Genomic DNA, 144,179 nt, shown 5'->3' with positions numbered 1-144,179 from the left:
TCATTTTTCACTCAAGAATTCAGGTTTCAGGAGGGGAATCAATGCACGTCCCTTGGATACCCACCAACGGATGAGCGTGTTGTGGTGTTACTCTGTACTCGTAGGCGGGTAAGGTTCCTGCGCATGAAGGTCCCCCTCCTTCCCTCCATCTTCCTTCATTCCTCGTCCCCTGCCCTCCGTCATCTGTGGTCATGTGTTGGCTTGAGTTCAGAGAGAGAAGGCAGCACCTAGTCTTTCTTGGGGGACTTCTTGTTTTCGTCTTGGTGGTACTCCAGGAAGAAGTCGTTGCAGGCCACGGTGAGCGCCCCCACCAGGATGATGAACTCCGTGAAGTCCACCTCACCGTCGTTGTTGGAATCCAGGTCGCCCATGACCTTATCCACGGCGTCCTTGTCCTGGGCGTTCTGTTGGGGCGAGAGGACGTGAGTACATTTTGACCCTCAGGGTTTTTCGGCCCTTGGTCCAACACTAAATTGGCCCATGACATTGGACTGAAGACTGAGGGCTAGTACATGCCTCCTCCTTCTGCATTTTTTTAACAGCTTCCACACGCTTGGAGGAGAACATTAACTGCCATGCTTTCATGGCGGCTACCGGACAAGAGCTGCATTGGGTAGCACTGTGCTGAGGGATGGGGGAGAGGGAGGGCCGTCATACCATCTAACACCATTTATAGTGTCCAAATGTTTGTGGACACCCCTTCTATTGAATGCATTCAGCTGCTTAAGGCTGCACCCATGACTCACAGGCTGAATACACATATGTGCAAATGCACACACACAGCTTGTTTAGTCCCTGTAGAAAAGAAAGAAGTATTGCCAATAGAATAGGACCCCTATATAGGTCTATAAGAGGTCTAAAGTCCCCTAGCACTAAGCAGTGAAACTGTTTTCTCTGGAATGATGGTGCTCCATCCAATAATTTGGGAATCAGTTGAGGAAGTTGGTGATCATCACTAACGCTCTTGATGCTGAATGCAATCACATCCTCACAGCAATGCTTCTTAGAAATCTAGCAGAAAGCCTTCTTCCCTAGACAGTAGAGACAGTTACTCCAACTTTTTTAATACTCCTGATTTCTGAAGAAACAATAAATGAGCAGGTGTCCCAATACTTTTGTCCCTACCGTGTAAACATATGAGTGGGCTTGTTAATTATTAATAATTAAGAAAACCTGGAGGCATAGGGGTGCTTAATGTTCTTGGTGGGCCGAGGGCCAAAAAAACAGAACAGTGCAGTAGAGATGCAGGACGTTCACATGGTCTTACCCCCAAGTAGTTCCCCAGCTCCTGTGTCAGCATCTCTTTGAGTTCGGCCCTGCTGAGCGTGTACTTGTCCCCTTCATTGCCGGAATATTTGTGGAAGGTCTGGATCATCAGCTGCATGGCGTTCTCCAGGGTGGAGGCGTTCTCGGAGTTAAAGGCGGACATTCTGCAGGGGAGGATAGGATGGAGACGGTGGGGTTGGTTTGCATGCCACAAAGCTGGGTCTTGCTGGGGGTTGTATTTATGGGACCTATTAAATATTGCAAAAGGCCTGAAAGAGGCTTATTTCGGTCCAACCTAAAAACAGTCGCAGAATAATAAAAAGAAAGAAAGAAAAAGGAAGGGAGAGGGCACAATACAGACACATACTCACATGCCCTGTTGGGGGTGGGGGTAGCGGTGTGGCTAGGGGGGACATTTAAACTAGAGAATGGAAATGTGAGCCTCCTGATAAGAGTGAAATCCGAAACCGAGAAAAACACACTGCGATACTGGAGAGTCGGAAATGAAGCTCAGCTTAACCCTCGCTGCATCAGAGTCAGATAAGAGCCTATACACACTCACACACACACACACACACACACACACACATACACTTGCACAGCCAGGAACTGAGTTGTGATCCCAGTCTTTGAGCTGTTAAGAAGATTGGATTCTGGCAGACATTCATGGAAGGACACACATACATACACTGGATAGTGCTGTCACAGCAGAGAGGCAACATCGTCAGAGCTGCAGGACACATCCAGGCCAGGTATATGGAAGCCAGATTAACTGCAGTTATGTAACTCTCGAAAGTCGGCTTCTTCAAGGGTTCTCCAAGGTTCTTTAGTAAAGGCACTGGTTCTATATACAACCAGGACCATTAAAAGAACCATTCGGATGCTTTAATGGTGTCTAGCTTCATGGTTAAATAGCCTAAAGCCTTCTGTAGAAGGTTCTAGATGGCACCAAAAGGGGTCAACAACTTTAGTACTGTATAGAACCCTTTATGCTTAGAGCAGGGGTGGGCAATTCCGGTCTTGGAGGGTCGGATTCCTGCATAGGCTTTGCTTTGCCTGCTCAGCAATACCATACCTGGAGACTGGGGCCTCCATGGTTAACCCTTGGCTTCATGAAAGCATCCTTATTAAGCGCTACACGCTAATCTGAAGGGTTCTATGAGCTTTTTGGTGCCGTACAGAACCATATTTGAAGATTTTCCATTGTAGAGAAAAAACATTTAACCAATGTCAAGCTGTCATCGTTCAAAATAGCCGCAGAACATCTAGTAGCATTGCCTTCACTTGAGAAGAACCCTTAAGAACCACCCTTTCTTAAAGCCTATGGTCTAGGGGCGTTTCTAGCCTGCCAAGTTGTTGTATTGGGGCACACAGAGAAGGTAGAGGTGCACAGCTGTACCCCTCTGCTTGCCTAATGAGATTACTAGTTATATTATGGTTAATAAGATGTTAATAATAATGTTAGTAATGATATAACCAGTTATTATTATTATATTAGTAAAATTATTGTCACTCTCAAGCAGCACAATGCCTTAGCTTTTACCAGCTAAGATAAATACAGCCCATGCTAACGTAGCTAGCTAACTGATGGCTTAGCTAGTTGAATTAGCTAATGGCGTTGCTCCAGTGGTCTAATATATATGTTTGGGAGGTTATAGGGTTCTAAGTGACCTTAACCGAAACATGCAGCTATGAGCTAGCATTAGCATGTGTGTTGCGTGGTGGTCTTTCTTTTAAATATGGACGAATATCCATTAATCCACTAAAACAACCTGAAGTAAATGTTAGCTGCTCAGGCGTTTGGAAAGACGCTGAGGCATAATGGGACATGTAGTACCTGGGAATTTGCAGCAATCCAGGATAAATGTGACTTTTCACCAATATAATTTTACTGGGGTCTAATGAGGGCCCTGATATCACTTTCAGAAATAGCCATAAAAGCTGTGGTACTACAAAATAGGCCTCATTATTATCACCAGTCATATTCTAACATCGCTCTAACAATCTCCAGCTTTGCAGATGTTCTTGACATCATTTGCAAACGCCCGCTGACCCTTTTTACATAGGGTGAATATTTCCCAATGAAGACTCCAGTAGAAATAGACAGGGGTGACCTGGAAGGACATCTTTTTACATTGATTTCTAATGAATGTAAATAAGGTTCCTTCCTTGTCTTGTAAAGCTATCAACCGTTCTGAACTATTTTGGTAGCCAAAACCAGACCAGACCAAAGCCTGGTGAACTCGCAGGACCTGTCGGTGGGTCCAGACTGCCATTCCTGACTTCCTATGCTCCTGATACCCCTGGAGCATACATGTAGTTTCATAATAGTTACAGATGAAAACTTCAAAACGAAGGTTCCTAAATGGTCCTTGACTCAGAGGTATGAAAACTTTACTTGCTATAGAACGCTGAGGTCCTTGCAGGTCCTCCCAAGGTTTCTAGGGACGGTTCTTCAGGGATCCAAAGGTGATCTTTGGAGCAAACTACTCTGGATATGCGAAGAACCATGCATCCAAGTCATGGACCCCGTTTGTTTGTGAGTCAGTACCACATGGACCATCCCTCTATCCTCCCATCCCTCCCTCCGTACCTCCTTCCATCCATCCATCCATCCATCCATCACCTAGTGCCCTGCTTACCTGAGAGTCGGAGGAGCGCTGGCTTCACTTTCTTCAGAGAACGAGAGCGAGGAACACAGGCTGCTTTGGAGAAGTCGAGATGGACGGCGTGTTTTATACTGCTCTTTTCTCCTCCCCTTCCTCTCCTCCTCCTCCTTTCCCTCATCTCCCCGTCCTTCCATTACCTCTGCCCACCTGTCGCGGTCCTCCCCTCCTTCCCTCCCTCCCTCCCTGCTTGCTTGCACGCCTTCTTCCTATGTTCTACTTCTCCAAGGGCCCAAAACCACATTACTAAATCATTACTTGGCCACATGGTTGTTGTGCATTTCATACGAGTTTATACAGGCCTTGTTTTTCCACCACTTTGGTGGAGTTTGCTGCTAAAGAGCTAAACTGATGCTTCTGAATCCAGAGCCAAACCTAACGTCCCTGCCACTAAGGTCAACAGATGTCACTAAGGTGTAGTTATATGTTCCTGTGCTTGTCACATTAAAGTTTTAGGGCGTTGGTAGTTCAGCACCCTGAGCTAAATGATTAATCCGCTGTAATCGATGTCTTAGTCACAGACAACACTGTAGTCCACCAAGGGCACAAACTAGGCCAACATAGTGGCTAATTAGCCCAGACAACATTCTCATGTGGACTAGAGGGGTTCCAAGTGGGCATGGGCTTTGAGTGGGTTTGTACATGCATACTTTGTTAGGCTTCGCCAAATGGACCCGGATGAAGCCCAAGCCTAACCCCTCCTGGTCCCATCTCTTATTCTGGTGGGCGTTCATACGTAGGGCCAACATGGAGACAAAAAGTTCTGGTGCCCAGTTGGTCTACCCAAACGGGCCCCACATGGACTTATACTGGCATATACTGTATGTACAACCACTGGTAAATTAATAAACAAATAAAATGTTCTCTAAAGTCTGGTTTCGCCACTTTTGGTCTTTATGAAAGTGCGCCAGGCCTTAAACAAAGACCTCAGAGAACGTTTTTTGAAGCTAACCAGGCTTGAAAAGATTCTACAGAGGTTGGCCGATCCACAGACCAATCCACAGATGACCACTGCTGCACTCCAAAGGAGCGGTCGTCCAGTAAAAATAATGAGAAGTTACAAAGAATCCCAAGGTAACATCTAAAAAACTTCCAGGCCTTGCATTCATTAAGGATTGTTAGTTGAGCCCACCATCCGACATACAATGGGTCCACCATCCGGCAAACGTGTCATTTTTTGAGTTTATGCCGAATAGGGCTCAAATTCGACGCTGTCCTAAGCCGATACTGTTACAAACCAAACAAAGCCATATGGCACAAACATTGCCGTTGCTAACACCTGAACTGATGTTGCCTGGGCTGTGTGGGTGGGTTGGCGTTGACCCCAGGTTGGAAAGAAATGCTCATGTCACACCCATCTCGTTGCACAGGTGACAAGCCATCATTTATTGAATGGCGTCCAAACGCACCTGCTGGCCAAGTTTTTGGGATGGTCCCTGCTGAATTACACACACCCACCCACACACACCCACACACATAGACTCACACAGGTGCACAAAGGGTGGACAATATTGGTGGACGGCTGTATTTGTGCACACGGGAAGCAACAGTAGATTTATGGCTTAGTTAAGTCCAGGTAGAGTTTAGTTAAAGTGTAGCTTTAACCCCATGTAGCTGCTCATGTTCTGTATGTCTAATGGTATTGGGTTGCACTGAGAGACGCTTTGGATGGATGGCCTAATGGAACACAATAGCACCGTCCTTGTAGAGTTTCCTTATGCTAATGTACAAAAGACACGCTGGTGCTATTTTTACCCAGGTAACATGACTATTTCATGACCACTCACTTATAAACAGTCATAGACTCCTATGGAATACAACACACTATGTCAGACCTCATCGCGGGTTCATAAGACGCCGCCTGTTTGACGCTGCAATACTCTAGCCGTCTTGCCCATTGACAGGGTTAGAGTTTCAAAAGGGTCATTGTGTCAGTGCATTTTAGCCTAAGGTCATACGTGTATGAGTGTGGGCCGCACCACCTGACCTCCTTATCTGACAACGTACGCTGATCATGTCTACACTGAACACCTGGTTAGCAATTTCCATTTGCGCTCGTGGCATTTAGCGGACGCTGTTATCTAGAGCAACTTACAGGTTAGCAGGTCTTGCTCAAGGACTTCTCTGGTCAGGGACTCGAACCCTAGTTTGCTACAGGGAAGGAAGTATTGTCACCCACTACGCTACATGATGCTATATCCATGCTACAAGCTATAACCATCCTAAAAAACAAGGACACGCAGTGTTACTGCTGTGAAGCACCAAGAGCTAGTCGAAAATTCTGGAGAACCTTCAACCTGCTTAACGTGAGCGAGTACGCATGACTAACTATGCTTCAAGCCAGGTCCACAAAGTCATTAAGAGAAAAGAAATCATTAAAAAAAAAGCCTATGTTTTAAACGCTAGCTACAAGCAGTGCTGTCCTGCTAAAAACAACAAGGACACACGGTACTGGTACTGATGCATGGCTCCAGAGCTACTCGAGTACTAATGGCACACCTATGTGGAAATCTTCGGCCTGCTAAACACGGGTAGTCAGGTGGTACCTCTCATCAAAATGGCTTTGACATGAAAGTAAGTAGAATCATAGACCATCACCAGCTTCAGACGTTGTCAACCGGTCAACTGCCAAAGCCTCTTAACCTACCTCGCTGAACCAACCTGGCTGGGTTGGATATTTTAATGAGGTTGCTACTTTTATGATGTCATAGCCTGTACAGGAAACGCTAATAATAAAACCCTATGACCTTTTACTGCCACAAAATCCAGTTAATCCAGTGAATTATCGGGTTCCTTCTTAGCTAACAATGTTCGTTTTCTCCTCAGCTAACAATGTACGTCGATCATGTCTACATTAAACACCCGGTTAGCCGTTTCCATTTGCATTTGTGGCTTTTGCCCGACGCTCATTACATTATCATACTTTAAATCATGTCACACAGGTAGAATATCGTAGAGTTAGGAGTCTTGCTCAAGGACTATTTTTAGTGTAGTTCGGTTGTACAGGCTAAGTGCTAATTTGACATTAAGTCCTTAATGACCTCATATTTCCAAAAATTGTCGTTGGTATTTGCGATTGCCGCAGATCGTGCCAATATAATGGCTCAGATCTGGATTTTTTTTACATTAAACTGACTAGAAATGGCGGCCGTTTCAAAAGGGCTACATGTAAGCACATTGTGTACGTACATTACAGCATTTAGCGGGTAGCTGAATAGCCTAGCATTAGCATTACCACACTAAAGCATCCAGTTCCCTCAATATTTTCACTGTTTTTACTTCAAACTACCCAAGAAAAGAAATCTGAATGAACAAAGACTAAAACGTAAAGGAATATAGCTCATAGGTTGGCTAAAGAACGCTACGTGGGTTTGGTGTGACTTAGCTGATTTAGCTTCAAATACCTTGCTAACTGACCCAAGTTAACTTATTTACAAATGATACTGTTTAACGTAGCTAGCTTAAAATGTAGAACCTTTAGCTAGAATTATCTGAAGCTAACATAATAGGCCCAAGACCAGGCTCCAGGGTGGGCAAGGCCTCAGCTTGGGTGGAGGTTAACGGACTAGCTAACAACAAGCTAACCTAAGCAAGTACAGAAGTGGGCAGCTGAGGTGTTGGTGTTTTTAATTAATCTTGTTTGTTAGCGAACACAAATAAATTGCTTCAGAAAAGTCGTTCTTGCTTGTTACGTAATTACTGTACAATTTATGTTATTATGTGGTTGAGGAACTTAACACAACCCGACCTTAACTGCTTTATTTTTCCATGTTAGCATAAGCTATTTCGTCAACACTTCAGCTAGCTAGCTAGCTAAGACAGATAGCTCACCATCTTGGGGCTTCACCCGAAGGAACAAGGGTTACTGCTAGTGGTGGAGTTTAGCTTGAAGCTAGCTTGTAATTTCCACCAAATTTAATTAGTACAATTATTAATTTCATTTCCATGTACTTACAATGTGCATACCTTCTAAAAAATCAAGCTCAAGATTAGCTTTTGCTGGTTTCGGATGGTCTAAGCTGGTCTTTGATGGTCAAGGTGGTTGAAAAGCTGGTCTTCTGAGTGACCACATCCAATATACTGGTAAGCTAGCAGGTTAACCAGCTCTTGACCAGCATAATGTATGTTGCATTTGATTTTGGCCTTGCTTGGTCATGCTGGTCAACCTGCTTCACCGCTGAAAAATCCAGCTCAAGACCAGCTTTTGCTGGCAGCAGGTCTAAGCTGGTCTTTGATGGTCAAGGTGGTTGACAAGCTGGTCATCCAGATGAAAACATACCATGTGCTGGTAACCAAGCTGATTGAACAGCTTTTGACCAGCATAGTGTATGTTTCGTTTGAATTTGGTCATGCTGGTCAACCAGCTCGGTGATGCTGGACATGCTGATCCGCCAGTTTGGTCTTGCAGGTCATGCTGGTCCTGGTTATCATCCAGCTTGGTCTTGCAGGTCATACTGGTTGAACAGTTTTGATCTTTCTGGTCATGCTGGTCATCTAGCATGGTCGAGCTTGGTCATACTGATGGTCTAGCTTGCTTAGGTTGAACATGCTTGTAGACTGGCTAAACCATCAAACTCAAACAAAATCATACCCTATGCTGGTCAAGTGTTCAGTTGGTCAACCAGCTTAACCAGCTTGAGCAAGATATGGTCTTGCTGGTCATGCTGGTTGACCAGCTTGGTCTAATTGGTCATGCTGGTCATGGTGGCCGATCGTGCTTGTGGACCAGCTAAACCATCAAAATCCAAAAATAAATAAATCAATCATTACCTGTGCTGGTCAAGCTGGTCAAGCCCCTCAATTCTGCTTAACAGCTCATACTATGCATCTGTGGCAAGCGGAATGACTGAGCGCACCAACATGAGTCATTATAAATTTTATTGCCGTGTAAAATAAGGTACAAAAAGACACTTGGAGACAAAAGATTTAACATCAGAGCTGCAATTTATACAGGAGATGACTATTGTATGTCATATTGGCATGGGCTATACTCAAATTCGACTGGCAAAATTTGCTCTATAGCACATACACTGACATTTAATGACATTTAGTGTCCACAGCACATTGTGTTTTCATCTAGTTTAGCCAGTATTAGGGTTTCCCAATCCCGGCCCTGGAGGACTGGACATTTTAGTGCTTTCGGTGCTCCTAAAACATGACTGAGCCAGGCTCAAGCTACTGAAGAAGCTTCCAAGAAGACATTTGGGTGGAATGTAGTTGAGAAAACAATAAAATATGCAGTGAGGAGAAACTACAGGACCAGGGTTGGGTACCACTGGGCTAACACAGCTGTGTAAAGGATTTTGGCATAAGCACCATTTGTTCCAGGCAAATAGGAAGTTTGCATTAGGGGTGGGCGATATGGACAAATTGTAATATTGAGATACATATAGACATCATGATGCACTACAGGATGTTTGTTAAATTGGAACGATCAGCAGCGAGCCCAAAGCGCTAAAAGTCTAAATGAATAATGCTCATTTTTGGTTTTTAAAATACACAGAAAGCTTTCGGTAAGTAATAAATGAGATACTACGATAATGGCCAGTTGTGCAGTTATTGTCCAGTTTAAAAAAAATACTACTGACTACGAGCTTCCATTCAATATTAGCAACATTAGCATGTACGCTCCAACTACTCCTTGAAGATTGCAGATACCTGCGATATACTCAGATAAGCATGTTGCGATGTGAATTAGTGCAATAATGATAAGACAAATCACCCACCCCTAGTTTGCATTGCCAGTTTTCGTGGAATACTGGAGTACACAAGGGTTTAACTGGCTGAGTTTTGCGTGTCTCAGTTGGCCGCGCTGTTCTGGGTCCCGGTTTTCCTCTCGCTCCAGGCGTTCGCGACGTAACCCACCAGGTTCAAGTATTCTTGGAAGCTGACCTTCCCATCCTGATTGTCGTCCAGGCCATGCATCATGTTCTTCACTGCTGATGAGCTTTCTGTGTCCTACGATGATGAGATGAAGAGAAATGACCAGCCTTACTTTTACTCGTTTTTTGGTTAAGGTTTGTAAAACAATCAAGTAAATATATTTTGGTAACACATTCTGGTACAAATATTGCACGTTTTGTAGATTTCATGAAACATTTGCATATATTTACATATTTATATGTATATGCACATAGTTTGGATGTGAATAAATATACTGGTGCACATTATGTATATTTTACATATGTTGCAAATGTGAAGATATGTATATATACATATACATATTTTCACATTTTGTAAATATAAAATGTATATGTTTAAGTCACAATTTGTATGTATATTTAATTTGTTTCAAATGTGAATATATATGTATATATATTATAGTTATGTTTCAAAAGTCAAAAGTACTTTATATGTTCATATATATTTTGACATACATTTTGGTATGTGTATTTGTATGGTATGTGTTTTGAATGTGACAAAGTACATGTACATATATTCTGCTATACATTTTGGTATATCATTTTTTTTTTTATGTTTCAAAAGTGAAGAAGTATTGTATATGTTTATACTTATGTTGATAAGTACGAATGCTACAAATGTGAATAAATATATTAATAAATATTGGGAAATACATTTGATATATAGAATTCACGTTTTGTACATGTGCAGAAATATGTACATATGTTTTGATATACATTTTAGTGTGTATAATTCATGTTTCAAATGTGAAGAAATATGTATACACATATTCTGGTATACATATATCAGTTAAGTACTGTACATGTTCATATATATTGCGATATACATTTTAGTATACATATTTTACATGTGTTTATAAAGTGAAGAAATATATGTTTTTATAGTTTTGTATAGTTCAGTATTGCGCAAAAATAATATAGTACAGTGTGTTTGGTAGCATTGGTGTGGACCAGGCCTGGAGGAGTCTCAGCACTGCACGATTTAGGAGATTTTGATTAAACATATCATATAAATACTCAGCAAACTATTAAGGCGTTTATGAAATGAAGTTCTGTAAACCCTGAGCTTTCTACTGCAGTGCCTCTCCAAGGGCTGACTCTGACTCCTGTGGTGAGTGTCATCCTTACAGCCATGATGTTCCCCAGCTGACTCTGGACCAGTTTTTGGAAATTCTTAGCTCCAAGGTTCTCCTTCCCACGTGACGAGGTCACGAACTGCTCAATCACTGTCTTAATAGCCGACTCCATCTCTGGACCTACACAGAGAAAACAAGAGGGTTGAGGAGATGGATGTTGGAAGGAAAATTGGGGAAACGTTGTAGGTGTTGAAGATACCATATATACACCGTACCAAAACGACCTTGCGACTCATGTACTCTGCAACTCTGTTTGCGTAACACTTTCAGGATAATAATATATTATATATATTATTATATAATATAATACCATAATGTTAATGTAGATGCACTGTGATTGCTTTCATTTTTAATGCTTAGTCTGTGATGACTACACATTTGCTGTTAAATGGGATAAACCAACATGAAGACCAGAGAGTTGTCTATGGGAGGGGGGGGGGGAACTAGACAGTTTGACACTATAAAAAAAAGAAATACACCATTTAAAGAAAGTTTTATAACAAGAAATATAGAGATATATACAAATATCATACCACAAAGCAGGCAAGCCTAGCTTTGCCAGACAGTCATTGGCTGCTTAGACTCGTCAAAGTCACTTCAACAAAAATATCCGCTCTTTATTGTGAAAAAGGTTCTGTGGCATAAAAAAAACCTTGATTATGATTCCTGTAGCATTTCATGTGACCCTGCATGGTAAAGGCCTCAAGCCTTGCTCTCAGAGCCTTTAGGCTTCTGATTAACGCAGCAGTAGTGATGCTGGGCAAGGCTGCCAGTCGGTGTGCTAGCAATGCTAAAGCTGTGTTAGCTGTGAAGATCCTGCGGCACCGTTGCTGGGTCAGGTTGGCAGCTAATGCTACGGTAGCGATGTTGAGTCGACGTGCCATCGCTACGAACTTTGACACACAATAATGCCACAGTATGTCTTTGCACCACCTCCCTTTACACTAGTTTTTTAAGCAAGGAGACCCAATCTCAGCTGACGATCTCCTCTCAGCAGCACAGATACTTAGCCTAGTGGCTAAATGCAGTCCTCAGTCCATCAGAACCAGAAAATGTCTCATCTGAGCAAACAAAAGGTAGTCCATGTACATGTGCGTTTCAACAAGGTCCGTCAGTCAGTCGGTAGGTCAATCACTCAGCCAGTCAATCAGTAAGTGAAGGTTCGTCCTCTAGGCCGGCCTGCCTGGGGGTATGAATCTGAAGGCCAAAACAAGCTTTGTAAAGAAATACAGAGATGAGAAGATTAACCTCAACCACATGTTCCATTATGGAAAAGCCAAAGTGTGGAGAAAAGGATCTGCTCATGATCCAAAACATACAAGCTCGTCTGTCAAGCATGGTGGAGGTACTGTCATGGCTTAAGCTTGCATGGCTGCTTCAGGAATAGGCTCACTACTCTTTATTGATGATGTGACTCACAATAGTAAAAATAAAATGCATCCAATCAGGAACTTTAACAGTAATTTGTACTAATACTTTTGCTCACATACAAATTGAGTGTTCTCCAATCAAAGGTCCCTGAGAAAGCTTTACGCAAATTAAGCAAATCTGAGATGGTCGGTCAGATGCCTGTGATCTATGCAATGGAAAACCGAGGCTGGTGAAACAGGTCAGCAGAGGCCTGATGAGACCGAATAACAGTTCAGAACTGGGGCAGCCACAGGAAGGGTTAGACTCTGGAAAACGGGTGACCGGAAGAGCGCGGTGATGTTAGAATAGCTAAGAGGAATGAAGGAGGGCGGAGGGGAGAAACGCACAGAGCCGGAGAGTCTACGCTGAAAGACAATGGAACTTGTGATCTCTGACGGACACTCGATCCGTTCAGGCTACCAGCAGGCTGTGAGCTCACGTTACCTAAGGGATTGCCTGCTGCCTGTCTGTTGCTCTGTCCATCTTCCGACAACACACACACACACACAGGGTTGTTTTTACACATCAGGGCAAAAAGTATGTTCCTTATGTATTGTATACATGTAAGTACCTACATGGAATATACATGTACAACAGCCATTTTATTCCAGGCATTTCATCAAACAAAGTTGAGTTAGCTGAATTTGCAGACTATGAATGGCATAAAGTCCCAACAGCAATGTGAAAGGTTATTTCACTATAGTGATTTCTGAATGCTCTCAAAGTTCAGATATTAGTCCTGTGTTTACATTTCAATAATAACTTCTTTACATTATCATTATTATAATCAATTCTTTGCATTATGTGAGCAATTATTATAGTTGTCATTTCTGCAAATAAATAAATGCTCTAAATAGTCTTTTTGGGGGGGAAATTTCAGGGAAATGTTGTCCATGGTTTATGAAATACAACACAAACGTTAATTTCCCTTAAACACACTGCCTAGAAATAGTAAAACCTGAGAAACTGATCATGTAGGGTGGTCTTTTCATTTTTTCCCAGAGCTGTGTATATACACACAAACAATATTGCTCTGCATATGTATTGTATAAATGTGTACATACATAATGTATAAAAGTACATATACATATAAGGTAAAGGTAGTGTACACTGTACAGCGAAATGTGTCCTCCGCATTTAACCCATCTGTGGTAGTGAACACATACTCGCACACACACATGTGTTAGGTGCAGTGAGTACACACACACACCCAGAGCGGTAGGCAGCCAACTCCAATGCCCGGGGAGCAGAGAGGGTAAAGGGCCTTGCTCAAGGGCCCAACAGTGGCAGCTTGCCAAGCCCGGGAATCAAACCCACAACCCTGTTATCAATGGATCGACGCTCTAACCACTGAGCCACCACTGTCCCCATATTTATATATATACACATATACACACACACATACATAAATATACACATATACACACACACACATATACACACATTATATATATATATATATATATATATATATATATATATATATATGATGTGTTATTGAGTGTGTACACATATATATGTAGACACATACTGCCAAAAGGATAGCACTCTCTGGAGTAGATAACTAACATGATCCGATTGGCACTAATTGGCCTAATTCCTAATAATAGAGAGGATAAAAAGCCCCCCAGAATTGAGCTGTGGAGCAGTAGAAGAACTGTGTTCCCTGAAATGATGATAGTGCTCCATCCAGTACTTCTTTGTGATGAGTTGGGGATTATGAGGTGGGGTGGTGGTCATTTAACATTATGAGCTCAATAGCACACCTTGCTTGTCGCTGAATGCAATCAAATCTTCACAGCAGTGCTCCTCCAAAATCTAGCAGAAAGCCTTCTTCCCTGGACAGAGGCAGTTACTTCAACTAAAGCAGGGTCAGCTGTTTTTAATACCCTTGATTTCAGAAGAAGCACTGAATGAGCGGGGGTCACTTATTTTCTGAATGTAACATATAAAAAATAATAAACAAACACCAGCATCCGCGAAGAACTCTCAACTCACACCCATCCCCCTAATCAATACATTCCTACTGAAGCAGTGAGGGGTACTGAATTTCATATTCTTGTATAGCAGCCATCAAATATTTGAGACTACCAAATAATTCATGATCTAATTTGGATTTCCTCCCACTGACATTTAACTGGCTAATCCGTGGGGAGTGTGAGATTAGCAGACGGCATTACAGGACACACAGCACAACTGACTGGAATATGGTCAGAACAACACAGGCGTGCATAATGCATTGGGTTCAACTTTAGGATACAGTTCCTCAGCCCAGTAAAATAACACTCTAATAAGCATGGGTCCCTAAGTAAGCAAGCACCCCAAGTCAGCAGTGTTAAATATACTGAAAGAAGTATTACAAAAAAAAAAAAACATATAACATATATATATATATATATATATATATATATATATATATATATATATATATATATAAAATAAACAATGAAAAGACCACCTTACATTAGTTTTTCTCGTTTAACTATTTATAGGCAGTGTGTTTAAGGGAAATTAACATTTGCGTTGAATTTCATGAATCATGAACATTTCCCCTAAATTCCAAATAAGCATTGATGTGATGCCACAAAATATTTGGGAATGCAGCAAATATTCGGAAACCAAATTTATTCAAAATTAAAAAAACAAACTTTTCGACGTTTTCGATGACGTGATCAAATAGCAACCAGCATGGAGAGACACGATCTTTGTAAATGCAAACATGTCGGCTGTGTGTCAGAGAATATATGTGTAATAAATGTGTGTGTGTGGGGAGGGGGGGGGAGTGTTACATTTTTTATTGATTATGTTTAATAAATGATGTTTAAATGAGTTTAGTTATATTACCTTCATCTCACAGTATAGATCATGTGTGTGTATATATATATATATATATATACATACACACACACACACACACACACACACACACACATATATATTTAAAAACACACATATAGACACACATCTATACACATCATTAAAACAGGAACCCACCACACCCCCAGTGTCATTTCCTATGCATATGAACATGGCACGTGTGCAGCGAGGCCTGGCGGGATGGCACGCGAGTGTGACGCAGGTCGGGGAGTAATATTATCGGCAAACGTGTTTGAGGTAAATATCCCATCTGACAGACGTCACACTTGAATACACACACTGCGCAGTTAACATTAGCACACTACACCACTGGCTACGCACCTGCCAATTACGGCAGCACCCGTCTTTTAACCTAATTACAGAGAGAGAGAGAGAGAGAGAGAGAGAGAGAGGTAAAAAAAGAAACAGGAAAGCAATAAGAGAGACTGGACCGGTCTCATGCACTGATGACCAACCTAATCACCAACCCTGACAACACACTGGAACAGGACATAGAAAAGACTAGGTTCTAACGTGCAGCTGAGACGTCATATTTCTGCATATACACTTATATAAATATACAGGTCAGTTTTTATTTGGGAAATTTAGCCATGCTTTTACGGTCATTTTATTTCATGGTGCTCGGTGTCGGCCACAAATGAGATGCAGGTGATTAGTTACAATATAAAGGAAAGAGACGGAGGCAGACAATAATGGTGATTGATTATTGTCATTGGTGATTAGCAGCACAGTACTGGGGACTCAAACAAACCATCATGTAATGAGGCGCTCTGAAACCCAGCCTCCATCCGGAATCCTGATCCTCATCTCTTATTGGTGGCCAGTTCATACAGGTCTGCAAACAATTTGGCTGGAAGACGACGGAATGGCATATTTTTTTTTAAGCTGAAAAAGTCCTGACTTGCAAAGGAGTGAAGGGGGGGGGGGATTCTACAGATTTTCCAATACAATATTGAAATTGTGAGTATCAGCTAAATCAACTTTAAAGAGTATCGGCGGATACAAGTTTTTTGGAATCTTAAGTCTAGGCTCATACAGACATTACAATTTTAGAGTATCGGCCAAATCAGATATTGAAATCATACTGAATATCAGCAAATATTGATACTGAAGTACTGACACATACTGAAAGTGTAAATCTTGAGTATTGGCCAAACCGCCATTAAAATCTTGAGAATCGGCCAATACAGATATTGAAATCATATAGAATATTTATGAATATCAATAATAATAAAATCTTTGCATATTGGCCAAATCAGATATACATATACATATACATAAGTCATATAAAGCATCAGCCAATAACAAAATTTTAATATTTGAACATTGGCCCATATAGATACTAAAATCTTGACTCTTAGCCAAACAGACATTGAAATCATGAGCACTGGCTGATTTTAATCAGCCAACATTTTTAACAATATCTAGAGAATCAGCAGATATAGATCTTCAGTATTTGTCAATACTAACATTAAAATCTTGAATTTCAGCGGATACCAATATCCAAATCTCAAATATTGGCCCATACAAATATTGAAATTGTGACTACTGATTGATGCTACTATTGAAATATTTAAGTGTTGGCCAATACAGATTCCAATAAAATATTTCTTTTCTTTAAAAACTATTGAGCATTAAAAATGAGTTATTTTTAATGTGTTTCTACCTACTCCTCTGATATCCCGCCCAGCATTTTCTGCTGATCTCAACCGCATACCTTATCAATGTGTAATCACTAGTTTCTGGAAATAATTTACTAAGAATAACGGTGGTGATTCTTCTGATTATAAAACATATTCAATAAAGTATGTCATCTTAAAAAAATATTTCAGCCCAAAAAGGAGATTTTTTAACATTAAATTACAAAAAAACAACAAACAAACATAAATAAATAAATGTTTTATTCTCTTCAGTCGAGTACTTTGTAATCATTTGCATATTTAGTGTATTTTTAAAATAATAACCCAACTGAATCATTGTGAAATTGACCTGAAGTGAAGCCACAGACTTGCAGCTTTACCGACTAGACCCAAAACTCTGAATAATGTTTTGGATTGGGCAACGTAAGGTACGGGTGACGCTGACAGGGAAAAATCTCAAACATGTGATTGGTAATTTACCCCAGATGTATTCACAGGCCATCTAGTGGTCCACTCTATTTCCTCCATCTGACTGCATTCCATGTAGGGGCCCCGTCCTAACCTGCATTACAGTTACTTTCCTCTAGATGTCCCAACTTGCACCGAATGGGGCCTGTGTTTCCCCACCACACCCTCAGGAATTCCTCTTTAGCTCTGACTTTTGTGCAAGCCTGGACATTTGCTTGATTAAGACGCTTTCGGGTCAATAAATGAAATGAACTAAGCGATGGGTCAGTGGTCTGGCCTTAAAGACTGTAACAGTGGATGAACACCTGAATGACTGGCAGCTACTGAGGTCTTTTTATTGAGCGTCTGTCAGCATCCTATTTCCAGATTAGAGAAGGCTGCTTAAGTTACAACCCAAGCAACATAGGACTATTACTTTCTTACTGGTCACATATTACTTTTTAAACCCCTTACTGCGTTACATTTGACCTTGCTTTCCTTATTTAGTGGCTGACTGACAATGCCGTTATTGATATGGTGATTATTCACACATTACTTTTAGCTGCAATGCATTTCCTTTCACTCAAGTATTTTTAACAAACCTATCTTGGTCAAAGTAATTTGTCAAATTCGTTTTTTCAATTGTTCCATTGTGCACGAATAAAGGAGTGAATTGCGCAACATCTAAATGAGCACCACCGCTGAGGAGTTGGCAGTTCTACCTGTTCTCCCAGGTTATTCTCTCAGGGACTTAATAAAGCCCTGCAGGCCTTAACATGTGCTACAACAGTGTTAGTTTCTCTCAGGAAACTCTCAGTGGTACGCAGAATGGTTTCTGAGGGTGAGACAAAGTGACTCACGTATATATACATGGAAAAAAAATGTTTCCGAATTCTTCGGAAAGTTAAAGTCAACGTCAATTAAGGCCCATCCGAAGATTACATCTAGTGAAAAGGAACTGCTAAAAGACTAATGCAACTAATTCATTCTTGGTTTCAGATCATTTCAGGTTATGCTTTGGAATCAGATGACACCTTTATTGAAAATCTATACAGTAAACATTGTAAGTTGAGGTCACTTCAAAAAGAAGAAGAAAAGAGACAGATTACAAAATAAATTAATAAAAATGACGTAAAATGAAGTAAATTCACTAATCAATGTCAAGTTAAATCTGCAACAAGGATTTTAGGTAAACATTTCTAAGTGAAGTTGTATGTAAATTCTACAGTTACAATATTTTTAAATAGTGTTTGCAAAAAAATTGCTATTTAGTTGCTATTTAAACTAATTAAACTAAACTGACTAATGTATGTCATAACATACATTATTATCATTTATTACCACAGGGAACATGCTGGGTTTTCTCCCTTTTTACTAAATAAGGTAACTCTCCAACTGTACTTTTTTCATTCTGAAACTTCAATTCTTTACATTCTTGCATAAAACCAAGAAACAAATTACAACAGAAACAGAAAAAAAGAATTATAAGTGTAAATGTATTATTATAATTTTGAAACTTCAAAGAATCTTCTAAAATAAACTAGCTTAAAAACAATATTTATGGTTTTCTGTTGGTTATTTTAAATGTTTTGTTTCACAACTTTTGATATATTAGAAAATATTTTCTTTATTATTTAAGAATTAAAAGTTTACTTAAGTTAAAATATCAATGGTTACAGTTGCAGTGTTCGGCAGTAGCTTAATATAAACTATTCAGGTTATGAACAGAAGGTGACTAGCAGCGTTTAACGGTGTAGGAAAGAACTCTACTTTTTACTCTATAATTCACACCGACTTACTAATACTAATTATCATTATCATTATCATCACTATCATTATCAGGTATTTCATGCTGTTGTGTTGGCTCAGCTCCTGGACCACTGTGCTGTATCTCACATCTCTCGAGCATTTTACATAGAAAGAAACCTAAAGAGCAGTGTAACAAACTTCTACTATTATTTAATTGAAATAAGCTATATATATTTATTTTACTTGTAGACGGTTTAGGACACTCTTCTCAGCTCTGCGATCTTCCTTACTTGCTTCTCTCTAATCAGTTGGACTTGTCTTGGTTGCTTCACATGAAGGCCCCACTCCACAGCCCACACATGCATTCCTAACCCTTTGCGTGTGTCTCAGCTGTCATGGCTTCAACACACTTGCGCTACATCTCTCCGTTCCCCAGGCCTGGGCGGATCAAGCCTAAAACAGCGATCAGTCGATGCTCCTGTTACTCCTTGAGAATTGATGCTTTAATATGTGTTTTATATTTAATGTGTGAGGTTACTTTTACATAGGGTCACTATACTAACTATACTACATACTTAGTGAGCTTCTCAGTGATTTTACTGCAAAATGGACCTTCTAACTGGTTTAACACCATGCCACTGGTTTTACAGATACAGCGTACAACACCAGACACTCCTTCAGCTGACCTTCTGACCTCCAAAAAATTCACTGAAAGCTTCAAAACCATATTAAAGTGTTCTGGTAACATCAGTTAAATAAAAGTACAAAACAAATGTAGACATTTCTTAAGATGTACTGTGGTAAAAATACATTAACTTACCTCAACTATACCACAAAAAAAAAAACGCCCAAATTGCCATGACCACTCAAAAAATAACCCCGCCCAAATTTTTTCAAAATCTTTAAAAACTTGTATTTTATAAAAATGGCAACCAAAAAGAAAAACATCCTAACTTTCAAAGGAAGTCAATGGACAAATATTTGATAACAAGCAATTTTGGACCATTTCTATTGGTCCAATCATTGTGAATTTTGGATATAAGGAAGGTCTGCCAAATTTATAATCTGAAAAACAGCCAAAAAGCTTTTCAGTTTTTCTTAAGATGTACTGTGGTAAAAACACATTAACTTACCTCAACTATACCACAAAAAAAATAACCCCGCCCAATTTTTAAAAATCTTTAAAAAATTGTATTTCATAAAAATGGCAACTAAAAAGAAAAAACATCCTAACTTTCAAAGGATGTCAATGCACAAATATTTGATAACAAGTCATTTTGGACCATTTCTATTGGTCCATTCATCATAAATTTTGGACGTAAGCAAAAAACATCTGAAATCTGAAAAACGTCCAAAAAGTGAAAAAACGCAAAAACTGAGACACGAGATTTTAACGTAACAGCGATAAACTAAAGAGCCTTACTCAAATGTTTGACCACCCCACAGACTGTTGATTAAGCCAACAACTTAAGCCAAAGTAAGCGCAATTGCTACTTATTTTATGAACGTAGCACATTAAAAATAAAGTACACATAACATATTTACCATGCCCTTACTTCTACACGCCTGTATTGATCATTTTAATGTTAAAATAAGCAAAAAAGCTGCCATTATACTCCAGAGTGAGGAGAACTACAGAGGACATCTGTAGAAAATCAAAAACACATGTAGGCCTACTTTGAGAGGGAGTGCCAAAACTTTTGCTAATGCTTTCTTTAAGACGCCAAATCCATCAAATATAGATTTAAATATATATATATAATTTTTATTCTGGTTCAAATATTGATTATGAATGTAAATATGTGAAAAAATGTCACAGCATACCAGGGAACTAGCTAGAATCCTACTCGGCGTAGGGAACTACTTTTCCCTCCGCGCTTTGTCTCCATCCGCCCTTCCAACATGGAGCTAGGGAGATAGGCTTACTAAAGATAGCGGAATTTAGAGGAAATCAGTGGTATCTCCCCTGTTATCGACACAGCATGTCAGCAGGGGACCGTGAAGGGGACAGCAAAGCCCCCTGAGAAGCAGAAGAGCGAAAAATAAAGCCACTGAATTAGTAAACAGCTGGTTTCTGGTGTCGCCTTCAAGTGTGAGGGGGACGACGGCTTGGGTTAGGTTACTGGCATGGAGAAACATGATAAGCGAGGGCTAATAACATTACAGCCTCTCGTAAAGGGATTAAAAATTGACGAAGATGGGGTTGGAGGGTTAAAGGTTAAGTTAAAAACTCGTTTTTGCCATAAGGTGGCTTTTTAAAGTTGTGACGTTGGAATTTTCCGTTCCACCTTAAATGCTGCAGCAGTATCATTATGGCGCCTGCGGCGCCATAATGATACTGCTGCAGCATTTAAGGTGGAACGGAAAATTCCCAACACAACCTGGCAAACCTGCAAAATGACCAACCAGAGAAGCTAGAAAACAACTTAAATGGTCACTTACTGTCAAGTTTGTAAGAAAAGGACACTTCAGCCGATCTTCCCTGCTGCTTTCTGACTTTCTGCCCCTGCCTGCAAGTCTACACAACGCCCATCCACGTCTTCCCCAAACTTTTTCTATTAAATCACTGGGCGTGTGCAGGATGGTGAGCAGGGGTGGAGGAACAGAACAGGGCAAGTTCAGAGCAAAGGGTGGGCACACCAGCATCTGTGGACATGCTGTGTGGTGTCGGGTTGCATATGACTGATGAAAAAGTCAGAAGAAGTGACTTTTTAATGAGTGCACTCCTTGCTGCACTCTTTGGAGCTAAGCTGGAGGCCTAAATTCCAGGCCTGAGTCCTCTCTCCCCCCCTCTGCCTCTCTCTTGGTGTTTGTATGGGGCAAGTGGGAACACGTAGGCTGAGTGCAGGTAACACAAAAGGCCCTCATTCACAGCCGTGAAATCATCAGCTTGGAACCACACCTTGTGTTTTATCAAGCGGTTTCTCAATTGGGGAGCTTACGCCCAGAGCATGACACAGTCATTTTTTAGGAGGATCATGAGATACTTACGGTCATGTTTTGGCGAGGTTTTGTGCGATGTCCTCGAGGCTTGTACACAGCTTTTCTTCGGTCACGATGATATAAAGGCGCTAGGAAAACCCAACCCACCATGGTTGGGGTACCACAGCAACCACTTGGGATACCTGGGGTATCATAACACCTGTAATGTAAAAAACATAGAGACCTAAAACTAAAGCACCCATCTGGCAACCACAGACACCATACCAGCCATTTATCAACACCAAAGCAACCACCTGCGTTACCACAGCGTCCACTTACCATACCCTTTACCTGGAGTACTATAGCAAACACTGAGCAAAACCTTATCAACTACTTGGGGTACCACAAACACCTGCCTAACAAATATCTAATACTAAAGCATCTATCTGGCAACCACATACACCATACTAGCCATTTATCAACATCATAGCAACCACCTGGGATACCACAGCACTCACAAAGCAACCACCTATCAACACTATAGCACCCACCTGGGACACCATAGCACCCACTAAGCATCCATATAGTAACCACTTACCATACCCTTTACCTGGAGTACTATGGCAAACACTGAGCAAAACCATATCAACTACTTGGGGTACCACAGCAACCACTGGGATATCTGGGATATTATAATACCTGCCTAACAAATGTGAAAAAAAACATAGATTCGTAAAACTAAAGCATCCATCTGGCAATCACAGACACCATACTAGCCATTTATCAACACCATAGCAACCACCTGGGATACCACAGCACTCACAGAGCTACCACCTATCAACACTATAGCACCCACTAAGCATCCATCCAGTAACCACTTAACAATACTATACCATTCAGCTGGAGTACTATAGCAAACACTGAACAGAACCATATCAACTACTTGGGATGCCACAGCAACCCCCTAGCAACACCATAGCAACCTCCTAACAAAGCCATATCAGCCATTTGGGATGCCATAGCAACCTCCTAGCAACACCAAAGCAACCTCCTAACAAACCATATCAACCACTTGGGATGCCATAGAAACCTCCTAGTAAAACCATATCAGCCACTTGTGATGTAATAGCAACACCAAAGCAACCTCTTAACAAAACCATATTAGCCACTTGGGATGCCATAGCAACCCCCTGGCAACACCATAGCAAAACCAAGGAGGACCAGCAAAAACTCAGCAACACCATATTAACCACATAGAATAGTCACCATAGCAGCCCATTAGCAATACATTTGCAGCCACCTAGCAAACACAGTTTCATCCTTGTGACCACATAGCAACAGCCTAGCAACTGCCTGGTGAGGAAGTGGGAACTAACCTGGGTTTTCTTCAGGAAATGTTACTTTAGAATTTTTGTATGTTATGCAATATTCTGTACTTCTGTAGTGGAGGACTTTTCAGTCTGACGAAAAACTACTGCTGCTTTCAAGTTCATTACATCGTCCTCTTTGACGGTTGGGAACCTGAATGTAACACTAGTATTTTAGAATTTAGTAAATTAGCATGACTTTTGTGTCTCCAAACCCTTTTAATGATACCCAGATGATTCGCAATGAACGACATTTGATCTGATGAGATAGCAGAGTAAAATGACTCATCATATTGATCTATTTTACACTGTAAACATTTACTTTAATTCTGGAATATGAACGTATTCAATTTCAACACAAAACAATAATACATCACTGTCATCATGCAAAAACCTTGTTTCATTTTAGAGCATTTCCATTGGTATATTCATCGCAACATTGTAACACAATGTAAAGAACAATGCGTACCAATTTATGTTCATTTTCATTTGCAATAAATACAATACTAATGTGTAGAAATCATATTTGCCTTACTTAAATAGTGCCTTATGTAGGAAGTAGGGGCTGAATCCAAACAGATACAGCTAGCTAGACACAACGGCTGTTGAATGGTTTACAAAGTCAGAAGCTGTAAAGCCAAAACCATTCAAACCATCATAAGCAGTGGAGTCTTTTTTTGTCATTCATCCTTACGAAGACTGGAAAAATATATTAAATAATAATTAAAAATGATCTGCAGAAACCACCCAAGGCAGTTGTTGTCTTCAAATGACCCTCCCACCTACAAGAAACGTCATCAGAAGGTGGTCTTTCTAGTCTTAAAACCAGATCATCTCGCTCCAGAGGCGACCACGGCAATGCTGTAGAATGCGGGCAGGTGTGTTTACTTGGCTGTAGGGATGAGCAGATTTTTCATTCTGGCCGGACTGTCCCTTTAACTTTCAGCCCTGTGTCCGTTTGTACTGACTTCCCTTTTCTCGGTTGTTTCTTTAAAGTCGAAAGAGCCAAAAAGGAAATCTAGTTAGGATTTAGCCCACTACCCCCTAAAGATTCATGCTTCTATTTTTCACACTCCTAAATACATTATTCATAGAGTACTTTAGCAGCTACAGAATATTTTATAGTAGTTCTGAACAACACATGGTGGATACTCAATAATTCAAAGTAGATACTGAATAACTATATTTATTAATAAATATTTGGGTACTGAATAATTCATAGCAGATACTAAATATTAATTGTGGCTACTGAATAACTCTATGTAGATACTAAATACCTTAATGTAGATACTGAATAATTCATAGTAGAAAACCTGTTAGTTATTGAACAATTTATAGTGGATACTAAATATTAATTGTGCCAAGTGCCTTACCCCTAGTACTGAATCTCAATATAGTGGACTGAATAACTCATAGTAGATACTGAATAACCCAGTTACTAAATGTCTTTATAATTAGTTATTGAATAATTTATATTGTCTACTAAATTTTAATTGTGGCTACTGCATAAACCCTAGTAGAAACTGAAAAATTATAGTATATACTGAATTACTCATTAGTCATTGAATAACTCACAGTAGATACTGAATAACACATTAGTTACTGAATGACTCATTAGTTAATGAACAATTCAATGTAGATACTAAATAACTGAATAATTAATTTTAGTTACTGTGTAAATCATAAGTTACTGATTCATTCATAGTGGATACTAAATAACTTGAATACTGAATGATTCATTAGTTACCGAATGATTCATAGCACACACACTCACTAAACAACTTACCGATAAATTCATAGTGCATACTGTATAACTTTCATTGGGGATATTAAATAGCACATAGTAGTTATTAAATAACTGATAGTGGACCCCAACCATAAAATTATAGTATTATAATTGTATTGTATAATTGTAATTATATAAATCATTATATCTACATAACAGGCATCCACTGTAAAGGACACTCTGCCTAAACTGAAACCATTTAAAGCCATAAAGACTTTAGTAAAGATGGAAACAGTTTCTATAATATATATATAATAATAATATAATAGTTACTGTTTAAAAGTCTATAAACACGCAAGCACAGCACACCTCTATAGTCAATAAATACCTTTACTTGCGTGGGTTTGTGGGTCATGTGTAATTTTTGGTGGGGGCATGTGTGATGTATTACAGCATCGCTTTATTCCTTAACATTATTTTTAGTCATTTTTAAATGACTAATATCCATTACTTAGGTTTTATTTTGTGTGTGTGTGTGTGTGTGTGTTTTTGATGATCATTTATGGTTGCATTTACAGCAGGATGATTACACTCAGTATTACACACAAACATCATTCGGATCTGAACGTATATGTATGACCTCATGCTAGTTCCCTCACAATCACATATGTGCACACACACATACTGAGGAGAAAGAAGAGGAGTCACATTCCCAAGGACATTCAGCATGCCAGAGCACACTTAACTTGGACATGTGTGTTCCAATTAATGAGACAACTGCCTACAGACAGAGTCAGCTGCTTCAGCTGCGGCCTTCTTCTTCCCCCAGTTAAAGAATAGCTCACACTATACTGGAGCGCAGGCTGTCAGGCTGGCGATAAACAGGGCCGCTTCTGGTTTGATTGGTAAAGCCTTACAACAGGATAGTGGCTGGCTAATTCTACGCCAACTCACCTAAGGCCTGTTTGGACACGTCACAGATTTCCCCAGTTATATGCTAATGGGAAATTTGCATATTTATAGTTGTAAACCCATTTTGAATGGGTTGATGGATAGGCTTCAAACTGTGCAGAAAATCAGAAATGAATAATTATCCAATTGCTAGAGATATCAATCGATACTAAAAAAAAATATTATTAAATTTTATTAGATGCATTATTTTACAAAATATATTTTAAAAAACTCACAAAGATGAAATAATGCATCTGTTCAAATGTAATAAACTATTCCAACAATACATGAATCTGTTGTTGGATTTTATTCATTTATTTTTGCTAATTTGTCTCCCTAATTTAGCTGAGCCAATAAGCCCCCCCACTCACTTAGCAATGCTCCCAACACTAGAAGGGCCTCTTTTCGCCTCCGATATATCAGCCAGCAGAAATCAGCATCACAATGGGAGTAATAAGGGGAGACAGCACCCTCTACCCACCCAGAGACAGCATGGTGCTCTTTCAGGCTCAGGCTGCTGATGGCGAAGCAGCACGACCCGGGATTCAAACTCACACAGTGTCGACGTCTTAGTCTGCTGAGGAGCTGTTGTTGGAATGAATTACAGTTCAGTCTTGTTGTTAGAATTTTATTTATTTATTAATTTCATATTATTGTTATTTGATTTGTTATTAAGTTCATATTTGTGGTATTTATGTATTTAGGTATTGTACGTAATGTTTCAGCCTGGTTTTGTCATTTTGTAAGCAAACAGTGTTTAAAATGTGATTGAAAAAACTGAACTGAAGCTTAGCTTGCTAGATTACATTGATATTATCAATACATAAATATTTTAATATTTTATTATTAACATTCAACCACTTGATTTAATGGGAAATATGTTTAGTGGTGTATGTATTTATAGCCAAACTATACAGTTAATATTTATGATCTATTTAGCTATTTAGTCACTGTGTAAACAGTTAGCATTTAAATAATAATATGGATTAAAAAAAATAACAATCCATAACAAACTGGAGTACAGCTTTGAAATTTGGTAGGGTTGAGTGAATTAAATTGATGGTGTTTTGTATGGAAATTTATGGCGTAACCAAACAATACCAAGGCTTCCAATGGACTTAATAAAATGGATTATCGAATGAAGGGAAAATTAGAATAGAATATTATATAATAAAGAATAAGTCACAATGCAGAATTACTGAAACAGCTAAATAAATACAAGTAGAAGCAAAAGCACAACTTGGTTAGCATATCCAAGTCTTAGCTATTTATTTGTTAAAGCCACCATGTTGGTTTGCCAGTTGGCCAAGGAACTGCCAGAACTCCAGGAAGCTCAACTCTCCATCATTGTTTTCATCTAGGGAGCCCATCAGTTGGTCAATGGCTGCTGAGTCATTGGCATTCTGGGAAAGTGAGAGAGAGAGGAAACGTATTATACGTCATACCTGCTGGCGTAAACAGATTGGTTGTAGAGATTAAGTGATTCGTGAATACAAATATACAAGTTGCCTTATGCCAATCTGTTGTGAGAGCTGAGATTAGACAACTCTGGTTAGATGGGGGTCTCAAACCACCCCATTTTGTTAAACAGGCAATAAAGACCAAGCTGGAGAACTGTATACTGCCCTCTGGTGGACAGAATGGCTCCCTGCAGATGCATTAGTCAGTTCAGTACATTTACAGACTTGCTTTGCTTTTACAACAACAACAACAACAACAACACTTTTGCTGGCAGCTAGTTGTTAATGGTCAAGGTGGTGGAGAAGTTGGTCATCCAGGCAAAAACATACCCTATGCTGGCCCACAAGCTAGTTCGGTTGGTTGTCCACCTCAGCTCTTGACTAGCATAGCATATGTTTCTATTGAGAGTTTGATGGTCAAGCTAATCATACTCATTGACCCGTTTGGTCAAGCCGGTTATACTGGTGGGCCGGCATGCTAGGATGGTCATACTGGTCAACAAGCTTGGTCAGGTTGGTCATGCTAATGGACCTACCATATACTGGTTAAGAGCTTGAGCTGTCTTGGCATTTTTTTTAATTAGTTATTATTATTATTAGCATTATTATTAGTAATAATAGAAGTAAATCTTGAGAAACGGTCATACGTCTCCTTTCTTTTCTGTAAGTAGGAGTTTCACCTCTTCTATTTTGGACTTAAGTGGACCCATCAGGTGTCAAAAACAGAGCTGTGAATCGTGTCACACCATTCCCTCATGCTCACAGCTGGTGTAGACAGCTTTGCTGATTACAATTGAAGCTTTACCCAGACATTTAAGCACTCAAATGGTCCCTAAGGAACAGTTTTAGGGTGTAACAGCAAGGGTAGGCCCTACCCTTTGCTCCTAAACAGCCTCAGTTCTTTATAGCATGAATTCCACAAGATGTTGGAAACGTTCTTTTGAGATTCAGGTCCTTGTTGACATGATCTCTTCATGCAATTCCTCCATCTTTTCCAGGAGCATGCTCTTCATGCTCTGAATGCCCCCTTCTACCACATCCCAAAGGTGTTGTATTAGATTCAGATTGAGAGGCTGGGAAGGCCACTCGGCCTGTTCATGAAACCAGTTTGAGAGACCTCTGCTGTGTGACATGGTGCATCATCATGCTGGAAGTAGCTGTTAGAAGGTGGTAAACTGCGGCCATGAAGGGATGCACATGGTCAGCAACAGCAACTCAAATAGTCTGTGGCCTTCAAGCAATGATTGGTTGGTATTAACAATTAACCAAAGCATGCTGCGAAATCAGTCCCCACACCACCTCCACTGCTGACACAAGCCAGGTTGGGTCCATGGTTCCTCCAGGCTTCCAGGCTACTTTTCTACACTCCTCAACTATCCAGTGTTGGTGAGCCCATACTGAGCCAATGCAGCCTCAGCTTTCTGTTCTTGGCTGACAGAAGTGGAACCTGCCATGGTCCTCTGCTGTTGTAGCTCGTCCTCCTCAAGGTTGTACGTGGTGTTGTGCATTCTGAGATGCTCTTCTGCTCACCACAACTGGACAGAGTTGTGGTGATTCTAAAGATTGATTGATGTGAACATTACCTGAAGCTGCTGGCCAACGTTTGCATGTGTTTATGCAATGCAATGCTGCCAGAATTATTGGCCGATTAGATAATCGCATGCACAAGTGTGAGGACAGGTGTTCCTAATAAAGTGCTGGGTGACCAGCTTAACATCGCTCCAACCTTGAAACCCCTCCTTGCATCTCTGTTCAGTTATCAGAAGAGTGAAAGTACCTTAATGTAGCTTTTCAGCTGGGAGGTCAGCATGCTCTGAAACTCCTCTCGGCTGAGTGTCTGAGCAGAGCCTTGCTTCCCAGCATAGGCCTTAAACTGAGACACCAAAGTGTTGATGGCAGCCTCCATTGAAGAGGAGAAGAAGAAAGGGAGGTCAGGTGGCGATGTCACTAAAAAAGACAACAGGGAGGTTAAGGCAAAACACAGAGACATGGACTCTACAGGATATTATCAGCATTAACGTCATGCAGATGGGCTAGCCTTTACTCCCCACACCCATCAGTGAGCCTTCTGTGCCTGTGACCCTGTTGCTGGTTCACCGTCCTTCCTTGGAGCACTTTTGGAAGATGCTTGACCACTGCGTACAAGGAACACCTCACAAGACCTGCCTGATGTTTTGGCGGAGATGTTCTGACCCAGTCGTCTATCCATCACAGTTTGGTTGTTGTCAAAATGGCTCAAATTCTTATGCTTGAGCATTCTCCTGCGTCCAACACATCACCTTCAAGAACTGACTGTTCACTTACTGCCTAATATGTAGAGCCCAACCCTTGACAGGAGCCATAGGAACCAGATAATCCTTGTTATTCAAGAAATTTCACGATGTAGGGGCTCCGAGTGGCTCAGTTGTCTAATGCTGCCACTATGGCCCAGGGGTCGCGAGTCCGAATCCCGAACAATACCACTTTGCCATCAGCAGCCGGAGTCAGAGAGAGCACAAATGGCTGTGCGCTCTCTCTGGCCGACACAAGCATCTGTTAGCTGATGAGGTGAAGCTGAGGATCCAGGCCCTTAGCTCGGAGTGTGTCAGTGTGAAAAGAGGCAGTGGCTGGCTTCACATTTATCAGAGGAGACGTATGTTAAGTCTTTACGCTCCTAGTGTCGGGAGCTACGAACGGGTGGGTTCATTTTCAAAAAATAAAAATAAAAACAAAACCAAACAAACAGAGATAAGTAGCCTATAGAAATGCTCCAAGAAATGTCATTTGTAAGTCGCTTTACTCCCGTAAAGTTGCAAGGTTTTTGTGGGACTGTGACCAAGGACAGATTAAGGATAGTCTGGACCCCTGGGTAAGGGCCTATATTTGCAACAAAACATCTGTTATGAAATATGGTAGCTTGCCTGGCAATTTGTAGGTCCCTAGAAAGTCAAGGAACCATGGTAAACGACTTCTATGGAGATCAAGGGCCCTATAGCAGGGTAATGGTATGCCCTGCTCTTCTCTAGGGCCCCCTGGTAAGGGCTTTTATAACCAGGGCCCTCTAAAAATATGCCCCTCTCTTTCCTAGGACCCTAATAGCCAGAAGACAAAGTCAGAGCAGTGCCACGACACCTCTTCCATTTTTATAAGGGGCCCAAAAGCATGGCTAGGGGCCCCAAAAGCATGGCTAGGGCCCCCAAGAGGCCCTGGGGTCAAAGTCCCTAATAGTCAGAGGATCCTTAAAATGGAGGGCCCTCGGAAATAAAAATATATTGTACCATAAATGTTGATAGGCATCCCCCGGGGCCCCCTGACCTCAAGTGCCCCTGGGCGCTGGCCCCACTGGCCCGGTCAGTAATCCAGCCATGACTGTGACAATACAGTGTCTACCAGAGTGGACACATGAAGAAAAGAAAGGCCTTTACCCACCAGAGGGGGCATTGAGGGGGAGGTTGAGGTGCTCAGAATTAAAGAATAGAGGTAGAGTACCCTAGTAAGAAAAGCCATAATAAGAGCATGAAGGATGAGTGAAGCTCACCAGAAGAGAAGAGCTGGTGCAGGGAATCAGCGTCCGGCTCGGGCGAACAAATCTCACTCCTGACTCCTCTGCCTTCTCCTTTTTATATATTCCATCATTTTTCCAAACGTGGGCAGCCTGGAAATAGATCATTAACTGTGATGTCTTCACTCAGTCACGTTCCTGCTCTGCCCGGGGTTGCACAAGTTTTCCGTGGCAAACATTTGAGGGGAAACATGGTAAAACTGTCAAACCGGCAGCAGTTGAGCTTCCACCAAATGTAGTCTGATTACATGATTACATTAAGTGCGTACTTTAATATTAACTAATATTAATCATGCTTGAATACTTATTACATAAGTATACATCCACTTATTGGACTGTTTGGAAGCCCCACATTACCACAAACCCCTGTGGTTACCAGTAAGCATAAACTGTAGGAGAACTGTATTCCACTGTACCCTTTTTCAGTACTACTTGGAGTTGTCATGGTTCTACACAGGATCACTGCCTTTACGAAGAACCCTTGAAGAACCTCTTATTAAGGGTGTAGTGTAGCTGGAGAACATGGTTCTGACCTCAGCTTTTAAAAAGAACTCTTTTTGAACTCTGTGCCGGTTTAGGGTGACACACATACACTGGTCAGCCATAACATTAGAACCACCTGCCTTATATTGTGTAGTTCCCCCTCATGCCTCCAAAACAGCTCTGACCTGGTCATGGACTCCACAGGACCTCTGAAGGCCTCCTGTGGTATCTGGCACCAAGAGGTAGATCCTTCAAGTCCTGCAAGTTGTGAGATGAGTTGTCCTTCCTTGGAGCACCTTTGGTAGGTATTGACCACTGCATACCAGGAACACCCTGCAAGACCTGCCTGATGTTTTGAAGATGTTCTGACCCAGTCTATATTGGGACACTGTTTATTTATCATTTTTTCCCCCAAAATCAATGGTTTTAAACAGAGTTTATCCTGCTTTCTACAAAATTTAGAAGGAGCTTTGATTTGATTGAATTCAGAGACAAGAGCATTAGCCCAACTTCTCAACTCATCCCAAAAGTATTGGATGGAGCACCATCCATCATCCCAGAGACACATCTCCCATTGAGCATAGTGACCAATAGGTTTATGTGCATCTGCTCCGGAGACTCCTGTTCTATTGGGAGTACATCTCTTCAGGGACTAGAAGAGGTGTCCACAAACATTTGGACACACAGTGTTAAACAATACAACTGTATAATTTAATTGCAAAATGCTTACATTTGAGAAATACCTGCTTATTGTTTATCTTTATCAACCATGAGGCCAGAGTGGGGGCTTTAAAAAGTGTCAGTAAATGAGTTTGCTTTACCAAAATATGCCTAAATTGGATCCTTCTAAATCAAAGTTACCAGTTTCCTCAACTGAAATAAAGAAATTGTTGAATACACATCGTATATATCCGTTGAAAACAATACTAATTAAATAAAATTTGAGTCTATAAATGGAGCTTAGATTATAATAGATATTTATTTTGAAAAACAACATCCATAACAAAGATCTTATGGTGGACCACAGCAGGCAGAGAAGTGTTTTTTTCCATCCGCTTGGTGCTGTTTCTCTTAATTTGTTAACAATGCTGAAGGAGAATCCTGTTTAAAAAAACAAAACAAATGAAAAAGTAAACAAAGCATTAGAGACTGAAGAGGGAACAGCTGTGGTACTTGCTGTGGTACTGTTACAGTACTGACCCTTACTTTACCAAAGAACAATGTAACATTACTTTAACAAATACCACTGTAGAATTACCATAACACTGCTGTAACATTACTGTAACAAAGACCTGTAATATTGCCCCAACATACATAGCTGTAATATTACCATAAAAACAACACTACAACATAAACATAACAAACGAACATTAATTGTAACAAACACCACCATAACATTACTGTAACGAACACCACTGTAACATTACTGTAACAGACTGCACTGTAACATTACAATAACACCTGTATAACATTACTGCAACAAAGACCACCGTAACATTACTGTAAAAGACTCCACTGTAACATTACCGTAAAATACTCTACTGTAACATTAACATAATATTACCATAACAAACACCTAACCATCAATGTAACAAACTGCACTGTAACATTACCATAACAAACACCACCAAAACATCTCTGTAACAAACTGTACTGTAACATTATCATAAACACCACAGAAACATCACTGTAACAAACTGCACTGTAACATTACTGTAACAAAAACCTCTGTAAAAGTACTGTAACAGACTCCACTGTAACACTACCATAACATCAATAAAATTACCATAACAAACACCACCATAACATTACTGTAACACACTGCACTGTAAAACCACCATAACATAACTGTAACAGACTGTAATGCTATCATAACATTACCGTAACAAACACCACCGTAACATTACTGTAACAGACTGCACTGTAACACTACCATAACATTACTGTAGCGAACACCACCATAACATTACTGTACCAGACTGCATGGTAACATTACCATGACACACACCACCATAACATTACTGTAACAGACTACACTGTAACATTATCATAACACCAGTATAACATTACTGTAACACCACCACCACACCACTGTAACAATACTAAATCATCATTATTGTACCCTACTGTACCCTCCAGGACGCAATTATTACAATATTGTATTAAAGAGAAACAAAAAGACACTAACAATGTAAGATAATGCATGAATACACTTCCGTAAATGTCCTTTTTAAACAGCATTTCATATGTTTGTGGTTTTAAATTTTGGGGTGCCATTTCTTGTCTACAGAAATCTATTTTCTAAAAACCTGATTGATTGATGTTCTGTTCTACTTGTCTTAATGTAAGACCCTGGAAACACCCTGTTGCTGTTAGGATGTTGTGGCTGGTGGTGCTTCGGGTACATGTAGATGCAGGTACACATTAACCAATAGTGGCGGTGAGAAGGAGGAACTTAAGCAGACATGGTTAAAGCATGGTTTTCACACTGATGATTGAAAACCCAGATATTTCACACAGCCTAGAAGGTATTTTTCCCCATCCCAAAAAGGGGACAGGTCTGTAATAAAGAGGACATATGGTCACCCTACTGAATAAGGCATTATGTTTTGTCCCCCTAGGCTGGGTTCTTCTAGATAGCACATAGTCTATGACTGGACACCAGCCCAGACCAATGCTGTAAAACAACATCATTGCTGTACCAACATCTAATAAGGCATGGGATCATTTGGGGTTTTGAAGCCAGAGTCGCAACATTAGAGTGAAGGCTGGTCTAGACTCTCATCCTTCCTCTTTCCCTCCTCAAGCCTTTCCTACCATGTTGTCCTGGACGATGTTCCTTCTCAGGCATTGCCAGAAGTGTTCCCTCTTTGCCAAGTCCTCTGGCCACTCCAGGTATGTCCGAGATCTTACCAGTGTCATCAAACTGGAAAACAAAGCAAAAAATGACAAATTTCCACATGCCCTTAATTCCCAGTCATCAAGTTAGTGGTTTAGAATTAACTCCATTTCTGACGCCACTCTCTCTGACTTATTTACCTGCCAATCAGTCAGCTATTTTTACAAACGCTAACCTTGTTTCCAGGTGAAATCGTGACTGATATCACACTAAACACCGGAATGTAGATGTTTCTTTCAGTAAAAGCTTGTCTTACAATTTCAGGTTTAACTTTAACATCTCCAGCACTGATGTTTTACCGGTGGAAAGCAGTGAGCTCAAAGGGGGAGATGTGCTCGAGGAAGATCAGAATGAGACAATGCTTCTGTTCCTCTAGGAGCCGGTAGGTTGCCACTCGCATCTCCAGACTGCACCATTCGCTGCGCAGGTACTGACGGCTCAGCACACACACTGTGCGCCGACTGCTGTAGATACTCTCAGCGATGTTATCCACAATGCCTTTGCCCACCTACAGAGCAGAAAGAGTGTAAGGAGGGTTAGTCACTGGTCAGGTTCTGGACTGGACACTGACATGTGTAAAAACCTCAACAAAAAGCCAATGGCCTGCCTCTATAATGAAATGGTCAGATGGGGGTGACACATTGTGTAGCAACAGTTGGCTGCAATCAGTAATGTTCAGTATATTGAAGGGGCATCTATAAATACCATCGCCTACCCCTCGGCGGTTTGTACGTCGCATATGGAATTTGAAGTCCCGACACAGTTCTAGGTGTGTATGTTCTTGGTTTGTTTACAGGTCACATAATTGACCGTTAGGACATACACTATATGGACAAAAGTATTGGGACACCTGTCACCTGTCTTTGAAATGATGGGTATTAAAACAGTTCATCCTGCTTTTGTTGGAGTAACTGTACCTTCTGTCCAGGGAAGAAGGCTTTCTACTAGATTTGCATTCAGTGACGAGTGTTAGTGAGGTCAGGATGCTAAATAATCACCACCACACTTATTCCTCGTTCCAAAATCATTCCAGAGAACACAAAGCAGCATGGTTCGGAAGTCGAACTCACAGCGTAACAGTTCTGGGCCATGGTGGCAGAATAATAGACCACTGAGTCACTTGGGGCCCAGAGCCCCACTCTATTGGTAGTGCCTCTATACAGTGTCCACAAACATTTGCACATATAGTGTCACAACGATTAGGAGGATCCTAATGAGTTGGGAGAGTTCGGCCTCAGGTGTTTCAGCTTGCAGGTCCCTGAATCCAGACTCGCTTTGTTTGCACCATGATGCCTTGTGTGTCGCCTTTACCTGAACGTGTTGCCAAGGATACAGTATTAACTAATATTAACTAATATTAACTGTAATAATCTAGATGTTGACTAATCTAGCTGATATTCACTAGGTCTTAAATCCTCTAGCAGATGTTGAGTAGATGTTGAGTAGAAGTAGATACTCCAGCTGATGTTAGATCAGTTCTCTAGCTAATGTTAGCTAGATGTCAGCTACTCTAGATGATGTTACCCAGATGTTGTTTTCTAGCTAATCTTAGCTTGATGTTAACTACTCCAGCTGATGTTAGAAAAAATTCTCTAGCTGATGTTAGCTAGATGTTATTTATTGTAGCTGATATTAGGTAGACGTTATACATTCTGATGTTAGGTAGATGTTAACTACTCCAGCTGATGTCAGATACATACTCTAAGTAATGTTAGCTAGATGTTATCTACCCTAGCTCCTGTTAAATAAATGTTAACTAATCTAGCTGATGTTAGAGAAATTCTCTAGCTGATGTTAGGTAGATGTTAACTACTCCAGCTGATGTTAGATCAGTTTTCTAGCTAATGTTAGCTAGATGTTAGCTACTCTAGATGATGTTACCTAGATGTTATTTATTCTAGATGTTGTTTTCTAGCTAATCTTAGCTAGATGTTAACTACTCCAGCTGATGATAGAGAAATGTTATTTGTTGTAGCTGATATTAGGTATACATTATACTCCATCTGATGTTAGGTAGATGTTAACTACTCCAGCTGATGTCAGATACATACTCTAAGTAATGTTAGCTAGATGTTATCTACGCTAGCTCCTGTTAAATAGATGTTAACTAATCCAGCTGATGTTAGATCAGTTTTCTAGCTAATGTTAGCTAGATGTTAACTACTTTAGCTCATGTTAAAAAGATGTTAGCTACTCTAGATGATGTTACCTAGATGTTATTTATTCTAGCTGATATTAGGTAGATGTTACACTCCCTCTGATGTCAAATAAATACTAATGTTAGTTAGCTAGATGTTAACTAATGTTAAATAGATGTTAATTAATCTTGCTGATGTTAGAGAAATTCTCTAGTTGATGTTAGGTAGATGTTAACTACTCAAAATCATTCCAGAGAATACAAAGCAGCATAGACCACTGAGTCCCTTGGGGCCCAGAGTCCTGTTCTATTTGTAGTGCCTCTATACAGGGAAAAGACAAGCTGTGAAGTCTCATCAAATTTGTTACATATCAGAAGCACAATGAGAACTGTAGGACCATACGAACCTCACCTCAAAATCCCTGCTGTGCAGGCAGAGTCGCAGCCTTTGCTGGCCTTGTTCCTCCAGTCTTGGAGCCAACTCCTCCAAGACCCAGGCTTCATCATGCCGACTGAATGACACGAATGCATCATACTTCATCTCCTCTTCCACCTCTCTCTGCCTCGCGCTTCTCTTTTTTATCCTCCACTTCCTGCCAAGCTTCCTCTCCATATATCCTCTCAGGCGAAAGAAGACGACCACGCAGGGCCAGTAAGCAAAGCGATAGCCAGCAGAAGCGGTCAGCAGCAGAGTGATGGTGATGGCTGTGCCCAGGTAGCACAGGTACTGCACATCAGTCTGACACAGCTTTTCCATGGTGGCCAAGTAATTCCATTTCTCATAATGCCAAATGCACTGCTGTCGTTGCATGTGGACCACCTGCACCTGCTGAGAATTCTCTGCCCAGTCTAGGAACCAGTCGTTTTCGCAGTCGCAGTGGAAGTCTAACTTATCGAGCACGATGGCTCTTAGAGATGGCAGGGCGTCGAACATCCCGTCCAGCAAAATCAGAGGGTTATTCATGTGCATACGCAACAACTGCAGAGACTGCAAGTCCTTGAACATGCTTTTGGTTAAGAAGTTAAGGTGGCAGTTCTCCAGCATGAGGATCTGGAGTTTTTTGAGGTTCCAGAATATCATGCCAGGATCTGTGTGGTTGGACAGATTGAGACTCATCAGTTTGAGACGTCTCAGATGGCGCAGCGTATTGATCTCCGTGTACCTTTCAGATTCCCTCTCAGCATCACCCTTGTACTCAAAGGATTCAAGGTTGGTGAAGAAGCTCCAAAAGGAGTGGCTATTGCAGAAGATGAGTTTGCTTTTCAGCTTCAGTTCTTGTACTGACTTGAGCAGAGGATTCTCACAGTCGTCTATATATATGCTGTATAGATTTAGGTTTAGGGCAAAGCGTCTCTCATGGGTAGAAGCGACCCCAATGTGGAGGAGGGACACACGTTGTCCAATATCAATGCTGAGATTTTGGATTTTTGGTGGAAAGCCATAAAATATCATGTTAAGGTATAGCTCTGGAGACATCACAGTGCCCAGGGTCATCTCCCGCAGTTGATTTTGCTTCCTAAATGTGCCACCTTCGATCTTCTGAATTACATTATTGTCGAGTAGCAGGATCTCCAAAGCGAGGAGAGACTCGAAGTCCGAATAGGCAAGCCGTGAGATCTTGTTTGAGTTAAGCTTCAGGATTCTGAGCCTTGGTAGACCACTCAAGGCATCTTGGAGCAGAGCTTCAATGGAGTTGTTGCTGAGTACTAGCATCTCAAGTAAGGGCATGCAGCCAAACTGGTTGGAGTGAATTTCAGTAAGCAAGTTGCTCTCCAGATTTAGGCTGGTGACGTTCCACATGGTACCATTGACGGCACTGCAAAATGAGGCTTCTTTTAAGCCAATGTCAGCCATTGCTAAGGACTTGATCTTCGTCGCTCCCTTCCAAAACCCAAAGTCGATCTGTTGTATCCTGGAGCTCCTGACGCTCAACATCGTCAGGTTCTTCCTGCAGTTTTGGAAACTTCTTTCAGATAACATCGCAGCTGCAATCTGATGAAGCTCAAGGGTCCCTACACTTAGCTGAACGACCACGTGGCACAAGTCCTCAAAGTCTGTGATGAGCTTTTTTGACGTCTGTCCGGAGATTCTGACTTTATTGACGCGACCAATCCCAGACTTCCAGATGCTGCCCAATGACTGACTGTAGAACTCCAGTGAAAGGCTGGAAAGATTCTGGAAAACCGTCAGAGAATCTGGGTCAATGACTTGAATGGGGTTCCTGTCCAGATTCAAGACTGTGACTCCAGCTAGCACCGCAGACTCGGCCATGCAACTCTGCTTGGATATGGTCAACACTCCACTGTCCACCAGGGACAGATGCTGTAGATGAGACAAGTTACCACTGAGATGACAAAACACCTCACTTAACTCCGTCACGCAAACCCTTACCAACGTCAGACTCACAAGCTCCTTCAAAGGGTCGAAGGTTGCGCTGGCAATGTTCTTGAACTGGAAACCTGCCAGTTCAAGCTCCTGCAGTTGGTCCAAGCCGGCAAAGGCTCGAGCCTCCAAGGAAACATTGCTGCATTTGAACGATGCATCAGAAATAATCTTCAAGTACTTTAAGTTGGAAAGGCCAAAGAAGGCATCAGCTGTAATCTCGCGCAACTGTTCTCCGAAGATACGTAAAAACTCCAACGATGGCAGTTGTGGAAAGGCCTTTTCTGGGATGAGCTTTGCACTGTGGAAGACACAAAGAGATCTGACCTCTGGTCTGACTTCTTTCAGATCTGTATGAAAGTCTGAGATGTTGCATTCAGCATAAGCACCTCGTCCTGGACGATGATCACAGAGGCTGGTGCTATCCATATCCTTGAGGAGGTTCTCCTCAAAGGTAAAACAGTGTGTAGCAATAACAGCAGATGCAGCATCGCAGAGGCTGAGACACAACAAAAGTCTCAGACTCGGAAACATTTTAGATCAAGGGTATCAGACACAGTCTTTGCAAAATCTTCTTGGTGGTGTAGAGGTGGTTATCTTCGTAATGATGAAAGCAGACACTTTGATATTAGCTGAACAGTGATGTATGTCATTGGTGGTCCTACAAGATACTACAAGATGATATTAAATGGAAAAATTGGCATTCAATTTACAGAGATCATATTATATGGACATAAGTATTGGGACAGCTGGGACAATCATTCATTGTGTCTTCCAAAATCAAGGGTACATTCAGGTCCAGAAAGTACAAAGCACCCCAAGATTTTGTCCCAACTACCTGGGCAGCTTACTTTCAGGACCTACATTTTGGTACATCTTCTGGACTATTAACAAAATATCAAACATTAGTTATCCTTTTTTTGTTTTTACTTTCTATTCTCTGAAGCCTTTCTACTACATTTAGGAGGAGCATTGCTGTGAGGATTTGACTGGATTCAGCGACAAGAGCATTAGTGATGTCATGATCTTGGGCTCATCACCACCCCACCTCATCATCCTCAACTCCCAAACTCATCCCAAAGGTACCGAATGGAGCACCTCCACCAATCATTCCAGAGAACGTAGTAGTTCCACTGCTCCACAGCTCAACGCTGAAGGACTTGCCCTATGCCCTATACTCTAGCCCATGTCTGACATTAGGCAGCATGGTGCCAATAGGGTTATATTTATTCGCTCCAGAGAGTCCTATTCTATTGTCAGTATTGCTATATGGGGACTAGACAAGCTGTGTGTATGTGCAGTTGCACATTTGAACATCTAATGTATGTTTGAGTCATGTAAATATTAGTCAGATCTAAACATCAGATCAGATCTAAACATCAGTTTCCTGACATTGACCTTGCTCAGAGACCAAGTTGGGGTGTAAGGTTAAGGTTTCAAATGCAAAGTGATATTGATACATGATTGATTTTTTTTTTTTATTAACAGAATCTATATTTGTTGAGGTTAAAAATTGAATAAACGTTGAATAAACGGTGAAGTATTGATGAACGTTGCCCCACGTTGGCAGCAATGGCACCGAGCTGCGCGGGAAGACGCGGCGCGAGCTCACTCTGCCGATTCCAACCGACCCCAACGGACGTTTACAGCTAACCTCAATCTCTGAGGTAAAATATCAGTTTCTAAGGTAAAAATGATCCATTTCTGAGAGAATATTGATAAAATACATCAGTTCTGACTGAATATTGATTATTTTAAAGCACTAACTCAATTATCTTTACATTATACTGTGGAAAAATGCTTGAATGGTTGTGACTGAAGGTTTTAGCTAGCTAGGGCTAGTGCTAGCTTAGCTAGCTATCTAACGGGCTAGCTGTGTCTTCAGCTTCAGATGGAAATACAGTCGTTTTATTGCTCAGGTAAAGTCAAGTTAAGTTGTGGTGTATGTGTATGTTTATGATTTCAAATGCAAAGTTACATTATTAGCTAGGATAGCTAGCTACATTATAGATTTTTGCAGCGGTAGCGCTAATTAGCATGAGGAGCTAGCTAGCTAACGTTAGCTAATGTGAATAGTGCCTTTTTAATTATGGTGAGGGGAATTTAACTAGTGCTAGCTAGGTTCCTGACTTCTTCATGTAGCTAATGAGATCAGACTTTGTTTAAAATTGAGTTGTAAAGTCATTTACAACATTTTTACAAGCTTTTTTTTTAAATAATAATAATAATAATAATAATAATAATTACTTCAGTGTGACCTGAACTGAGGACATGGACATTAACACAGGGAGAGTGAGGAACAACCTCATGCAGGGTAAAATATAGCTAACATTGATATTATATGTAGTTTAGCATGTGATTGTGATCACATTAGCTACATCCCTTGTGATAATCATTGTAATATTTAAGATTCACATTTTGCACCGAAAAAATATCTTTTAGTAAGTAGTGAAAAGCGTAAAGCTTCCCAGTTAAACTTGATGCGTAAATATCAGAGTATCAAAATTCAGAGAAATGTATTGATTCATGTATTTAAGCAGATGTATTTTTCTATTTTACTGTGCTGATGTTTTACTGATATTTCAAGTCCTACATTTGACCCATTCACTCTTCCTTCCCTATTCTGCTTTTTCACAAAATGAAAAATGAGCCTGGCATAAAGCACAGGCTGATTTAGCATGTTTTACTTCAGTAATAGGATTTTTAAAAGGGTTACAGATGACGGAAGTAGTTTTGTTTTCAATGTTGTTTCAATATTAATTTAAGCTGCAAAACTGATGATGAATCGACATCAGATTCGAAGGTGGATTCTGCGAAGTTGCCAGTTTACCAGTGATTCAAATCTATAATCAATGGCTGTCTGGGTAGTAGCTGATTGTGCTAAGCAGTGGGACACAAAACGAGGAAAGAACAATGTAGCACTTAAAAAACGTGAAGGTAGTTTACTTACCGCAACACATTCGACGGTTACGCCACTTCTAAACTAGCAAGCGAAGACACTCGAGTTCGTGTTAGACTTCTGTATCAGGGAAGTTACTACTTAAAAGCATTTCTCTTAGATAAAGAGGAATTGAAAGGAAGACCTTTTCTGTTTTTTTTGTACTTTGTGGCTTTACGGTTGCATGTTTATGACCCTGAATAGCTACAACCACAAAATACCTAGTAAGACTTAGATACTTTTGAAAACAACTACTGGAATGAATCTCACAATCTGCAGCTAAAAGAAATGTCTATTAAAAATCATTATTAAATTGTTGATGTGAGTGGTGAAGACCACTGCTGTGTCTTACCCACTTGGTCACTTGCCACCACCATGTTGGTGTCACAGCAGTGCTGAGAATGACCTTCCAACCCAAATAACACAGAGTCTGCTCTGTTGTGGTCTGTCCTGTGGGGTCAGACCCCTGTGGGACAGAGTCCTAGAACTAAAAAGTGCTCCTGTATGGTTATTGTGTACACACACTATACTAGTTTACTAAAAGTGACACCTTTCAACCTATTAACAGTGACACCTCACAATTAAAAACATACATATGGTTTTGCGTTTTAGTTTCGCAATCTATTACACATAAAAAATTGAAGACCAATGACCTCAACATTTTTTTTACTGAACACACAAAAAGACAGGGCATATTTCCAAAAATAGCAAACCAAGAAAACGTCTCCATATGTGCATAAGCATGGTAGCAAACACCCTGGTGGTCTATAATACCCTTAAACAGACTCTCATTTGACTGACACTTTAATCTGTTTAAATATAATAAAAGGTTAGCTATAGCTACATAAATAGCTCAATAGTTAGATAGATAGATAGCTCAAAAGTTAGGTGTAAGCTCACCAGACAAAAAATCAGTCCTCTGTGGTTGAATAGCGTAATAGCCTGTAATGCCTCCACAAGCATGAAGAACGCCTGCGTTTCGATTTGCAATGGAAAGGGCAAGTTTCTGGACATAGGCAACATCAGCGGTAAGCTACTCTTGCAGCTAAGAATTGTACAATTCAGACAGATTTAGTGAAAGAATTTGGTCTTTGGCACGCCCAAATTCAATCAGTCCATTTGGCCAATCAGTAATATCTGCTTTGCACCCCATTTTCCACACATCCAGCTACACATTTACTGCACTGTACCACCTCTTCTCAATCTATAAATCCCGTCGCACATCCCGAGCATCATTCATCTGCAGGAGTCTGAAGTTACTACCAACTTAAACACGTAAAGTGCTAATTTGTGACTGGGGAGCTTCTATATACATATATATCATGCATTTGTAATGAAATGTAATAACTTGAGCAAACAAGGTTTAATTTTGAGAAGCCTCACAATGCTATTGGTGGCCACTAGCTTTTAGCCTTGTAGCTGCAGGACATATTTACAGATCCAAGCATTAGGAAACTGTCTTTAGCAGACAAGAACAACGAGGCCATGTCAAAAGTAGGATCTTGGAGGTCTTGTTTTCTAATGGTTGTGGTGAACACTTTGTAAGAAAGCCTTCATTCTGGAGCCTGTGGTGATACTGGTCAGTTACACGGAGCATCCTGTAACAGAGGCCAAAAACATACAGGCATTAGGCCTAGGGTGCTTTATGTGAGTCTTTTTCTAGCACTGCAATACAGTCATACATTCAAATCAGAGCAGTTACTATTATCCTAGCTTACCATCTCTTCATCTGCAATGTTCCTTCTCAGACGTTCCCAGAAGTGAATCCTCTCACTCTCATTCTGTGGCCAGTCCAGATATGTGCGGGATTTTACCAGCTTGGCCAGGCTGCGGAAAGATGACGTGCAGCTACTTAGTAAAGTGGTGAAGTTACTTCAAACATCATGGCAAGTGGGCATGGTAATGGAAAAAATGTTACATATGACTCTGCACTGTTAAAAGTAAGTTCTATGAGCAGTGCCATAAAATAACTAATTTTGGTAGTTTAAAAATGCTTAACAGTTGGTTCTTAGGACTGAAAGCCTCACCTCTACTTCTCAGGACATACTGCATCTTTGGTCACTGTGGCCAAACATTTACATTACATTTACATTTATGGCATTTAGCAGACGCTCTTATTCAGAGTGACTTACAAGGTTACTCGTATTACAGAGGTGGGCCAATGTAGTGTTAGGAGTCTTGCCTAGGGACTCTTATTGGTGTAGCACAGCATAGTCACCCAGACCGGGAATCGAACCCTGGTCTCCCAGGGTTGTTGGTGTTGTTGTAACACAATGGTAGGTGGTGGTGGTATCTGTTGCACCACACCAACCACACAAACTCAAGTCTGATACTGCCATGACATTTATGTCAATGATGAGTGTAGGTAAACTTCTGACCACAACTGTATATTTACTACAGTATAGTAAACTATAGTCTGAATTTACTGCAAGAATCCTGTAGAATTTAATGCAGTAGCTTAGCTTTCGCACATTTGTAGTACTTCAGTAATTTGTTATACCGGTGGAAAGCAGTGAGCTCAAAGGGGGAAATGTGCTCGAGGAAGATAAGAATAAGACGATGTTTCTGTTCTTCTAGGAGTCGGTGGGTTGCCACTCGCATTTCCAGGCTGCACCAGTCGCTGCGCAGGTACCGACGACTCAGCACACACACTGTTCGCCGACTGCTGTAGATACTCTCTGCAATGTTATCCACAATGCCTTTACCCACCTACAGAGCAGAGAGCAATATGCATGACTGTAGGGCTAATGCCGGTCTTTACATTACATACTGTTGAATAGTTTAATTAACTAACACCTATAAGTACATTTTAATCAGAGGTGACGAATTCAGAACCAGAATTAGGATTTCTGGGAAGGACACAAAAAAGGCATTTACTTATATAAGATACATATACCAGTAAACTACAATGAAACAAGTAAGCTGTAACATTTGTTGAAATTTTGTCTGGAATTTGTTGGTTTAAGTATTCCAAGGAAATCAGTAAATTTTGTTAGGGATATTGCTTGACAAAATGAGGCATGTTCTCATGTTACTATAAAAGACTGAGTTGACCGTTGACAGATTTCTTGAAAAACGACCAGAGGATTTAGAGGCATTAGGTGGAAAAAGGTATGCAGTACAAAACTATTATTTCTTAATATGGGCAAGAAAGACAGTCAAACCCAAATGTCTACACACAATAGGTGAAAGGTGTCCTTCCTAAAAATTTGGTCCAGTTTTAATAAAGAACTCATGTCTTACCTCAAAGTCTCTGCTATGCAGGCAGAGTTGCAGCCTCGGCTGGCCTTGTTCCTCCAGTCTTGGAGCCAATTCTTTCAGGACCCAGGCTTCATCATGCCTACAAAATGACACGAATGCATCATACCTCACTTCCTCTTCCACCTCACCGTCTCTCTGCCTTTCTCTTCTTTTTATCCTCCGTTTTCTTCCGAACTTCCTCTCAACATATCCTCTGAGACGAAAGAAGACGACCACGCAGGGCCAGTAAGCAAAGCGATAGCCAGCAGAAGCGGTCAACAGAAGAGTGATGGTGATGGCTGTACTCAAGTAGCACAGGTACTGCACATCTGTCTGACACAGCTTTTCCATGGTGGCCAAGTAATTGCGCTTCTGGTAATGCCAGATGCACTGCTGGCGCTGCATGTAGATCACCTGCACCTGGTGCGTACTCTCTGCCCAGTCTAGAAGCCAGCCGTTTTCACAGTCACAGCGGAAGTCCACTCTGTCAAGCACGACTGCTCTTAAAGCTGGTAGAACGTCAAACATCCCGTCATGTAAGATCAGAGGGCTGACGCTGTACAGACGCAACAGTTGCAGTGATTGCAGGTCTCTGAACATCCTCTTGGTCAGGAAACTCAGGCGGCAGTTGTAGAGTACCAGGACACGGAGCAGCTTTAGGTTCCAGAAGGTCATGCCAGGATTTGTGTGGTTGGAAAAGTTGAGATTGACAAGTTTGAGCCTCTTAAGATATCGCAAATTGTTAATCCCTGTGTAATTAACGTGTACCCTTTCAGGATTCCCCAGCAATTCCAAAGACTCGAGATTGGAAAAATAAGGCACAAAAAAGAAACACTTAAAAAAAAACGTACTCCCGTTTAATTTAAGCTCTCGGACAGACTCCAGGAATGGAGAATACAAATCACCAATATTAAGACTGTCTCCGCTTAATTCAAGTATGAAGGAATTCTTGGGTTGTCCTACATTACCCACGTAGATAGTAGTCCCAAAATGCGCATCAATGCTGAGACGCTGCATTTTCTCTGGAAATCCATAAAATAGCATACTCAGATGCAACGTATAGACATACTCCAGTCTTCCAAATGTCAGTTCTTTCAGTTCCCTCTGGTCTTGAAATGTCCCATAGTCAATATTCTCAATCACATTGTTGTCAATAAGCACAACTTCAAGAGCCCTGAGAGAAAGGAAGTCGTTGACAGAAAGCCTCTTGATGAGGTTCGAGTTAAGTTTGAGAATCTTAAGGTGAAGCAGACCTCTGAAAGCTCCAGGCTCCAAAGTTGTGATCCTGTTGTCATTGAGAAGAAGTTGCTCAAGTACAGGCATGCAAAAAAACTGGTTGGTTTTGACCACCATTAGCTGGTTATTTCCAAGACCCAGAGTAGTTAAATTCCACAAAGTTCCATTGCCGGCAGCACAAAAAGTGGCGGTGGTCAGTCTTGTGTTGGCCATGTGCAGGATCTTTATACCTGATATGCTCGTCCAGAACCCTGGGTCCAGCCGCTGTATTTCTGAGTTAAATATGGAAAGTTCTTTCAGTCCTGTTCCACAGTCGCTCAGATCTTCTGATGACAGTGTGTCCACTTTTACATAAACTAGCACCAGAGACTGAAGATTCAGGTGAGAAACTAGTTGGCACAAGTCCTTGAAATTTGTATGATATTCATTTAATAAAATTCCTTCCAATTCCAACTTGCTGACCTCTCCTACTCTAGACTCCCAAATGCTTCCAAGCCATACGCCATAGAAACTTAGGACGATACTTGAAAGGTTCTGAAACACTACCAAGGAGTTTGCCTCAATGATTCTAATCAGGTTCTTACTCAGGTCTAGAGTTTGTATCCCTGCAAGCACATTCGAGGGCCATGGGCGATTGGACGATGCTGGGCATCCTATGTTCCTGATTGAAGTGATGCCACTGTTGATCACTTTGAGGTGTTCCAAGTGGGACATTCCATTAGGAAGATGACAGAAAACCTCTCCAAGGTCCTGAACACAAATCCTGTTCAGAAGCAGCCTAGCCAAGCCAAGTAGAGGGTCAAATGTGTTGTTAGGAACTCTGGCCCACCTCAAACCTATTAAGGACAATTCTTCCAGACGATTCAATCCAGCAAATATGGTAGGCTCTATTGCAACACTGCTGCAGTCATGGTCATTGAAAAGCACAGTCAGATACCTAAGGTTAAGAAGGCCAGAAAAGGCACCAGAATGAACCCTTTTCAGAAGGTTTCCAGTTATATAGAGCAACTCCAAGGTTGTGAGATGTGAGAAGGCATTGGCAGGAATGACCTCGGATTGAGAATAGATACACAAAGACCTGATTCCTGGCCCAACTTCCGACAGCTCAGTTCGGAAATCAGCGATGTTGCACTCTCCATAGGGACCCAGCCCTGGATGATGGCAACATGGGACAGTCCTGCCGATATCATCAAGGAGGTGTTCTTCAAAGGTCACACAGTGTTTAGCAATGAGCGCATTGACGTTGCCGAAGATACTGCAGTACAGGATGACGGTCAACCAGAGAGACACCGGCAAATTTATAGTCGCTGATAAGTAAATTTCCATACTTGAGGCAAACTGGTTGGTCAAATACCCAGATTCTGGACAACTAATAATAATTACTTACTCTCGGACCCAGAGAGGTGCTTCATCCTTGTTGCTCGTTTCAGTCTGGTGGAGCAAAGGTGGACTGTTTCTCTACTTCTGCTATATTAAAAACAGAAATTCACATGTATAGTGTTAAGGGAAGGAAAGGCAGGGGTGCCAAAATGCAGCATCTATTTGTAGCTTGAGCACAAAAGCAGCAGTCAGAGGACTGAATACTTGAGCCTAGACCCTTCTGCCAGGCATGCTGCTAAGGATTTTGGGCCCCATGAAAAGACAGAACAAGTCACCCATATTCACCATTTGTGTTGGCCTCCGTCTTTAACCTATCTGTGCAGTGACCATATACACAGTGACCCTGAGCACACATGCCTGCAGTGGTGGGTTAGAGGACTTGCTCAAGGGCCCAACAGTGGCAGCTTGCAGAGCCTGGGTATCAAACCCACAAAACCTGTTAATAGCCTCAGTTTGAAATGTATTAAAACATTTTTAGAACCCTGGTCATTCATGGACCCCCACCCCCACCCCACAGCGGCCCTGCCTTCTGTTACTGGCTACAACTACCAAGCACCAAGAGCAGACCTGACCAAGGAAAGAATTTCAGACCAATACACAGAAGCTTTGTCGTCAACTTGACTTTATTAGAAGTAAACTGAAATGTGCAAAGTGTGACAGCCAGACATTTAACATAAGTTACCCTTCCCATAGGACCTCAGGGTAAGGGGAACTGAAAGCAGCACGTTTCTATTCTAAAACCTTGTGCTGAAAAGACCCGCCCCCCTCTCTGGAAACATTCTAATTTAAAGAACATGTGCACACAGGACTAATTTTACATTACAGGTATAGCAAATCTGTCTACCATTACTTCCAAATTAAGAATTGTACAGAACAACCGACAGACGGAGTTAACAGATTATAAAGATATTTATTTAATGCAGATATTTAAATATATAATCGAGCACTTCAGTTACAGAGACAGAGTCCTGTTAACATAATCAGTTAGAAATGCATTTCTTTTTATAATGCATCTAATCTTTTCGAAATGTATTTTATTTTTTGTGGAATACTTTTAAAATAATTTGGCAAAAACCAAAAGCTTATGTTGTGGCCTACTCTTCACTAGCCACATCTTTGACTTCAGTTTTGTATGAACATTTGAAAATGTAATGTAATGTTTACTGGTTCTTACACTAAATGTCATATGCTATTTTACAGCATATTGTATAAATGCATTAATGTTTTATGTACAGAATTCACTGTTTTAAATTTTTTAATTAAAACAATTTAATTCAATTAATTTTCTAAAGCTCTGTTGTGATGCACAAATGAAACCCAGAAACAACCCAGAAGGTCCTGCTGACTGAGCAAGTCTAGCATGTAACAAGTATCAGATTGTTTGGGTGCAAGAAAGCTACTTGCTTCTTTCAAAGTCTAAAGAATTTACTGTAAACCCATGAAAAGATCCTTAACCATAAACTTTAATAAATAACAAAAAACACAATATTAGCCTCAATATTAGATCAGTAGTTCAAACCACAAACTAAAGTACATAAAACGAAGATGGAAATGACATGAAATGTTCCCCTTAGTCTTCAAAATGAGGTTTTGTAACTTTACTTAAATACTGCAAAATAGTCCCTTTCACACTTACTTTTTTTGTCCCCCCAAAAACAGCAAGGACATGCTTCATAGGGCTACATGACCCCTACAAAAGCCCTGAAAAACCTACGCCAATGAGCCAAACCATTCTAATAAAGGTAATCACACTGATTTGATGGTAACTTGATGGTCTGTTCTTGACTTGCGGGATATGGTAGAAACAAACCTGCATGAAGACCTGACCCATTTTTCCAAATCCTCATGCCTACAAAACTGAGCTAGAGCAGCTCACAAACCACAAGGCTTATGGGGGAGCATCCAGTCACCACTGCCCCACTGTGACATGTTGCTGGGCGCCCAAGGCTCATCAATGCGCCTCATCAGTGCAGTAAGGACTACAGTCCCGTCGAGGCCAATATCTCATCTAGGCCAAACCAACAGAAGGGCTACTGTGGCATTGAGGAACTCAGAAATCACAAATCATGTTTTAGGGACAATAGATCAGGTGACCGATCAGAGTGCCCATGCTAACCCCTGTCCGCCATCAAAAGCACCTATAATGGACACCCAAGTGCCAGAACTGGACATTAAAGCAATGGGATGTTATCTGATCTAAGATGAGGTGAAATGACATGTAAATGACCCAAAACAGACACTTGTTTTATGACTGTCATAAAAGGGCTTATGTAGGTATTGTCACGTGGCCTTACGAATGCTACACTTTAAAGTATTACAAAAAAAGAAATAAATATATAGTCACCCAGTGGTTACATGGTTCTAAGAACTTTTTATGCTACAAAGTAAATAAATGAAAGTTTCTGAAAGGTGTGAAATCTAAAATGTAAGTTAAGTTGCTGCAGCACACCAGCTATATTCTGATTGGTAGACAATGTGATGTTTAGCAAGAGAAAGTACACAAACAAATGGAACAATGTAGGACTACTGTACCTTTAAATCAATAAGAAACTTCTTCCACAATATAAAAACAAACGTTTCTACACTAGTTATTTTTTGGCCACCCTGTTGCAGGAATATGGCAATACGAGGATGCAAGCAAAGCAATTCCTATATCATGTACCATGTAATGTGAAAGACACCTTACCAATGCACTAGCGTTCAAAGGTCTGGAACCACTTTTTATATTCATTTAAATTAATATTTATATACAGAAACCGTATATAAAACAATTAAGATTCAAATACTGAATGGTAGACAAAATCTAATTTTTTTTATCAAACTAAACAATCATGATTTGATGAAGTACCATTTTTCTGTTCCAAGGTTTTCTAGGTCATGTCCTGGAGCTGAGATTCATAGTTTTAAAACATAACACATTATAGAGGTTAAAGTTTATACTAACTTTAAATAGCCGTGTTGCAACCATCTACAGCTCTGTTCGTTATTGTCTTAAAATGTCTTACTTTTTGATTGGTTTATTTACAGCTCTATATTATAAATACTTAAATTAAGCTGTGCGGACCTAAATTGCACAAAATTCCTTTTATATTACTCAAAACATATATTATTCAGAACATATTCAATGCTAGTAAATGTCAATTTTATGTATAAGTTTGGACACATCTGGTTAAATGTGTGCTGATCATCTTGACACTGGGGACACCGTAGTCAGGATGTTGTGTGAGGCGATGGGTGTTCATGTAGGCCTAAGCTGTAGGAGGGTGGAAATACCTCTTAAGACATGCAGCTACAGCACGTTAATGAACATTACCACATACACATTAATCATTTAGCTAAACCAATAACTAGACTTAACAGCCTATATGACCAAATCGCCTAATTTGAAGTCGATGTACAACTTAGGCCTACTTGAAACCCCCCCAGCCACGACATCCTTACTATGGTGGATACCCGTGTGTCCCCCAGTGTCCTTTTTATTAACAAATTCGGTCAATTGTGGTGTTTGGATTAAGTCCAAGTCCAAAACGTTTGACTGGTGCGTCATATAAAAAGTGGACTTCAGTGGCTCAGCAGTATACAGCAGTGAAAGGGTACTTAAATAGCATAGCATGTATATATTTTTTTGTTTTTGTTTTTTTAACAAAATATGAACATAATATTGAAATGTCTCCACTGCTTCTATGGGTATTTTACAAAGCAGGATTTCACTGTAACTCTAGGACAGTTCTCACTTTTGTCTTCTAGCAATACCAGATTATTACTGGTCATCCTCTGCCTTAAAATGTTCTCTAAGAAATCAGGTACTATGCAACCAATTACACTTTTGTATGGAACCATCTTTTGAAAGGTTATTAAAGAAATCCGCTAGTCCTGTAGAAGCATTCAAATGGTTCTCAACAGGGTAGAGTCAATGTATTATAGGTAAGCAAATGAACAGGAGATTATAGTGTACCTTTAGATTAGCATCACCAAGTTATTCTTAGCGCAGTGAGAAATCCTGCTTTGTAAAGCAACCCCCAAGAAAACAAAGCTCTGGAAATGTGCACAGTATCCTTCAATCCAATCATGTCTGCCCTCCCCCACTTTCCCTCTACTTATAGGACCACCTTCATTTCTTTTAGCCTGAAACTCTCTTCCTTCCACTTTCCTTCCTCTTGCCTTCATTCCCTCCTCTGTCTGGAAGCACAAATTTCTCCATCGCCTCTCTAGCAAATTCCTCCATCTCATCCTCCACCTTCTCATCCTCCTCTAATTCTGCCATGTCTTCCAAAATGTCGGCCACATCTTCAACAAACTCGCTGAATGGTATCTGGTCATGAACGAAGACTCCATTGGTGAAAAACTCGCCAACGAGCTTACTCAGTTCCTCCTTTTTAGAAGCCTGGTTCTCGGGCACTAGCAACTTGGTCAAGTAGGCAAAGAGTAAAGCCTCAAAGTCACTCTGACCCACAGGCCTTAGACCTTCTGCATGGGCACAAGCTGTTGCACTATCGCAGCCTTCCGTCGATCCGCGGTAATGACGAATCCTTTCTCTCTGCTCAGCCCAGTAGTCGACATGCTTGTGGCCTTGGCTTTGCTTTCTGTCGCTGTACGAATGGTGGGACGCCTCATCTGACAAAGGATTCCTCGATTTGTCCTTTTTGCTCCACTTTTCTCCATTCTTCTCGTAGTCGTCTTTACGCTTTCTGTCCTCTGCCTTCTTTCCATTTTTTGCCCGCTCTTTTTCTTTCCCGCTCGACCGCTTGTCCGCACGCTCCTTCCACTCTTTCTTTCCACCATTCCCTTCGTGATGATCTTTCTCTCCTTTCTGAGGGTCCTTCCTGTGGGCTTTTCGCTCTCCTTTTGGACTTCTTTGCTCCTTTTCAGAATCCTGCTCATTTCTCTCCTTCCAGTCCTTTTTCTTCTCATTCTTCTCCTTCCATTCTTTCTTGTCATTTGAGCCAGCCTGCCTACCCCTTTTCCACTCTCCCTCATCCTTTCCCTCCTTTGGGTTGCCTCGGAGATTCCACTCCTTGCCACCTTCCACTTTATCTCCTGAACGCTTGCTTTCCTTCTTATCTTTCCCCTCCTTTCGGTCACCTCTGAGGTTCCATTCCTTGCCATCATCTACTTTATCTTGCGAATGCTTCCTTTCTTTCGTCTCCCACCGTCCGCCATCCAACTGCCAGGGTTTCTCCTTTTTCCACTTCTTATCTTCTTTCCCACTTCCCTCTTCGCTAAACTCTCTCTTTGCTTTGCTATCTTTCCTTCTCTTGTCGTCTTCCTTCCGTTCTCTTTTCCTACCTTCATCTTTAGGCTCTCTTTGGATCTCTGTATCCTTCCATCTTTTACCATCTTCTTGCTTTTTCCCCTTTTTCCCTTCTTTCTCAGCTTTCTTGTCCTCCCACACTTTCCTTTCTCCTTTCACCTTCCATTCCTTGCCTTCATCTGGATGGATCTTTTTTTCCTGCTCCTTTTGCTTTTTTGGTTCCTTCCCCTCATTGCCTTGGTCCTTCCATGGCTTTCCTTCCTCTTGGTCCTTTCTCCCTCCCTTCCCTTCTTTTTCTTTTCTCACTTTCCTATCCCTCAGCTCTTTCTTTCCTTGTCCGGCTGCCATCTCACTTTCGTGTCCAGCAGAGGGCGACACAGAATCTGACGGTGGGGTCACAGCTTGAGCACCATCTGCAGGAGAGAATGCATGCAAATCAGCAAGCGAGGCCAGAAGAAAACATCTCCAGCTTTTTCAGTAGCCCCCCCCCCCCATCCAGCCAAATTTGTCCAATTTTGTGTGTGTTTTTGGCCGTATCTTAAAGAATGTGGAAAGAGCAATCGGCTCACAATATACTGTGTGTTTTAAATCAAATAGAAGGGATGTCGTGGCTGGGGGTTTCAAGTAGGCCTAGGTTGTGGGTTGAAGTCAAAGCCGCAGATTTGGTCATACAGGCTATTAAGGCAATTTATTGGTCTTGCTAAATGAGTATATAATATTGTACATTAACATACTGTAGCTGCATGGTTTGAGAAGCATTTCCACCCTCACACACATACACACTGCCACGGTCCTACACCTTAGGCCTACTTGAAACCCCTAAGCCACGGCATCCTAAATATACTGGATAAACGTGTGCCAACATTTTTTTTTTAAAACAAAAATATGGTCAGCCTAGCATTTAGATCAAATGTTTTTAAGAAGATTTAACCAGGTGTTTGGTACTTCATGGCAAGTGATTCCAATTTTTTTAACTCTAGTGACAACACCTATTATATATCTATCTAGAAAGCAGGTGAAGTTGGTACCTGTGCTCTGAGTGAGTTCTTTAACCCTGGACTTCAAAAGCTCTAGCTCTTTCTGCATGGCTGGAAGAGCCTCCAGATCCTTCTTTGCCCTTTCGTTCCCTTGCTCCAACTCTTTCTGAAGAGCAGGCAGTTTATCCAGCTCCCCTCTCATTTTCTGGATCTCGACCTCTATCTCCTCCCTCTTTAAACGCTCCTTGGTGCCTTCCTCCACTTGCAGTTGTGCGGCCTTTAGTTCCCCTTGTTGTTCCTGTGTTTAAAGGTCGAAACAGAATAAGAATAAATAAGACACAGAAAGTGGGCAAAACGACAGCGAACATGGAGAGACTCCTACTCCTGCTCACATACCTGAAGCTGTGCCTGTAAGACTGCGATTTTCTGGCTCTCCTGTTCCAGTCTCTCCATTGTTTCTGGAGGCTGGACACCTGCAGGCATGTCTTTTGAAGCTTCAAGATTCAACCACTCCTGAGACAGACATGCACATACAAACACACGTACACATGTATATACATGCATATTCATTCAACAGCCACAGTTTAACTGGATTTAACAAACAGCGCCCTCCAGCTACAGTTGCAATTGAAATTTAACCTCCATTACAAATTAGCAGAAATGTATTAGCAAATTGTAGACAATTTCAGCTGTTTGCAACCAACCAATCAAATGAGCAATTTAAATAGCTCAACACAACTAACAGAACAACTGCTTTCTCCAAATTCAACTCCACTTTTGATGACTGACTGCAGTCTCAATTATTCAACCCCTTTACAACAAGCCTCCTGGCAGCACTCCTGAGGAATAGTAGCCCAGTGGCCTACAGTTCACAGAGATTCCCAGATCCCACCAAAGATTTTCTATAGGGTTCAAGTCAGGCAACTGACGACCACTTTTCCCACAACTACCTCTACTATTAGCATTGCTCCCAAAACTAGGAGGGTAAGGACTTAACATGTCTCCTTCGATACACGTGAAGCCAGCTACTGGCTCTTTTCCAACTGCCACCAAAGAGCATATTCTTCCTGGCCGCCAATGGTTAGCAGCATGATCGGGATAAGAACTAGCGACCCTGTGGTCATAGTGACAACACCTTATTCCGCTTGACCACAAATGAAAAACCATGCCATATTTAGAGGACGCAGAGTAAAAACTCAAAATAAAAGAGAAAGACTGAATGAAGGGCTAACCTTTGGAAGCTCTGGATTCTTCAGCTCCTGCACATCAGCGTCCCCCTCTAAAAAGCCAAAATGTGAACATACTGTGAACATAATCACGACAGGAACCACAAAGAACTGCTCTGAAGTATCAACAGCATGCACACAAGCAGAACAAATCTGTGCGTAAATAAATAGGAAGCATCCGGCCCCCAGTATTTCCCAGATTAGTTCACACTCCACATGCATGATTTTAAAGCTCACAGCATGCAAAACAGCGTTGACATGCAGCTAATATACTAGAAAATTTACTGAATTACTGCATTAGCTGCAGTATACCATCATTGCAGAAACACACACAGATAACCAGCTGATAAAATATCCAAATTCAAATGAATTTCACCCATTTACCCATATATCTCCTCCTGTTACACAAAGCCCATTACCACTATACAAGTTATTTATATTACAGTTGGAAATCTAATTCTCCAGTTCTATCAGTGGTGTTCACATGTATATATAATATTTTTCTTCTTCTCCAGAAAACGTTCCTGATTTTTCCATTGGGCTGCGTCTGGGTCAATCCATGCTGTAGCCAATCATGATCACGGGAGGTTAAGAGGCCTTGGACTTGGCAAGTAAAAAGGACATTTTGAAACTTTTAGCAGCACTGAATGAATAATCTAAGTGGGAAAATATATTTTAGACCCTGTATGTATGTTTTGACCTGTTGATGTCAGTGTAAAACTAAATATTTAAGTACTAAAAACACCATTAAATTATCTGTAGAATGGACAAATAGGTATTGTTAAAGGTATAAAGTGTCCCTTCATTGGAACTCAAGGGTCTATAGGCCAACCCTTGAAAAAACAACCCCAATGGGACTGAATGAAACACCTGAGGTATGTCCCAATACTTTTGTCCATTTAGTTTACACATGGTCAAAGCAATGTTTATGTTTTAAAGTGAAGATTCAAGCTTATGCAACACACCACTAATTAAAATTCTGCACTGTATTCTGACAGCCAATCAAAACATACATTTATTTTGGAGGAGTGAAAACACAGGCTTGCTTTAGAGTGGAGCAACACTTTACAAAGTGATCCATCCACTCATCACACATACACACACCCACACATGCTACCTACCCTCGTCCAGATCCAAGAGCACACCTATCACAGAATAACAGACCTATCTCAGAAAGCCCTTCATCTCATTCAGTTAATATTCACTGTGACACTGAAACAGTAAACGTTGTGTTGGGAAGAAGTTTACCTGAGAAGAAAATGGTGCCCAGGCCAAGCAGGATGACCGCTCCAAAAATGCACTTGTTCAGGGAGAACCCAACGTCGTCATCTCTCCGAGGCGGCCGAAACGGTTCTTCCTCACCCTCTTCCTCCTCATCGTCGTCTCTGTGATCTACAGGACTCAGCTGAGGGACTTTTCTCCTCCTCAATCCATCACCCTCATTGTCCTGCTCTTCAGACACTTCAACATCTGGTGTGGATTCTACAGTAGGAAACGAAGAGGAGACACATGCATTAAACTGAGGTTAGCATCTGTAGCTCAGAGGGAAATTCCAGCAACTTACCAAAAATATCGTTGTAATTAAGGTTATGTAAGCAAAGTCATGTCAGACAGCCGGCTGATGTGTTCAAAAATTAACAGTTTAGTTCAGCAGCGTTTCACTGACTCGTATCTCAGCTGTCAATCATGAATAGTGAAATATAACTGCCAGCTCTGCACTATAGCGTTTTTTGCTTCCTGGTGTTCTGGTATCATGACCACCATAGTTGCAATGCTTAAGGGTGTAAAAATAACAGACACTTTAGCTTAAGGGCCCCTAGATCAGGGGAACCTTGTGTATACCAGCACAAGCTGTTTATAAACATGTTATTCAGTGCTTCAGTACGCATTATGGAGACCTTATGTAGGTAGCCTTCAAATAAGGTCCTACTTAGTATTTCTATGAAGCTGCAGTTGTGTTAAACTTCGGAAAACTCTCGGTCCCTCCCGATGACAGCAGAAATTCAGGCCTTCTGTCTGACTCCAATACGAGAGAGTCACATTAAGGGGCCTCCATTCTTGTAAATCATAGCTATATGAGGGAATACAAGTGTGGGAGTCCAAACCGGATGCTCCCCTTTATTTCACACACAGGCTTGATGTGTGTGTGTGTGTGTGTGTGTGTGTGGAGAGAGAATTGAGGCTCTGCTAGATTTGATTCTATTCCTGGAGCTCCCCACGGTAACAGAACCAGTCTAGTGTGAGCGCAGTCACTGTTGTTCCACATCCAGCAGACATCCTGGTTCTTCCCTTAGTGACCAAGTCTACATCACCAACAGGACAACGAATTCCTGACTTCTTTAAACATGGAAATCTTAAGGGGTCGTTTTCATGTCTTTAGTAAATTCACTCTGAAGTTTTCCTTCTAATGAAATGAATCTGGCTCCTCAGGGCCCCCAGTGTAAGCGTGCCCAGTAAGTCTTCTGAAGATCTTCCCAAAGTCTCATCAATGTCTGCTGAATAACAGTAGTATAGAGGGTATGCATTGATGTTGGCCCCCTTTAGTCGGCTGCGGCGTTTATAAGACAAAAATGGCCAAACCGGGAACGAAACAAGCGACCATCTGCTCAAGTTAAAGGCAGCTGGACTCGACAGCGATCTGTCCAAATTACCAAATGGTCCATGGACAGCAATGTGAAGCCAGGAACATCCAGCTACCTGAGGGTCCTTGGTAGGACTGTCCTATGAAAACTTCTCAGTATCCTGGAGGCTTTGTTTCATGCCGTTTTCATGGTGCTACCCCCAACCCCAGTGTTATAATGTTTCCGAAAAAAGCTGTGGGCAAAGTGGGCCAAGAAGGATACATCACTTGCATCTTCCAGACTGCCCCGAACGTAGGCTGAATTTATAGGCTGTGTAACAGCCTTCTATGACGTAGCATCTAAGAACGCAGCCAGCAATTCATGTTTTAAACACTTCATTTTAATGTAACCTTTAACATCCGTGTTTTTCAAATTTCCTATTGGTCCAAGTGTTGTTAAATGTCCACACAATAAATCATACTGTCAATTGCAATATGTGCAGCTAACTCTTAGCACAATCCAGCCCAGTTAGCCAAACAGGACGGCCACCAAACACAGTGAACAGCATGCTGCTGCAGACCAAAGCAAAACAATCAATTCCAGCTTTAATTCAGTATTTATGGTGATAATTGTTTGATGAATGAAAAGTCAAGTGAACACGATTGTTCACTGGCCCCAGATTCAGTCGATCAGCCAAGACATGTTTGATACCTGACGTGTGCTTTTTTTAAGTTTAGAACAGGAGATGCTAGGCTAAAGTTGCTAACAAACATTGAACTTAGACGGTCACTACTCTAATCTCTGCAAATGTGTACTGTATAGTACTATATATAACTAGTAACCAGCGCCCCCTTGTGGATTCAGAACGCGTTAGACTGTCTTATGAAAAGTCCAATCTTAATACATTTGAACATGAGACAAAAACGAGGGGAAATATCAGAAATTACTTTCATAGCGGTCGGGAGCGCAAGGCTTTGAGGAGTCACAGGCAGGAAGACTAAGAGCAAATATTAAGAAGCTGCTGAGGCAAGGCATGTCTGAGAGCCGGGCAAGTATTTACTTATTCGGGTAAAAATAGCACAGGGCCCGGCGAACGCAAAGGGTCAGGGCTGCTTGTCGAACAGCTCGTATTTCAACTCAGCACAATGCAGACCATGTCAAGCAGTCTGGCTGCAGTCAATCATGCTACAGACCTTTCAACTGCATCTCCATTATGGACTCCTACCAGAACTTAAAAGTAAACAAACAAACAAACAAAAGGCTGGTGTTAAACAGACGTCGACACCCATGATCACCAAGTTTTTAGAGGTTAAAAGAGACTAGGACACTTTCAAAATCACAACTACACTGTGTGCAGAATTATTAGGCAAATGAGTATTTTGATCACATCATCCTTTTTATTCATGTTGTCCTACTCCAAGCTCTATAGGCTTAAAAGCCAACTACCAATCAAGTAAATCAGGTGATGTGCATCTGTGTAATGAGAAGGGGTGTGGCCTAATGACATCAACACCCTATATAAGGTGTGCTTAATTATTAGGCAACTTCCTTTCCTTTGGCAAAATGGGTCAGAAGAGAGATTTGACGGACTCTGAAAAGTCAAAAATTGTGAGATGTCTTGCAGAGGGATGCAGCAGTCTTGAAATTGCCACACTTTTGAAGCGTGATCACCGAACAATCAAGCATTTCATGGCAAATAGCCAACAGGGTCGCAAGAAACGTGTCAAAAAAAAAAAGGCGCAAAATAACTGCCCATGAATTGAGGAAAATCAAGCGTGAAGCTGCCAAGATGCCATTTGCCACCAGTTTTGCCATATTTCAGAGCTGCAACGTTACTGGAGTATCAAAAAGCACAAGGTGTGCGATACTCAGGGACATGGCCAAGGTAAGGAAGGCTGAAAAACGACAACCTTTGAACAAGAAACGTAAGATAAAACGTGAAGACTGGGCCTAGAAATATCTTAAGACTGATTTTTCTAAGGTGTTATGGACTGATGAAATGCGAGATGGATGGGCCCGAGGCTGGATCAGTAAAGGGCAGAGAGCTCCACTCCGACTCAGACGTCAGCAAGGTGGAGGTGGGGTACTGGTATGGGCTGGTATCATCAAAAATGAACTTGTGGGACCTTTTCGGGTTGAGGATGGAGTGAAGCCCAACTCCCAGACCTACTGCCAGTTTCTGGAAGACACCTTCTTTAAGCAGTGGTACAGAGAGAAGTCTTTTTTGTTTTTTATTAAGTTGCCTAATAATTCTGCACAGTAATAGTTACCTGCACAAACACTCCAACTTCCACAAATATTAGGCTTTGATATTCATGAGTCTTTTGGGTTGATTGAGAACATAGTTGTTGTTCAACAATAAAAATAATCCTCTCAAATACAACTTGCCTAATAATTCTGCACACACTGTACTGGTGGTCATTTAAATATCTGCATATCTATTCATTAAACAGGCACTGGAGTAGGGCGTGTGCATACATGTGCAGAGAGACCCTGTAACCTAGCAACAACCAGAAATTGTTAAAAATAAACAAATAAATAAATAAAAGGTTCCCTAGAATGGAAAACTGTGTTTATCTTGACCTAGCTGAATAATGAGAGTTCAGTACCTAGAAGTGACAAACCATGAACCTCAAACAAACAATGTATTCCTCCTCACCTTCTCTTAGGGTCTTCCTTGGCTCAGACTTCTCATGCCCTGGTGAAACCCCCTCTTCGTCTTGCGACGCTGCAGGGTGTACGGTCAACTCCGGGCTTGGGCTGATGTGTGTGTAGGAGTCGGAGAACGAATCGGCGTCAGGGTTAAGAAGTGGCTCGCTCTCAGGGTGACCAGCAGTGGCGCCTTGCTGCTCAGGGTCAGAGGACCAAGTGAGGTTCTCCACTGGAGTAGCGCTGAGGGCGGAGTCCTTCACCTGGGAGGCGTGCAAGATAGCTTCATCTTCATTGGTCTCTAGAGGTGCTACCTGGGAAGCAATAGGCTAATTAATACACTTTATTATGCACATGGCAGGTGCTGAAAGGTGGAAGATGGACCAAACCTGAGGTGATTCAGGGGCGTTGTTTTGCTCTGAAGGTCCATCTGCAAAGTCTGATCTTTGGGAGAGGTCTTTCGAGTCTGGCTGCTCTGTCCCAAGCTGTCCTTCTGGGCCTTCAGGCAGGGGACCCACACTCTCTACTCCAGACTCCTATTTATGGAGATAAACAATGAAGGCAAGGATTTGTTTTTTTTAGACTTCATACCATTAAAACAATCAGTTAAGATAAGGGGGGAATCGACATTCACCAAGTTATTTGCTGGAGATGTAAGGATATCAGGCTAACAGTCCAACCTGCTTAACGTTAGCATATCCCATTCATACTGAATCTACCATACCTATAGCACAGACTCCATTGGTACAAGGTAGGTTAACTAACAGTGTCCCCTACAAACTAAGGCTGCCTCTCAAACTGGTAAATCCCACACCTCACACTAATAGAACTCTGCTCTCCACTCACACACCGGAGCTACAGACGTGTGCCTGAGCTTAAGATGTTGCCTTAAGGCTCTCGAGGCGCACTGTTTACAGACCGTACCGGTTTTATTTACAGGCTACGCTCACGTGACAGACAGCTGCTCAGTCTGTGTGTTTTCACTGCAGCTCTGCTTCCAGACATATATCATAATCGATATCAAATAAATAGTCTTGAAATATTGATCTAATATTTTTACCATAATCGCCCAACCCTACCTCCAACGGTACCAGTGATCCTGAATAACAGTAATAATAACGCAACACCTACCTTTATCTCTGGCGCGAGAATTGTCCAGCTGTTGCCATTGGCGCCGCTGCTGTTGTCTGCCATCGCCCCCCGATGGCTCTGGCCAGCAACTGCAAACAAACAAACAAGACAAGTGCATTAAACCACCATAAACCACCATAAAGCCAGCTGCCAGCCAGGGCAGGTGACACAGCAGGCCGGCAGGTTCATTTCCATGCCGCTTCGCTCATTTGAATGCTGTATCGCTCACTGCTGCGATGATGAACAGCTGATCAACAGGAGTGGGAGCAAAGAGCAAGAGGAGAACATCAGCTGGTGATAGAGAGCATGAGATGGGAAATATTGGTGAGAAATGGTTCAACTCAGACCTCTTTACAGTGGTGGTGATGGAAATCGAGAGTCTCCACGATTACAGCACAACTATGGCCTTTTCATTTATTATCCAAACCCACCAGAGGACCTTCTGAGGTGTGGTCTGAGCTGCATATGCAATGTTGGTGATGGTAAAATAGTGGTAAAAATGAAAAAGATCATCTATCAACAGCGAGTTGGAACATATGAATGTCCCCATCCGTTTTTTTTGCTTTTAGTAATGTCCAAGTCAAAGTCCAGACCTTAAGCCAATAACAAAGTTGTGGAAAGACCTAAAAAAAACAGAAGTTCAAGACGCTCTTGACTACCAAACCTACCTCCTGAAGACTAGCTTTTGCTGCTAGCTGGTTTCAGACTGTTTGAGCTGGTCTTTGATGGTCAAGACTGGTTGAAAAGCTGGTCAACCACGGTAAACATGTCCTATACTGGTTAACTAGCTGGTTAACCAGCTCTTGATCAGCTTAATGTTGCATTCAATTGGTCGAGCAGCATGGTCAAGCTTGGTCATACTGGTTGTTTAAACTGGCTGTCAAACTCACACCCTATACTAAACATCGGCAAAACACTACAACTGCAGATGTGCGTCACAATCCATACTGCAGACTCTTGACTGCCAAACCTACCTCCTGAAATGGTAGCCCTGTACTCTAGGCCGTGAAGAGGACACCAGAGGGCGCTACGTTAGAACACAGCAGCAAAAACAAAGGATCGGAGGAGCTGGATCAGGCCTAAAACAGCCAACACCTAGATCGGACCAAGGATACCCCGTAGCATTTTACACCAATCCACTCTGAAGCCACGCCTTTCTTTACCTCTTAATGGTTTAACTGTGAAAAAATATTCTTGAATATGTCGATTTCGGTCTGGAATACAAGGCCTTCAAAAATGCTGTGCAGCTCCTAGGGGTCCCACAAAAGCTGGAGATGCTGTGAATGCTTTTCTGCTTCATTAGTAGTTACCTTGCACTGTTCCACTGCCCGGCAAACGTTTTGGCAGAGGGCTGCGTAACTAAGGATGTCATTGACGGCGGAAACGAAAAGAAACTGAAAAAAATAAAAACGCTGCCAGACGGATGCCCAACACAAAGCACTGGAGCTGCTGCTCAACACTTGAATAGCAGCAAGGAAAAGTAAAAGTGGGCTACTTTTCCAACTAGGTCAAAGACCCGACCGCCACTCGGATTTACGGCCTATCCCGACATTCCAAGATAAATGGTCCTTGCGGTGCGGAACCCCTAACAGAGGAACTTCTTAGGTATTCTTCACAAGCCAAGATGTTGCGATGCTTGGTGACACACTTCATCCTACATTAAGGATCCTTTAGCTACCCCCTCGCCACAGTAATTTGGGTCTGCTAATAGAGGGTCTCCCATGAGAGGCTGGTGGATGTAGCCCTGAGCTTTGAGAATTGCTCAGGATATAGTCGGGACTTAAATAGATAAGGGCTAAAAATAGGGCCGGGGGAGGTCAATTGAGTAGAAATTTGTACCAATTGTTTTAGCTTGAGGATGGTTGAGGGTCTACTAGAGTTTTTAGAGTAGAGTTTTATATTTATTTAGTGCATATATGATATATGATAATAAATTCATGTCTAGGTCTATTAGTCTGAAGGTCCATTATAGCTTGATCCAGACCAGAGCTTTTGATAAACAGTGTGAAGGCTGTTTAATGTTCAGGTTATCCCTCTTATTTTCCATCTGCCAGCCTCCTTAGGACCCAAGTGACCAAAGAAGGTAAAAGGTTTGTCCAAAAGTAAGCCTAGCAGAGCTGAAGTTGGCTGCTTTTTGTAATTTGTCCGTTCCACCTTAAATGGTGCAGCAGTTGCATTCGGGCGCCTCAGGCGCCCGAATGCAACTGCTGCACCATTTAAGGTGGAACGGACAAATTACAAAAAGACCCTTGCGCACAAGAAAACTCCACCCTAGCTTAAATAAAACATCAAATTCACGAACTTAAACGTATTTTTGAACATATATACCTACATTTAACACTTTAAACCGACTAAACCTTAAATTTCTTAACTTACTCCTAATCTCAAACACCGCACATGCCGGAAATGCAGGGAGGAAAGTTCTGCAAAGCCGTGCAAAAGTACACAACAAACTAAATGATCTTTCCTCTTATAATTTCTAATCTAAAATAAATAAAGCATCCTACCTCCTTAAGAAACTCGCCCTTTTCGTCCCCCCAAAGCCCCCAAAAAAACTCCTCGCAGCCTGAAAACGAGCTGTGGTCTGAAGCCGGAGTCTTTTCTGCCCTCGCTCCTTCTCCGCCAATCACAAGGCGAATCTTCGCCTACGTCCCGCCTCCGCCCACCGCGCTCCGCCAATGGGAGGGCGGCAGGCGCCAATGACTGACAGATACAGGTGACAAGACGAAGCCGAGCAATGGCCTCTCTTTTGAGGTGCTAGCATAGGCTGGCAGTGCAATTTCAGGGCTGTTTTTTGGTGTTTATTGGGGTTACACAGCCTGGGCCTCCGTTTTAGGCCTGTCTGCTTGTCTTAGAGCAGTTTAGGTAGGCGAGAAGGTTGAGAGTTGACCAGAGGGATGGAGATAAGCTGGTTTTATGGTCTATGCAAATAGTAGCCTCAGGTTATTTGTGTTGGCAACTGGTCAACAGATGTTCCCAGCCAAATAAGGGTAATGATAATTCCTCGTCTATTTGTCCTGGTTGGAACACCCTTTAGATCAACAGGTGGAGTTATTGGAGTCGAGTCATCCTGCTTAACACACTGTTTCAGTCATTTTTCTTTAGCACATGGCCATTTTCACATGTCTATTGACCAACATGGCCAGCTTGAGCTAGTCAAGCTTGCTAGTTTAGCTCTAGGCCAGCGTAGGGCGTGTTTTTGTATGGGTTTAATGGTTTGGCTGGTCTACAACCAGTATGACCAGGCTTGGCCAGGTCAAATGCAACCTACACTGTGCTGGTTAACCAGCTCGATACGATATGCCGTGGCCTGGATGACCAGGTTTTCAACCACCTTGACCATCCGAAACCAGCTAGCAGCAAAAGCTGGTCTTGAGCTGGATAAAGAAACTGCTGAATAATCCATCTAGCTGACCTTTGATGGTCAAGGCTGGTTGAAAAGCTGGTCAACCAGGGTAAGCCTGCCCTATACTGGTAAACTAGCTGGTTAATCAGCATTAAATTGGTCGACCAGCATGGTCCAGCTTGGTCATACTGGTTGTTTAGACCAGCTAAATCATCAAACTATACCCTATACTGGGCAGGAGCTAAGTTGGTCAACCTGTTCACCTGTTGGAGTAACTGTCTGTACTGTCCAGGGAAGAAGGCTTTCTACTGGAGTTTGGAGGAGCATTGCTGTGAGGATTTGATTGTATTCAGCGACAAGAGCGTTAGCGAAGTGAAGAAAACAAATAAATTGGGCTGTTGGTGGGCCGCCCATCGGTTTCTTTTCCAGCAGGATGTTTACATATCATATTTATTACATACACATTATGTTTTATTTATATAAAATCTTTATGATGTGTTCATCTTCATTCGATACCACCCTGTTACACTTCATTTTGGCTGTAAACCATGTTTTGTTGACATCACAAAGAGGAAGTGACATCATCTAAGCTTTTGGAGCAGGAAAAAAATATTACGTTTTTTATTTTTAATTAATATTTTATTTTAAAGGTTAGTCTTCAGCAGGATTCATGTATTGTTAGTACAGCCTACAAGTCTTACCAAATCTCACACAGGCAAGTTGAAGTTAAACATAATGCGTTTAAACAGGGCCGCAAGCGGCAATACAAGGGGTCCAAGCATTTCACGTCTCACTGAGGCCTAATGCAGCAGTGTGAAGCTTTTTCCCGATGTTTTGTTAGATTTTAAACAAAGAAGGCAAACTGTTGGAGAATGTAGCCCATCTGGTGATGCCATCATCTACCTTGTCAACAGTTGGTCAGTTTATATAGCAGTGTAATATAGCTGGATTATGATATACTTAAGATCCTTAATACAGCTGCCAGCTCAAAGGCCTCATCATCTCTAGTCTAGACTCTAGGCTGGTCATGACTTTCAGTGGCAGACTTTAATATGTCTCAAACACCACAACATTTTGCACGAGGTAAAAGGCCTACTGGGATTCTCTCGGCAGAATTACAGTGTGCATTTCTGAAATTATATTATATATTACTTTTTTTTATCAGTGATTCCAGAGTTTCCATGTAAATCAATCAATGGTAACATGTGACTAATCAAACTTACATTAAGCAGGCATCCCACCTCTCCCACCTCTAGCACACCATATCCCAGAGAATTGGAATTCTGTATATCAGGCTCACCTGTGCACTTTTTGGGGAGTGAGCAAGTGACACAGAGAGCATCCTGATTGGTCTCTTTTTTTGCTCAGTAGACCCATCAGTGTTCTATGTGGGCGGGATTTAGGGGACAGCAGACTGCTCTCAGTGTTGAACGACTGTAAAGAACAAGGTGAGGTGAGTTCACTCAGCGATCACTCTTTCATCAGCACGGCTAGCTAATGGAATATGCTAACTAGCTAGCTAGCTCTGCTGCTCCGCTGATGTCGGACATGGGGAGAGTGATGACCCCCCCCCTGTAAACTAAGGTTCAGCTACCCAACATGCTTTACAGATCACTGCTAGCATTTTACACTATGGATGTCAGCAGAAAACACAAAACAGAAATCCGATCCAATCCCGTATCCAATCTAGCCTGAAACATCAAACACACTCTCGCACTGCGTGAAGCCAAGTCTGATCAAAATGTTGCGTTTATTTGAAACCAACCACCATGGTGAGCATACATGCGCTACACTGAAGTTCAGTTCACTGAAGCTCACTGCAGGTCGTCTGGCCTCACCAACTCAGGGGCCTCCTTTTGCTTCCGGCTTCGGGGACCTCGTCATGGAGTCGTGGACATGGAAAGGCTGTTATCCGCACAGCATGTGCTGCTGTCCAGCTCTTCTACCACTTCAACACATCATGGACACTGAAAAAAGAGACAGAGGTCAAATGTATCCATCTATTTACACACACACACACACATCATTTTTCTATTCATTGCAGACATGAGCTTCCTCAGGTGTGTTGAGTGACGCCATGAAGAACCACTTCTGGTTCGATGGTCATGAATCCAGCTGGACGTGCGAGTGTGAAGAACCTCCACAAGAACCTTCACTTCACTTCACACACCAGATTTGATCACACCTCACATCTCCAAAAGGGGTTCTTCTAAGGCGACACTCAAAGGATCAGTTTAGGCACCTTGTTTTTTTTAAGGGTGTAGGGCACCATCTAGTGGAGCAGCCACAGACAGGCACCTTGGTTCTCCAAGGTCTCTCTCTGAGGCTTAGTTAAAACCAGGGGTGTGTCTAGCTGGCCTACTTTGGACTGTTGTACTGGGGGGCACACAGAATTTCGAGGGGCACTGCTGTAACCCCCACACTTGCTTTACTGAGGCAAAGAAGGAGAACTTTGGGAAATTTGGGCTGGGGTTCTGGAGGCCTTCGAGCTGCAGAGGTTGAGCAGAATTGGACCATGAGGAGGAGCCGGGACGATGGGGGGGGCTTTTACCAGCTAGCATAAATAAAGCCTATGCTAAAGTAGCTAGCTAACAGATAGCTTAGCTAGGTTAATTAGCTAATGCTTTTGCTCCAGGGGTCTAATCTGTATGTTTGGTAGGTTATGTGGTTCTAAGTGGACTTTTGTTTAAATATGTACGAATATCCATTACTACGCTGGGGCATTATGGGAAATGTATTGGCCGTAGTGAATTTGCATGGCGTGTCCTGTAGCTCTGCTCAGCAATCTACGATAAAATTGACCGGGTCACATTGCCTAACGAGCTGGGTCTAATGACACCCCTGCTGAAAATCTGGTCTTAGGGGAATTGTGGTGGGAGCACCGTAGGGTCAGGCGTGACCCCGTGGCAGTTGCTAACGGTTTAATGGCTTATGGGTCAGGTAGGAGGAAGGCTCCAATCCAAAGGATGTCAGGATTGGCTCTGGATCCACCCAAACCCTATCACAGAACATAGCGTACATTCACTACATGGACAAAAGTATTGGGACACACCTCGTAATCACTGGTTTAGGCCCGTTGCCACAGGTGTGTGCGCCATATGGGGGCCAATCTAAGGGCCTGTGACTGACAGGGGCCCTAAATAATGAAGTGTTTTGGCAGAATTGTTAGACTTGTGGGGCCTAGTAGAATATCTTCATGTGGGGCCCGAAATTCCTCCAGGTTAACGCATTACTCCCAAAATGAAGTCTGATTGGGTCCTCAGTGCGTTGGGTCCCCAACGCAGTCCTCAGATGGTCCAGACTTTTGCTACATCCCTATATGTCATGAGCTGGCCTGAAGTGAAAACGTGGACCATGAGAAGCACAGATTTGAGCAGGACCCTCTTCCGGCACCTCACTTACCTCTACCAGCAAGCTTCTCAGCGCACCTCCAGGCTCCAAAAGCAAACCGTTAAGAAGCAAAGCACGTACAGTTGAGACGAAGTTGAGAGACGCCTTCTTTTCTCCACATCTCCAGGCTTGGAAACCCCGAATGACTGGGACGGCCCGAGAACATGCCCAGGATGCCATTCCTAACTATGTATTATTGTGGAAATCTTTCTCAAGGGGCCTTTCCAGATCTCTCCTTGCCCCTCAGTCCAGGATCTCCTTGATGCACCAGCAGCAGAGCAAGAAGTAGAGGCACTCTTTCACAGACTGGATGAACCCGTAGGCAATGTTCCCCCCCAACAGGTTCTTGCCCCGGCCAAATCCGAGAGCGGCATCCCTCAGATTCTGCCCCAGGGAGGAGGGCATGGCCTGGGGCAGGGGCCGCTGCGGGTGCATCTGGAAGGAGCGAAAGAAGAAAGGCCAGAGGAAGTGGGAGAGGGAACCACGGGTACCTGCTTGCTCCTGCGTGGTGACGTTCTCCAGTGCGTGCCTCAGGAAGGTAGAAAGGGACTTCTAACGTCTGATCCCAACGGTCTTTCCTCCTGCCGTCTCGCCCGCTCTCTCTCTCTCCCTTTGCCTGCATGGGTTTTTTATTCGGCTCTGGAACGTACCAGTGCCATTATGCCAGCATTCTACTGTACCGGCCTCGACGCCTTTAATCTCCCCATTGTCCGCCTCTAATTCCTGTTTTGTTTTCGGGAAAGACCCTGAAAGCCTCTGTCCAAACAATTCCCCCCAAACACATACCTGACCGTCCATCCTGGCCCCTCTGGAACTAGCGCCCTTTTGTTCTAATGCGGGTTTCGAAGCCATATACGGGGGTCAGTGGATCTCCCAGTGCATCGGCTTCATGACCACTGCGAAAGCAAGGGCCTGCTCTCAACAGCAAGCCAATGGATCGGTCAAAAGCAGATTTACCATAAAATGTGGCTTTCACTTTCTTTCACAAGGACAAAAGTATTGGGACACCAAAGCGTTTACCCTGCTTTGATTGTCTGACAAGAGTGTTACTGAGGTCCCCAGCTCCCCATCTCGTTCCAAAAGTATTGGATAAGGCACCCTCCATCATTCCAGAGAACACTGCAGTTGCACTGCTCCACAGCTCAAAGCTGGGTGGCTTTATACCCCTCTAGCCCACGCCTGACATTGGGCAGCACGGTGCCGATAGGTTCACATAGACAGGCCGAGTGGGAATGCGTTCATTAGAAGGGCCGTCCACAAACATTTGGACGTGTTGTTTCACTTTCACCAAGGTCTCAGATCTTAATTAAGCTTAATAAAGCCTCTTAGGGCTAAGGATTGTTCACAGTCATCGCTAGGAAAGGTCAGGTGATGCGAATTTCAGAGCTTTAGAAATACTCACCTCCTCAAAGCACGTCCCAACAATTAGCAGCCACGAACAAGCAGCCGCAGAACACTCAGAACAGAAGCGATTGACGTTGACGAGGCAGGAGAGGACTCTGAGACGACGGAAGAGCGTTTACAGGTACTGGTCGTTTCCTCAGTTGGTAGTGGAATTAAGACATGGCAGTTCACAGCTACAGTGGAGGTCAGATTAATGTCTGGGGGGCCAAGAATGCTTTCTCAGATAGTTGCAGGTCGGACTGCTAGAAAGGTGAAAACCTTCGACTGCAAAACAAACAAACAAAAAACACCTTCGGAACAATTTAGCAGATTCTGTAGAGGTCTGAAAGCGTCCTCAGCCCTCAAGAAAAGCTTTCCTGCAGCCATACCACAAAATACAGAAGGTCAGACGGTTTCAAAGCAACGTCTAAACGAGTCTGAGGCACTTTGGAAACAAGACTGATGAAGTCTGAAGAACTCTGTTCGGCCACAATGAGTAAAGCATGTTTGGAGGTAAATCAGAATTTCATGAAAAGAAGACCACCTCTCCAACTGTTAAGCATGGGGGTGGATGCTGCGAGTTTGCGCTGCAGCCAGTGGCACAGGGACCATTTCACTGGAGAATGAATTCAATTAAATACCTGAAAAATCTAGAAGCAAACAAACGAACAAAAAGTTAACATTCAGACAAATGAATAACACGTCTGACATCTGAAAGAGATGATAATATGTATTTATATATGCAATCTATACTTCCAGGTACATATGTAAACATATATTTATATAGATTTTTCCCCCAACATTAAAGGAATATTAAAACAAAATCTAAAAGTACAAACATAAAAACATAAAAATCAGTATTTGTGCAGGTAAAGAATGAAAACTTTGGTTTTTAGAAAATGCAAACCACAACCAGTCATAACACCCCCCCTCCCAAAACAAACAAACAAACAAACAAACAATAATCAAAAACACCATCACTAAAACACAGAGTGCAGATTTTTCATGCAACAGAAGGCCGCCGTGATATACGAAAATTAGCGAAGTCACCCAATGAGCCAGTGAGGCGGAGCAGGCCAGATCATTCCAGGCCTTATTTTTAGCATGTACACTCCACACACACACACACGTATACAGTGTACACACACACACACACACACACACACACACACGCACACACATATATATATAGCTCAGATCACAGATGCGCGGCAAATTGTTCACTTTTAACCACGCCCACTTATCGAGATATAAACACACTGGAGTGAAGAAAAATGGATTTTAAGAACAAAAAAAAACACACACACACACACACACACACAATTACACAGCAAGCTAATTACACACATCGCCCAGAGCCACAGACTGAGCCGGCCTGATCTCCACATCACTGCTCATGGTCTGAGATTATACATAACTGCATTTGGAAACGGAAACACACAAGCAGTAGTTGTGTAGCTGGTAGGGCCGTCAATCACCTCATCATTATAAAACACGAATTGCTCGAGTCGCCTGCCACGTTTCCATGGACTTTCTGTCTACCGTCGGTACTCCTCAGGGAACTCGGGTTGCTCACAAAGTGAAGATTTAACTCCATTGGATTTACAGTACACCTTTGTTAAAATCTGATTGGCTCATAGACCTTTAAAAAAATAGCATTCTTTAAAATGGCTCGGCTCCAGAACGCTAGAGATGCCACGTGACGGGGTTTCCCAGCAAATGCACAATGTTCTCACACCGCTGTCTAGTTTTTTTTACGTTGCTCCAATATAATCCAAAGGTTGTCACAACTTGATCACTAGAGAACACTGCCTCTTGGTCATCAGACAACCTTTTGACCCATTATCTATTTTCTGTACATTTTAAAACACTGTGTAACCGCGTTTGCTGGACGTATGAATAAGCGAGCACACCAGTCAGTTGTAGCAGAGCGCCCCACTGTGGAGCAGCTAACCTCCATAATGAACACCTTCCATCACCCTAATACAGGCCATGCCATGACATCTCGCTAGTGCCATCCCAGCCAGGATTTAGGACTTCTACAATAGTCTAAAACACTGGGCTTCAAACCAAGACTTATAATGTATTAAGTGACCGTTACCAAAACTATTCCCAATATAGCCGATAGTGACAGCCCTACTAGCTAACAGCCGAGTAGCTGTACAATAAAACACCACTCATCCCTGGCCACCTTTCGAGGGAATCACCCACCTTGTGGCATCCCAGCAATCCCGCTTACTATTCATTGGGGTTGTGACAAAACCTGGAACCCGAAAAGGGTAACTCTTTAACTTGGCACAAACTACTGGGCTGTTTCTAATGGTCAATTCATCACGAAATGTACAAGGAGTTTTTCAAATGGTGTAAAAATCACTAGCAAAGTCACAGACTTGGTAGACTTGGGTGGAACGAATCATGCAGAGACAGTAAAAGTCTTAGCAAGCAGTAGGGCTGCCCCGAATCATTTGAACACTGGTCACTGGTACTGGTTCCTGTGGCTTCGTCGTCTCTTGAAACAGCAAGATCTGTAGCCTAAACTACAGCGTGGATATTGTTAATATATAGAACATGTTCAACAAAGTAAAAAAATTAATGCTGGTTTTAATGCGTCGTTCTAGGGATTCACCTAAAGAAGCATTTAAAGCACCTTTATTTTTAAGGGGGTAAACAAGGCCAACACATCCCCCTACTGGATTTACTTAGAGTTGCAGCCCCCCCCCACCCTAATTTTACCTAACCAACTCGTTAGTACTCTCCCCCATCAAATGTAATGATCCCGACACTGGCAGGGTGAGGACTCTTTCAACCGCCCGTGCCAGCCAGCATCACCCTGACAGGACATGAGGAGAGGAATGGAGCCATCTATCCACCCGCAGAGAGCAAGGCCAGTTGTCGATGGCAGGCAGCATGACCCGGGATTCATTGCGGCAGCCCCTTAGTCTGCTGGACGAATTTTGCACTAGCTATAAATGGTCTTGCTGGGCTTCTTGCTGGGAAACCTCCCAGTATTTAAAGCATTGTTCAGGGCAGCCCTGCTAAGACGTGCTAAAAACCCACAGTCAGCACTGTCTCCATTGCTTGATTGCTGAATTCATGTCTTTCATGATTATCTCCTAGGAAAAGTCAGAGGCTGTAGTCAATCGACGCCAACAGCAAACATTCATAGCCAAGCTCTCGGCCTTAACCAAGCAGACCACAACAGGCCCTGCCTACGGACAGGGTTGCCAACCCAACAAACGTTCGGTTTGATATGTGCACACCTACAGCATATATATTTACACGTTCCTAGAAGTCAGCCGGCCTTTTCTATACAAACTATATAGAAACTATAAAAAGTGTCACGAGAGCATCTTAATTCATAAGGTAAATGGTAAAAAAAAGACAAACAAATATCTAGCAAGTTTCATCAAGTCACAGATCAGCACTGAAAAAAACAAGAGCACAATCGAACAGCAGGCTTGAGAGAAGGTGCGAGAAGAAGACTGAAAAGATTGCCATCACCTAAAACCTGGACTAAACCTGGACTAAACTCGTGTGGCGTTTTTTTTGCTTTTTTGGCAAGAAAACCTTATGGGAAAAAGTTCTCCGTTCTCTTCTTCTTCTTCTTGTTCTTCAAAACTGAGACTGCATTCTACTGATGTGGCCATGTTGAGCAAGTGAAAAGGCACAATTCATACAAGAACATAAAAACAGTGTGAAGGGAAAAGGAAGAGGAATTCCAAGTCTTTTTTTTTTTTTTTTTTTTTTAAACCACGTCACTGTGGTTTTCATAAAAACTGCATATCGTAGGCTAACTCGCCCGAAATGACCACGTCTCCCCCGCCGGAATTTTTCTCGGAGTGTCCGTTCCCTTTCCCAAGGCGTGATCACTACGGTCTTGCGCTAGACTTCTTATAGACTCTTAATGCTACTCTAATTCGGAAGCGTGTACTCTACTCTGCCTACTGCACTCTGGGCATTTTCTTTAAGAATACTACTTCACCCTTTTTTCTTCTCTTTACTTTTTTCTCCTCCCTCCACCCAACCCCACCCCTACACCTCAAAATCTCCACATCCGTTCTAAAAGCAGTCCGGAACACATGGAGATAAGATTGTCGATGCGAACAGAGAAGCAGAGAATACGCAAAATGGAAAAAACATACCGTTAAAAAACAAACAAAAACAAAAATACCGGACAAACTCCACCCTTTTAAAAACGACTGATGACGTCAGGCTGCTTCAGAAGAGGGCGTCACAACAGGATGGGAATTCCCCTTTAGGTGACAATAGAGAAGCCTGAATTACCCCCTTTTTGAGTCATTACAACGCTTGCTCCGCGACGCAACTCTGTATTCAGTCATGATATAGCCAGTCATTGCTCAGGTCTCCTCCAGGACTGAGGTTACACGTCTCAGGACACTGAATCCGGGACCCATCGTGGGGAGCGTTCTGCCATATTCCCAAACAGAGAGGACTCGAGGAGCGTTCCCAGTAGGAATTCTGTAAGCTGTGAAGCGTGATCCTCGTTCAAATAAGGAGGCTCATGGAGTTGCCGTTTCCCCATTACTGCCTAGCTGTGCTCGCACTGGCTGTACATGATCAAGCTTCTAGCCTCAGTTTTTCGAAAGACTGCACTGGAAGTCTCAATCTTTGGAGTGCTGCACATGGACAGCTCTGTTCCACTGAGTCAAAGGACACGGCTCCTCGAATTGAATGCCCAGGCTTGCCGCCGTGTTTCCAGCAGCACCTCAAGTCAAACTTAAACTCAAAGAAGAAGCGACGGCGCTAATTCCACGCTGACGTCGGTTTTTGGCTTTTTTCTTCTCCGCTGGAATAGCGCCGTTTTGTTAAAGCCTAATTGAATCGGTGAGAACGTTCAATCGGTTGGTCCTCGAGTTCAACGATTGCTTGGAAGGTTCATGATGGACTGACGACAAAGTATGAAGGGTTCCTTTTTTTCCCTTTCACTTGCTTTGAGGCAATGATTTGTTCATCCTCCCTGTACAATAAAAAGGTAAGCCTTTCTCTGGAAGAAGAGTCTAGGTAGAAGAGTCCGAGGAGGGAGGAGGAAGGAAGGAGTCAATTCGGCGGACAGAATGCCAGAAGAACGGGGCACGACCGGCCCCTTCAGGCCCTACGCTCCACTGGCTGCTGTAGGCACACCTCGCTTCCTGCGGAGACGATCGGCAGCCGGTTGTCCATGTGATAGCTGATCAGGTGACTGACGCTCTCGAAGCGGTGGTCTTTGGTACGCACCTGCCGGCAGAGACAAGAAGCAAGATTTAATGGAAGAGCATACATACATAGAGCCCTTGTTAGGTTTTGTTGCTCCAGGGCTCCCCCTACTGTTGTGGGGTGTAACTTTTTAACTCACCACTCCCTCTGGGTCCACCAGCAGCAGGTGCTTGGGCTGGCCGCCCTGCTGCCCCGTGAGCACATACTGGCCCGGCGTCGTGCCAGACTCCCGCACCAGGAAGTCTCCGTCTTTGCTGAGCAACTTCTCGGCCTGCCTGCGGCTCAGGGGCCCATGGAACCAGGGCTCGTTCTGCAGTTGCTCTGCCAGAGGGGGCGCTGTCATCACAGTCACCCCAAGAGCGTCATCAAATGGCTCTGTGGAGACACAGCACACGCATGGATACGACTGGGACATGCACCTATTCAGATTCGGTAGAAGCAAGAGCGACTAGGAAACGATCACACTTACTCATGTCAAACACGTCTCTGTGAGCATTGCCATTGGCTGCAGCCACTGGGGGGCGGGGTTTATCCACATTGACATACGAGGGATCGTCGAACAGGCCACCGTCCTTTCCTCCCACTGAGAAAGAACAAATGAGCACGAGAGAGAAAAAGGTGGAAGGTTAATTCTCGGGTAAATAGCCATTAGCGATGCTATTCAGAGCGACGCTGCAGGAGTGACCCGCAATAAGAGGAGGCACCGATCTGCAGCAGAGGCTTAAAAATAAATGCTGACTCGCTCTGAGTAACGGAGGGAATGCGAGAGAGTGAGAGAGAGCGAAAGAGAGATATTATACGGTTGCAATCAGAAATATTCAACCCCCTCACTCTCAAACCTTAAATGGTATAAGTAATGAGGAACTTCTGGAAGTTCTTCAGTCTGAAACTATAAAGGAACTTCTTAAGGAGCTTTGCTGTTTTCTTTCAAAAAAATCCTTTCTTGAAGGTTCATCAAAGCACCTTAAGAGGAACCTCTCCACAGAAACCTTCGAGAAAATGTTTTTTTTTAGAGGAAAAAGGTTCCTTAAAGGTTCCTCCAAGGATCTTAAGCGGTTTCTCCACAGTGTCAAACTGAAGTTCTTTAGAGATCTTATACTCTTGGCAGTGTCTGATGAGGTGGGAATGTTAGAATATCACTGAAGACATAAAGTGCAAAAGGTTTAAACGATGGCGTATGAAGCTGTGAATGCAGTGCTGTGAAGGTTATTGCTCGACATGCAGCATAAACACAGCGACCAGCTGCTGTTATGCTTATGGCAAACGTCTCCTCGTTATCCTCAAATCCGCACAAGTACCCGGCTTGTAAAAAGCCATGACCAATCTCTTATCAGTTGGCATGGGTGGCCGTAGGCTGGAAGCGACTAGCCCTACAGATGGTCCGATCAGGACATGCAGCTTTTCAAAGATTGCTTTCGACATTCTGAAACGCTGAACCCAACACCCTTCTGGCTCTGCACGATGCTCTTCCGGGATTGCCTGGTGTGTTTCTATAATTTAGTCCTCGAAGAATTTGCTGTGTCCTTCCACTGGCGTTGAATATTTCTGATTGCATGAGTACAGGACACTGACCTGGTAGAGGAGGCAGAGGTTGCTTATGAATATCATTCATCCCAGGCTGTCCAAAAGGCTGAAACACAGAAAGAAATGACATTAACACACAGGCACACACACACACACACACACACACACACACACACACACACACACACACACAGACTGAGGCAGGTCAGAAGGTCTCACCAGCGTTGCTCCTGTGCTGTGTCCAGGACGTGTTCTCATGTCCACCAGCCCTCCTGGGGGAGGCTGTTTCCCGGGGAAGTTATTATAGTACGGAACGTCTGGGGGTGGGGCCAAATCCTCTTCCTCTTCCTCCCACGCTGACCCATCAAACGGGGCCATCCTGAAAAAAAAAAAAAAAGTGTGAAAGATTTAATTGCTTTGTTTGTGAAGCCAGCAGATGATTGATCTGTCCATAGAAATTAAGATTTGGGTGTGTATTTACTGAGAGAATATTGGTGACCGTTGACGTCCAGTTTTTGTTAGCAATGTTAGCATAGCGTCTTCCGTTCTAAGCTAAAGGAGCACATCTCAAATTGGCATTGACCATTGGCTAAGGTTGGGTTCATGGTCGTGGTCTGTGTGTGGGAGCTTGTGGGACTATATATAATATATCACACACACACACACACACACACACACACACACACACACACACAAAATATACCCCTTTGTGCTGGCCAAACATATATATATGTTGTATATATAAACATATATATATATAAGCTAAAGGAGCACATCTCAGATTGGCATTGACCATTGGCTAAGGTTGGGTTCATGGTCGTGGTCTGTGTGTGGGAGCTTGTGGGATATATATATATATATATATATATATACACATACACACACACACACACACACACACACACACACACACACACAATTGTACTAGAAAACGGTTCTATATAGCACCAAAATGGCTTCCAGTATGGTCCTGGGTTAAATAACCCTCTTCTAGTGTGAGATATCATGTGCAGTATAGATCAGGATGGACACGCAGAATGTAAAGAGATGCCCTGGAGCCATTTGGGCACCGTCACCATTCAATGTTCTCATACACTCGCATGAATGAGCAAAGCACGTAACAATGCCCCTTCCCCCTCACACAGAGTACACACCTGTCATGGGGGGTGACGAGCTTAGGGGGGTTCTTCAGATACTGTTTAAAGCGTAGCTCGAAGGCCTGGCCGATGGTACTGATCACCTCCTGAGCCAAGCCCTCTGAACACTCCAGGATGTGACACGCTGGAACATAAGAGAGAATCGAGTCACAACGGGATCAAGCCTGTACGACATTCTGTAACACAGTCCACCCTGTAACACAGCCTGTAACAAACACAAGACTGTGCTAAAGGGGGCCTTAACAAATCAACATTAACACAGTTACAAAGTAACAAAATGAATCTTATAAGATCAGTAGATACACACAGTATATAAGATCAGTATATACACCCAGAATATATGCTGTGTGTATATACTGATCTTATTTACTGGATGTATGTACTGGTCTTATATACTGGATGTCTTATATACTGTATGCATATACTGGTACTATTTACTAGATGTGATAATATGTATATACTGGTCTTATATATTAAATGTATATACTGATCTTATTTACTGGATGTCTTATATACTCACTGTATGTATATACTCGACTTATATACTCACTGTCTTATTTACTGGATGTCATATACTGGATATCACTGATCTTGTTTACTGTGTGTATATACTGGTCTTATTTACTGGATGTCATATACTGGATATCACTGATATTATTTGCTGTGTGTATATACTGATCTTATATACTGGATGTATATACTGGATATCACTGATCTTATTTACTGCGTGTATATACTGATCTTATATACTGGATGTATATACTGGTCTTATTTGCTGGATGTCATATACTGGATATCACTGGTCTTATTTACTGTGTGTATATACTGGATGTCTTATATACTGTATGCATTTACTGGTCTTATTTACTAGATGTGGTAATATATGTATATACCGGTCTTATATATTGTATGTATATACTGATCTTATTTACTGGATGTCTTATATACTCACTGTATGTATATACTCGACTTATATACTCACTGTCTTATTTACTGGATGTCATATACTGGATATCACTGATCTTGTTTACTGTGTGTATATACTGGTCTTATTTACTGGATGTCATATACTGGATATCACTGATATTATTTGCTGTGTGTATATACTGATCTTATATACTGGATGTATATACTGGATATCACTGATCTTATTTACTGCGTGTATATACTGATCTTATATACTGGATGTATATGCTGGTCTTATTTGCTGGATGTCATATACTGGATATCACTGATCTTATTTACTGTGTGTATGAACTGATCTTATATACTGGATGTATATACTGGTCTTATTTGCTGGATGTCACTGATCTTATTTACTGTGTGTATGAACTGATCTTATATGCTGGATGTATATACTGGTCTTATTTGCTGGATGTCACTGATCTTATTTACTGTGTGTATGAACTGATCTTATATACTGGATGTATATACTGGTCTTATTTGCTGGATGTCACTGATCTTATTTACTGTGTGTATGAACTGATCTTATATGCTGGATGTATATACTGGTCTTATTTGCTGGATGTCACTGATCTTATTTACTGTGTGTATGAACTGATCTTATATACTGGATGTATATACTGGTCTTATTTGCTGGATGTCACTGATCTTATTTACTGTGTGTATGAACTGATCTTATATGCTGGATGTATATACTGGTCTTATTTGCTGGATGTCACTGATCTTATTTACTGTGTGTATGAACTGATCTTATATACTGGATGTATATACTGGTCTTATTTACTGTGTGTACATACTGGTCTCGTATACTGCATGTCTTATGTACTGTGTGTCTTACCTCTCTGGTTGACCGGGTCTTTGGCTACGTAGGCTACATATTCTGCTGTATCCTGTAAGAGGAGTGTGAGAAAGAGAGGAACAGGCAGGAGGAAGAGGGGAAAAGAGGAGAGGGGTCAACATATGGGAACACTGGAGACATTGAAAGAGTCAAAGTCAGAAGGGAAAGCAAGAGTGAAAGGAAAGAGAAGAAAGAAAGGAGTCTTCCAGGCACGATCTATTCACTAGGAGAGAGAGAGAAGCTACAAGGAGAAAGGTAAGTTCATAAGACGGGGCCAGGAGATACAGCAGAGCGGGTGATTAGAGAGAGCAAAGATGGAAAGGGAGATGAAAGGGAGAAAGAGAAAGGACAAGAACGAGGGACATGGGACTCACTGGATCTCCTCCCGATGCGAAGGAGATGGACTGCATGTGATGGTTGGCAATAATCTGCAGGGAAAGAAAAAGATGAAGACACAGATGGAGAGGGAGAACATGGGGAGAGATGGAACATGAACAAACAAACAGAAAGAACAACAACATGAGAGGGGAGAGTGGAGACGGGAATTATCAGCTCAGGATCTTGGCCCTCCATCTACCCCCCATCACTCAGGTGTGATGCTAGCCAGTGCAGCCCAGCGATTAGTGTCCTCCTCCGAGCGGGTTGAGCTGACCGTCTTACCTTGACTAATAGCAGCTTACGAGTCATGTGCGATGCTCCACTGACTGTAATGGGGAATCGGTCATTCCCTCTCCGGGCTGGAACGCTGCTACTGCACTATGCACTATTGTCATATTCATGCAAAGTCCTGTGATTTTACTGGTAGCGAACTCTTACACTATAACTAGCCTACATTTGAACGTTTGCCCAGCTGGTGCAACTGGCTCCAGAGCAGTTGTGGGACTGTTAGCAGGCAAAGAACCACTTAAGCGTCCAATTAGTATTTTGACTAATTGTCTTACAGCATCTTTGCACCATTGGCAATGCTGGCGTTGGACGATATCAACATTTTACATTACGTTATACGGTCAGAAAATACTACCGCGGTATCAGGAATGAGAAGCTCCTTAGAATTAGCTTAGTTAGCAGGCTAAAGTTGGGTGTCCGGTGACTAATGACCAAGCGATTGCGGTTGGTAGGTTTTGGATCTGTAGCCACTCGCTAAGCTAGCCTTTGAGTATTAGACAGCCCAGTGCAGCTGTTGTTGACTGCTAACTGCTGAGCTACCGACACAAGTGTTGACCATAAAAAGACTGTCTAAGAAAGTGAAGCCGAACGACTGGTGCTGGGAGGAACAGAAAGGCTAAATGAGAGACTGTTGATTCTGCTGTGTTTGGATTTGGAGCCGGCTAGCTAGGCTCAGATGAGTTAGCAAGCGGGCTAAACACCACCTCATATCGAGGGAATGGTCTTAGGACTGTTTTCAGGCTCATTTAGTAGACTGGCTCATCCAGGTTTGCTTGCTCTGCCTTATTATCCATCTTAGCATGGCGCTAAACACACAATTAAGGTGGGGCGTGACCCACAGCAAACCCACCTTGTGGCTCTCATATATATATATATATATATATATATATATATATATATATATATATGTATATATATATATATATATATATATATATATATATATATATATATATATATATATATACACACACACACACACACACACACACACATATACATATACATATACATATATATATATATATATATATATATATATACATATATACATATATACACACACACACACACACACACACCCTTGAAACATTTAAAATAAAAGGATAATAATAATAATAATGATAATAATAATAATAAGGGTTCATGTGGGGGTTTATTCAACACTTTAGCTCTGCCACCTGCTCAGTGTGGGGGGGTATAAATATTTAGTTGCTCTACGCAGCTTTAATGTTAGACTGAGTAATGCTTATCTCAGCACTTGCTAAACTCACTATACGCTACACTATAACTGGCTCCTGATCGGCTGTGGGACTCGAACCTCAAACCCAACGCTTGGACCCAGCTGTAGCTTCTGCAGTATTTGTATGAGGGTCTCACCTGTTTGCAGTCGGTCGCCAGAAGGTTTAGGCTGCTAGTTGACACAGTGAGGCTGATTGTCATTCCAGCAAACTGAAGGTTACTCTTTCCCAAGATAGAGGAGAGACAACGGGAAGAGGGCTGGAGAGGGAGAGAGAGAAAACAATGAGAGAGAGAGAGACATACAACATACCCAGTTCCTTACAGACTGCAAATAAATGGTGCCAAACACACAAGCCAATCTACAAAAATGGTGCCGTTCGTGTTTAAGGAGATGCATTAAGGCCACAAATGTGCCGAAGTGTGTTTCCCATGCTTGGAGCTATTAATTCGAGAGCCTTCTTGACATAAAATATGTGAAAATACAGTTTCCTAAAGAGAAACACAATAATTTTAATAATTTTTCATGACCATCATTCACTGCATGACCATGTTCACTTATCAGCAGCAAGATACGATGGTTAGCTGTTCAGTAGCTCTACTCGTTCAATGTGGAAATGGCACCGGTTTTGCAGAATGACTCTCATACAAATACAGGAAGACAGAAAGAAACAAAGACAAAGAACAGCTGCAAAGACTGCCTAGATCACATTCTCTCACACACACACACACACACACACACACACACACACACACACACACATTCTTCTTGGTCAAACTGACCTTATTTGCACGCACAAAAATATAGGGAGGACAGTGCTATAAATGCATGTGCACAAATAAACATGCCCCCAGAGCAAACTCCAAACAGTGGGGAGAAAAACAGGTACTATAAATCGGCCTTTCATGGCCGAACTGCCAAACCTGCCCAGTAAAGGCCAGACACAGGTCCGAGCACAGAAACCTGACCACAGGAAGAACTGTGGCCATTTCAGGATGACGTTTACCACCCCGTCACAGTGTACAGTGAATGTGTTGATTTTCTAAATAAAATGATGTGGCAAATATCTCTAAAATGGTTGCGCAGTAAAGTGGTTCTCACTGGTTATAGTGGTATCCCAGGTAGTTGCTATAGTATAGCTGTCAGTTGCTAAGATGGTAAAATGTGGGGTGCCAAAACTTTCACCCCTCAAAAGATGGTTGGTCCAAAAGCTCATACATTAGGTTTGGCCAATAGAGCTGGGTCCACAAACTTTTGGCCAAAATATGGGCTAGTAGGTAGTTCGGAAAGAAGTGGGTAGCTGGTTTTGGGCTGGTGGGGTTGCTGTGGTATGAGTAGCCAGGACCGTCCAGCGAACTGAGGCTCAAACCACACCTGTTTAGAGGATAAAACCTCATACCTCAGAGTTAGCTGAATATAATCCAGTACTTTCCCATAAATCTCATGGAGATCTCTTATTCTCACTAAAAACAGCTCACTAGCTAACCCTGTTAACGGTCCTGGGATTTGTGCTGTAGCGCGTGAATGGATAGACTCCGTCCACCTTTTTTCTAGCAAGCTAACGGAGGCTCAAATCACACCTGTTTAGAGGATAAAGCCTCATATCTGAGAGCACAGAGTCTAGTGACTGCTCATAGGACTGTTTTCAGGCTCTGCCTTTTAATTGAATTTAGCATGTCGCTAAACTCACATCTACGATAGGCTTGTTTTTTTTTTTTTTTGTGAGGTTCTCTCAGGTTTCGGTGCCTGGATTTCTTTAGCTACTCTTCTCTGGAGCTTTCAGCAGTCTGTAAAAGGAAAGCTTCCTGCTGAATCGGTCTGTACAGTCAATCGCACAGCAGATCGTTCCCGCTTTGGTGTTTTAGCGGCATTCACACTGCGCTGCCACTCAGTCTGTCTTTTTGCAACACAGTAGGCGTGGTTGCCACCTGTGACGTCACTTGCAAGCCCTAGATACCTCGCGTCATTATTAGTAGTGTTGTATCGCCCGGGCTTAAGTGAGGATACTGTGAATCAGCAGTAACGCATGCCTGAGTCTGTGGGTGGTCCTGAACGGGCTGTGCTATGGGATTCCAGCATGCGCTGCTCTAGTCCCACACACGGATGATGCACGCTGTGGCTGCTGGATCAGCACAGTGGGGTGAAGTGGATGGTGATTAAATGCTGAGTGAATATCAGTTTAGTGCTGAATACCTTCCTCCTGCGTTGAGCTCCTTTGGCACCTGGCACTGCCTCACACACCACTGATATTGCCTCCCTGGAACATACAGAACATAGGGAATTATTAACACACACACACACACACACACACACACACACACACACACACACACACACTTTCACTGTTCCAATCTATCCCAGTATAATCTTATCAATTGTCACTGTATGTGAAAACAGTCTAGGTTTATTGTCCAGTGATGTCCTTCTCAAGCACACCTGGTTCGGTCTGTCAGAGCAGGGAAACCAGCCAGCTGTGCTGGTCTCTGGCCCCCGTTGCTCACCCCCCGATCCAGGAATACTCCTGATATTGTAACGGATCGGGAACTGGCTATGTTAGTATCTCTGTTTACGACACCTCTATAACAGTTTCCACAACCTGTAGCAGTGAGGTGTGTTTTCACAAAACAGCAAAGCTATCTAGATGTCTGCAGTGTAGGGACTACTCTAAATGGACAAAAGTATTGGGACACCTGCTCATTTACCGTTTCTTCCTAAATCAAGAGGTATTAAAAAAAAGAATTTCTCCTGCTTTTGATGGACTGTCTCTACTGTCCAGGGAAGAAGGCTTATTATTATTATTATTTTGGAGGAGGAGTACTGCTGTGAGGATTTGGCATTTGCATTCAGCGGCAAGAGCATTAGGGAGGTCAGGATGTTGGATGATGATCACCGCCTCAACTCTTCATCCCTAACTACTGAATGAAACACCCTCATTCGAGAAAAACAGTTTCACTGCTCCATAGCTCAGTACTGGTGGGCTTTAAGCCCCTCTAGCCTACGCCTGGCATAAGGCAGAATGGTGCCAATAGGTTCATCTTTAGGTTTATCTGCTCCAGAGTCCTATTCTTTTGGCAGTACTTCTCGACAGGGACTGGACAAGCTATGTCTATCTGTCTCAGCAATGGGTGCAAATTAAAGTAGTCGAATGCATTCATTAGAAGGGGTGTCCACAAACTTCTGGACATAGTGTACGTGTTTTGAAGCAGTCAGGCATGTGACTAGCTAGCAATGCTAAACAAAAAGGCTGAAACCACACAGATTCCAAAGGCTTCCAGAGGCTTCTATAATAAGAGTGTGGTGTGTGTGTATGTGTGTGTGTGTGTGTGGCAGTAAGGCAGGGCTGATGGCATTAAACTCGCCTCTCCCTTTCACACACACATGCGCATACACACCGGGTAACGCTTCCGTCCAGTGGAGAATATGTCCATTACACAAATGCCTAACTCACAGTTACTCCAGACCAGTGGCATCACAACACACACACACACACACACACACACACACACACACACACACACACACTCGCCTGCATATAATGGGGGGTGGGGGTGTACAGAAAGAGAGATAGAGAGGTTGGAGGAGAAGGAAAATTCTCTCTCGCTTGGGCACGCTCCCTCCCCCACCAGCACCGACCACAACGTGAGGGGAGGGGAATATAAGTGAGAGAGAGAGAGAGAGAGAGAGAGAGAGTGTGAGTGAGAGAGAGAGAGTGAACGAGAGATATTAATATTTAATCAAAGGAGAGTCTTTTAACCCACCGTTGTAGGAGTGTGTATATATACATACACACGTGTGTGTGTGTGTGTGTGTGTGTCATATACATGCTAATGCTTTTGGCAGAGAGCACATAAACGGACATGAATTAGCAGGATTGTGTGAATGAATGTGTGTGTGTGTGTGTGTGTGTGTGTGTGTAGAGACCGGTTTTACCTGGTAACCTGAGTTCTGGTGTTGAAGTCCAGTGCTCTCATTGACTGTAGAACCTCCACACAGCCCATGTACTGCAGAAGGAAGCCACAACACAATGTTAGCCCAAACCACTTCCTGCATCACACACACACACACACACACACACACACACACACACACACACAAGAAAAACTGAATTTTTTTTTGCAAAACCTGTCTTGTAGTGGAACTACCTGACCACCAGGGTTCAACCTTTTTCATTTTGCTTCCACCCCCCAGTGTAGGCCTCCACTGTTAGCAACAGAATGCTAACTAGACTGCCCTGGTTACTCTGCCTACCAGTGCACTACCTAACAGATGCACCAAAGCTGTGGTCAGCTGGTCAACGCTCACAGCTGAAGCCCTTGTGGCTCCATTTAGCTGCAACAGGACCTGAATTTTAAAGTTGAAGACAGGCTGCATGTATTCGGCTTCTTATTCGAGCTTTTCAGTCCACCTCGAATGACACGGGCACCTGTATGCATGTATGGGTCATCCGAACTATGCAATTACTGCACCATTTAAGGTGGAGTAGAAAAGTATCTCTCCCATGTCTTGAGCTGCCCCCTGCTCGATGGTAATGCAAGGGTAATGGCTGGGTGCTGCTGCTGCCTGCCTACCCTCTGATTCGGGCTCTCCCGCTCGCCAGTATTTGCCACGATCCTCCTAACCCTTCGGTTTTTACCTTCCTTTCTGTTTTCTTTCTCTTTCTCATGTATTGAGATGCCCTGTTCCTGTTTTTCTCTCCCGGTGCTGCCCAACCCAGCTCTTCTGGTGTTAACTATAGGAGGATGGGATCCCTTTTGAGTCATGGCTCCTCTCAAGGTTTCTTCCTCTGAGTATGAGGGAGTGTTGTCTTTGCCACTGTTGCTCAAAACATGCTAAAATATTATAATACTAAATATTAGCACCTTGACTTAACCTGTTAAAACTACAGCCCATTTTTCATTTCCCCCCATTCTATTCTATTCCAATGTAATAGAAAACATTTAAAGATATTAAAACTGATCTGCAGTGGTCAAAATATGAAGAAATCCACAAAAAAATTAGACGGGTTTCTGCATATCATTTTAATTGAAATATTTTAGAGACTACAAGCTGAAGCCTTCATGTCCCCCAAAACTTTTTGCTTTTGAACCTCGTGTCACCATGGGTCTACTTTCACCAGAAAAAATTTGGAGTTGATTCCTCGTACTGCTTTGAAGTTATTCTAGATGGAGTAGACAGTAAACAGGCAGCTTCTCCAAGTGTCTTTTTGGAGTCCCCAAAGTCCCCAACCTTTTATGGTCAACTGGAACTCTGAAACATTAAATCTCAATATGCACCTTTAAGTATGTGATATTGGCCAATGTGCTTAAAGCACCGCCCTGTTCCAGAAAAAGGAATACAAGACTGATTTGCAACTGCTGCCTGTACACCATGAGTCAGACAGTCACACTGACTCTGCAGAAAACACAATACCTAGAATTCAAATACATTATGACGCCATGTGCCCATTTCTGTCAGGGTTGGAGAGCGACAAGCTGCTTCATTATTACAGAGAAGTCTGCTTTACTGGGACTTTGCCAGGACATTTTCCATGACTACCATGCATGACAAATTACATATAACTAGCATATTAAAAGCCTATCGCTGTATTACTATATACGAATCCCTCTGCAAATGCTTAAGTGCTTTTAAACGTGAGACTCACTGGTTTCAGAGCTCAACTCTCACTAATATTAACGAGTTTCTAATTTCCAGGTTTTCCAGGCTTTCCAGGACACAAGGGGTAGCATAGTGGGTAGTAACATGGCCTTCTCCATGGTAGACTCGTGCTAGCCTCCCTGGTTGGGAAAACGCACCATGCTGAATCCCTGGGCAAGGCTCACAATGCTACATTCTCCTACATGTGCAACATGATTCAGATGTAAGTTGCTCTTTATAAGAGCATCAGCCAAACGTCATAAATGTAAATATAAAAATGTGAAGCGTAAGATGCTCTCTGATTTCTAAAAATGAAGGAGTACAGTGAAACTTTTAGGTTTTAGGTGAAGGAATGTGGTTATGGTCTGATTCCTAGATGCTGCCAGGTCTGTTAGAACAGGAATATCAGTGAACTATGTTGGACTCCGGCCCCCGTTGACCACCCTTGTTCTATAAGGACCACTCTAGGTACTCATTGAACCCTTTTCCTAAATTACTGATTTAAAACCATTATATGTAACACTAAAAGCCAATCCCGGTCACCCCTGGTCCTGGAAACCAGTAACCCAGTGTTTTCCCTGCTCCAGCAAATTCCCTTCAATATAAGAAAGGGTTCATTAATTAGCTGACAAGTTGGGGCAGGTGTCTTAGAGCAGTGGCTCCAGTGCCGGCACTAGTGGGTTCGTTAGGCTAGGGAATGCTGTTCAAGGTGGCGGGCCCCTAAAACTGGTTCTTGGCATTTGGGAAAATAACAGAATATACAGAGCAAGGGCCATCCACAGCCACAATTGGGAATCACTCCCATGATCCCAATGGCGAAGTAAGGAAGATGGATACAATTCCTCCCTCCAGGGAACCCTAAAAAAACAGACAAGTTGGAAGAGAATCAGCAAAAGCTGTCTTACCCTGACTGTGTAGGAGACCCCTGTGGTGCTGACCACAGTGTCCGAGTGCAGCCATCCTCGGGTGGGCTTGTTGACGAAGGAGCCATGGCGTGTCCACTCATCTCCGCCCAGCTGGCCCCCTTCCACCCGGACCCTCCGCGATGCCCCACCCAGCCGATTCATGTCCTGTGGGGGGCGAGGAGGAGGAGAAGGAGCGGTTAGAGAGGGGAGAAGAGCACCGGGAGTGGAGGAGGTGGCGGGGGCGTCCTGCACCTCCCGGGGCCCAGTGACCTGCTCGGGCCGGCTGGCGGCCTTCAGGCCGGGCAGCAGAGTTGCCGACATCCCCAGCCGCAAGGACCCCATCCTGGGGAAGAAGGAGCACAGCGTGGTGGGGCTGTTCTCGGCGGCCCGTGGGGAAGAAGCAGGTGGGAGGATGGGCGCGAGGGAAGAGGAGGAGAGGGAAGAAGGGATGCCCGGAGGAGTGAGGGGGGTGAGAGGAGCAGAGGAAGGGAGAGACGGATTGGAGGCCGTCTCATCGGTCGAGCTGAAAGAGTCGCTCCTGAAGGGGGCGTATTTCATTTTGGGTACGAGCTCCATTGTGTTTCGCCTGTGATTCGAGGGTACTTTATGCTCTCTTTAGGTCTCTCCAAGTGTCTCTTTCCAAAGAGTCACAAACCACCATTCTCTTTTCTGTGACAGTCCTCTGGTTCTCCCCGCCTACTGATCCCTTCATGGTCGAACCGGGGAGACGACAGTGGACAGTGCAGCGACAGCTCGGTGCATGAACATCAGAGGAAAGGAAAAAGGACGAGAGAGGAAGAGAGAGAGAGCGCGAGCAAGTGAAAGCAAGTGGAATAGACAGGAGCTCTTGTCAGATTCCAGATCACACAGACGTTTGACATCAGTGTTGTCACACAGTGCATGTTACTAGCTGTGCGAGGGTATTTGCATCAGATCTTAGCCTGCATAGAGTTAATGATGGTACAACGCTTTATATTAGAATCACTACTGAGCACTATATGCTCCATCGAAGAATCTTAAGAGTGATTGTCATCTAAGTACCTGTTTCCTGGCGTTTATTACTCGCCTTGCAAGATATGGGTCAGAGTACGAGAAAGAGAGAGAGAGAGAGAGAGAGAGAGAGAGAGAGAAAGACGAAGCTCAGAGAAATATTGGATATCTAGAGCCCGGACGCGTGTTTCTGTTTGCGCGTGCTAGGCTCCACTCTAGTAGCTCTTGTCCAACAGAGTCCCATAAAAATCCTATTAGCTGCAGCTGAGACTCTAAGAGAAGAGGCTTCCAGCAGGCAGACAGATCAATACGGGATGGGGAGGGCGAGAGAGCGAGTGAGAGAAAAAGAGAGAGAGAGGGAATGGACGAAGAAAACTGAACCAGTGAATGGCGATCACTTAATGAAAGACCCTGCTCAAAAGGAACAAGGTACCGATTTAACTGTCCAATAGTTTAAGGACACAACTTAGTCTATTTACACATCGCAGACCGTCCTGATAGAACCTGACAGACCTGAAGAAGCTCAAAAAGCTGGAAAGCAACACCAAGATCAAGACAAAGTGGAAAGCACCAAGTCCGGTCCAGATCCAGCCTGTTCCTTCACTCTCTTTCTTTCTTCCTCCAAATGATTCTGGGTCCCCTGTCCTCCAGCTGTATCCTCTCTCTCTGTATCCCTTTCTCCACCTCCTCCTCCTCCTCCCGCCTCTTCCAAATCACCTCCGCCTGAGCTTCCCTGCCTCCTTCGGCGCTCCTTCCCTTGCCTCGATCGCTCTCTCTATCCCTCCTCTCCTGGAATCCCTCCCTAAGTCTCCAGACAGTGTACTGGGCCCTGTTCCTCCTTTCCTCCTCCTCCCGCTCCCGCTCCCTCTCCCTCTCTCGCTCTCTCTCGATCACGCTCGCTCTCTTCTTCCAGACGATCTCTCTCTCCCCCGCTCCCCCTCCCACGTCTTCTCTCCCGTTCTCCAGGCTGCCTTTTGTGTCAGTTCCTACTCTTCGCCTAAAACTAGGTGTCCGGTTCGTGCCGTTCGGACCTTAGGTTACATAGGTAGGTTCAGTTGAGATAAAAAGGACGTGTGCATGTAGAAATACGGTGAGAATTAGAAAAGAAACTGAGCCCTGAAACTGTTCTGTTCTAGAAATAAGGTGAGTATACGCCTCTATATAAAAAGATCATGTTGAGCACCATTAGTGGAACCTCTCACAGTTGGCTTTAGGCTGAACCAGAGAGGTCCAGAAAGAACCTTGTACAATGAGAACCAGGGAAAGTAGTGTCATGCGTTGTTGTGATGAGGTTGCGGACTGATAAACCGCCAAACCCTATGAAGACGGGAGTTCCCACGGGAATGACAAACACCAGCTTGTCAGCCTAATGATAATGAAACCTGATTGGCTCTGTCCGACGGCCCGCCCTCAGAGATCTCGGATGAGAGGGGCTCATTAAAGGCTGACTGGAAAATCAATCATCATTTCCTCATTACCCAAAGTGACACCTTGAATCTGAAGAACAGTCCCATCACATGAAGCAGGTTTCCTGAGAGAAAAGCCACCCTGAAAGCAGCTTGACCTAGCAGGGTCCTAACGGGAGTCCCAACTCAACCCCTCAGCCAGAAAAGCAACAGTCGTCGACAGCCAACAGCTTCCGAACAGTCTTGTACGGCATCTTAGCGCGAGAATTCAGCGCAATCTATTCCCACGGCCATCGTTTCCAAAGCACTTTCTGTGACCGTAACACTATCCACACCTCGGAAACTCTGCTGGCAGGAGTTTCGAGCCAGCCTCGCTCGTTAGACTCTCATCCTCGGAGGCTTTCCCTGCATATTTGTTTTCCGTCAGCATAGAGAAGTGTCGAGCAGCTGCTTTAGCTCATCAGATAAACTGACGAGACGTTAATCAGAGTGTTTCTAACACAGCACCAATTGCTATAGTCGGGTCAAACTCTGAGCGAAACCCCTTTTGAGCAAAAGTCGTAACGGACGTGACGAGCAGTCAGATCGGAGACAGCAGGCCCACTGCGGCCTCTGCAGATTCAAGTCCTGGGTCCCTGCCACACAGGCAGGACGCTTACACGTTCCAGGCTCTAAGACAAAGGTGGTCCGTGCTGCTGTGAAGGGTTATAAAGTGTAACAGCTCTGTCAGAAGTAGTGTCTTTCCAGTGCAGCACCGAAGAGGTCCGGTAAGTGCAATAGGTTCTGGGACCTTGCCGGGAGTCCATAAAATGCACCAGTGGTTACTACAAGGACATGGCACAGAATATGAAGCAGGGACGTAGTCCTGTAGCGTCAGCTGTACCCGCACACTGTTCACTTAGGAAAAAGAAAAACTACGATCTACGGCGAGCCAAAGTTCTTAGTTTTGTGGCCGACGGCGCATCGCGGCACACGTGGAACACAGTGTTTGGGGAGGAAAATAAAACAGTGCAAAGGGAGTAGAAAACCCAACAAGAACATCACAAGGAACATTTAATAACAGTACAACGAACCAAGCCTCGGATGGAGTCAAACCATGTCAGCTCAGATGTAGCACCTGTTCGTCAAGAATATGGCAGAATCCCTGTTTGGATAGGACAGTCTGTTCCAGGACGGAGCGAACAAGCCGGCACTTGGCAAGCTCACCGTGTCTGCCATTTGACTGCGGAGAAGATGAAGTCCCAGTAGATATGCTGTTAAACCAAAAGGCAAGTAAGAGGTAAAGAATGCAAGTTAGATAAAAGACATGGACGGGAAAGGAGGGCCGTCTGGAGGGCGGCGGCGGTCGAGCGGCGGCGGACGAGCGGCTTGCAGGTTCCAGGTTCCAGGTGACGTCTGGTTAACCAGCAGCCAGCAGGTTATTTAATCTTCGGGAACCCCTGTAGCACGTCTGTGCGGGTGAAGAACTGCACGGTATGGCTGGCCGTCCACGGAGGAGGCAAAACCTGAGTTGAACTACAACATAAACAAACACACACACATACACAAACTGGTACTACATTACACACACACACACACACACACGTGTCAAAGAACCTGAATGTGACAATCTGAGACAAAGCCGTATGCCTTTTCTGAGGATACCAGAGCCGGCGTGAAAGTAAAGCGGTGCAAGTTCTGACGGTGAATCAGTTGGTCAGTTTAGTCCTTACTTGTCGGTGATGATGGACATGGACTGGCGCGCTGTACCAACGGTACAAAGACAGTAGTAGACGGAGTGTGTGAGAAAGAAAAAGAGAGAGAGAGAGAGCACCAAGAAATCAGACTTGGCTTGAAGGAACAGCTCTTACCTCAGTCGCTCGCGGTGGAGCGACCTCGAAAGTTCAGTTCACGGCAAGTTACGAAACAAAGAAAAAAGAACTTGGCGGTAGTAGACAGGTTGTTGCCATGGCGATAGACTGCGGAGCAGAATCCTGCCAGACGGAATCTGTGAAAGAAAACCCAAACAAAAGGCGAGTCCCACCAACACAAAACCTGTCCACTCTACACTGTTTGGCCGATCGACGCAGACTTTGGACAGAGTGAGAGAGTGAGTGCGCGCAAGTGCGAGACTGTGGTGACTCTCGCTACGGAAACGGAGGATCGACGGGAGTCTTGCTGAGAATCAATGGTCTGCTGAGCCTGCTGAGCACGCTGCCACGAGACCGCCAAGTTCTGCTGCCGTCCCCACGGCCATGAAGCTAATCGGTGTTGACATCTCCACGCAGAGTGCATCAGAAGCCAAGAGGCGAGGGCTGGCTCTTACGCAAAAAGCACCGTTAGCGCACCAGGCCGGAGGAAATCGGGTATTGCTCAAGACTACGCTTCCGGACAGACAACAGAGCGTTCGCGAGAAAAAAAAAAAGAACTGCCTGCCAAGAGCGTCTGACGTACTGGCGACCTCAAAGAAAGTTTATTTGCCGAATGAACTGAATGAATTACCACAAAGTTTTGCATCCGAGGAACCTGATTATTTCCTGCATATACAACTGTGAAGTAACACCAATAAGAACCAATAAGAGTGACCCCTGGTCAACCACTGACTACGTACAACAGAAAAAACACCGGACGATATTTGACATCTGGGTTTTCACTCTTGCTTTAGAACTAAATACACTTCAGACGGTAGGGGGGGGGGGATACAAAAGTAGCAATCAAAAAAGCCCAAAAAAAGAAGCGAATATAAAAAGACGGCACGATTATCATCAAGCAAATATCGTCCACGTTCATATACCCCTACGGTCCTCGTCTCGCTCCATCTCTCTCTCTTCCTCTATCTTTCCCTCGTTCCCTCGCTCAGTCCCCTCCCTTGGAGAGGAAAAACGTGGTCTTGCTTTCATCCATTGACTGGCTTCCTCTCGTTACCGAAAACCAATTTTTTTACAAAGTCATAGTCGGGCTCTGCTTCCTCTCTGGTTCACACGCGGATCCCGTCCTTCCCGTCCTTCCCGTCTCTCTCCTCGTGAACACTGGGACGAACGGCCGGGCGAGCTGCCTTTGTTCTCCTCTCCTTCCCCCGCGCTCGCTCTCTCTCTCTCATCCTCCTCTTCTCTCCACCTCCGTCTGCATTTGGGGAGTGAGCGATGCAGCCAACTGTCCTCTGCTCTCTTCGCCTCCTTGTCTAGCACTCCCTTCCTTCCTCCCTCTCTCTCTCTCTCTCTCTCTCTCTCTCTCTCTCTCTCTCTCTCTCTTGCTCGCGCTCTCTCTCTCCCCCTCTCTCCCTGTGCACGTTCAGACGTTGATGCTGCTGCTGATTCCTGTTTCCACCTCCCTGCCTCCCTCGCGCCCCCTCCTTCCCCTTTCCCTCCCTCGCTTGCTCGCTCGCTCACTGTCTCCTTGCAGGCATCATTCCTTCCTGCATTTTTGATGTGGCTGAACCGTACAGGCAAACTGGGCGTCATATTGCAGCATCTGGAGCCGTATTAAAATACATATATTGCATAATGTCAAGGTATGTCTAGCTTGTGGCTAGGCGTTAGCTCTGTGCCAAGACACTTTAGCTAGGGATGCACAGGTTTGGGATGCACAGTATATGCATGTTCATCATGGGCTAGTTCAAGCTGCTCAAGCTTTTGGAAAGACGCCGAGGCCCTAATGGGAAATGTGGCACCTGTGGTGAATTTGTGTGGCGTGTCCTGTAGCTCTAAAGGCAACGTTTTACTGGGGTGTAACATTGTACTTAACGCAGTGGTCCAGCATCACCTACACATTTCGCTTGGCTGGAGTGCAAGATGTGTGTCTCGCACCCTTAGTCTCCATAGACTCCATGAACTCCAATTCCCAGAATCCCCACCACCATGTGTCCCCTCTCCACCAACAATTCCCACGTTCGCAGTCCCCAGAGTTCTGATTATTCTCCCCGGCTCTTTATTAGCCCTTGTGTATTTATTGTGTACCCCTCGGTTTGTTTGGCACTTTGCCAAGTATTGCCAACCTATCTGTTGTGTACTGAGCGGACCTTCTGGTACTGCCTCCTAGTGTTGACCCTGTTTACGGCTCACCGGCCTCCTCTTTCTTGGATCGCTCTTTGAATTGGTTTGCCTGTTGTCTTTTGCCTCCATGGCTTGTTATCGGGACTACTCTTCCGGCTAGGGCTTGTGCCTTTTTGCACTTGCTTGACCTGACCACTGTCGCCCTTCCTGGTTGTCCTGGTTTAAAATCCTGGAAAAATTGGGTGCAAGACTTGAACACCCCCTGGATAGGGCACCAGTCCATCCCTGCCCTCAGTTTCCATATACACATCTGCCCAAATGGTTCCAATATTATCATAAATTGAACCATTTTGAGACACTTCTTACTTTGCTGAACTGGAAAACGAACCAAAATAAGGCACGACTGTCAATTCGGGATGATCCGGGAATGAAAGCGTAGTTTGAGGAGTAGGCAGATGTTGCCGCCGATGGCTGGATGGGAGGAATGAACTGCCGGATGCGAGAGAAGCATGCGAAGCGCCCTCCCTTGGTAATCTCCCTTGGTAAGTGCTAGAAGGACAAAGGAAGTTTCGTAGAGGATGAGTTCATTCCGCTTTCCTTCCTCTCATGTTTGCATTTCCTGCTTTCTGTTTCTTTCCTCTAACCTCCTTTTACCTCCCTTGACCTCCCATTCCGGCACCTTGACAGAACACAATTCCAAGGAAACAATTCCAAGGCTAAGCGAAGGATATGTCCTAGCACACTGTCGGAGAGCACCTACAAACACATGCATGCAGTGCTCTCAGCGCCTCGGATAAGTGGATAAGTAACCTAAATATCGGACGCAACGACACCAACAACTACAATTCCCAGACTGCACTGAGGGAGAGTGGTATTCCCCCTCCTCCTCCTTCCTTTCTCACAGAGGACACGGGACCGTGCACATGGCTGCCGGTTGGGGGCACGGGGACGTCATGTCAGGTTTCATTCGGCTCTCTTATCCGGTCACTGAGGCGTGCTGAAATGTCAGTCAAGAGGGGAAACAAGACAGCAAGACTGAATGCAGTTGCATCATGGTCCCTCGCTCCGGGGCAAGGACCCAGCAGAGAGAGAGAGAGAGAGAGAGAGAGAGAAAACGCAGGCTACGATCAGAAAACAGACAGTAAAACCTTAGTCATTACATTCAAGGCAGAACGTCAACAAGGTTTAGGACTAGGGGTAATGGTAATGGAACAGGCGCTCATACAGAACCATCACAGTACGAGGGGTGTCGCATGGAGAATACATAGTACATGCTATTATGGTAAATATGGTAATTCCACAACCAGGCGTGTCACCTGGAAACCCTGAGCTGGAGGCCGTTGGATTTGCATGGTCCTGTGGGAACTGTAGAGCTGTAGCAGTGCTTTTGCCCCAGTCAGTTTGCCCCAATCTACTCAGATGGTGCACCGTCTGGGTTTCCTCGGTTTTCTTCATTTGGTACTGCCAAATCACCCACCCCTCTGAAACTCCCCCAAGCACTAGCAATGCTCCCGACAATTGAAGGGTAAGGATTCAACACCCATTGAAGGCAGCCAGCGCCTCTTTTCAAACTGCCACCAATGTGGCACTGCCTTCAAAGTGCCAGGTCCCCAGCTCTCCACCTGGCGATAGCACGGCCAAATTTGCTCTCTCGGACTCCGGCCTCTGTTGGCAAAGCGGCATGGCTCGTGATTCCGACAAGTGACCACCGGGCCATAGCGATAGTGCATTAGACTGTGTGACAGGAAACAAAGTGGCTCGGGTCGGCCCACTATGACTCTAATGCAGCACTGAAGGGGGGGTATTTTTGGTTTGCTATTAAGTTCAAACAGTCGTTGTCCTGAACGATGCCCAGGGTCTTCAGGAGGAGCGTTGGACAACTTGGACAAGTTCTGCTGCCTGACTCCAGTTCAAGGACGCGAACAGAAGCCACTGGGATTCCCACTAGGAATGACAGTAAGGTATTGATTTAGCCGGGCTTTCAAACTTCTCACCACGGCGCACAGCTGGAAGCTCCAAGAAAGACCGAGCAGAATGGTCTTTCATGGTCTTTGGAAAAGGCAGCCAATGTTGGCCTTCCAGGCTGATGCTCTGTAAACAAGCTCTAGGACTGACTGAAGACAGAAAGGAAAAGAACAAGAGAGCAAGAGAAGAAGTTTCTGTCCACACTTTGGAGAAGATGATCAGAGGAACCCCACACCAGAGCCAGACAGAGCAGGTTTACGGCCGATGACCAGAGGGCTACAAAACCAGAAGAAACCCAACGAGAGAGGGAAGGAGGCCACGCACGGATGGTGCATCCATGTGGTCATGCTTCAGACGGCTTTCCCCTCCACCCGGTGCATGCAGGAGTGTGTGTCTGGGCATGGAGGCTGATTCTTACCTTTGGCGTAATCTAATAGCAGCAGGCGCAGGCCGGCCGCGATGCGTATGCGATGGCTCGTGAGGCTCAACTCTTAACAGGAAGTGACTCAGAAGAGCTGAAAGCCACAGTTTGTGATAAATCGCAGTCCGCGATGACCTACATTTTCAGCTCCCCACAGAAACATAACCTGTGCGACGATGTGCACGGGTGCTTCAGGGAAGGGTGTATTGTGCTGACGTGCATTAAAAAAAGGTCCCGTTGCTCGCTTAATGCTTAATGCTATGGTAAAACTTACCTTACCTGACTGAGCACGAGTTACGCTCTGCCGTGGCTCAAAGCGACGAGGAAACAGTGATGCAACCGAGTTACAGGAAGGGTTAGAAGTATTACTGCATTTATTCCTTTCAAAGCCACAGAGTTCGAGTCCCAGCCTTCAGACTTTTTACCCGTTTTCTCCCCAATTTAAATCGGCAATTACCCAACCTGTACGTATTCCCTCCCCCCGTATACTCCCCTATGACTCACTGGCTAGCAGACGGCAGTGACTGCTAGCACCGCACTAGAGTGATGTGGGGGAAGAGAGCGTCATCTACCCACCCTAGAGAGAGCAAGGCCAATTTTGCTCTCGAGAGAGAGGCCCCGGCTGCCGATGGCTAACAGCGTGATCGGGATACGAACCAGCGATCCTCTAATCACGATGACAGCCCCCCTGTCTGCAACTGTCGTGGCGAATCTCCCAAAAATTCATGGAATTTTGCTCCGGAAAACACACCGGACAAAACTCGGCGTGACCGCGGCTTAAGGCTCAAGAAAACGGTCCTCAAAAACAATAAGACCTACCTACACAATTCCACATCACAACTCGTTTAGCAAGACAAACAGGGCAGATGGAGCTGCTGCACATGTAAAAAATGGCCACGGGCGCATACCGGCCTGAGCTTGGCTGAGTGCCAAGCTGTAGTCAGACGAAGTCAGCTGCCGGGCCTCCACTTGCGGGAGTGAATCGGACGTAGGAGATTAACCGACGAGGCCCGGGAGTTAGCCAAGACCAGCTATGATCAGCCTCTATGCCTCAGGAGGTATGAATGCATGTGTGGGTGTGGGTGTGTGTGTGTGTGTGTGTGTGTGTGTGTGTGTGTATACGTGTGTGTGCATGCGTCAAAAGCTTACCACATACTCCATTGGATAACACTCAGCTTGTGTGTATCTGTTTCCCTAGGGACACCACAAAGCGCACACAAACTCACATTAGCATAGACATACACAAATCACACGTTCAAGCACATGGAAGCAAACCGTAGCGCACGCCGAGCGCCCGGTCGAGTCACAGCAACCAAGCTGAGGTCAACCTGGCGCTAGCCGCTAGCATAGACACAGTAACACACTTGATCATTGCAATAGGTTTTACCTGGCGGCGCTTTTTGATGTAGGTAAACAAAGCAGCTGAGAACGGCCTATTGTACCGTCTCCACCTACCTTGGTGTCTCCTGTCTGCTATTGGCCAGAAGGCAAAGTACAGAAGGACGCCTCGTACAGAGATGCGCACAGCAGGGAACCTCATTAAGGTCCATTTCACAATTTCATTTGCCCAAGTGCCTTGGACATCCATCTAGAATATCCAGAGAACTTTGGGACCCTTGCCAGATCATTGGGACACTGTAGAAACTCTTGATGATTGTTGACGAGCTCTTGCAGGAACCTGCTACTCATTCAAGCACCACGACTCAGCTTCACGTTCCTGGTAGAACTTCTGCATCTTCTTATGCACTCAAGCACTTCTGACGGTCACCAGAAGAACCCAGGCCTTAAAGTGGTTCCCATAAGAAAGTTCCTCAAGGTCTTCATTTATCCAAGCAAGATCCCTCAAAAAGGTTCTCTCAAAAACAACGAAAGTGGACCTCCTTAACAGCAACCTCCCAGTCAGATTTCAACTCCAACCCAAATCTATCACTTCGGAAGGCAGCAATTAGCTGGACTGGACCGTGTAGGTAGATTAGGGTCCTGCTCCTGGAGACCACTGCCCTAAATCCATCTCTGAGCCGCTGCCCCCGTATAAAACTCCCACTCTCAGAACAAATGGTACCGAACTGTCACTGAGCGGTACCCTCATGGGTATGTCTTCAGTAGCTTTATTTAGGGCACTGTACCATATTCCTTTATTTTCATAAAGTCCCTTTTACTTCGGTTTGGTCTGTTTTTGGGGGACTTCGCGTTTCAGAATAAAAGTCCTGGGCCCAGCTAACACTAATAAACGTCTATTTAAGTATGAGATATATCTATTTTTTTATTTGCGAGTTATATGGTTTATTAATTCAAAAATGCTATCGGATCAGTATCGACCAAGACGATCGGTGCATCCCTGAAGATTACAGTATCACCAGCGACAAATCAACTGTGTCATTTAATCACTACAGATTTAACATGTAGATGTGTGTGTGTGTGTGTGTGTGTGTCTGGCTTGCAAGACAGAGAGAGTGGTCGTGCTCAGACACACCATGGAATGAAAGGAATGACCAGACAGGAGGGGAGGGGAGGGAGGGGGGGGTATGCAGGAGGGATGGGCCTGTGCCTCGGCTAGCCTGCCTTTCTGTCTCATCCACACGAACAAAGAGCAATTAGAGAGTTACTCAAGTTGCGGCCTGCGAGCTCGATCGGAGCGTCGACTCAGGCTGCCTGGGGACGGTTACCAGCAGCAACACTTCTGGAACTCGTTCTGCTCCTCGGGCAACAGTGCATTCTGCATGCTCACAAACACTCGCCACGGACCTCTCCTTTCTGCTTTCCAGGCTTTCTGGGAGTTTACACACGCGGTCTACGGCCGTGGGCTGAATTTTTGAACGGCAGGGTTTAAGAACGGGTGCCACCATGGGTGCCAAGACGTTTGCTTTGGGGTGCCCAAACATTTGCATGGCACTGCATACCTTACAATGGTGCGGTAAACCCTGCTGCTGCTGGCTTCCCCAACAAATACGAGCTCAGCCAGCTCACAGAGCGCACCGAGGCCATGCTGAAACGCAAACTTTTAAAAATAGCCCTGTGTATTCGGCATGCCGGGCTCGCTGGCGCTGGGAGTGGAGGGACACCCGGCATAGCTCTCGTTCTTTCGAGCGCTCTATAATAACAGGGTTGCGGGAGAGGAGAGGACAGAGCTGGGCTAGCTCTGGGCCGAGGAGGCCCGCACTACGCACCATCTGTGTGGATGGAATTCTAGACATCCGACTGCACACACTCATCACGCGTTCGCCCGAGAGTGGGCATCGGAGCCAGGGAAAGGGGGGGGGGGGTGACCAATGCAACGCGTATGTGCAGAATCCCTGAAGGTGGGAGGGTGAGCTTTCGTGCCGGTGCAGACGGCCTACACTCCGTCTCCCACCGCGCTGGAACTGAGAGGCTGACAGACTCCGAAGTGCTAAGATGTGTCACAGCCGTTAGCAGCGAACTTCTCTCGCAGGAAGTCACACAGCTGACAGTGGAAGGGTTGATCCGGACGTCTGAGCTCTGAAGCCATGCTTCTGTCCATGTTTGTGGATAAGGAGGAACACTTGGCTCGACAGGGCTGAAGAGACGTGTGTGAAGAGTTCAGGGGTGAAGTTTATATGATGCTATTTGCCGCTTGTTGGTGGAGAAGCTTCCATTACTTGTTAACTACTGTAGCATTGTAGCGCCGGTGAAAAAACAAGCATGCATAGCAACTACCACACTAACACGGCAACCACGCCAGCTACCCCACAAACTAACACTTCAGCTACCCCGCCAGCTACCACACCAGCTACCCCACAAACTAACACTTCAGCTACCCCACCAGCTACCACGTCAGCTAACGCTCGCACCAACACGTCAGCTACCACACCAACTACCATGTCAGCTCCCCCACAAACTAACACTTCAGCTACCCCACAAACTAACACTTCAGCTACCCCACCAGCTACCACGTCAGCTACCACACGCACCAACACTTCAGCTATCACACCAGCTACCCCAAAAACTAGGCCTTCAGCTACCACACCAGCTACCCCACAAACTAGGCCTTTAGCTACCACACCAACTACCATGCCAGCTACCACACACACACACACACACACAAACACTTCATCTACCACACCAGCTACCCCTCAAACTAACCCTTCAGCTACCACACCAACCACCATGTCAGCTACCACACGCACAAACACTTCAGCTACACCAATTACCACCAGCTACCATGTCAGCTACCACCCGAACTAACACGTCAGATGCCACAGAAACCACCACACTGACTACTCTACAACTACCATGTCAGCCATCACGCAAACTACCACACCTCCCAACACGCCAGCTACTTAATCAGCTGCCATGCGGACCAACACGCCAACTAACGGCACCGTACAAACACGGACCTGATGAATATCGGCACATCGCCCCATTGGCCCTAATCCCCACAAAGCTACCGCCTCAATGCATCTCCTCATAACAGAGGTCCATCTTCTCAATGCCCACCGTCACCCCTGCAGTACGCCATTATCACAGGCTGTGGGAAATACTGACGCCATTACTCAGGCACTGAGAGGCCGCGGCTCAGCGTTTACTGCTGTAGATGATTAACCAAGTTCCAAGTTCTGAGCTATTTCTGACATCAATGCCGGCATTTCCCGCAGCGCGGTGAAGCCATGAGAACAGCATCGTCAAGCGTTTGCACTTCACACAGTCTGGGTTGTTCAAATGTGGTCTCAGGTTGCTGCTTTGCCTTTGTGGTTTCTCCCTGCAAGGAAGCGTTTATCAGAAAAGAAAACCCTCTATTGTTCACGCAGGGCGGTGCTGGGTGTTCGAGCACACACACACACACACACACACACACACACACACACACACAGTTTGCGTAATTAACCTTTTCTTAAACACTTCAACATCTCCAACAATCAGCCGGCCCAATAACAAACAGCTCTGGCTTAGTCAGGCATGGACTCCACAAGACCTCTTAAGGTGTGCAGCAGATTCCCCAAGTCCTGCAAGTTGTGAGGTGGGGCCTCCATGAGCCTTGGGCACCCATGACCCGGTTACCGGTTCATCAGCTGTCCTTCCTTAGAGCACTTTTGCTGGGTACTGACCACTGCATACCAGGAACACCCAACAGGACCCCCACTGCCTGACGCTTTGGAGATTTTTCCTGCCTGCAACACGTCACCTTCAAGAACTAACCGTTCACTTGTACCACACCAGCGCCAATGGCAGCTTCAGTTACCACACCAATTACTAGATCAGCTGACATACCAACTACCACACCAGGTACCATGTCAGTTACCATGCCAACTACCACACCAGGTACCATGTCAGCTACCGTGCCAACTACCACACCAGCTACCATGTCAGCTAGCATGTGAACTAAAAGTCAGCTACCACACCAAGTACTAGGTCGGCTACCACACCAACCACCACACCAAGTACTAGGTCGGCTAACACACCAACCACCACACCAAGTACTAGGTCGGCTACCACACCAAGTACCACACCAAGTACTAGGTCAGCTACCACACCAACCACCACACCAAGTACTAGGTCAGCTACCACACCAACCACCACACCAAGTACTAGGTCGGCTAACACACCAACCACCACACCAAGTACTAGGTCAGCTACCACACCAAGTACTAGGTCAGCTACCAAGTACTAGGTCAGCTACCACACCAAGTACTAGGTCAGCTACCAAGTACTAGGTCAGCTACCACACCAACCACCACACCAAGTACTAGGTCAGCTACCACACCAAGTACTAGGTCGGCTAACACACCAACCACCACACCAAGTACTAGGTCAGCTACCACACCAAGTACTAGGTCAGCTACCAAGTACTAGGTCAGCTACCACACCAAGTACTAGGTCAGCTACCAAGTACTAGGTCAGCTACCACACCAACCACCACACCAAGTACTAGGTCAGCTACCACACCAAGTACTAGGTCAGCTACCACACCAACCACCACACCAAGTACTAGGTCAGCTACCACACCAAGTACTAGGTCAGCTACCACACCAAGTACTAGGTCAGCTGCCACAGCAACCACCACACCAAGTAGTAGGTCAGCTACTATGCAAACAAACACAACATCTTCCACACCAACTACTACGTCAGCTACAACACCAACCAAGACCTCAGCTTCCACATCAACCACCACACCAGATACTACGTCAGTCACTATTCCAACTGCTGCAATAAGTACCACACCAGATAACATGTCAGCTATCACACCTAGTACTAGGTCAGTTACCACACCGACTACCACACCAGGTACCGCCTCAAATAGCACACAAATACTTCAGCTACCGCACCAACTACCATACCAGGTACCACGTTAGCCATCACATCAACTACCATGTCAGCTACCACACCAACAACCCCACCAAGAAACAGGTCAGATACCATACCAACTATCACATGAACCACCACACCAGGTACCATGTCAGCAACCATGTCAATTACCACAATAAGTACCACATCAGTTAACATGTCAGCTACCATACCAACTACCACACCAAGTACTAGGTCAGCTACCACACCAGGTAACACGTCAAATAGCACACAAATACTTCAGCTACCACACCAGGTACCACGTTAGCCATCACATCAACTACCATGTCAGCTACCACACCAAGAAATAGGTCGGCTACTTTACCAACTACCACACCAGGTACCACGTCAGCCATCACATGAAATACCACACCAGGTACCACGTCAGCCATCACATCATCTACCACACCAGGTACCACGTCAGCCATCGCCATCATCTACCACACCAGGTACCACGTCAGCCATCGCCATCATCTACCACACCAGGTACCACGTCAGCCATCGCCATCATCTACCACACCAGGTACCACGTCAGCCATCACATCAACTACCACGTCAGCCATCGCCATCAACTACCACACCAGGTACCACGTCAGCCATCGCCATCAACTACCACACCAGGTACCACGTCAGCCATCACATCATCTACCACACCAGGTACCACGTCAGCCATCGCCATCATCTACCACACCAGGTACCACGTCAGCCATCGCCATCAACTACCACACCAGGTACCACGTCAGCCATCGCCATCATCTACCACACCAGGTACCACGTCAGCCATCGCCATCATCTACCACACCAGGTACCACGTCAGCCATCGCCATCATCTACCACACCAGGTACCACGTCAGCCATCGCCATCATCTACCACACCAGGTACCACGTCAGCCATCGCCATCATCTACCACACCAGGAACCACGTCAGCCATCGCCATCATCTACCACACCAGGTACCACGTCAGCCATCGCCATCATCTACCACACCAGGAACCACGTCAGCCATCGCCATCATCTACCACACCAGGTACCACGTCAGCCATCGCCATCATCTACCACACCAGGTACCACGTCAGCCATCGCATCAACTACCACACCTGGTACCACGTCAGCCATCGCATGAACTACCACACCTGGTACCACGTCAGCCATCGCATCAACTACCACACCAGGTACCACGTCAGCCATCGCATCAACTACCACACCAGGTACCACGTCAGCCATCACATCAACTACCACATCAGGTACCACGTCAGCCATCGCCATCATCTACCACACCAGGTACCACGTCAGCCATCGCCATCATCTACCACACCAGGTACCACGTCAGCCATCGCCATCATCTACCACACCAGGTACCACGTCAGCCATCGCATCAACTACCACACCTGGTACCACGTCAGCCATCGCATGAACTACCACACCTGGTACCACGTCAGCCATCGCATCAACTACCACACCAGGTACCACGTCAGCCATCGCATCAACTACCACACCAGGTACCACGTCAGCCATCACATCAACTACCACATCAGGTACCACGTCAGCCATCGCCATCATCTACCACACCAGGTACCACGTCAGCCATCGCCATCATCTACCACACCAGGTACCATGTCAGCCATCACATCAACTACCATGTCAGCTACCACACCAAGAAATAGGTCAGCTACAACACCAACTACCACATCAGCCACCACGCCTTCACACAGACTCTCTGCATGAATTTTGAATTTACAAATATTTGATGACGTCTTTTAGGAGGAAGTTTTATGGTTTCCTGTCAGAAGCTGGACCTTGTACACATCAATACGCATCAACCCAAGCCTCCTCTAACACACACGCATGAGACGGCGTAAGAGACTTATCTCCTGCTGTGTATGTGTGTGTGTGTGTGTGTGTGAACACAGGGTTAGACCATCGCTAACAATTACAACTGTTAATGTTTACTTGTGTGTTGTCCCGAGCAGACGGACTCTGACCTCTGCACCTCTGACCGTTATGTCAGATCACGGCTACGCAACAGGATCTGACCGACGTGAAGCAAGACTGAGCAGTCAGGGTCGAGAAAGGGTTCATCCTCTCTGTGAGTGGACAGTGGGTTAGCATTCAGAGTATCCCATCCTAGCACACAAACATGTGAGCTTTCTATTTTAGCCTTCCCCCTCCTCCTCCTCCTCCTTCCTAGCGCAGCCACATTATGTCCCACTAAAATACAGTCTCTCTCCTTAGACTCCCACACTCTCCCTCTCAAGCCGAGAGCCTCGGGAACACTGTGTTCTGGCCTCCGGTTTGAAACCCAAAATTTTGACAAGCGACTATCTGTCGATCCGTCCACGTTACTAAAGAACCAATGGTCCATGGTCGATGGATGTGTAGCCAGGAACGTCCAGCTACTCCAACACAAGCAGGATAAACTCTTTAATTCACAATAAATAAGCAGGTGTCCCAATACTTTTGTCCATTCATAGATCAAATGCTCATAGTTTAAAAATACAGATATTCAAATGACAAAAGCAGGAAATCCCAATCCCTAGTGGACGTTGGAGAAAAGGCCATCATTTCATTTGAAGCCTGAGCCGAAGCATGAGGTGTGAAACTGACACTCTCAGGTTCTGGCGGTCAGCTTAGATTGCCAAGAACCTCAAAAGAAGTGCGCAGTAACCTACCAGACTGCGGCAGATCTGTCAAAACACGTTCAGTGTCTGATTTTCTTGGTATCCTCCTTTTAGCTTGGAGCTACGAGGCTAATGTAGCTAACAAGTCATGAAGCTCGTGGTCAATAAGCCGTATTGTGGAAAGCGCAAGCCTAAATCACCAAGCCGCGTCGTTAAGAAATCTCTGGAGGGCTTCTCACGTTGGATGCCAGTGGTTCAGAGTGAGTCAATAACTCGTATATTCTTCTGTCCATTTTTAGAGAGCTACAGAGAAGGTCATCGGACGGATTTGACCTGGGGCCCAATATTTGCAGAGCTAACAAATTCTCAGGCCAGGTCCAGGCACGCCCAACACTAAGACTAAATGCTTGTAGCCTAATTATGAAACTTTTCCTGATTAGATACGAAACAACACTCCAAACACAAACTAGCCAAGCAAGCAAAACAAGCTAATTAGCGGGAAACGGCAAAACAAACATGTCAAATCTGCTCTTCAGTGAGAAATGAAGCACAATGTCCATCTACAGCCTCAGTAGGCATTAATAGTGTGCAAATATGACCACTATTTGACCTAATTCCACAGTTCCTGCCCTAATCAACATTTTCCTATCTATAACGTGACTCCTCAATGGTGCTGCAGTATTTCTTTTTTTCATATATAGTGTCAGAAACTCTCAGTTTAAACAAAAAAACACACCAACAGGAATTCATACAGAAAAACATAGCGCATCCAACAAAGACAGAAACCACCCTGTACATGTACTACACAAAAAGTCCACCATTCTACTGGTGGATCTTACTGGGTTTACTATGAATATAGTACCATAGAGATTTAAACCAGTTAAAAAAAAATAATTCATTCAAAAAAAAGATCAACTTAAATTCCTATTTGCCAGCAGGGTGGCCAATGGGCTCATCGGTTTCTAGCATAGTGCTCATACAGTCCCTACATGTGGTTATACAGTTCAATAAATATAAATGATATGATTATGGTGATAAAGGATGCATTTCAGTGCTTCCCAGTTCTTATAGATCCTCATCATTTTAATAAAACTGGAAAATGTGTTTTGGTACTGGCGTAGGTCACAAATACCAGAATCCTGGTACCACAATCCACGATACTACAGAAAACATGGAAAGCCAATCGTTGTATTAACAGTCTTTATTTGTTGTACCACTCATGTACAGTTGTGATAAATAGCTTCATTAGCCTCGTAGCTAACAGAGCAAACGCTAAACATGCATCGGCTGGTCGACTACATTTGTTTTGGCCAAACAAAAAGGAGGAAAGGAGGTCATTTCACACCCCTGACCATTTGGCCCAGCTTTGACCTTTAGGAGAGGGCATTCAAAAGGCCATTGTGTACGTGCGGTTCAGCTGGAACATCATCGGTCTGGAGTAAAATGAGGCCGAGCTGAACATGTCAACTTCACACACTTGTAGATTTAAATATCACAAGATAAATTTGGTTAAAGCCTGTTTGGGTTTTAAAAAAAAGAAGATGCTAAGCATATCACTGTCCTCAACCCTCAACTTGTTCATAGCTAAGCATAAAAAGGGGGGGGGGGGGTCTCTGACTGTCTACTGACAGTGGAACCCTTTCTGATGCTATACTGAACCATCTCTCGACGGTCGGTCGTGTCGGTCAGCATCACACTGAAGTGACAAAGAGAAAAAGAGCAACTGCACTTTTTAAATTGAATATTCATCAAATCTTATTCATTTCGACAGCCTTAATGGTCAGCCAAGGCCACTCACCTACTGCCTGATGGCGTCCAGGACAGGTTCAGGGCCCCTTACGAGAGCCGCAGTCTAAGGTGACATTTAACAAATCCACATGACGCAGCAAATAGAGAGGTGCTTTGATCTGTCAGAGAGATAACGAAAGCCAGACAGCCCACTTATACAGCCGAAAATGGCTTTGCACCTCTGTGTGTGTGTACGTGTGTGTGTGATGGGTCAAAAAATGCACACAGTGCAATATGTTGGAAGACTTAACAGGAAATGCCTCACCGCCACAACCTATTCAGATGTACAACAGGACCAATCAAGGGGTGAGAAAGGCAGGAAGAGCAAAGAGAAAAAGAACAAGACGGACTGTGTGTGTGTGTGTGTGTGTGTGTGTGTGTGTGTGTGTGTTTGAGAACAATGTCCATAGTGTGTGTTCGACGTAGACAACGTGTCCGTGCCCGCTATGAAACCGATTAGCCCTTCTACTGGCTAGTGCTTATTTTTAACTGAACAGTGAGGGACCACAATAACAAGCATGTGGTCTTCAATCTGCTGCCAGACAAATGAAGCTGCTTCCTGTGGACTGCAAGACTTCAAAACAGTCCTGCCGTGCTCTTAACGTAATTAAAGATGAAAAAATATGATTCAACTACTACTAAAAATGATTCAGTATGGACTCCAAATGATTGAGTGAAAAGTGATTTAGTATCTACTGTAAATCATTTAACTGCAATATTGATTTAGTAACTCCTACAAACGGTTCTGCGTGGACTCTAAATGAGTCAGCATGGCTTCTAAATGAGTCAGCACGGACTCTAAATGAGTCAGTAACAACTAAGTGATTCAGTATTCACTATAAATAATTCAATTACTGCACAAAATGATTCAGTATCCACTGTAAATTAGTATCTACTATAAATCATTCAATTACTGCAAATATGATTCAGTATCCACTGTAAATTAGTATCTACTATAAATCATTCAATTACTGCACACACTGATTCAGTATCCACTGTAAATTAGTATCTACTATAAATCATTCAATTACTGCACACACTGATTCAGTATCCACTGTAAATTAGTATCTACTATAAATCATTCAATTACTGCAAATATGATTCAGTATCCACTGTAAATTAGTATCTACTATAAATCATTCAATTACTGCACACACTGATTCAGTATCCACTGTAAATTAGTATCTACTATAAATCATTCAATTACTGCACAAACTGATTCAGTATCCACTGTAAATTAGTATCTACTATAAATCATTCAGTTACTGCAAATATGATTCAGTATCCACTGTAAATTAGTATCTATTATAAATCATTCAATTACTGCAGAAATGATTCAGTATTCACTGTAAATTAGTATCTACTATAAATCATTCAATTACTGCAGAAAATGATTCAGTATCCACTGTGAATTAGTATCTACTATAAATCATTCAATTATGGCAAAAATGATTCAGTATCCACTGTAAATTAGAATCTATTATAAATCATTCAATTACTGCAGAAATGATTCAGTATTCACTGTAAATTAGTATCTACTATAAATCATTCAATTACTGCAGAAAATGATTCAGTATCCACTGTGAATTAGTATCTACTATAAATCATTCAATTATGGCAAAAATGATTCAGTATCCACTGTAAATTAGTATCTACTATAAATCATTCAATTACTGCAGAAAATGATTCAGTATCCACTGTGAATTAGTATCTACTATAAATCATTCAATTATGGCAAAAATGATTCAGTATCCACTGTAAATTAGTATCTACTATAAATCATTCAATTACTGCACAAAATGATTCAGTATCCACTGTAAATTAGTATCTACTATAAATCATTCAATTACTGCAAATATGATTCAGTATCCACTATAAATCATTCGATTACTGCAGAAAATGATTCAGTATCCACTGTAAATTAGTATCTACTATAAATCATTCAATTACTGCAGAAAATGATTCAGTATCCACTGTAAATTAGTATTTACTATAAATCATTCAATTACCGCAGAAATGATTCAGTATCCACTGTAAATTAGTATCTACTATAAATCATTCAGTTACTGCAGAAAATGATTCAGTATCCACTGTAAATTAGTATCTACTATAAATCATTCAATTACTGCAGAAAATGAATCAGTATCCACTGTAAATTAGTATTTACTATAAATCATTCAATTCCTGCAGAAATGATTCAGTATCCACTGTAAATTAGTATCTACTATAAATCATTCAATTACTGCAAAAATGATTCAGTATCCACTGTAAATTAGTATCTACTATAAATCATTCAATTACTGCAGAAATGATTCAGTATCCACTGTAAATTAGTATCTACTATAAATCATTCAATTACTGCACAAATGATTCAGTATCCACTGTAAATTAGTATCTACTATAAATCATTCAATTACTGCACAAAATGATTCAGTATCCACTGTAAATCAGTATCTACTATAAATCATTCAATTACTGCACAAAATGATTCAGTATCCACTGTAAATTAGTATCTACTATAAATCATTCAATTACTGCACAAACTGATTCAGTATCCACTGTAAATTAGTATCTACTATAAATCATTCAATTACTGCACAAACTGATTCAGTATCCACTGTAAATTAGTATATACTATAAATCATTCAATTACTGCACAAACTGATTCAGTATCCACTGTAAATTAGTATCTACTATAAATCATTCAATTACTGCACAAACTGATTCAGTATCCACTGTAAATTAGTATCTACTATAAATCATTCAATTACTGCACAAACTGATTCAGTATCCACTGTAAATTAGTATCTACTATAAATCATTCAATTACTGCACAAACTGATTCAGTATCCACTGTAAATTAGTATCTACTATAAATCATTCAATTACTGCACAAACTGATTCAGTATCTACTCTAAATGAGTCTGTAACACCTGTATCGAATGTAAACTACACTACTCTCAGCAATAACTCTAACTGATTTAGTATCTACTGTAAATAATTCAGTGACACCTTCAACTATTACTATAATGATTCAGTGTCTGCTACAAATGATTCAGTATGGACTCCAAATGATTTGGTGAAAAGTGATTCAGTATCCACTATAAATCATTCAAATACTGCACAAAATGATTCAGTGTTTACTACAAAAGATTCAGTGACTACTAAGTGATTTGGTATCCACTATAAATCATTCAAATGATGCACAAATGATCCAGTAACTCATATAAATGGTTCAGCACCCACTCTAAATGAGTCAAAACTACTAAGTGACTTAATTATTAAGTGATTAAGTGACAATTAAGCAAACTTCAGATCCCAAACATGCCTTGGCTGCTCGGCTGCACACTGTTAAAATGATAAAATCCATGAGGAACATTTGGAGGTTCTTTAGTTTGAAACTGTGGAAGAACTTCTTAAGCTGCTTTTGAGGAACCTTCAAGAAAAGACCCACAGTTCCACAGTTCCAGACAGAAGAACCTCCAAAAGTTCCTCAAGCATCTTATCCTTTTAACAGTGAATTTAGGACCCGTGATCAATCATGTTCCTTTGATTTCAGGCAGCAATGGGGTCCTTTTTCTCCTCCAATATCCACTAACATGGCTTGCCCAACTCAGCTGATGAGATCTAGTGACATTTCTAACTCATGCCCACTCGCTGCATTTAGCTGCTCAGTGGGCGAAACTGTAGCCCACAGATGAAGCATGTGTGGAGACCTAGATTGCATAAACTGCTGAGTGTTGGTGCAAAGGAGGGACATTCCACTGGCACCTGTTCAGGACAGCAAGACAGGTCTCTTCCTTGCACACCTCCCATTACTGAAGGTCGACGCTGTACTTTAACATCCACTGTGGCAACCAGAGCTACCTGTAGGCCCCGTTACTGAGTAACACGCTTTACTGTGTAATAGAAAAGGTCTTTACTAGGAGTCCTACTTTTCCTGATGTATTTATTTTTAAGCACTGAGCTCAACAACTACTGTTCACAACACTATAAGGAATATGCTGCTGTTTACTCCTGCTGTGGAAGGCCTACGTGCTGCCAGCTGTTACTTTAGGCCACATATACTGTGACGGCCTCCAATTTCCTAGACACTTTAATGGCTGTGAACGGCCTTAAGATTACAAGTGCCATCAAGAGGGATTGCGAGGACACGGAGGATCCTTCCGCATCCGCATATTTACTGAGAACTGAGACCTAAACGGTTGAACTGGGGCTGAAATGCTTAATGAGTCTCACGTTGTTCAGGCCAACCAATCTGTAGTTGAGTCCTAGAGACCGTTAAGCTGAGCCGCGGCTGCCGGGGTGTCAGTCGTTCATTTAACCTACAGTCTAACTGAGCTTGGTTATAGTTTCTATGTAGGGGAAGTCCGGTCCAGTTTTTTTTGGCCCTCTGATCAGATAATGAACGCTGAGTTTCAACTCCAATCTGCTAATTAATGCCACTGCAAAATCAAATATATTATTATTATTATTATTATTATTATTATGTGCATGATGGGGGCAGTGGTGGCTCAGCGGTTAGGGAGCCGGGATATCGATAACAGGGTTGTGGGTTCGATTCCCGGGCTCGGCAAGCTGCCACTGTTGGGCCCTTGAGCAAGGCCCTTTACCATCTCTGCTCCTCGGGCGCTGGAGTTGGCTGCCCACCGCTCTGGGTGTGTGTGTGTACTCACTGCCCCTAACACATGTGTGTGTGTGTGTGAGTGTGTAATATATATATATATATACACATACACACACACACACACACACACACACACACACACATCTCGTCTCTCTAGCTCTAACTGCTATCATAATATCTCGAAAAAGACAGTGTGGTCAACTGGAGAAGACAGCTGAAGAGGTCTGGTACAGGAAGAGAAGTCTGACAGACTCAAATCCACAAAAACCTTACATATCTGTGGTTCTACAGCTGTTTAAGCTGATTTTCCTATAGAGGTTAGCCCACTCACCACCAAAACCATGCAGGGAAATGCACACTCCCACTACGAGTTTATTTTTCAATTACAGCTTGTTAGAAACTACACTATCAAGGAACACCGTTTCACCAGCGGGAGAACCACACAGCTTTGCTGGCATTAGGGGGAGCTACGAACGGGTGGGTCAACTGGCAGTACTCAACTGTAAGCACCAGGAAATAAGGGGGCTGGGAGATTTGGTAAAAATACTTTATCACAATACTTAAAGACCATTTTCCCGATACACGATATTTTTACTACACATGTAATCACTGATTAAAAACATCAGCAGCAACAGATTCTTATAAACTACTATTCAGATCCTCTCCAGTGATTTTTCTTCAACATCTGCTGAACTGCAGCTAATTGAATCAGGCTAATTACACTGTTAGTAATGAAACCTGCAGCTGATCAGTGTTTATTAAGCACTGACAGTATCGTCCATATACTTAGAAAAACTCATCATTATCACCATAACAAAACTTATCACAATACCATAGACCAGAGGTTTTTGAGGGTCAACACTGAGCCTTCGCTTCTTAGCAGATCTACACTTCTCAGTAAGATTAGCCCAGCATGTCTTGGACTGATGAACCGACATCTAGGGACATTCTAGACTGAGGTTCTGTCATTCCTTTATTTTTGCGGTGCTCTAAAGAACCAGCTACAGCCGATTCTACGACAATGCAAAGAACCCAGCGCGTTCAAACAGTTCTTTGGGCTGCCATAGTCCTATAGAGAGCCTCTGAAGGGCACTTCTTCTGACTGCGGCCTAGTCTGGTCGACCACCCTTATGAATTCACTACCAATTATTTTGAACCTTCTACGCCACTGATCACTGATCTCAAGTTGAGTCCACCCACCAAGGCATGTTTGATGCCAGACATGTGCTTCTTTAGCTTAGAACTGGAGATGCTAGGCTAACGTTGGAGTTTTCTGGAGTTCCTGTACTTTCGCAGTACTGGCTCAGGCCGAGGCTCAGAAATACACCCGTTAGCTAATTATCAAATTCTTCCCCGGCTGAATCAGAGGCGTTAATGCATGCTAAACACCTGTGGTCCTATGAGGCTAGATCCCTGCAGTATGGAGGAAGCCTGTAGGCTAAGGGATGACTAGGAGCTGGGGCGAAGTTGGACTGCATGAGGGACAGCGAGAGGAGTGAATAATGCTTTAGTCATGCTACAGCTGAAACAAGACGCCTGTGAAGAAAAAAATAAAAAGACATGGTGATGTTTCCTGTACGATCGGGTGAATGGAATGTGTGTGAGACGGACTTAAGGACCTCAGGGTGGTTTAGAAGATGCTGAGGAGCCTAAACTACTTCAAGCAAACGTCGAGTACTATTACAGCCAGATAGATTTAGGGTTAGCAGCAGCACTGAAACACTCAATTAAAGGGTAATCAGGCCTTCAAATGACAGACGTTCGGCCTGGGGCTGAACTGTTTACTGACAACCTGTCAAAAATAAACACTTTACCTTGTCAAGAGCGCTCAGGTTCGAGGAGTCCAGGGCCCGTATAACGCTCTACATCATTACTGTTGGCTGATTCTCCTCCAAGCTTGTTGAGCTGCAGTAAAGCTTCCTATGACTCTGAGGAAGGACATGCTAGCCTTCACCTTCTTAGCACTGGTGGCATCACGTTAAGAACCCACTCACTTGGGCCTCCACTGCCCTCTGGCTTCCGCTAAGTGCCATTAATAGACATTATTCCCAGCCTGCAGCAGTGAGGAACGTTTTTGGAAGGTTAGAGTTAGCTTAGAGTCTCCAGAGTGGAACTATATTGCAGTAGAACATAAAAACCTTACATATCTGTGGTTCTAGAGCTGTTTAGGCTGATTTTCCTCTAGAGGTTAGCCCATTTTCTGCAGTTTTGGTGGTACTCGCCACCAAAACCATGCAGGGAAATGCACACTCCCACTACGAGTTTACTCTTCACTTACAGCTGGGTAGAAACTACACCATCAAGGAACACTGTTTAACCAACGGGAGAACCACACAGCTTTGCTGGCATTAGGGGGAGCTACAAACGGGTGGGTCAACTGGCAGTACTCAACTGTGAGAAGCAAAAAAGTTATAGTGCGCACTTTGGACACAGCCCAAGAACCAGGCGGAAAGGGCCCCCCCCCCAACAGTCGGGAAGTGTAAATCACGGATTGAGCCACCCCTAAAGGCCGCACTTTTCACGTGCATTTGTGGACAAGCTGAGAGATCCTGAACGTAAAGTGATATTCCAGGACTTTCCACCAATATGACCTGCCAGCGTTCTCCTGTAAGCTTCATATAGTGCAGTTAGCAGCGTTCCGAGCCCAGACGAGGAACGACAGAGACGCCGTCCTCCTTATTATCAGTCAGATTCTGAAGGTGTTATTTTAAAAAGCTACATAATGTGGCTTTAAATAAGCTTCTCTTACAGGCTTCCTAATCAGTCTCTCCCAAATCCGGGCGGAATCGTTCTGGAATCTTTTTGGAGCTGAACCACAAACTGATTCACAAACGCTTCAGTAGACTCTGTTTTTGAGCTCACTGATGCTTTTTTGATGATTGTGTCCGGCCTAAATTTAGCTTTAACATGAAAATACATGAATGTTGTCCCTGCTGAAATAGGACGTTCTGGTGCTGCTATTTAAGGACCTTCTGCCCGAAACTTCCTGAGAATCAAAACCAACATTTCTCAAGAAGAGAATGAGGCAAAAAAAAAAAAAAAAAAAAAAAAACCCACAACAACATTAGGAGGCGAGGCAGCTCCTTCTCTGTACTTCCTTTTGACAGTTCTGTTAGACACTTCTGAGGCCAGCGAGAGATCGATACACCTCCAAGACTAGGAGGGGGTAGAAGGGGGTGTCTGAGTTGGCTCCGGTGCCTGAGATTGAGAGGGCATATAAGTCTGTGAGCATGGGTGTGTATGTTTGTGTGTCGCAGGCGTATCACTTCGTCTCAGGCGGTCAGTTTAGTGGCATAAATACTTCTGACTGTCAGCCCTTATCCGCCAGTCTCCGCTCCGGGCTGGGAGGGATCTAGGGCTCCACTTGTCTGCTCCCGTTGTGTGCAGGCCAGCTGATAACGGATATCCACATGGAGAAAAGAGTGGGAGAGGGGGAGAGAGAGAGAGAGAGAGAGAGAGAGAGAGAGGGGCAGGCATACAGACCCAGGACCCTAGTACAAGCGTTCAGCACCAGCATCCCGACGAATCCAGTCAGCAAACGGTTCATCTGCAGCTACTGACCCAGTAACAGACTGGTGTAACCGGCCATTCCGCTCTGGAGAGTTCGGCTAGTGTCCTGTCAACTCGTGCCTGAGGTACCCAAACTAATGTAACTGTAAAACTCCAATCAGCCAATGCTGTGGGCATTCTGACCAATCTCTGGGCAGGTCCGGACGTCTGATGGGTGTCCTGATGAATCAACATTTAAACTAAGATGATTCTACTTAATAATTAATTACGATTTTTATTAGTTATTACTTTTTTATTAACTATTCTCAACCAATAAGAAGGCTGTACCAAAAAAAAGTTCGTAATGTAATACAGAAATGGTTAACAGCAACCGTGGAGGTCCAGTTGAGGTAGGAAGACCAAGAAGGCTATCCAAAAGAGAGATGCTCATAAGACTGCTAATGGCTAGACTGCAAAAAAAAAAAGACCCTCAGAAGAAAGTAGCACAGCACCCTGATGCTCCACTGTAACAGATATTTTTACCAGGGGTGAGGTTTTGCATGCCACTGTATGCAGCATTGTTTTGCAGCTTGGTCCTGTAGCTGTTTGCAGGGTTCGGGCTGGTCAGAACTCAGATAACATGGAAATCGTGTGTGTTTACCATTGGTGTTTATGGCCGTCGAGCAGTTTGACTGCAGCTTACTTATAGTCTGGCCGAGCACGCCGCTCGCTTTCACCCTTTTACAGTCCGCAAAGTGTCTGTTCTACAGAAGGCGAGGACGCGACCGAAAAGGTTCAAGACATTGTCTTTTGGGACATTCCAACGACCAGCTCGACTGGATTTCCACCTTGAAAGCAAACAGCTGCGGCCGACATCATACCGCTTATCATATATTAAATAAAAAGCTCATGAGAGTGTTTTGACGGGTTCAGTCAATACTAACGGGGGAACGATGATGATTATGACTGTTGTTGTTATAGCAACAATAACAACAACAGTTTTGTGGCCCTTTTGCCCCTTATCTGGTGGACTTTCAATCCAGGGTCCAGGGTTCATGGCGGGTCAGTGGTGGCTAGGTGGTCAGAGCACCGGATTACTGATGACAGGGTTGTCCTAACTAACCAGGGCCAAGTCATTTAACCCTAAACACCAGTGCTCAGTGACTTTTTGAGCACATGGTTGTTGGTTTAATACCCAGGACTGCTATAGTAACCTATGAGCAGACAGACAAGCAGATGCTGTAGTACCCTATGGCTTAAACTACAGCTTTGGTTGGTAGGTTCTAAGATTCATCAACAACCAAGAGCCATGGTTTATTCATCACAGGGTTGTTGGTTCAATACCCATTGTCTACAAAGCTGCCACTGCTGGGCCCTTTGAGCCAGAGCAAAACACAGCAAACACCAGCATTCTGAGATAGGATAGGTGCTCAACTTAACCCTTCCTCCAACAATAATGGTTTAATGCCCCCCCTTGACAAGACAACCCCCCCACCCCATTAATATTTAATATGAATATTTCAACAACTTCCAGGACTATAATACCCAGAAATATTACCCTTACCTGGGTTCAGCCTTACATAGCTAAAACTAGGGTCTGGGATAGCTCAGTTTGAGGAGCATAAGACTTTAAATCTAAGCATTCAAGGGGTTCGCTGGTTTATTGATCATGGGGTTGTGGGTTCAATACCCAGTTCTCCAGCCTCGCTTCACAGAGCATCTGACTTTTAATCAGAGCCTCCAAGCTTCATCAACAACCCTAAATCACCAGTGCCCATTATCAGAGCGCACTGGTTTATTGATCACAGGGTTGTTGGTTCAATACCCAGATCTACTACGCATGGCTTACCTCCAGCCTTGGCTTGTAGAGCCTCCAGCATTTAACCGGAGGTTCCAAAGTTCATCATCAACCAAGAGCCCTGGTTCATTGATCAGAGGGTTGTTGGTTCAATACCCAGTTCTCCAGCCTCGCTTCACAGAGCATCTGACTTTTAATCAGAGCCTCCAAGCTTCATCAACAACCCTAAATCACCAGTGCCCATTATCAGAGCGCACTGGTTTACTGATCACAGGGTTGTTGGTTCAATACCCAGATCTACTACGCATGGCTTACCTCCAGCCTTGGCTTGTAGAGCCTCCGACATTTAACCTGAGGTTCCAAGGTTCATCATCAACCAAGAGCCCTGGTTCATTGATCAGAGGGTTGTTGGTTCAATACCCAGATCTCCAGCCTCGCTTCACAGAGCATCTGACTTTTAATCAGAGCCTCCAAGCTTCATCAACAACCCTAAATCACCAGTGCCCATTATCAGAGTGCACTGGTTTATTGATCACAGGGTTGTTGGTTCAATACCCAGATCTCCTACGCATGGCTTACCTCCAGCCTGGGCTTGTAGAGCCTCCAGCATTTAACCTGAGGTTCCAAAGTTCATCATCAACCAAGAGCCCTGGTTCATTGATCAGAGGGTTGTGGGTTCAATACCCAGTTCTCCAGCCTTGGTTCACAGAGCATCTGACATCATCAACAACCCTAAATCACCAGTGCCCGTGATCAGAGCACCCTGGTTTCTTGATCACAGGGTTGTTGGTTCAATACCCATTACCTACCAAGCTGCCACCACTTACATGACACCACACTGCGTAAACAAGCAGAATGACCGGACAACCCCCCTCAACCTCACAACCCCCCCAAACGGTGGGACTGTTGTCCTCGCTGACAGAACCGTGCTTTACGTACTTGAACAGATGCGCAACGCAACAGCTGGTCATGGTGAGCTCATGGTGGTGATCAACGGCTGCTCTCCCTCAGAGCCCTGGGATGACACTGATTTAAGCAACAAGTTAGCTAGAACTTGTAGCATGTTCTAGATAACCGATTTAGGAAATCACGCTAACGTCCATATACGTTTGTATAGCTAGCTACTAGCTTAGCTTACGTAAAGTGCGTAAGCTAGTCAGCTTAACGTTACGCTGGGAGCAGGTTTAATGATTAAATAGGTCAGGAAATTATTTGTTGATAATAAAATAATAGCGTATTTTAGCATGTTAGCAAGTTATATGACTGTATTTAGAACTAAGCACGAGGTTTGAGATGGCTTGTTTTCGGAACTCTCCGTTCCACCTTAAATGGTGCAGCAGTTACATTCTGGCGCCTGAGGCGCCAGAATGTAACTGCTGCACCATTTAAGGTGGAACGGAAAAATTCGTAACGAAGTTTTCAAACTTCAACAAACTCCCAAAAACAACCCCTAAAAGTTGCTCAACGCCCTCGACAACACTTTCGGTCGCTTCCAGACACCCAGCTAACAAACCAAACCCACCACCACCCCCAGGGAAGTTAGCTAGCGCTCAACTTTGGCCACAAACTCACCTCTTCCTCTCGGCCCCCTGTGTCCTTCTCGTCTTCTCGCTCCCTCCTTCCGTCCTTCTCTCGGTCCCTCGGTGATCAAAACAAGCCCAAAAACAGTCCAGCTCGCCCGTTTTCTTTCGGTCTCACGGAAAACGGCGCCGAAAACTTTCCCTCTTCTCTCTATTCTCGGTTTTCACTCCACCTCAGCCCCCTCTTCCTCCCGCACTCTTCCCTTCTCCTCCTCCTCCTCCTCCTCCTTTCCAGTCTTCCGCCATCGTCACGCGGATCGACGATCTCGCTCCGGTATCGAGTATCGGGGTAGCGACTATTATTATTAGTATTATTATTATTATTATTATTATTAGTTTTTTTTAGTATTTTCTAATAATAAAAGTAATGACAAATATAAAGTTGGCACTTAATTACATCATTTAAAAATGTCTAATTATTTTTTAAATTATTATTATTATTATTTATTATTAGTTTTGTAGTATTTTCTAATAATAAAAGTAATGAAAAATATAAAGTTGGCACTTAATTACATCATTTAAAAATGTCTAATAATAATAATTATTATTATTAGTATTATTATTGTTATTATTGTTATTATTAGTTTTTTAGTATTTTTAATAATAAAAGTAATGAAAAATATAAAGTTGGCACTTAATTACATCATTTAAAAATGTCTTATTATTATTAATATTATTATTATTATTAGTTTTTTAGTATTTTTTAATAATAAAAGTAATGCAAAATATAAAGTTGGCACTTAATTACATCATTTAAAATGTCTAATTATTTTTTAAATTATTATTATTATTATTATTATTAGTTTTTTAGTATTTTTTAATAATAAAAGTAATGAAAAATATAAAGTTGGCACTTAATTACATCATTTAAAAATGTCTAATAATAATAATAATTATTATTAGTATTATTATTGTTATTATTGTTATTATTAGTTTTTTAGTATTTTTAATAATAAAAGTAATGAAAAATATAAAGTTGGCACTTAATTACATCATTTAAAAATGTCTAATTATTTTTTTAATTATTATTATTATTATTATTATTATCATTATTATTTATTATTAGTTTTTTTAGTATTTTTAATAATAAAAGTAATGAAAAATATAAAGTTGGCACTTAATTACATCATTTAAAAATGTCTAATTATTATTATTATTATTATTATTATTATTATTATTTAACATTAGTTTTTTAGTATTTTTTAATAATAAAAGTAATGACAAATATAAAGTTGGCACTTAATTACATCATTTAAAAATGTCCATTTTTAAAAAATTATTATTATTATTAATAATTATTATTAATATTATTAATAATTAATAATAATAATAATAATAATAGTGGTAGTATTGTAGTCATTGCTGTTATGCAACTATTTATAGCAATGAGCAATAATAATAATAATACACATTATCAATATTTTATTACAAAAATACAAAATCTAATAATTGGTCTGTTTATTTAATCGCTATTATATTTATTTAAATGTAAATACATATAATAAAAATATAATATGTATATAATATTGCTATTGTGTATATAGTGTAAATTATTTATCTACATTTTTGTAACTGAGTGTCTTGCTATCCCTTTCTGCTGTGACACTGAGAATTTCCCTACTGCGGGACTAATAAAGGATTACCTGATCTTATCTTATCTTATTTATTAATTTATCATTAAATTCATCATCCACCAATAGCCCTGGTTTATTGATCACAGGGTTGTTGGTTTAATACCCCGTTCTTCTAAGCTGCCACTGCTGGGCCCCCTTAAGCATGGCTGAAACACAGCCAACCCACCCACCATTCTGAGATGTGAGAGGTGCTTAACTTAACCCTTCCTCCAACAATAATGGTTTAATTCATTTTAAAAATAATATTTAAACAACTTTCAGGACTAAAAGAAATATTAGCCTATCCTGGGGTCAGCCTTACATAGCTAGAGCTAGGGTCTGTTTATTTAATCGCTATTATATTTATTAATTTATTTGCGTGTATTTTGCTGCTAATTATTATTACTCAATTTGCTCTCTTAATCTAATTTATTATGATTATTTATTTACTTAATATTTAATATTAAGATTTTAATATACTACTTTATTATTTTGGTGCTACTTGTTAATGCATTTAAGCGTTTCTTGCTATAAGTGGACAGTCAGGACAGGACAGTCAGTTGTTGACCACTAAGGGGCTTAATGAGTTGCAATAAGTGAACGAGGCCCCCAGCTACCAGGATGTCCCCAAATGTATAGATATGGCCTTGCATTAAAACAGATCAAGCATCAGGACGGCTTATACAACCTGTAGTAAACATGTACATACACAGTGGGGGATTATTTGGGGATTTTTGGGGACATAGATTAAAATTAATTGATAATAAGTTTACTTCACTATAAATGATTAGCATCTAAAAATAAGCCAATATTAGAAGTTTAAGTTGGACCAAATCAACAGGAAACATCAACAGATGTTTTAGGTAATAGGTAATTGGGTAATTGGGGTAATGTAATTGGGTGAATACTCCCAGGCCTTGGCAGCTGGTGGGGATTCTAACAGAGTCACTAGTAGCCCAGACAGGGGCACTGTATGGAGGGATGAGGTTAGGACAACTCTAAGGGCCTGTGACTGACAGGGGCCTAAAACTAAAGGCCTAAAATCCCTGGCAGCACCCCTGAGCTTAGGGCTTCATTCAGTTCAACTGAAGAAGACTGGCTAATGGCTAATAGTGGCAATAGAAAATCCAAAGGTGTGAGATCAGTTTAAAGCACTGGTTGCAATAGCAGGTCTGCGCCACAAGGGGTCAAAACAGGTGGGATTTATTAGAATAAGTTGTTATAATGTCTATTGCCAATATCTCCAGTTTGACACATTTTCTCTTGAGAGCAGGTCCAGGATTTGGTCTTGGCGTTAAGGCTAATACTGGACTGTTCCTGGAGTTTCTACTGAAGGTTTGGAAAGCAGAAATGGTTAAGATGGAAGAACCGCTTAGGGTTAGGCTTCTAGTCTCCAAGGTCTTCATGGAATCTCTTCATCCAGCATGGCTAAAGCCTCTATGAGTGCTTCAAGGAACCATTTATTCTTTATAGGTTCTTCAAGAAACCTTTTGAGGAAACTGCTCGCTGGGCAGTGGGGGTTCAGCGGTCAGAGCTCTGGCCTATTGATGGCAGGGTTATGGGTTCGATACCCGGGCTTGGCAAGCTGCCACTGTTGGGCCCTTGAAAAAGGCCCGACAAGAAAAAGAATAGCTTTATCAGAGCTTGAACTAACTTGTCAACCAGTATGACACTAACCAGCTTGGTCAGGTAGGCCATGCTGACAAACCAGCTAATCCATTAACCTCAAATGAAAATGTATCCTATGCTAGACTTGTTTAAATGGTTACAAATAATTACAACAATTCATTAATTTTACATACTACTTTTTTAAAACAGTACAAATATAACAATGATTATTGATTATTATATATATATATATATATATATATATATATATATATATATATATATATATATATATATATATTTAAATTGTTTTTACAAATAGAAAAGTAATGGAAGTTGTTTAAATGGTATAAAAAATAATAAAAACAATAATTTATTTACATACTACTTATCAAAAGGTACACATCAGCAAAACAGTACTAATATAACAATGATTTAATTTTATTAATTTTTAATTTTAATGTTACTTATTTATTTAAAAAATAATTTTAACAAAAAAAAAGGTGAAAATAGACTTGTTTAAATGGTGTTTAAATGGTTAATATATATATTAACATCCTATTTTTCAAAGGGTACACATCAGCAAAACAGTACAAATATAACAATGATAAAAAAATAAATAAAAATAATGTTTTTTTTTATCCGTTATCGAGTATCGGGGTAACGAGTGTTATTTATTTATTTATTTATTTATTTATTATAAATAAAAAAGTAATTAAAACAGACTTGTTTAAATGGTTATAATAAAATATATATTTTACATCCTACTTTTCAATGATTAAAAAAATAAAATAAAAAAATACAAACTCTAGCTACACTAAGTACTAACGGGCTGCTAGTTGTAGCCTGTGCCCTTAAATAGTGCCCTTAATCTAGTGTACAGCATGACGAAGTGCGCAAGAAAACACGTGAAGGCGTCGAGGCTGCATTTGGAACTAGAGCAGCTGCGCTTCCGGTTCGGCGCTCGTTGTCCCGCCCTCGTTCAACCTTCATTGGTTAGTTTGGCACCAACACCCCGCCTCGTCCGGCCGTGTCTCATTCTGATTGGATCGCAGCGACAGCTCGTGTGGCAGTCAAGTTTCCTCGCTCGCTCAGCAGCCGGTCATCTGTTTTGCTCGGCGATTCAACGGAGGACGGACTTCAGTGGTCTTCACACAGTTTGGAGGACTCGCTGACCACCGCGCTGACGTTTTAACGTCTAATGAGTTAGCTAACGTACAAACGGAGTCGGAGAAAGTCAATTTAGGGCTCTTCGTGGGCTGTGCTCAATACGAGCCTGTCACCAGGCTGTGAATAAGTGAACTAGCACAGTAGGGACCAGGTTCAGTGCCATTATTAGGACCCCACTGTTTAATGTGGAATAACGGTTGCAGTTGGACTCAACTGCAGGTACTGGGCATTGATTACAAGCTGTCAAGGTAAGGGCCGAGTGTGTTAACTAGCTCTATGCAGCTGTGCTGTGCTGTGCTGCCCCCCTCCCTTGATCACAGGTAAGGTGCTGTCATTGGTGACCCCCCCCCCCCCTGATTCCATAGATTTCCATAGGCTAAAACCCACTGCCAAGCTGCCACTGCTGAGGCCTTGAACAAGGGCCTTCAACCCTCTCTGCTCCTAGCGTGACCCTGCGCTCTGACCCTGGCCTTCCAAGCTGGGATATGCAAAAGTAGTAAGGCTTGTCTGTAGTCTGATAAGACTGTAGGTCAGATATGATTTTTTAATTATAAATCTGATGTTGATCTGATTTGCATGGACAGTTTTCTGGAAGAGCAGGGATTTTCTGAACCAATGCTTGCTTAGATGGGCCCATGAGCCCTTCATGACCCCCTGTCTTAAACAGGCCTTGCCATTTCTTCCATACATACAGGCCATATTTGTGCAAGCAATGCTGCACAGTAGAAGAGTGCACCTCAGCGCCCTGTGTCGGCTGTGCTGTCAAATGAGCGGCTCTATCCAAGAGGTTTCTTGGTCTCCCAGCTCTCGACTTCCACAGTTGCCCTCATTTTTAGATCCTCAGCCAGCTGCTTAGTGGAGCCCAAGACTGTTGAGTTCAATCACATGTAAGAAAATGTCATTTCTAGGCAGGGCTGTCCAAACTCATCGGTTCTGGTCCTGGAAGGCCAAAGTCCAGCAGCTCGCCATTGTTACAATGCTTAAATCACCAGTCAGTGTTGGACTCTGACCTCTCTCGGGCCCGAAACCAATGACCCCAGCTGTAGTGTTGCGTTATTGGTGAGTAATCATGTTTATTTGCCTCCCTCAGAGCCTCTCCCGGTCTCTCTGCCCCCTGCACTGTGCCCCTCGCCCCTGGGCTGAATGCTCCAGGCTTTGCCTCGGCTGAACAGAGCAGTGGGGAGGATTCGCCGCGTGGGAGCGCACATCACCAGCATGGCCCGTAACGGCAGCTCCTCGTCAGCGGAGGAGGGAGGAGGCGTCACGGCTGCTATCCTCATCATCGGCGATGAGATCCTCAAGGTGAGGAGGAGGCAGAGACCAGTTGGCTGTCGCGTATTAGAAGTCAGATAGGATGCGTCATCACTGAGCTGGCATTTCCTTCAGAGAATCATGACTGTGGTGGAGAACCATGTGTCCGTGTATTATGACCACCCCTGGTTTGGGACAACCTTGAGCCGTTAGATCAGCTCCACTCACCATACAGGAGCGCTAGTGTAGTTCTAGAAGTCCAGACTGTGTCTGTCTGTTTCTCTGTAGACTCTGTTATTAGCCTCCTTTCACCCTGTTTGTTCTTCAATGGTCAGGACCCCACAGGACTGACCCCCACAGAGCAGGTAGTATTTGGGTGGTGGGTCATGATGATGGTGGTGATGGTGGTGGTGTGTTAGTGTGTGCTGAAATATGGCTGTGTTTTGCCCCGTCAGGGTCACACCATGGACACCAACAGCACCTTCCTGTGTCGAGGCCTGCGGAAGCTGGGCGTGGCCGTGCAGCGGATCACCGTGGTCCCAGACATCAGAGAGGTCATCGCCGAGGAAGTGGCCCGGCTCTCCCCGTCCGTCACCCACCTCATCACCTCCGGAGGCATCGGCCCTACGCACGACGACGTGACCTTCGAGAGCGTTGCCACTGCATTCGGCGAGGGTCTGCATGCGCACCCAGAACTGACCGGGCTGATCGAGAAGTTCTTCGGCACGGTCGACCCGAGCAGCCCCACCATGAAGCTGGCGATGGTGCCCTCGTCGGCCAAGCTCAACTACGGCACCGACCCGCGGACGGGCAAGCCGCTCCGCTACCCGCTGGTCAGCGTCCGCAACGTCTACATCTTTCCTGGCATCCCCTCCCTGCTGGAACGTGCCTTCGACAGCCTTTCGCACCTCTTTGCCACCTCTGGGACCACCTTCCACACGCGGGAGGTGTTTGTGGATGCCGACGAGGCAGAGATCGCGCCCGTCCTGAGCCGGCTGCAGGTGGACTGGGGGAAGCGAGTGGCTCTGGGCTCGTACCCGGACTGGTTGAGCAACTACCACCGGGTCAGGCTGGTGCTGGACTCTGACAGCGCGGAGGAGGTGGAGAAGGCTCGTGCCCAGCTGGAGGAGGAGCTGCCCAAAGGGAGTGTCGTCCGGCTCGTCGCCGACCCTGTGTCCATCGCTACCGAGGAGGTCTGGTCGCTCTCCAACAGTGGTAGGAAGCTTTTTTGGGGGACTATTGTGCCATATGTTTGACCAGCATGGATTTATTTACCTTGCTGGAAAAGGAAGCAAGGCCAATTGTGCTCCCTCCAGCTCTGGCGGCTGATGGCAGATGGATAACTTTGGTCTAATTTTATTTATGTAATTATTATTTTTGACCACATTTATTAATAATTAATGCAGCAACCCAGGTAATTCCACCACAGTCTCTCTGCACTCAGTCTTATTGTCTGAGCCTCATTCAGAACCATTTAAAAAACACCCCTATGTGCAGTAAATCTAGCCAGGTGAATCTGGCCCATTGAGCTGCAGGGTAGAGTGTGTATTTATAGGAAGGAGGAAGGAACAATCGGTGGACGGGTGGTTTACAGAAGGCAGGTGCGCAGTGATACGTAACACCGGACGCTCTGTTCCTGGCTTTTCTGATGAGATGTTGAGTCATGGCCTGTTTTTGAGCAGAGTGGGTAGCACTCGTACGGACTAATGCCTTTTAACTGGAAGTGCCACTTTGTAGGATTTCGAGGGGGCCGCCAAGAGATCCAGCTAATGGCTTGGAAAAGTTACTGGAACTACAGCATTGACAGATGCGGTACTTTCACACCTGCTACCTGTGGGTCTCCTGAGGAGATTTTAGGAATGTTGGAGGCGTCTTCACTCATCTTGTTCTCTGCTCTTGGGCTCATCCAGCCTTTTCTTTCTAAAGGCCTCAGAGAGCTCCTTGGATCTGGACATGGTGACCTTCGATCAAGGGCAGACCAGAGTTATATTATTTTATAGGCATATTTTAATGGTTTCGGTATCGGCTGTTTGAATCTGGCGTCCTCAGGGCGCCATTAATGGACATTATAGCTAGTTGTTTGCTACTCTAGCTTCTCCATCTCTCAATATTGATTAAATGGAGATCAAATGTCCATATATTTAAAAAAAAGGGGGGGTTTCATGTGCTCTCCTTTTTCTCCACATGACTGTAGCTTTGTCCAAACTGCCGGAATATGCTTCAGATTTACTGCAGTTAAGACATAACTGAAGTGTCCTCTGAAATGTCCTGTAGGATCACCGCTGGGGGAGAAGGTGGCTGTGGCCCTGAGGACGATAGAGGCCGCACTGGAGCAGTACCCGGCTAATGAGATCTGCGTGGGCTTCAACGGAGGGAAAGACTGCACGGCCCTGCTGCATCTCTATTACGCTGCCCTTAAACGGTGAGAGAGCCTCTTGATGACCTTGCAGTTTCAGCCACTAGCTGTGCCATCAGCTTCCGCTGCGTCCAAATGAACTATGCTACATGTCCAAATGTTTGTGGACACCCTTTCTAATCAAGTTGCTTTAAGAGATGCGCTAGAGTGCGCGCACACACACACACACAGCTTATAATACTCTCTGGAGCAGATAAACATGAACCTATTGGCACCATGCTGCCTAATGCCAGGGGTGGGCTAGGGGGGTATGAAGCCCCCCAGCATTGAGCTGTGGAGCAGAATAATGGACGGTGCTCCAGCCAATACGTTTGAGAGGAGTTGGGGAGTTGGGGATGATGAGGTGGGATGGTGATCATCCTCATCCAACATCCTGACCTCACTAACGCTCTTGTTGCAGAGTGCAATCAAATCCTCACAGCAATGCTTCTCCAAAATCTAGTAGAAAGCCTTCTTCCATGGTCAGTAGAGAAAGTTACTCCACTCAACAAAAGCAGGAGAAACTCTTTAAAGACCCTTGATTTCAGAAGTAACACTGAATGAGCAGGTGTCCCAATACTTTTGTCCATTTGGTACAGTTGGTGTTTGCTACTCTAGCTCGTGTTGGCTAGACGTTTGCTACTCTAGCTCATATTTGAGTCCAGAAACAGTGAAAATATTTCTCTGACTAACTTATTAGCACACTTATGAGACAAGACCTTGCACTGAAGACATCAGGTTCCCATCAGCGTTCATCATACCAACTATCGCTATTAGTTTACTGCTCATCTGAGGAGGCAGCCTCCGTTACTCCTGTTAATTTGTCACAAAAACCTACTGACTTCCCACGTGTTTCATTTGTTCCTCACAGAAAAACAAAAGCTATAATAAATTATTGGACATAAATTATTGGATATTTTAAAGCCTTGTGTGATTGTTTTATGTGACAAAGGGACTTGTACTACAGCTTAGGTCACATTATCGCACGACCTTATAAGTTATAATAACATAACTATGCTATTATGCCATTATAACTTATAAGGTACTGCGATATTGTAACCTATGACTCCCATGATCGTTTAACTGCCTTATATAGTATGCTTTACGCAAGTGCACGGAAAGCTCAATATATGGAGGGGTTTTCTGGTTGTATTGAATTTCAGAATGTACCACCCTAGTACAGTATTTACAGTATTTGTCCAAACAGAAATGAACTGTCTTCTCTTCCTCCATTTCAGACGCTACCCTCACAGTAAAGACAAGGTGAAAGCTCTTTACATCCGAATCATCTCCCCCTTCTCAGAAATGGAAAGATTTCTACAGGACACCATAAAAAGGTAAGAAATTCTTCTAATAGGACGTGATTAGTGTGCAGAGGCTGTGTGAAACACTACGAAGTAGATCAGCAAATATTAGCAAGGTATAGTAAGGTTTTCAGTTGCAAACACACAGAAATTTTAAGAAAGCTTCCAGACCAGCACCTGACCTACTCCAGACGATGGCTTCAGAAATGGTGGAAAAAAAACAACTCGATGGTCAGATGGAAAACAGACAGTGCTGTTAGTTCACTGCTCATCTGAACAGGCAGCCTCCATGTACTCGTTGGACATGAAAACTTGTTGGCACATCATCCACTGAGGAGAAAAAAAAATCAAATGAAAGACGCCAAGTCAGCTAGTGCGGTTAGCCCGCTTGTCATCCGAAGAGGCATCCTCTGTTACTGCTCGAACATTAAAAACCTAAAACCTAGTTGGCACGTCGTACACTGAGGAGAAAAAAAAACTCACATTGAAGATGCAGTGTCAGCTGGTGCTGTTGGCTTGGACACAAAAAAAAACACCTAAAAGGATTTTAGGTCAGCACCTGATCTACTCTAGCTGAGTCAGCTGGCTTCTGAAACGGTGAATGCATATTTCTCCGCTTAACTTTTTGGCATGTTCACTAAGGAGAAAAGACCTTACATTGAAGATGCAGTGTCCACTAGCGATGTTAGCTAACTGCTCATAAGAAGAGCAGAACGTGTTACTTCTAGGTCAGCACCTGACCTACTTCATCGGTCAGTTGGCTTCAGAAATGGTGGAATTGAATATACTGTATTTATGGCAAACTAACTTGTTGGCAGGTCGTCCACTGAGGAGAAAACATTTTACATTAAAGATGCAATGTCAGCTAGCTAGTGCCTTTTTCTGCTTAAAAACGTAGAAACCAAAGAATTCTGGACTGGCAGCTGACGTTCTCCTGAGGTGGTTTGTGAATCATCTCACACACTTGTATCACTGTGAAGAAAATCGCTTCTTTGAAAACAAATAAAATTTGGTTTTGCTGTTAATTTGACCAGCAGTGTGGTCAATAGGCTTCCCTTGGGACATTCCGTGTCAGTACGTTCAGTATGATAGGGTGCTGTTAGCATCAGGCTGCTAATAAGTTGACCCAAGCACACTGTGAAGCACACAAGTAGTTGCTAGGTGGTTACTATTTTACCTCAGATGGTTGCTATGAAATCCCAGGTAGAGTTGTCCTAATAGTCCCAATAGTATTCTAGTATTTGAATGCTGAGTATCAGCCGATTCTCATCCAGTCTGATCACGTGTTTATAAAAAAAATCTAGTACAATTTTTTTGTACATTTATGTATGTGTGTGTGTGTGTGTGTTGTAGATATGACCTGGACCTGGTCTCGGTGGAGGGCAATATCCGGCAGGCTCTGAGCGAGGTCCAAGAAAGAAGGCCGGAGCTCCGGGCTGTTTTGATGGGAACCAGGCGCACTGACCCTTACTCCCGCACACTCACTCCACTCTGTCCGACAGACCCCGGCTGGCCTGACTACATGAGAGTCAACCCACTACTGGTGAACACTCACACATTCACACACATGTCCACCCACTGTGGCCAGGTTCTTGATGACCTGTCAAACCTTCAGTCAGTGAGCTATGCCAAAGTGTAAGCCCCCCTGTTCCACTCAGAAGCTAGTGGTTAGTTTACGGTAACACCCCACAACACCTGTCTGGCATTTTCAAGCGGTTCTGACCCAGTTGTCTAGAACATCACAGTTTGGTTCTTGTCAAAGGGCCCAATTTTTCCTCCTTTCAGCAAATCACCTTCAGAAACGGACTGTTCACTTGCTGCTTAAAACACGGACATGCCATAAACCATTTGATGAAATCCTCAGGGGATGGATCGGGCACGCCCACACCTGTATAAGTGCTGCATTCCTTAGCTTCTATGGGACATGGCAGAAGTCATGGGACACAATAGTGCTACCTAGTTCCTGTTCCATGACACATGCCATGTTGGTGTGTATTCCACCACTCGACAGGTACCATCAGAACCAGATCTAGACCCTCTGGATTCTTGATGATACACCATATAATATGTATAGCAGGACCTGGGCCTCGAGTGGTCCAGCGGAATAAGGCAGTTCTCATTCTCATGTTCGTCATGCTGCTAGCCATCAGTAGCCGGAGCCAGAGAGAGCACAGCTGACCTTGCTTGGTCCAGGGTGGGCAGATGGATGGCCGATGCATCAAAGCTGGGATCACTGTGGTTTTTTGGGGAAAAATATTAACTGGCTGGTTGCACACGTTTCAAGGGAGTGTCGGGTGCGTTGCATGTGATAGAGGGATGAAAATGTATGGGTTGGGTAATTGGCGATCCAAATAAACTAGACGGTCAGTCAGAATGTTTGGAAACCTGCTGGGTTTACGGCGTTTCGGGGCTTTTAGGAGCTGCAGTTCCAAAAATATGGAAGTATATAATGGATTAGGTTCAGAGTTTCGAGGTTTGACGTTTTCCAGCTCTCGGCAGCAGCTGCAGCCAGGGGTTGAACTGGGTCAGTGCTCCCGAGACTGTAAACAGCAAACATTGAAATCCAGCGTCATAAACTGCTCCGACAGAAACCTCTAAACAGTTTAGAGGGGTTTTAAAATTGTATTTAGGTAAAGAAACGAAATCCACAGTCTCAGCTGCGTCCACCTAATGGAATCAGTAATGGGTAGAGTGATATTGCATATGTCTGATCAGGTTTTCATGGGTAGCTTACTGTGCAGCGTAGAGACGTCTGTGTCCAAATTTCCTTGAAATGCAGCAGAGGGGGAAGTTCCAGCCTCACATTTGTATTATTCTCGCATCAACAACTAGGAAAGTGCCTTTGCACTTACCCATTTGCGCAGCTTAAGGGGTACCCCACCTCCAGGCAGTTGGTGTGCTGTTGCTACGTAGTCACCAGGGTAAAACTGGGGTTTTTGATGGGCGATTGCAGTGGTGTTGCTAGGTGGTTGCTATGGTATCGCTAGGTAGTTTTTTGCAACGTTCCACTATAATTAGCCCATCATGGCCTAATGAGAGTAATTATCTCCTGCCCATATTCCACACAGTGTGAGTCCGAGTCTGCACGAGCGATTGATTGGGCTAATGAAGCGCTGAGCGGCTGCGCATTCGCTATTTTGGCTGTGGAAGTGTTTGCCGCTGTTGTGCCCCAGGGCCGAGCACATAAGGTCACAGTTGGGGCCACAGCTGAGGGAGAGTGCTCATGCGTGAGTTATACGGGTATGTGTGTGTGTGTGTGTGTGTGTGTGTGTGTGATGTCTGAACATCATGATCTCAATACATTAAATATGAAAATGCATTCAGTTAATGTCTAAAGCAACTGGGTTCTCTAATACAGCTATGCAACACACACACACACTCTCTCTCTCTCTCACACACACACACACACACACACACGCGTTTCCCAGTTTTAAGGCTAAAGCTACATGGTGTGCTATAAGTGTTTTTGTTAGATGGTTGCTGTGGTATTCCAGACGGGATCTACAGTGTTAAGTGGTTGCTAGGAGGGTGCTATGGGATTGCTAGGTATCTGCAACCATAATAACTAATAGAGTAAGAAGACTGTGGCCTAATGAGCAACCAGTTCCTCTAATCCAGCTACCCAACACACTACCCCACCCCTACCCAACTCAGCAATTCCATAGCAACCACCTGGGACATGATCACAGCTATTGCTCTGGGATACCATAGCAACTGTCCAACAACCACTAAGCAACTCCATAGCAACAGCCTAGCAACTTTACTAAGCATCTACTAAGAATAAGTTTCATAGCCACAACTTTGCAACCACCTGGGATACCATGGCAATATCCTAGCAACCATTAAGCAACTTCATGAGGGGTACCAAACTTTTCCTTAAGTACTGTTTACACAGCAAGGCAGAGACACTCATCAGTCTCACACACACACACACATACACATACACACACACACACATACACACACATATATATATATATATGAAGTGATGGCAATAAGTGGTGAATAGTGATGAATGGGCTTTCAGAGCCTGTTGAGCCGCAACTCAATCATCTTAATCAATGCTGCTTATGTAACTGAAACAGCCACAGAGACGCGTGTCAGAATTACAAACGACCCTTACTTTTACTTCTTCAACTTGATGCCATTAATGGCTGCGTCGGTTAGCCTGAGATTTCATTTCGATTTCTTCCATGGATTCAGATGCCGGGTAGCTTCATTAGGCGGCTCGTTCTACCAGCGCGGAGGCAGGCGGGAGTCCCACAACTTTAAAGTCATGAAAATGAGCTCAAATAAGAACACACCACGGAAAGGAAGGCGTCACCGGGCCCTATTTTGGTGATCTCTTTAGACGAGGCGTCAACTGTGCACCGCGTAGCTCGGTGTGTTTTTGCTATCGTAGCTATGGGCTAAAGTTCAAACTCGGCGAGTGAGGAAGCCCAAGCCAGGAAAGTGAGCAAGTATCCACGCTAGGCTAAAAGCTAACCTAGCCAGCCTGGTTCCTTTACCATCTTTTCAGCTGGCTGACCCCAGACCGGCGCTCAGGATAGCAGCACACTAGCAATATAGTTCCTTTTGCAGTGCTACAGAGCTAAGCTATGCTGTGTGGCTCTTATGTGAGCTGTCCTGGTGCTGATTGGCTGTTGATGTAAACCAGCCAACCGGAGCAGAGCTCATCCTAATCATTCATAAGCCTTCCTGCCTGTCTTGTAAGGGAAGGTAGAAAATAACAGGGTGGTAAATAGGCTTGTTAAACCCTATCTGAGGAGCTTCCACCCCAAAGAAAGTCACATACGTACTGGTTATACATCAAATATCAACGTAAATCCTCAGGGAATGATTTCTGACCTTTTATAAGAAAAGACGAGGAGTGAATTTGACCGATTCATTTGTGTAATCAGTTCCCTGTGTGGTTACTCCAAACGTCTGATCAGTCTGCTGGACCGAATCCGTGGAGCTTAAAAGCTTGACTGAGGTTGTTTTTCTGTCTGTTTCCCGTCAGGACTGGACATACCATGACATCTGGTCATTCCTGAGGACGCTGTATGTGCCCTACTGCATTCTCTACGACAAAGGGTGAGTCTGAGTTCAACACGCTCCAGTCATATTCTCAAGCACACTGTTGCTGTTGCACAAAAACCTTCTTGACTTTCAATGAAGGTCAGTAAAAAACAAAAAAAACAAAATTCGAGGTCATTCTGGAGCATTTCTATTGGTCCATTCAGCAAGAAATTCTGCGGCAAGGTATTTATGTGACAGCAATGATATACACACATACGGTCATAAATTTGTGGACACCCTTCTTTGAGTTGCACCTATTGCTGACACAGATATGCTAGTGTGCACAGACACAAACACACAGCTGGTCTAGTCCCTGTGGAGAAGTACTGCCAATAGAATAGGACTCTCTGGAGCAGATAAGCATGAGCCTACTGGCACCATGCTGCCTAATGCCAGGCCCTGGGATAGAGGGGTGTAAAGCCCCCCTCCAGCACTGAGCTGTGGAGCAGTGCAACTACTGCATTCTCCGGAGTGATCCAGTTCTTTGGGATGCACTATTAATGTGATTTTGTATGGGTTGGATAATGGTGGTCTTTATTATTGGCTATTGATGTCTGTGACATGCCCTACTCACCAGTACTTGCGCCTTGCCTTTGTCTGTTCTGTAGCTACACATCCCTGGGCAGTATGGACAACACCTTTAGAAACCCCTCACTCCAAGTGGTGGACGGCAGGGGCGTGACCCGTTACAGACCCGCCTACCTGCTGGAGAAAGAAGAAGAGGAACGCAACTCTCGGGCGTGAAATTAGAGAAGACCGAAGACTCTGCAAGGACTGATGGCCTTTTTTTTTTTGGTTTTTAAACACAATCATGAGTAAATGAGGGAGCGAGTGATGTCACTCTGTTTGTATTAAATGAGCTGGTTTGTTCTCTAAATCATTTGTATAGAAATTAATGTAGCTGACTGACCGAACGGACTGTACAATAAAGTTCTATCAACACTCTTAATCAAACCAGTTTGGCGTCTCTGAGGATCATGTTGAATGGTCTGAAAGGTTGGCCTGGAAGACCTGGAGAAGCTATGGTCTTGGACCAAGAAAACATTGGAGGTAGCCGCTCAAAGTGTTGCTAGGAAGGTAAATCAAGACAAGATGGCCATATTTAGCATTTGTATTTGGCCTTCAATTTTACCCAATCCGTGCAGTGAACACCTACCATACACACTAGTGAGCAAACTTGCCTGGCGAGCCAAACAGTGGCAGTGATAGCTTGGTGCTCCAAAACTCCTGTTTGACTGCGAAAGAAGGGGTGCACTGACAATCATGTCCTTCACGAAGAGTCATCAGAAGAATCCTTTCCCGCACTCTGATCACATAATCCAGCGTCAGGCGTTTTCAGAGGAACATCAGAGGAACATCTGAAACAAGACCTATGGACTGATGCAGTAAAATCAGTTATGTAACTTTTTGGATGCAGAGGACGTAATGAAAGTGTGTTGGATGAAAAACGGTGACGAATAGAAGGTTGATCATGCTGTAGTTCAATGAAACACCAGCCAATTCGAGCTGAAGATAAAAGAGGATGAGCTTCTGGGACAGGTGACCAGAGAAATGCAGTGATTACGTGACTAACTGCCCCTACCCCTCAATACTCAAATCCCAGACATGCTCATTTACCATCCCTGTAGTTGAAGAATTGCCCAACAGAAGGTCTGTCGGGTTCTTGAGCAAGGAACATCATGGCCCATCTTTGTGTGGCCCAGCGGTCAGATCACTGGGCTATAGCTGCCACTGATTTTGCTGCCTTCTGTAAGGATGCGCTGTATTTTTTGGACAATACTAACAATACTATCTTCTTGATAGGCCATCTCAGAAGTCTCGTCTCTCCACACCTCTGGAATTACATGACTGAATTATGTCCAGTGTTCAAATTAGCCAGTACTACCGCTCTGACCACAGAAGTAGTGCTACAGTCTACAGTGCTAGTCCAGTTGTATTCACATTAGAAGCATCTGACTTCAGTGAAGTGTCTGACTGTGGGACGCTGCTACTGAACAGGTTCTTTAACTCCATGCAGTGCAACGCATTAGACGGCCACATGGGGGCAGCATAAGCACATTTTACACATTTACACTCTTGATTACGATAAATGAGGGTTTTTTTTGGCCTCAGACCTGAATTGTATCCTTGCATATCGACCCCAACAACCCCACCCCCCCAGCCCAGCCCAGCCCTCCTCCTCTTCGTCCTCATCCTGACCGTGTATAAATGAGTCAACGGTGTGGCAGCGACGATCGATGCAGGGCAATCTAATAAAGCGGCTGGCTGAGGGTTACACCTCCAATTAGCAGCGCTCACAGCTCAGCATCGCTCGCAGCCGCTGATGGAGCCAGACACTGATCAGGACAATAATAACTGCGTTAAGCACTGATCACCTCATCAAAGCTCTGATTTAAACCAAGGAAATCAATCCAACCTTCATCTGCAGCAGGAATGAGCAGGTTCAGACGTCCAGGTGCGTTGGCGGATGCTGAGGCCTTCACTACTGCATGGAGCGCTAAACCTCTGAGTGACAAAAAAGTGGAGATGTCTAAACACAAGTCATGTACTCTTCAAAATAAAGGTGCTACAAATGCTTCGTCGAGTGACGCCACAGAAGAACCCCATAATGTTTATTATGGAGATGAGCGAGAGTGTGAAGAACCTTTCTCCTGACGTTCCTGAAGGGTCTTAATCGATTTACAGGTCACATCTCTGTTACAAAAATGCTTCTGCGAGTTCTTCTATGGCATTTTTAGATTGTAGCTTAGCATGTATGCTCATGTCAGAATAGCAATAAACTCATACTGCCCATACTGCTCCACTCACCATACAGGAGCATTGTGTAGTTCCAGAACTCCAGACTGTATCCATTTTCCATCCAGTTTCTCTGTAGACTCTGTTATTAGCCTCATTTCACCTTGTTTGTTCTTCAATGGTCGGGACCTCACAGGATTGACCCCCACAGAGCAGACTGTGGTATTTGGGTGGTGGGTCACTCTCAGCACAGCAGGGACACTGACTGACATGGTGGTGGCGAGTGTGTTAGTAGTGTGCAGATTATGACTAGCGTTTTTTTCATGAGTATCGCCCCCCAAGGCAAACTTCAGACAGTAAACATGGTTTTGCATGACTCACTACTTTCCACCTTTCAGGTCCTTCCACAACTACTGGATTAAGATCAGGACCTTCATTCTTCTTTAACCGTTCTTTGGTAGAACGACTTGTGTGCTTAGGGTCATTGTCTTGCTGCATGGCCCACTTTCTCTTGCGATTCGGCTCACGGACAGACGTCCTCACATTTTCATTTAGGATTTGTTGGTATAGTTCAGAATGCATTCAGTCCTCCAGGCCAAGATGCACAGCATACCCATGTGGCTGAACCATGTGCTCCATGCTGACCCCCCGCATATGGACGCCTGCCAGGGTCACTGATGGGACTAGGAGGGGTTACACATGAGCCCCCTCTGGGTTATACACTACACATGGGGCCTAGATGGGACCAATGTGAGGTTTAAGGTGGGCTGTATGATGGGACCCACTTTTTAGCTTTCTTCTTGCAACCCTGCCATTCACACCATTGCTGTTCGCGTTCTCCTGATGGTGGAATCATGAACTTTAATATTAGCCGATGTGAGAAAGGCCTTTAGTTGCTCAGGAGTTAGAACTATTACACGCCTACTGCTCTCGGCGAGATCTTCGTTGGTCGATCACTCCTGGCCAGGGGTGAGAATGGTCTGGAACTTCCTCCATTTGTAAACAATCTGACGGTGGTGGATTGGTGGAGTCCAAACTCTTAAGAGATGGTTTTGTAGCATCAACAACCCTTAGAAATCCCCTGTGTTCATGCCATTATACACCTTCACAAACATGTGTTATGAAGATCAGACTTTGATAGATCCCTGTTCTTTAACTAAACCCGGGCATCCACTCGAACCCAATTGTCATCCCATTGATTAAAAACGGCTGAAAAAAGCTTCACACACTCATACACTTTCACCACTCACAGATCTGTCATATTGGATCATTTTCCTCAATAAACAAACAACCAAGTCTAACATTTTTGTCTGATGTCCTGTAGTTCTGACGTTTTGGGTCAGATTTGGACAGAAATATAGAACTACAACATAGACCTTTTTCAGCACCACTGCACACCACTGCACATGCATGTACATACAGACACGAGGAAAAAGTTAGAGCACCCGAATGTACATATATTTTAAAAAATATAATATTTAATGTGTTTGGAGAGGTTATGGTCACTTAAGAGTCACCTGGGGGGCACCTACTGAGGCAAAAAACCATATTAGTCTTTTTTACATTTTCAAGAACGTTTCGGTAGTGCACTTTAGACCCCTGTGGCGCTGCCTAGGCTTTCGGCCTTTGTTTTCCTTCCATTACTTTTACTTTTCTACTTGAAATAGTTTTGAAACCAGTACTTTTACACTTTTACTTGAGGCTTCAACTTCTATAGAAGTCTTTTAAACCCTAGTATCTCCACTCACTTCTACCTGAGTAATGAGTGTGAATACTTTTGACATGAAGGGGTTAAACATTTGGACATTTTACCTTCATGTGGTCAATGCTGATGGATGGAGGTAGTCTAACTAAACTCACACACCAGTAGAAATGTCTTCACAAATCATTTATAAAATGTAATTACTAGAAATTAAATTCTCCTGTTATAACGAAGGTCGAATCCTCCCACATTTAACACTACCTCAAATGTCTACAGTTCGAACCCGGTGCAGCGCATTAGAACATTCAGGATTCTGGAGGAGTTGGTCTTATTTAAACCTCAGACTGGATTTAGTTGGATTGCTGGTTTGATTGGGAAAGCTTTTGCTGGAGTCTCCGTCACTAGGGCTACACCTCTCGCAGATATATCGCTAGAGGACAGATCTAATTAAGGGATCTCCCCAGCTCTTATCCAACCCGTGATGTACCTTTCCGAGTATCACATTCCTTTCCCACCCGTCATCGATCCCACTCAAATTGGCAGTCACAGTGTTTACAGGCTCATTGCCGTTACCTCACCAAAGTCAGCTGACTGTCAAACACACCTGGAGTACCTGAAGCTGAGGCCCATCAAAACTACTGAAATATAAGGTCCACCCCTATAAATCTTCTTGCTTTTTTCAAAAGAGTTATAGGGGTAGACCTTACAGTTCAGTAGTTTTGATGGGCTTTAGCTTCAGGTACTCCAGGTGTTTTTGACAGTCAGCTGACTGTGGGGAGGTCACAGCAATGAGCCTGTAAACACTGCGGTTTACGGTAATAACAAGACAGTACAACGAGAACAGTACACATATGACTAGCGTGTCTTTCATGAGTATCAACCCCCCAAGGCAAACTTCAGACAGTAAACATGTTTTGTCTGACTCACGTCTTTCTTTTTTTTTATTTCGAGGGATTTGGAAACTGTGCGGACCTGCTAATGAGTCCCTACATGTTTTGAGGCTTCTGAAGTCTCATCAGAAAATTGTCAAACACACCAGTGATCACTCTCTTGAGACTAATTCTAATTCTCAGCATGCCTCGCTGACATCTCTTCTTTCTGGGATGGCGGCTCACCACCTCAAATCAATCCCAGCAAGACAGAGCTGCTGTACATCCCAGGAACTGCTGGACCTAAAAACGATGTTGCCATCTTCTTTGAGAACTCACTGGTCACTCCATCTGCAGAAGCTCGAAGCCTCAGTGTAGTCATGGATGATCAGTTATCGTTCTCAAGTCATGTTGCAAACGTAACTCGGTCCTGCAGATTTCTCCTGTACAACATCGAGAATTCAACCCTTCCTCTCTAGAGAGGCCACCCAGGTGCTCAGATGTTCAGTCTCTCGTCACTTCCAGACTTGACTACTGCAGCTCTCCTCTGGCTGGTCTCCCTTTACGCACCATCAGGCCCCTGCAACTTATCCAGAATGCAGTGCCACGGGTCGTCTTCGATGTTCCTAAATTTAGCCATGTCACTCCACTGCTATGTTCTCTTCACTGGCTTCCTGTAGGCCCCCTGACGCTGGCCTACAAAGCCCAGAAAGGACCAGCCCCTCCGTACTTGATGGCAATGGTCAAAAGCCGATCTGCACCAAAAGCCCTTCCAGCTTCAAGTACGGCTCAGCTCGACCCGCCATCCCGTCGCTCTGGATAAGAGCATTTGCTAAATTCCTTAAATGTAAAATGTAAATGTAATTCTGCTAAAGTTAGTTTCTTCAATGGAGACAATCCTACGAAGGAAAGCTCATCTATAAACACACCGCCTGCATCTCAGAGCACGAGCGACGCCCTCTCCAGAGACTTCTCGACTTCCAAGCGAGGACCTACTAGGTGTTGCAATCCATTTGGATCGCTTTCCAAATGAAGAGGAGCAACACATGAGCATTGATCAAAGACAGCGAACAAGACGGCAGACATGAGGGCTCCTCCTCGGGCCTTCTGATACAAAGAGGCTTCTCAAGTGGCCCGTCTGGACTTCAAGAGGAGCAATCTGCACCTCGACACGGAGCATCTCTCCACAGGATCAAGCTGAATGTGAATGTGTGCGCTTGGGAAAGCGTGAGGCTGTAACGCCACTGAGATCCACCTTCTACCACCATCCATCAACACTAACAGGACATGCTGTCTGTATCAGATCCTGGGCAAATCTATGCAAACCAGGAGCTTTTGCCAAAGTCTGAGAGTGCCATGCTTCCTCCGTCACTAGTGATGGTGCTGGGAGGGTTACACCTCTCGCAGGTATCGCTGGAGGACCTTTATTCTATGTTCGGAAAGACTCCCGCAGATCTAATTAAGGGATCTCCCCAACTCTTATCCAACCGTGATGTACTGTTTATAGTACCACATTCCTTTCCCACCCGTCATCGATCACACATAAATTGGCAGTCGCAGTGTTTACAGGCTCATTGCCATTCCCTCACCACAGTCAGCTGACTGCCACACACACCTGGAGTACCTGAAGCTTAAACTGAAGCCCAATCGGACTTTTGAGGTAAGATTCCACTCTCTGATTTAAACTCTCAACTTAGGAAATAGAAATCTTTAGATCCTAAGTTCTTGCTCTGGGACTTGTACGACACCCTAACAATTACTCGGTAACGATCAGTAAAACCCTGACACTGGCCCACAAAGCCAAGAAGGGACTAGCCCTTCCATACTTGATGACAATGGTCAAAACCCGCACCAAGAGCCCTTTGAGCTTCAGGTACAACTCGGCTTGACCAGCCATCCTTTAAGGGACCAGGGAGTGTCCAGGCTTTTTGTATCCTGGCATCCATTAAAGACCCATCTCCTCTGAGAGTACTTGGGTGAAGTGTAGTGTCAGACTGACTTCTGTATTTAGTAGTATCTAAGCTTAGAGGGATCTTTTGGATCCTAGGCTTTATAAACTAGCTACGAGTATTTTCTGAGTAAACAGTGGAGCACTTTTTCTATAAGTTGCTCTGGAGAAGAAGCGTCTGCTAAATTTCGGCTCTATAAAGAACCATGCATGTAATAGAGACGTATGAGTCAATGTTCTTTAAACCTTTCAAATGTTCTCCACACTCACATTTCTATTACAAACATGGCTCTTTATGGAACCAAAATTGCTTATTTCACGGCATGGTTGTTAGGGGTCTGCAGTTTTGAATCAGTCGAAATACCTGCCAAACTTTTTGATTGGAAATTAGGCTGTTCCCTGGCGTTCTCTGACTCACAGTGTTGTTTAAAAAGAAATGAGTAAGTGTACTACATCTTACCAGTAGGCTTGCCTGGCTTGGGGTGTGCCTCCCTTTTTAGTGTGCCATGTTAACAATGCAGACTGCACACCTCAAGTCAAGTCAAGTCAAGTCAAGTGGGTTTTATTGTCATTTCAACTACATACAGAGTACACAGTGAAACGAAACAACGTTCCTCCAGATCCATGGTGCAACATAGACAGTGCATACAAAACACAAGTGCAACACAAACAAGTGCGGACAGACAACACAACACAGTACAGACAGAGAATAATAAATACTTGCCGGTAGTGTGCAAATTCTGCAGTGTAATAAATATTCCAGTCCAGTGAGGTAGTAAAGTTATTAGTGCAAATGCTTTGTGCAAAAAAAAAAAATGCTTCCCATTTTATCTGGGGTAAATGGTTGGAGAGAGAGCAGAAAATGTAGCAGAAAAGACATCAGGTCAGAAGTTGAGTTGAGTTGAGAAGTCTGATGGTTTGGGGGAAGAAGCTATTGCAGAGTCTGGTCGTGTTGGACCGGATGCTGCGGTACCTTCTTCCTGATGGCAGGAGGGAGAACAGTCTGTGTGAAGGGTGGGTGGAGTCATCCACAATGCTGGTTGCTTTGCGGATGCAGCGGGCAGTGTAAATGTCCATGACGGAGGAGAGAGAGACTCCGAGTGATCCTCTCAGCTGTCCTCACAATGCGTTGGAGGGTCTTGCGGTCAGAGACTGTGCAGGTCCCAAACCAGGCAGTGATGCAGCTGCTTAGGATGCTCTCTATGGTTCCCCTATAGAAGAGGGTGAGGATGGGTGGAGGGAGACAGGCCTTTCTTAGCTTCCGGAGGAAGTAGAGACGCTGCTGGGCTTTCTTGGCTGTAGAGCTGGTGTTCAGGGACCAGGTGAGGTTCTCTGCTAGGTGGACACCAAGGAACTTGGTGCTCTTAATCTCCACAGAGGAGCTGTTGATGTTGAGCGGAGAGTGGTCTTGTCTTGATTTCCTGAAGTCAACAACCATTTCCTTGGTCTTCTCTACATTCCAGTGAAGGTTGTTGACTGTACACCAGTCTGTCAGCTGCTGCACCTCCTCTCTGTATGCTGACTCGTCGCCTTTGCTGATGAGACCCAGCACAATTGTATCATTGGCGAACTTTATGATGCTGTTGGAACTGTGTCTAGCAACACAGTCATGAGTCAGCAGGGTGAACAGCAGAGGACTCAGTACACTGCCTTGGGGTGCCCCAGTGTTCATTGTGATGGTGCTGGAGCTGCAGTCCCCGAACCGGACTAACTGGGGCCTCCCTGTCAGGAAGTCCAGGATCCAGTTGCAGAGGGGGGTGTTGAGGCCCAGCAGGCTTAACTTCCTGGTGAGATTCTGTGGGATGATAGTGTTGAATGCTGAACTGAAGTCTATGAACAGCATTCTGACGTAGGTGTCCTTCTTCTCCAGGTGGGTAAGGGAGAGATGAAGGGTGGTGGTGATGGCATCATCCGTGGAGCGGTTAGGACGATATGCAAATTGCAGGGGGGTCCAATGAAGAGGGCAGTTGGGTCTTGATGTTCCTCATGACTAGCCTCTCGAAGCACTTCATGATGATGGGCGTGAGAGCTACGGGAAGGTAGTCATTGAGGCAGGACACCATGGACTTCTTTGGCACTGGGACAATGGTGGTGGTCTTAAGGCCCAGCTGCGCTGGGAGATGTTGAAGATGTCCGTGAGAACATCTGTCAACTGGTCTGCACACTCTCTGAGCACTCTGCCGGGGATGTTGTCTGGTCCTGCAGCTTTCCGTGGGTTGACTCTGCACAGAGTTTTCCTCACATCCACTGCAGTCAGACACAACACCTGTTCGTCTGGCTTGGGTGTGATCTTGCTCACCAACGTGTTGTTCTGTGCCTCAAACCGTGCATAAAAGTCGTTCAGGGCATCGGGGAGGAAGGCATCACTGTCACAGGACGGTGGCATTGTCCTGTAGTTTGTGATTTCCTGGATGCCCTGCCACATGCGCCGCGTGTCACCTGTGTCTTTGAAGTGGCTGTGGATTCTCTGGGCGTGTGTGCACTTTGCCTCTCGGATGGCTTGTGACAATTTGGCCCTTGCTTTCCTCAGGGCCGCCTTGTCACCCACTCTGAAGGCCGAGTCGCGGGTCCTCAGTAGCGCACGCACCTCAGGAGTCATCCACGGCTTCTGGTTTAGGCGTGTGGTGATGGTCTTGGAGACAGTGACATCATCAATACACTTGCTGATGTAGCCAGTGACTGATGCTGTATACTCCTCCAAGTTAACAGAGTCACCTTCAGTTGCAGCCTCCCTTAACATGTCCCATGCAGTGCACTCAAAACAGTCCTGAAGGGCAGAGATGGCTCCTGCCGGCCAAGTTTTTACCTGCTTCTGAACTGGTCTGGAGCGTCTGATGAGAGGTGTGTAAGCTGGAGTCAGCCACACAGACATGTGGTCCGAGAACGCGAGGTGGGGGCGGGGCTCTGCCCGGTACGCGCTGGGGATGTTTGTGTAAACAAGGTCCAGCGTGTTCGCTCCTCTCATTGCAAAGTCCACATGTTGATGGAATTTAGGGAGGACTGACCTGAGATTTGCATGGTTGAAATCTCCGGCGACGATGAACAGTCCGTCTGGATGTTTGGTCTGCAGATCGCTGATGGCCCCGTGCAGTTCCCACAGTGCCTCCTTAGCATTAGCATTAGCGCTAGCGCTAGGTGGTATGTACACGGCGGCTATCAGCACGGTGGAGAACTCCCGTACTAAATAAAAAGGTCTGCACTTGACTACGATGAACTCCACCAGTGGAGGGCAGTGCTTAGCGACAGTCACAGCGTTGTTACACCATTCCGTATTGATGTAAACACACACGCCTCCACCGCAGGTTTTCCCGGACAGAGCCGCGCTCTGTGTTTTGTAAAATTTTGAATCAAAGGGAGGATCGTCAAATAACTCGGGTTACACACCAGAGGTTCCGTATAAAAGGTCCCTTTATTTCACAATCAACACAAACAAACCGAAAGCATACATGGCAGAATGCTTTCAGCTTAACAATGAGACTTGCTGTTACTCACCACTCATTGGATCGGGAGAGCCTGTTGATCCTGGTAAGAGATAGCCGTCTCAGTAAACCACCAAGCTGGACCAGCAGTTCCACTCAGCCGACTCTCACAAGAAAAGGGGGGCAAACCCGTCCCTTATATCTTTAACAAAACGAAGAACTGTGCATGGACGGAGGTGGGGGCCAACCGTTCCCACCAGGCACAGTCTTCCCTTGACCCTTCATTCCGGTGGTTGATAACAGCACCCTCATGAAAAGCA

At 43.7% G+C, this 144,179-nt stretch overlaps 9 protein-coding genes across 16 annotated transcripts in view; 1 reads left to right on the top strand and 8 right to left on the bottom strand.

The window, feature by feature from the left end:
- The window catches only part of s100t (S100 calcium binding protein T), a 3,990-nt gene extending 162 nt beyond the window's left edge, over positions 1-3,828 (bottom strand). Inside the window, exons 1-2 of the mRNA XM_072680465.1 lie at positions 1,268-3,828; positions 1-404 (exon numbers count right to left, since the gene is read on the bottom strand). The exon at positions 1-404 is cut by the window's left edge and continues 162 nt beyond it. Of these exons, the coding sequence (XP_072536566.1) occupies positions 228-404; positions 1,268-1,429 (339 nt within the window). The 5' untranslated portion in view covers positions 1,430-3,828 and the 3' untranslated portion in view covers positions 1-227. The remainder of the gene's footprint in view (positions 405-1,267) is intronic.
- A 4,965-nt stretch (positions 3,829-8,793) lies between these two features.
- LOC140555734 (protein S100-A16) lies at positions 8,794-21,678 on the bottom strand. Its single transcript, XM_072679039.1, has 3 exons — positions 21,555-21,678; positions 10,982-11,109; positions 8,794-9,890 (listed from the first exon to the last, which is right to left on the bottom strand). Exons 2-3 carry the CDS (start codon positions 11,099-11,101, stop codon positions 9,732-9,734), a joined length of 279 nt encoding a protein of 92 aa, XP_072535140.1. The 5' UTR covers positions 11,102-11,109; positions 21,555-21,678; the 3' UTR covers positions 8,794-9,731.
- A 5,668-nt stretch (positions 21,679-27,346) lies between these two features.
- On the bottom strand, positions 27,347-31,320 carry LOC140555733 (protein S100-A11-like). Its single transcript, XM_072679038.1, has 3 exons — positions 31,056-31,320; positions 29,316-29,485; positions 27,347-27,481 (listed from the first exon to the last, which is right to left on the bottom strand). The coding sequence occupies exons 2-3, from the start codon at positions 29,442-29,444 to the stop codon at positions 27,347-27,349; spliced, it is 264 nt and encodes an 87-aa protein (XP_072535139.1). The 5' UTR covers positions 29,445-29,485; positions 31,056-31,320.
- Positions 31,321-32,522: 1,202 nt separating this feature from the next.
- LOC140556487 (uncharacterized) lies at positions 32,523-41,987 on the bottom strand. Its single transcript, XM_072680463.1, has 5 exons — positions 41,932-41,987; positions 37,011-39,652; positions 34,761-34,969; positions 34,380-34,488; positions 32,523-32,663 (listed from the first exon to the last, which is right to left on the bottom strand). Exons 2-5 carry the CDS (start codon positions 39,513-39,515, stop codon positions 32,634-32,636), a joined length of 2,853 nt encoding a protein of 950 aa, XP_072536564.1. The 5' UTR covers positions 39,516-39,652; positions 41,932-41,987; the 3' UTR covers positions 32,523-32,633.
- A 1,641-nt stretch (positions 41,988-43,628) lies between these two features.
- On the bottom strand, positions 43,629-47,721 carry LOC140556486 (toll-like receptor 12). Its single transcript, XM_072680462.1, has 3 exons — positions 45,163-47,721; positions 44,420-44,628; positions 43,629-43,746 (listed from the first exon to the last, which is right to left on the bottom strand). The coding sequence occupies exons 1-3, from the start codon at positions 47,719-47,721 to the stop codon at positions 43,629-43,631; spliced, it is 2,886 nt and encodes a 961-aa protein (XP_072536563.1).
- Positions 47,722-48,380: 659 nt separating this feature from the next.
- On the bottom strand, positions 48,381-64,151 carry pbxip1b (pre-B-cell leukemia homeobox interacting protein 1b). Of its 2 annotated transcripts, XM_072680460.1 has the most exons (10): positions 64,078-64,151; positions 61,571-61,659; positions 60,829-60,975; positions 60,450-60,753; positions 56,478-56,711; positions 56,351-56,374; positions 55,236-55,282; positions 54,400-54,516; positions 54,055-54,301; positions 48,381-53,439 (listed from the first exon to the last, which is right to left on the bottom strand). In XM_072680460.1, exons 2-10 carry the CDS (start codon positions 61,631-61,633, stop codon positions 51,896-51,898), a joined length of 2,727 nt encoding a protein of 908 aa, XP_072536561.1. In that variant the 5' UTR covers positions 61,634-61,659; positions 64,078-64,151; the 3' UTR covers positions 48,381-51,895. The 2 variants fall into 2 exon arrangements, with proteins under 2 accessions (XP_072536561.1, XP_072536562.1); XM_072680461.1 differs by lacking the exon at positions 56,351-56,374.
- A 4,393-nt stretch (positions 64,152-68,544) lies between these two features.
- On the bottom strand, positions 68,545-68,741 carry lenep (lens epithelial protein). The gene has a single exon (XM_072679037.1). The coding sequence runs from the start codon at positions 68,739-68,741 to the stop codon at positions 68,550-68,552; it is 192 nt and encodes a 63-aa protein (XP_072535138.1). The 3' UTR covers positions 68,545-68,549.
- Positions 68,742-70,394: 1,653 nt separating this feature from the next.
- On the bottom strand, positions 70,395-118,990 carry shc1 (SHC (Src homology 2 domain containing) transforming protein 1). Of its 5 annotated transcripts, XM_072680454.1 has the most exons (14): positions 118,776-118,990; positions 97,733-97,777; positions 87,831-87,995; positions 85,222-85,292; positions 83,485-83,548; positions 81,432-81,551; positions 79,760-79,813; positions 79,386-79,437; positions 77,582-77,708; positions 76,647-76,806; positions 76,476-76,533; positions 75,373-75,486; positions 75,043-75,278; positions 70,395-74,924 (listed from the first exon to the last, which is right to left on the bottom strand). In XM_072680454.1, exons 2-14 carry the CDS (start codon positions 97,742-97,744, stop codon positions 74,796-74,798), a joined length of 1,362 nt encoding a protein of 453 aa, XP_072536555.1. In that variant the 5' UTR covers positions 97,745-97,777; positions 118,776-118,990; the 3' UTR covers positions 70,395-74,795. The 5 variants fall into 5 exon arrangements, with proteins under 5 accessions (XP_072536555.1, XP_072536557.1, XP_072536558.1 ...); XM_072680456.1 differs by lacking the exon at positions 97,733-97,777; XM_072680457.1 differs by lacking the exons at positions 87,831-87,995; positions 97,733-97,777.
- Positions 118,991-123,099: 4,109 nt separating this feature from the next.
- On the top strand, positions 123,100-134,139 carry flad1 (flavin adenine dinucleotide synthetase 1). 3 transcript variants are annotated; one of them, XM_072680450.1, is made up of 9 exons: positions 123,100-123,393; positions 124,265-124,476; positions 124,761-124,790; positions 124,881-125,640; positions 126,700-126,847; positions 128,059-128,157; positions 129,478-129,667; positions 133,127-133,200; positions 133,794-134,139. In XM_072680450.1, exons 2-9 carry the CDS (start codon positions 124,318-124,320, stop codon positions 133,927-133,929), a joined length of 1,596 nt encoding a protein of 531 aa, XP_072536551.1. In that variant the 5' UTR covers positions 123,100-123,393; positions 124,265-124,317; the 3' UTR covers positions 133,930-134,139. The 3 variants fall into 3 exon arrangements, with proteins under 3 accessions (XP_072536551.1, XP_072536550.1, XP_072536552.1); XM_072680449.1 differs by having other exon boundaries at positions 123,100-123,422; XM_072680451.1 differs by lacking the exon at positions 124,761-124,790 and having other exon boundaries at positions 123,100-124,476.
- The last annotated feature ends 10,040 nt before the right edge of the window (positions 134,140-144,179 follow it).

The sequence above is a fragment of the Salminus brasiliensis genome, chromosome 5 (assembly GCF_030463535.1).
Source record: "Salminus brasiliensis chromosome 5, fSalBra1.hap2, whole genome shotgun sequence".
Lineage (NCBI taxonomy): Eukaryota > Metazoa > Chordata > Actinopteri > Characiformes > Bryconidae > Salminus > Salminus brasiliensis.
Note: the sequence above shows the minus strand (reverse complement) of the source record. Positions and strands in the feature narration are given on the sequence as shown.

Coding starts and splice junctions, on each gene's coding strand:
- LOC140555734 (XM_072679039.1), bottom strand. CDS start 11,101: ATGGAGTCGGCTATTAAGACAGTGATTGAGCAGTTCGTGACCTCGTCA. Junction 9,891..10,981: donor AGCTGGGGAACATCATGGCT/GTAAGGATGACA, acceptor TCATCATCGTAG/GACACAGAAAGCTCATCAGC.
- LOC140555733 (XM_072679038.1), bottom strand. CDS start 29,444: ATGGAGGCTGCCATCAACACTTTGGTGTCTCAGTTTAAGGCCTATGCT. Junction 27,482..29,315: donor AGCTGAAAAGCTACATTAAG/GTACTTTCACTC, acceptor TCACTTTCCCAG/AATGCCAATGACTCAGCAGC.
- LOC140556487 (XM_072680463.1), bottom strand. CDS start 39,515: ATGTTTCCGAGTCTGAGACTTTTGTTGTGTCTCAGCCTCTGCGATGCT. Junction 34,489..34,760: donor GAGCTCACTGCTTTCCACCG/GTAAAACATCAG, acceptor TTTGTTTTCCAG/TTTGATGACACTGGTAAGAT. Junction 32,664..34,379: donor ACATCGTCCAGGACAACATG/GTAGGAAAGGCT, acceptor TTTTTTAAACAG/GATTCTCCTTCAGCATTGTT.
- LOC140556486 (XM_072680462.1), bottom strand. CDS start 47,721: ATGGAAATTTACTTATCAGCGACTATAAATTTGCCGGTGTCTCTCTGG. Junction 44,629..45,162: donor TGCATAGCAGAGACTTTGAG/GTAAGACATGAG, acceptor TCTGCTCTGTAG/GTGGGTAAAGGCATTGTGGA. Junction 43,747..44,419: donor GAGCTCACTGCTTTCCACCG/GTATAACAAATT, acceptor ATCTTTCCGCAG/CCTGGCCAAGCTGGTAAAAT.
- pbxip1b (XM_072680460.1), bottom strand. CDS start 61,633: ATGGCAGACAACAGCAGCGGCGCCAATGGCAACAGCTGGACAATTCTC. Junction 60,976..61,570: donor TTCTCGCGCCAGAGATAAAG/GTAGGTGTTGCG, acceptor CTCCATAAATAG/GAGTCTGGAGTAGAGAGTGT. Junction 54,517..55,235: donor AGAATCCAGAGCTTCCAAAG/GTTAGCCCTTCA, acceptor TGTCTGTCTCAG/GAGTGGTTGAATCTTGAAGC.
- lenep (XM_072679037.1), bottom strand. CDS start 68,741: ATGCACCCGCAGCGGCCCCTGCCCCAGGCCATGCCCTCCTCCCTGGGG.
- shc1 (XM_072680452.1), bottom strand. CDS start 88,406: ATGGAGCTCGTACCCAAAATGAAATACGCCCCCTTCAGGAGCGACTCT. Junction 83,549..85,221: donor ACCAGAACTCAGGTTACCAG/GTAAAACCGGTC, acceptor TGTATGTTCCAG/GGAGGCAATATCAGTGGTGT. Junction 77,709..79,385: donor AGACCCGGTCAACCAGAGAG/GTAAGACACACA, acceptor CTTATGTTCCAG/CGTGTCACATCCTGGAGTGT.
- flad1 (XM_072680450.1), top strand. CDS start 124,318: ATGCTCCAGGCTTTGCCTCGGCTGAACAGAGCAGTGGGGAGGATTCGC. Junction 128,158..129,477: donor CTACAGGACACCATAAAAAG/GTAAGAAATTCT, acceptor TGTGTGTTGTAG/ATATGACCTGGACCTGGTCT. Junction 133,201..133,793: donor TGCATTCTCTACGACAAAGG/GTGAGTCTGAGT, acceptor TCTGTTCTGTAG/CTACACATCCCTGGGCAGTA.